Genomic DNA, 118,285 nt, shown 5'->3' on the forward strand with positions numbered 1-118,285 from the left:
ATGTTTGTCAGTATTGTTGTGAGAGTGAAGTTGAGGTGTGTTGTCGCGGCATTGTCGAGTTAAGATGTGAAGATGTGAGGATATCTATAAAGAATTGCATGGGCAGTTGGTCCATTACATTTAACCACTCTTATTGTTTTCATCTTAACTGCGCTAATGGAGGGCAGAGGCGATCTAATGTTTTTATATATGGACCCCTATTCATTTACCCTTGTAATGTGATGGGAAAGAGCGGGGGTGGGGGGGGGGGGGGGGGAGAGGTGGATCTCTACCACATTTAACAGTTCAGCATTTTGTTGCTTCAAGCTTGAAAACAAAGCACCCAGAACCACAGTACTAGAGCACATAGCTGCAATGGTTTTTGTCTTCATGTCCACGTGAGACTTTCCAGATAAATTTATTCCTAATTCCTGTTATTTTCAACTGTCAGTCACAATTATGTGATACTTTTATCCTAATTTTTCTTCTTAATTATTTGGAGGGAATTAATTGTCCGGAATAATACCGTTCATCAATGTTTCCCCTTTCAGTCGTCAAACAGGCACAGAAATGCATTTTAGTGCTCGACAACAAATAGTTTCAAGAGTCCTCTTATTTGATGTCATTGTATTTCGTGTTTGAACTCTTTTCTGTGGGAGAGTTTTGCTGAATGCTTACATGATCGTTTGAATAACTGTCCCCAAGTGTATAGTTGTTGTTTTTTTAATTATTATTTAGACATCATTCTTTATTGGTTTGGTTCAGTTTCACTGTGAATGGACACAAGCTGAGTGGATGCAGTCACATCAGATGCCCTGTCAAAATTGTGAGACGTGCCTGATGGTAAAACCATTCAAAATGTTCATGTGCATCTTCAACAAAGTAACTACCGTTTATAACCTTTACGTGTACATGTATTTTCCTGCAAAGTTTGTTAATCTACTGAAAAGTGGTCAGGTTTTACTGACAGTAGTCACTGGGAGAATTATGGATTTCGTTTTCAAGACACTGTGTGAGTGGTTTGCGTCAGTTGCTCTGTTTAGCTGGTTTTCAAGTTTTGTTTCTCGTGCTGCGATTCGTTCTAAGAGTCGACAGCCGCTCAGGGATATTCGCTGGTGAATACTTGGAGGTCTTGAAATGTTGCATACAGAAATGGTATCGTGGTTTTGTTTCACTGTCCTGTATTTTACTCATTTCTCAAATGCTGGGTCTTGATGCTATAATTTCAAGAAGCTTTGCAGCAGGAAGATACTTCAATCATGACAGGTATTTAGCCTGTATATTGGTAAATCTTTAAAGACTTTTTTTTAATGTGACTACCAAAAGATGTGTAAATAGATAGAGGCATAGCCAAGAGCATGACAATTGTATACACAGAATTATACATGTATGAAGGAATGAAACATTTGTAAAAATAAAGAAATAACAATATCAGATAAGCAAACCTTGCACTAGTAATGGAATTTGTGTTGATGTTTGTGATGATGAAATAGAAGACAAAATAAAATGGTGAAACTGGTGATGTAATGTAAGTGCATATTGAGAATGATCCCCTAACCGTAGAATACAGAGAAAGTAAAGATGGCAGACTAAATAACGGTCAGATACAATCATGTGTAGGCACATGAATATGGATTGGATGTTAGGGGATGTTTATGAGAAAGAAAATGATGATGATGATGATGATGATGGTGGTGGTGGTGATTATTGATGGATGATGGCTATGATGAGATGAGATGCCCACATCTTTGCCTAATTCCTGGTATGCAATGAAAACTGAAGTAAATGAGAATGCAGTCAACCTTGCCTAAGTCAAATCTATTTGGACTGAAGAAACAGTTTCGACTTAGAGAAAATTTGACTCATGAGGGATTGAAAATCAATGGAATAATAGAAAAGACCTTTAACTTAGACGGCTATTCCACTTATGCGAGGTTGACTCATGCAAGGTTGACTACATTGTAACCACGTTCCTCATACACAACATTTAAACAAGCTACAACAATTTACAGCTACGGAGGCATCAAACTAAAATGATGGTAATGGAGCTGATTAGTTGGTGGGTATCTGCTGCCATTATAGTTTGAATAGTTGGCATATACATTGTAAAAAAAAAAAAAAAAAAAAAAAAATCAAGGCTTGGAGTCCAAAGAAGCACAACATGTTTTGTAGATGAGCCGCTATCAAATTATACATCCATCCACACCTGAGGTACATATATAGAGAATTAAAGTAAGATCAAAACTTCACACACCGTACACACTCTCACACCCGCTTTCATGACACTTTGACTAAGAGTAGAAAGGACATACATTGGAACAATATCGAGGAAATATTCATCAACCCTCATCCAACGTCTTAGCAAACTTGCCGTTAAAGTGGAATATGGCGTAGATCGCAATTCGTCGAGTTATATTCTATAGAATATATGGCGGTCATTTTTCATGCTCTTTCATTTCCCGCCAAATTTCATCTGAAATTGACATCACAGATTGAAACCGGATTATAATCTTCAAGTCGTCTCTCGATGAGAGTACCGAATACTAACTATTCAAACATAGTAACAGCAAAATTAAAAAAAAAAAAAGAATGAAAAAGAAAAGACAATCAATCTGATGTATGTACTAAAAACGATGCATGTGGGGCAACGCATATTTTCGTTTTGTTCCAAAATTTCCATGGCACCTACGTGTTAATGAACACAGTACATGTCTGTTAAATTTAGAATAGAAAAAAAAAACAATTACAGTAGTTCTTTTAGAAATAAGTTCCTTGCGTGGTGTGATTAACGGGATATGACGTGTCGCTCTAGCTCTTTCGCGAATAGCGTTTGCATAAAGTCCACATAGAAACACGCAACTCTCACATAATGAATAACATATCGTAGCTCTTAATTCCATTGCGTGTCATCTTCCAATTCAAAGAACATTGACTTCGATGCGAACAAAATGTAATTTTACAGGTTATTCATGAATATTTTGGATTAAATTACGCGGAATGTTGCTCATTGCGTCAGTCCATGAATTCCTTCATGACCTGCGCGCAACGCATATGCTACTACGCGCGTACTTGACAACTTGTAAACGCAATGCATGGCACAAGAGAGCGCGAAAACTCGAAAGGTTTGTATTCATATAGAAATTGCCACGTGTGCGTTTAAACTGTACGTCTGCACATTTCGTATAAATCCCCTGGATTTCGCGTTTTTCGGCAGATTGCTCTATCATACGCAATGCTCGGACTTCCAGGTAAGAATATCATTGTTGATTTCAATAATTTGCATAAGTTGACCTTGACCTGGTATGAGGCATTGCGTCGAGAATACGGGGAACTGGCGTTCAGATTTGAGCTGCCCCCCCCCCTTTTTTTTTTCCTTCAGAAGTGCGGAGTTCTTGTCCTGTCAATAAAAGTAAAAGACAAAGGTCATAGGTGACTTGGAACCCGGAACTACTATAGATTTGAAATCAAGAATATCAGTGGAAGTGTCATCAACGAGTTTAATATTCGATGTTCAATATCGTCCAAGTTGTCCATTGGTAAAAGAGGCTCAAAGTACATTAGTTTTGGTTGATGCCGCGAAACGCTCCTTCCATTTCCAATACATTTCTGCTCGGAAAGAATTTAAACACGGTAACATAACCACAAATTTCTTTTAGAATTTCTAGTGAAATCGATTGTTTCTTTGTGACGTTCTTACATTGTACGGTCTTACATGATAACATGGACATGATCGCACATTTGAGTGTATCTTTTTTTTCTTTTTTTTTTTCTGCTGTACCAATATACGCTTCTACCTGTAGTAGGAGTAGCATAAGAAATGGAAGCGTTCATATATTTTATGAAATAAAATCGTAATTTCGTTCGTTATTCCGTTATTACGATATCAATGTTCTATCTCTGTTTTCAAAGTCGAAACAGATTTTGAAATTATGAACAAGTGTGTCGAGACTCATGGTTGTGCTGATGTTAATGTTAATGCTATTTCTGCAGTCACGTTTATTACAATCGGTATGTTAGAGCGACGTTTGTTTCTCCATTTTTTACTATACGTCGCCTCTAATAGGCATTAATACTATTGGAATCAAAAAGGTCGGTGTATGACCAAGATTCTACATGATTACAATTCGTTATTTCGAAGGTTCGTATTTCCGAATATGAAATATGGTTCGGTACTCCTAAGGTTTGTCAATCCGAATATAAAAACTAGGTTCGTTATTCCGAAGGTTCGTTAATCCGAAAGAGAAATAAAATCGTAATTTCGAAGGTTCGTTAGTCATACGCATTTTTTCTTCTTCTTCTTTTTCACCCACTTTCAGATTAACTCATCTCCGGAATAATGCAACAAATTAATGATCGCATTAACGAATCCTTTCTCATTTTCGGATTCGGAATTTGTGTCCTTCGGAATAACGAACTTTTTACATTTTCGGATTCGGAATTTGTGCCTTTCGGAATAACGAACCTTTTTTTTTTTCGATTAACGACGAACTTCCGGAATAACGAACATAACTCATTCTATATCACAGTTATGGAGATGCAAGTACTAAAAATATATGTTATTCTAAACTTCGATCAGCCATGTTTATCAGCTCGCGGTTTCTCCGCTCGATGCGATGGCATCACCCGAGCTACGCAGCCGCAACATCCAGGACATCTCTGGTCCGCTCGGTCTTCCCCGAACGCTTCCATTTCTTAACCACCCCCATCCATCGCTCTAGTCTGCCGACTTTCCTTGGGATAAGAGTACGACTCTGTCATCATGGCAACAGCGGAGACTGGAAGTCATCATCCGGAGACAGTAAGCGAACCCGAGGAGCGGTTCAAGGAGGGAAAGTGGTCTCACACGGTAAGGGGAGCAGCGACACCGCTCGCGGCGGTGCAGTCGACCGTCGCAACGCTAAAGGGCACAATGGCGGTAAGAAGAGTAATGGTGATGGTGAGGGATACCAGACCGTCAACCCGACAACCATTCAGGTATCATATTATCACGGGCTACGTTACTGAAGATATCATCTTCGTAATTATCATAGGCGCACTTTCATATCGCACGATCATTCGTAACATCGTCTCTGCGTTCTCAATGAAGTAATGAGACTCCTGAGAAAGAATGGTAGCTGAGCATCCACAAATGCGAAAAATATCATGATGTCGTTCCAATATAAGTTGTTGACATTATGCGAGAAAAAAAAAGTATCACAATCACCTTAATACCTGTGAGTTGAGAAAAATGTAACCACGAGATGCAAACTCAAATCATATACTGTACATCCTTCAATTGATGTCGAAACGAAATCAAAGTGATTACCCAGTGTCTTTCCCTCACGAAAAACAGGTCTACGCGGATCCAACGCTTTCACGAACTGTGCGCGAGTTGTCCGTGATCCTGCAGCGCATGCGGAGCAACGTAAAAGACCTGAAGGAGGATGTGGAGGACTGCACGTTCGAAATCCTGCGACAGAGCCAGTCACTGAGGGCGCTGGAGAAGAACGTGAAGGAGACCAAGAACCTTTCGGCGGACGCCACGGAGTCGCTCAAGATGCAGCGGGACGACTTGCGGACCTTGGAGAAGAACCTGGTCTTCTTTTCGAAGATGACGGCGAACCACGACAACCAACTGCGGGACTCGATCCTGCGCCTCAACGAGTGCGACAAGCGACTCCACGCGGCCGTGGCGAAGCTGGACTACGTGGGTTCGTCGCTGGAGCGAGTGAAGCGACTTGTCGACGAGGACGTGCGCGCGGAGCTCCGCGAGTTGAAGCTCGCGATGCGGATGGCGAAGAACGACACGAGGAACATCCGGGAGGTTTTGATTCGGGCGGGAATCGTGGTCCCTGATCCGTCGCCGCCAGATGAGGGCGGTCCACCAAAGCTAGAATGACATCGCTAAATATTTGTGCCTGGGATCGTGACTGATAATACTGTAGTTAATCTTGATGTAGGACCTACTCATCAAGAGGAAATGCCAGTGACAAATGCCTACGGCAAGAGAAAACATTGTCAACAGAGCTGTTACCTGACCATCAATTATAATCTATTATACCCTGTACTTATATATTTCTCTCCCCTTTTTTCTGCCAAATAATATTCACCCCCTCAAAATGGGAACCAGACTTGTTGTCAATGTCATTATAATTACAAAGATGTTGAAGGTTCATCAGTTGATACAAAGATATGCAGTTTGAAACGGGGCATTAGAATGATACGACATCGTCGATGAATTTTGACCCTCTTGAAATACACAGCGCAATTACATAATGGGGGGGGGGGGGGGACTGATTTAGCCTATCAGGTAAAAGACTATCGACATATTAAAAATTATGTACGATGATTAAATTCTGCAAGAAATGTATTATGTGTGTGTGTGTATGTGTGTGTGATAAAGAGTGCACGAATTGTGACTTTTTTTTTGAAGATATTCAAAGCTACTAAATCTCATCAATTTATCTATTTCAACATGCAGCATTATGAGAAATCTTTATCTATTTTGCTTTTACGGGTGTGAATATAGAGTTCTAACTTTTGATAGTGGAAATGAAATTCAAATAAAAAAGGTAGATGTAATCATGTACAGTAGTCATTGTGACCTGCCAAGATGTGGAGAGATCACTAAAGAATATTGCACTGTAGGTGAACGTTAGAGAAAAAAAAAATACATGAATTCTAGTACAAATGTACATGTATATCAAAGCTATATACAGTAAGTGTGACCCAAACATATCAGCCACATAATGCCTAGTGGCAAGGAGTGTTCGTCACACTGTAAGATAACACTCAGCCTCATATGAGTGAGAAAAATCAGTTGGGACTCCAAAAGAAGTTTTATTCTTTCTTCATTTTTTCTTCTCCTTCTTTTTCACAAGTTGGTTTTAGGTTTCAGTTTAAATCAAAAATCACTACAGCAAAGAAACCACCAGGTTTCTGAAGGCAATGGCTTATAGGTGTGTTTTATGTTTATGCTTTTCACATCTCCAGCTTGCTCTGGTATGAGCAGTTTAACCTATTGTGTATTCACAGTTTCCTCTGACATTGATTTTGGTGTTGGTGTACCTGTTGGAGGTCGCTGATAAGAGGAAAGTTGACAAAAGTAATGTTTGTGTTTAAAAAAAAAAAGCAAACACCTCTGTACAGTACACATGTATTAGATTGTGTGGACAACAGGAAAGGGTATTTTGTAAATCATGAAGCCAACATCACTTTTCTTTTTATCTTTTATAAAAGAAATGACTTGAGATCTATGACTGCAGCAGCTACTGCGAAGGTCATATCTTTCTAAAGCAGTGATGACAACAAAGTAGGGTTTGTTCAACCATTCTGGACCACACATTAAGACCTTTTCTGTGCATGCTTTTCTTTTGCACATTTCCCTTTTCTCTATGCACAAGTCAAAAGTCTGCTTCATTTGACTTGAAAAAAAAAGTCCAAATCTTCCTTTTCATTCAGAAAAAAAACAAAAACAAAACTAACACTAAATGTCATGTTTGTGTGAGTCTACATGTACTTTCCCCTCTTCCAATGGACTTGGCTGATATCAGGTTGAATGTAACAGTATGTTCAACAGAATGATGAGTTATGTTAATCTTCAAAGAGAGAAAGATAATATAAAATAATTGGACATCAACTTTGCATGATACCATAGTTTATTATCAAACTGTTTCAAAGTATTTACAAATTTGCAGATCTCCAACCCTCTCCATTCATACTGTTGATATATGGAACAATGACCCACTCACATACCGGCACAAAGAAAAAAGAGTGGGTTCATGTATCTTATCATCACAAAGCATCCTACATCAGGCAACTCTCTCTTTTTTTTTTTTTTTTTTTTCTTGTTGAAGGAAGTAGCCCTCATCTGCAAAGCATCATGGGAGATGTAGAGTAGAAATACCATCATGGAAACTTGTAACAATGAAACATCTAAGTTTACTTGTTGCTAGGGTCTGTCCATGTTATTAATGGACATAGGACACCATTTCCTTCAATTCTCAAAAAAATTGCTGAGCCTAAGACCACCTACAAATGCTTTTTGCACTCGAAGATTGACATATGAGAAACTTGGAGGATCATTTTTAATTTCACTGTTCATATCAGAGGGCAGTGTGAATTTTGCTTTGGCAAAATATAATTCTTTTTTTTTTTTCTTACATTCCAGCAGCAATTTAATACTGAAATACTGAGTTTGGCACACATACTTGCTAGCATGAAATATCACATGGCTCACGTTCTTATACACATTACCCAAAACTTATACAGGGATGTATTTTAGTACCTAACATCACATTACATCTCCGACTTAGGAAATGACAAAATGCTTTTTAACTATGTTGTTAGTTCTTTAATTTAACAAATCCTTTGCCACAGATATCTACAGTAACAGCAACAGCTGGCTTGTCAAGTGCATTTCAGAACACAAGGCCTGAGCTTGAAAGTTATTCCTGATTTTAAATATTCCTGAATGGCGAATAATAGTGTTCCTAAGGAGATGCCAGAGTGGTTAAATTGCGCACAAGCTATTCGATGATCAACTTTGCTAAAGCGCACATCATACAAAAATTTCACAGAAATCTAGCAGGTATGCGTACCTCTGAAAAGTATGCACTAGACTTGCAGTGGATGAACACATAGTAAATCCAGTTTCCATTTGAGTATGAAGAAATTCTCCGATCCAAACAGAGAGCAAAGCATTAAAAAGCGTACCATACCATGAGTGTTGTTCGTACAATCAGCCATTGTACATGCACACCTTGCACTACTTGTAACAAACAGTGTAGAAAAAATACATGGAAGTTTGAAAGACCAGGATGAAGCCATGGAACACATTTCCTGCTTCTCAAGCTAACATAGAGGCGCTTGAAATAATTCCCATCCATCAACAATAGACAAAATAAACATATTGAAGGTTGACTGGAATAATGGCAGGATTCAATGGCCCGAATTCGCCAAGGTGGTACAAATGAAACCATGGTTTAAACCATGGAGCACCAAGTGTCACACGGAGTATTTCGTTACCAAATTGGTCATTTCGTCGACAAAATGACCGTTTCGCTAACGAAATTATCATTTCGTGGACGAAATGTTCATTTAGTTACAAAATGTTGTCATTCCGTTACAAAATAATAATTTCATCGACGAAATGACTGATTTCGTAACGAAATATTCCATGCGACACTTGGCGCTCCATGGTTTTTGTCCGTGGTTTAAACCATGGTTTCATTTGTACCACCTTTGTGAATTCGGGCCATTAGGTGCAGTCACACTACAGGAAACTATGCATAGTTTGCTTCTTTGTCACAGAAATGTGGCAGTTGTTACTGGTAACAACTTTTATGAAACAGGACCCTATCATTTCTGGAAGTTTGAGCACTTTGCCACACTACATACAAAACTATGCATTCTTTCAGTGAGAGGAAACTACCCATACTTTCAGTCTCTTGCAGGAAAAAATGCAAATGCGCGACAGCGCATAAAAGAATGCACGATGTGCGTACAGACCTATTATGGTGTCACAACATTTTCAATATTTCAAGTAGGTGTGGTCATACTGTACAAAACTACGCATAGCTTTGCAAGAAGTGAGAAACTTCCCTTGTGTACGCAGGAAGTTTTGCTAGTAACTTCTCGAGAAGTTTGTGGTCACACTACCCAAAGAACACGAAGCAAAAAAAGGGTAGACAATACGCATAGTTTCGCATTTTGTGACCATGTCTATTAAGTAACACCTGTAATGATCCTTACACGATCCATGCCTCCTTGAACAAGGAAGAAAAAAAAAGGCTGTGTATGACAAAAAGGCAAATACACAGACAGCAGTTAAAAAACACACAAACAGGCAAACAAAAAACAGATCATAGTCATCATGTCACAATCGAATGGGAAATTTACAGTTTCAAAGGCAGCTGGAAGATGCCTTCAAGACTAAAATGGACATGACGGAGTGGAGTGTCCCTTTCAGACCCTCCTGGCACTGCCTCCCTGGAGCAAAAAACAATCATTTCTGCTCAGTTCCTGTCCTTGCCACGGTGGATGGAAGCTTGACCTGCACTGCACATGCATGTACAAGGTTGACATCTCATCCTTCTTGAGCAGCTTGTCCATGTTATGCACCAACGGATGAACACATGCCTGACTTGGTAGTATCAACGAACAGTTAACGATGTTAGCATCAAGTGCGTGAGTGACCACATCCCTCCACCATTTTGTTTGTCATCCTGTTTCAGAACTAGGAGGCACATGTTTCCCGGTGCTCACATCTTGGGGATGAAATACGATGCTCAGAATAAAAAGACCCTTTTCAGCCATGCCTCACCAGTTTCACATCAAGTATACCAACGACTTCCTACTCTTGGCAGCAAGAGTAATTCAGCGACACACCGACAGTCAGTTATATGTCAATGAGGATGCCACGGGCTGCCATCTCGTAGTCCTTCTCATGCTCCACGAGAAAGAGAATGTCCGATATCGTCTGCTCCACGGCCGAAAGGTAAGCAAGATCACTGATTGGTCGGAAGTCGCTGATCCCCTTGGGCGGGAACTTGAAGTCTGGTCCAAAGTTGATGCTTGCCTGGAACAAAGAAAAAAAAAATACAATAATCTTGAGCCTCCCAAAATCATCTGAAACACACTAGTCATGAGCTGCAAATACGAATTCAATTGTGGTGGCACCCTGTGGGATGGAATTTCACATTCATTTCAGATTCAAATAGATTATACTTCAGAAGACTCTATCCACGTGTAATGATTGAATCAAAATTGAAAGGGCAAAGAGCAAAGATTTAACAGTTACCTCAGTATTTCCATTGTGTCTGATTTCCACACTTCGACCTGTGAAAATGTCTGGCAACATGCACCAAAAACCATCATGGCAGGATTTAAAACAGACAGTCTGTAGAGTCTGTGCGCAGCTTGTCAAGCCCCATCAGGCCAGAACTTAATCTGAGTTCTTGTAGGTACAAATCCATTAAACACCACAACAACCCCATGGGGTGGGTGCCAGTACTTTACAGGTTAACCAAACCCCCTCTTACACAGTGTCAATGACGATTCAAGGTGTGGCTTTGAGAATGTCAACCCAAAGGGTGTCTTCTGGAGATACTCACGGAACACTGTTTGTAGAGTGAGATCGCTGGATGGTAGGTCCCCTCATACAGGTTCTCAAATGCCACTCCCTTATTCTCGCCATTCTTGAAGAAAATGATCTGTGTGGAGATTAAAACACCATAGGTAGTATTATAAATAATAAACATTGTGGCACAGCAACTGCTCAATTGTACCTACATGGATTATGAATGTATTTCACACAATCAGCACTGATACGGGCAAATATCAACAATTCAATTGCTGATGTGCATGTTGTAAATGAATTTAAAAATGAAATGAATCAATCACACCCACTTCAACTTTCCTACACAGGTACACAAGCCTTTTCTTTCCAACATACCTGGTCTTCAGTGAACTTTGGTAGTTCTATGTGTCACACCTTACAAAGCACACATAATGAAGAATGGGAGAGAATGTGTCGTCCTGTACTCAGAGCAAATGTAGGCAATTTCATTTGGGCCAGAGTGTTGTTGCAATGGCTCCATAGGAAGGCTTTATGGCATTGAAGATCCAACTACTTTCACAGAGCATCACAATTTTGAATACACCAACCTTGCTGTTTTGAGTTGATTTGAGGGCCTTCTCTGCTTCTGATGTCTGATCCTTCTCCTCAAAGTAGAGATGACTCTTGAACTTAATGAGAGCCTTTGGAAAACAAAAACAAAAGTATTTCATTGAAAAGAAAGAGAAAAGGGAAAGCAAGTAAGGCTTCAAAATTCAAACAAGGTAGGCTCCAATATCCATCTTCCACCTGACAGCAGTAACTGCCTGCCAGCCAGTTAAGCTGCAGATGAAACTCAAATGAACAATGAAACTGTTGGAGGAGTGATCTGAATGCAAGATGGTGAGATTCACATCTTGTGTTACTATCGAGTCTTCAAGCAAAAACTGTACTGAAATATAAATCCTAGCAAATCTAATTTCTTCATCTACTGACAGTGATGCGCAGAAACTAAGCGATCCTCTTATGTGTGGAACAAGAACCAAACAACATGATGATCATGTGGTCCAAGAGCAGAGGGTAATGCATTCTACATACAGTTTGAGACCCATGCCCTCTCAAGGGTGGAAGTTGTCATCTACAAACATCACTACAGGGTCTGAGCAAAATATGGGCTGCTTGTAGATCAAAGTGACCACTCAATGTGGCAAGCATTACTACCACATTGATTTTTTGGTCACGGTATTCAAAATTACAACTTCTGATTCCAAATTCTGACTCTCAATCACAAACCACTCCACTCGTCATTGCTAAATAACATGCAGCTGTACTAAGTTTGACTAAAATTTACCACATGATATTTTGCTAATATCCACGTGTCATCTCCTTTCATATCTTACGACTCGGGTATCATACAAATGCGTGAAAATGTGCGGAGGATCTCATTCACCCTGTCTTTGTAGGTGGGAGGAATGATCTGCTCGATGGCCGTCTTATCGGGAAGCTGTATGTAGAAGCCCAGTGTGTCCCCCGCCCCGTAGGCTTCACTGTAGTGCTTCCCCCGGCTCTCATGGAACCGCGTCCCTTTCCGGCTCCGCCACGAGTACGAAAACTTGTCGTATCCAAGGGGAGCTTGCAAGTTGCCTAAATATTATGCAAACACATAGGAGGTAACAAGCAAAAAATATATTCAAATGTCTTGAAAATCACCATGAGATCTTAAAAATGATAAAAGCTGCTTGTCGTATCCAAGGGGAGCTTGCAAGTTGCCTAAATATTATGCAAACACATAGGAGGTAACAAGCAAAAAATATATTCAAATGTCTTGAAAATCACCATGAGATCTTAAAAATGATAAAAGCTGCTCAGGACTCGGGATTTCACCAGTGTAATAGTTGATGCTTTCGCAAGTGCTGTATCGCAGGATGTCATTCTCAGTTGAAATCTTTTGGTTTACTGTGCTATTGATAGTCCCAAGACTGTAAATATATCAAGTGTCAGCATATATGTTCAATCTTTCCCATCAACACATTCAAACATCACAATATATCAAGTGTCAGCATATATATTCAATCTCTCCCATCAACATACTCAAGCACACGCTTGAAAACCCTAACCCCCTTCATTCACAATTGTTGATGCAGTACTGGCCTTCCATTTCAGTCATAACCATCAATTTCTATGATTTTGAGGTAATCAAAATGTGTACCACCTCTTGACTTACCAAGGGGCTGAGACCATCCCAGCCTCGTAGCACTCCCTTCCGGCATCTGGTCTATCGTGACCTCAAAGTACCACGACCCCCGGTTCACGCCGTGGGTGGAGCGAACCATACAGTAGCCTCGATCTCCAGTTACTGATAGACGGTCCTCTGATATCTTCAGCTGTGGGGCTGGCGGAGGAAAAATGGAGCAAAAATGACAACAGAAAATTAAACTAGTATTCCTGTCATCTTGGCAAGGCTGTCCATTTGCATAGAATTGCTGGCTGAATGAAGCCATCAGCAAAATTAAATACAATATATGCCATATATTTAGCGAGTCTAAATTTTCACGAATCAGACTTCCCGACGATTTTGCGAATGGTTAAATTCGCGACTGTGGAGTACTGTACTGAACGAAGAAATGTACTGTATAAGCTGTTATTTTCGCGAGGGTTTAATTTTCGCGAATTTCGCGAATCACAGTTGGATCTCGAATTTAACAACACGCAAAATTGTCTCCATAGCTAATGCTAATAGAGCATTAACGTAAGCGTCAGCGTCGATTCGCGAAAACAACATCTCGCGAAAATGTCTATGTCCTTGTCATTCTCGAAAATATCTGTACGCGAAAATAACAGCGTGTACAGTATATGTGTGCGTCACATTCATATCGGGATCAGAGTCATTATTTTTGCGTGTCTTTAATTTCACAAATAGCACCTGACTCTTGAAATTCGCGAAAAATAAAAACGTTGCGAAATATTCGGCATATACAGTACATAGTATACTCAGGTTTAATTCAAACAATTTGGAGAAGAAAATAAAGATTGAGAAGTTAGTACCTTTGCTTTAATGCAGATTGAAATGATATTGAGTGGCATAATTGATGCAGGACCAAATTTCACAGATAGTCGTACTTTAAGATCTACGAAAATGTTCAAGTTTATTGCCAAGAGAAAAACTGGATGAATGACATTTTTAGCAATCACAGAAATCAATAAAGATTTGGTGACATATTCCCATTTCATAGTTCCCAACTGCTAAAGTCCAGTTGGCACAGTTTATTACAATGTCAAGTGTCAATTACAAATTGACACTGAATCAAATCAAATGTTACTGAAAATGAGCACCACTAGCCAAAGGAGGTGTTGATCAAATCTGAAACACCCAAGATTCTGGACTGATGAATGGGCATACCTCTGTCGTGCAAGGCGAGAAGAACATCCTTGCTGAGAGCCATGCGGTAGAGGTGGGCAGGGATGGGCTTCCCGATCCACTGGTCTTCCTCAAAGGCACTGCTGGGGGCGTGGGGGTCCGGCTCCGTCAGGATGTACCTGTAGCCATCCTTGTTGAATGGGTGCTCCAAGGGGTAGCCGTGTGGAGGTAACTTCTGGGACGCAGGTACTTCACTGGCCATGAGGTAAAGTTCAACAATTCACACAACATATTGAGTCATCCAATTAAGTATGATAAAAAAAGAAGATGGTTCAAAAGCTATATAAGCTTACCAGTACTTGCTACATACATGTGTATTTATGTCACAAGGATTACTATTCAACTATTTAAAAAATTCTGGTAATTACTCCAGAAACTGCCGAGTTCCCTACAAAGCAATTTCAAGACCTCTGAAGGAGACCTGCACCTTGTATATTGCCAGGTGAAATACACACAAAATCCATCTTTGCATCATTGAAGCTAAATCGATATTGTGATAAAAGACAAGAATATATAGCATCAGAGAATATTGAGTACCCGTATGATTATAATTAATGAAAGAGCATGAAATTAATTCAGATATATATTTGTATTAAATTCATTTATTTTTTTAGCATTCCATAGAGTTTATTTTCCATACATGCCCCATATCATTTCTCCTCACACTTAGCCTCCCATACATCCCAATTCCTTTCCCCTTCCTTGTGCCTATTATACACTTTCCAGTACCTTCTTTACTCCTCACTCATCTCCACACCTCATGATTCTTTTGTTATGTTCCCATTCATGTTTAAAGGTAATAAAAAGTTTTGGTACCTCAAAAGTTTCCCTGAGTTTCCTTGTCTTAGTTTGAGTTTCAGGTTAAAGTACCTTTCATATAACTAACACTGTGAGACTTACTCGCCCCAAAGTGCTCTCATGTCTTAGTAATCATGCAATAATGGTTTCGTACCAGAGCAGAGCGGCTCTGAAAAATTCGAACGAGCCGTTAGTTTGACTCGACGCGGTACCGCGATAATCAATGTACACGTATTGTACGAAACCATTATTGCATGATTACTAAGACATGAGAGCACTTTGGGGCGAGTAAGTTTCACAGTGTTAGTTATATGAAATGTACTTTAACCTGAAATACAAACTAAGACAAGGAAACTCAGGGAAACTTTTGAGGTACCAAAACTTTATATTATCTTTAAGTTCAGCTCATGATCACCTCATCTTTACTTTCCATTGGTTCTTTCTTTGACCTCGGGTTACACTCTTTTCCTTATAGCATTTTGATTGGTTTGTGTACTCAATGATTTAAATATGCAAATGGAAAGAACCCTGTGGGTTCTTAATGAAGAATCAGTCTACCACTGGAACTCACTGAGAGAGGACCTCCTTCTTCTGCCTCTCCCTTTTTGCTCTGAATATTTGTTGGAGGTTGACTAAATGCTGTTCAGCTTGTGGAGTGCCGAGTCACTAGCTGATGATGATTTTGGACACCAGAATGAGTGTAACATTAAGTTTTCTGTTCTCTGTTCAATCTGCTAATAAATCATTGGTACTTGATAGGACTTTGCTTTTACCTCCTTGTTCTTTTACTGGAAGTCAGTCCCTGGCTGCTTTCTAGACCTTTCCTCTTGGCACTACGACTGATTCGGTTGGAAGCTGACAAATTGGAATTCCCTTTGAAGAAAACATAGAAGCACGATATAAATGAACAAGGACATTAATGTTGACCATTGACCATTAAATGAACAAGAACATTAATGTTGCCCATTGACCCTTACGTCTTCATTTACCAGGAGACGGGAATAACAAGTTATATATTTCCTTTGTCATTGTAGGTATCACATGGCAAATAACTGCATAGTGACACCAAGTGCAGCTTGGCAAACTGAATGAGTGGAGTCAAATAAGAACTGACAAATGCTTTGCTATCAAATATCATTGAGTAATCATTAATTTCTATACCCTTCTTGTAACTATGGCAACCAAGGAACAAAAAAAAAAAAAAAAAAGGACAAGCCTTTGGCATGTGATAGCATCTTAAAACAGTACTCCACTTGTTTTGGAAAGGAAATAACAATTTTACAGCATCAACTTTGTGTATAAATCCAAAGTGTACAACATGTGGCATGTCTTCATATATTCTCCACACAAAATTAAGACAAATTTCTATTTTGCATAAACTTATGTACAGAGTCCATCAAGAAAATCAGGTAGTCCTACATACTTCACTACCCTCATATGATTGAGTTGACAAATGTAAGTGGTAGGCAATAAAGAACGTTTTCATTTACTTAAGACTGGACATTTTTCATTATTTGTCTGTACCATACAACTACCTGATAATCATTTCTTCAATTTCAGCATGTTTTCTGTTTGTTTGTTTTTTGGTTGTTTTTGTTTTTGTTTTTGTATGGGAATGTTTTCATTACAGAATCCTTTATTAGTGGAAAGCACATTGTGTTGGCATGGTTGGTAACTCACCATTGACAGAGCTCAGAGACGAGCTGAGTTTTTGCGAGCTGTCCAGCTTAAGGCTACTTCCTAGCTTGACCTCTGAGATTGGGCTGATTTTGGACAAGTCCTGTAAGATTCATGAGATAGATTAAAGAAAAAAAAAATGATTACAGTAAAAGGAAACACTCATGACTCACAATTCAGACAAAAAGGATGGCTCAAATTTACCTGGTTCAGATTCAATCTCTAACTCAGTACATTCTTGGTGCTTACACTAAAATGTTCGAGTCTCTAATGCAATGCAATGAGCTAACAGGGAAAACTAATTACATTGATTGAACCATCACAAGATTTTGTAAAGGGGACCTACAAAAATATCAATGTAAACTGTAAACGCACAAATTTTCACGCATTCCACATTACTTTTGGCTAGCATGATTTCTAAAACCTGCAAAAATATCTTCACTTTTTTCTCTGCACATATTAACTGGGTTGACAATCATGCAGCGCGAATTCAACAACCCGCGAATATGTTTGTGAGCCGCTCAGCACGTAAAATTAGTCACATGAAAATACGGATGCTTACAGTAAGTGAATTTTGTTGAGCTGAGAGGAAATGCATGATCTTTAGCAACATATCTACACCCTAACTGTGTAATTCATTTCTGTCAAACTCCGGTCCGAGTGAATAATGCACTTCCAATGTAGGTTTCATTATGTATGATCACATAAAGCAGATTGATATGAACAATTCGATAGGACAGTACCGTATCACTATAGCCACAGTGAAACCAACAGCGAATATTGCACTGCACTTGCAGGATATTTTCTTCAGTTGAGATACTGACCTGGTCCACCAGGCCAAAGAGGGGATACTCTGTCTCGCTTTGTGATGGGTCATCTGGCTTCTCCTTACAGATGAAAACATCATCCTCTTTCATCTGTGAGAGACACATAGAAAGAGAAACAAGAACATATTTAACATCAACTTATCTCCTTTCATTTTCTTTTACTGTTCCAATACATCATGACCAGTTGACGCCAGTATTCGCTTCTTACTTTCTTTGAATGATGAACTTTCTATGATTCATAATTATAAATTGCCATTGCTAAGACAGGAATTCCATCTCAGAGGAAATGAGTTTTCACAATCAATAATGATGCTGACTACAATAAAGTAAAAGTGGACTATTCATTGGAAAGTTTGCACATTAATTACTGGGATATAAATCGTACCACATCATTGGTACTTAACCACTGCATCAGCCTCTACAGCCTCTTTCACTGTGGCAAGTCAAACTTTAGCAACTGCATAAACCCTTGCGCTTTATCCAGAACATCAGTTCACAAAGGCAAAGTGCTATACGTTTATGGAATTCTGGTCAAAATATGAATGAAACGTCCAGTGAGGATATAAAGTGCAAAACAATGCTGCTTGACCACTATCTCACCATGGCCTTGACGATGGTCCCGTGCCAAGTGACCGTGGTGCGACGGGGCATAGGAGTCAGCTGCTCCCAGTGGGTGTCGATAAAGGGGATCAGGTCGGCTTCCTTGGAGAAGAGCACCTTTGGGGGATCATCGTTTTTGTGCTTGGCCAGAAGGTTAGCTAGGGCACAGTGGCACAGCTCTCGGAAATCTGACAGAGAAGACAAGGACAGGTTGCACAATGTAGAGAGGAACAATGTCAATCTCAACATATAACAATGAATCAGACACTAGCAAAAAGAAAAAAAAAGAGGAATCAAGGCTAGATGGGCTATTGAGATCTATCCCTATCGAGTACAAAAATGGCAAAATGATGAAAATTCATGTATCAAATTGCACTATGAAATGTGTGCTGTGCTGCTAAAGTATTTTCTCAGGAAGGAAAGACTAAGCAGAGCTGCACATTGCAAAAGATAAAGCCCTCTTATGACAGATCACAGAGGCACTACTAAAAAGTCCAATATGGGAATTTTAACAGAAAGAGCAATTTGGGCAGTGTGGTACGATGAAACTATGCTTTGTAGAAAATGTTCTCAATTCTTCTTGATGGTGAAGTCAGGTCCAGAGAAAGGGGCAATGAAACCAGATTGTGGGGTGTGAGAAAATCACATTTGGTGTGCAATATGGGCCTCACAATGAGATAACTACAAACTGTAGACTTTTACAAACTGACAGCTGATGTTCACCTCAGGCATACATGGGAGATCACTGAAATCCTGCAGCCGTGATATTGAAAACATCGGTCATTATATTTTTGCTTAATAAATCGAGGATGATTCAGCAAGTGTGCCATGCTAGAGCTTCAAGTCAGCAAACTTACTTGCAACTTTTCTGCTGAATGTTTCAATTTTGTTGGCAGTACAGTTTTTGCAGGTGAAAGTGTAGGTTGTCATATATGGCAAGGAATTTCTGTTGGGTTCAAGAACAAAACAAAATGAGAGAGAGAAAAAAGGTTATACATGAATGTAGTTGGTTTTATCTTATCATCAAATCTAACTTGAAGTATATATTGAAATGCTTCCTTGATTTCACAGTATATGATCTACAATACAGCATGACATGTCATTCAGCCCAAGACCCTTGTTAAACATTTAAGTCAAAGTTTAACATACAAACACGAAGCGAATAGCAGCAAAATCTTATCTTATGCAAATCTGTGATTAATTTTGCCTGTAACTTCTAAGGCCCTGCATGGCTCTCCAGAATGAAAATTGATTGAATTCTAAAGGACTCCAGTTGACATAAAATTTATCCACACTTGAGAGTGCGTACTTGTCATACTGTGGAATACTGACACAATGTAGACGAAACATGAGGATTATACTTACACTACACTGACAGTTGTGATGCAAGCTTTGTGGAACCACTTAGCACACTGTGTACACTGAAGTTCAACGTCCTCAAAAGCCCTGCCCTTTCCGCTGAAATATTACAGAAACAAGTGACATGTTCATTCTCTGAATCTCTTCATTATTGTCATCTCAAATTCAGTTATACCAACAGGTCACATGGATTCCTATCAAATGACAAACTGATAGACAACATAAGACCCAACAACAGTTCAAACGAAAAATAATTACTTTCAAACAACTAGTTATTTCTATCACCAACAACTTGAGATAGATTCATATATATTTTTCTTGACAGTTGGATATTAGACAATTTTAGATTCATTATTCATTCAATCATACTACTCAGGACAAAGTTCCTAAGCAGTGATTTTTCTAAGAACTTGACTGATTCATTGCCTTTGAACCATGGGTTAAAGCCAAAACATAGTTCTGCGAAGGGCTCAAAATCCATCCTCCACCATTTGGCATTTTCTTGAATACATCAAAAAGGTCTATCATGAAACATGTAGGGCTGACATGATTTGCCAGGGTATTGAGTTATTTGGAGTAATTTTAGATCAAAGGCATGATGTAATTTTGATCATTGTACACAACTTTCATTCTTAAAGTGCCCTCCTAATTCAGTAGTAGGTAGATAGAATTTTGCATGATGATGGGTCATGCCCTAACAATTGTATTTCGAAATAGGCTGCATGTGATTCATATTCACACTGAAGATAGGTGGATACTGCTGTGGCCCAATTTGTTGATTCTACAAAAATATGATTGGGTACGCTCTGATATCAGAGAGTAAATTTAATCAGTTGTTACACAATGTATGAAACAAAGAGTGTTGCAACATTTTGGCTGCAACTGCTGGCCTTCATCAAGTAAACACTGTAGAGAGAGTGCTGTGCAGGCAGCTTTATAGTGCACACAAGAATTAGCAGCACACAGGAGAGGCTTGTGACTGGTTAGCAACGCGCTATCGTTCAGAGTGCTAGCTGTGCCGCTAATGGCTGATATGGAGGCCAACCATAACTGGGAGAGCCTAGTGATTAGATGAGACCAAGACTATAAAATCTTACCAGTAGCAATGATCTCCCCCTGTCATTTCTATACTCTCTTCCCCCTGACTAGTGTCACCACTCTCCATGGCCATCACAGCTTCAGAGATGTTTTCCTTGTTCTCCACCTCCATCAGGACTTCCTCCTCCACCGCTGGCTCTGCCGGTTTCTCTTCCTCCTCCACCACCTCCTCCTCCCTTACCTCCTCCTCTCGCTCTTTCTCCTCCTCCTCCTCCCCCTTACCGGTGGCTTGCTCCATGACACTCATCTCAACCGACTCCTGAACCTGTGCCATGTCAATGTACATACATGAATAGCTCTACAGTGACTTGCTATCTTTCTATTTATGTTATACAAATATAACTTGATGTGTGTATACATACAGTGCACTCCCGTTATAACAAACAGGGTTATAAAGAAATTCCGGTTACAACGAAATAAAAAACAAGGTTGCAAAATTATTGGCTCTATGTTTCTTTCAAATTCATGAAATTCCTATGTTTCCTATTGTTTATTTGTTTGGTTACAACGAAATTTCGATATAATGGAAGAAAAAAGCCGGTCTCAAGGACTTCATTTTAACAGGAGTCCACTCTACATGGAAATACAGTATACATGGATTTTTATAATCACAAACAAACCATGAATCAATCTCATTACACAGGACATCAATTGTCCAAGAGTCTTTGTGAATATTATTGTTAAAACTACACTTTTCAAATAGGGTTACAAAATTTGCTTAATTACATAGTAATTACACAGGAATAGTTGCAAGAACTTATCGTACACTGAAAGGTTTATTTACTGAAAGTCTACATTATCTGGGCCACTGAGCATTTGCTTTTCTTGCATGTCAAAGAACCAGACTTCACAGAGGATTCTGACCTGAATTTCCTCTGTTAGATTTTCTGTCACCTCCATTGGCTCTGGATCGTCAGATGGCTGTGAGGATAGAGTGGTTTCCACTCTGGCTTTGTTCTGCTGATCAGTGTCAACTTCATCTGTCTTCTCTGCTGCCTTCTCCACCTCCTTCTCCTCTTTCTGCTCTACCTGTGACTCTTCTTTCCTTTCCTCCGCTTTCTCACCATCAGATGAGGCTTTGGCACCTTCTGGCCGATCATCCTTCAAGCTGCCTGATTCACTGAAACAAATCACACAACCTAACAATTATGATTTGATTCAAGGAGGGGCATTTTATACCCATTATTGCAACCTTGAAAGCTCAATTCATTTTCCACATCAAACACAAATACATGAAATCTCAAATTCTGAAAATATTTGCCAAGAGCAGTTAAAACTAAATACCACCATGTTCAAGCATGACTGAAAGTTGAAATACAGTACTTATATCAGATTATATAAAAACTGGTATATCTGCAAAATCTGTATTGTGGGTTGACTAGTAGAATGGATCTTCAAATTTACAATTACACACTATATTATAGCCTCATTCATGATTCACATTGGTAATGGTAGTCTTATGTGACCTCAAAACTGTGTGACAGTGCAGTGGCATGCACGTTTGAATCAACTTATTTTACATATCCATCAAAACATCATGATTGATGATATAAATTACTATGTTATTTTATTATATTCATTATGCGCCCGCACCAGCACTGGGGCCACTGCAGCAGAATGCAACATCTAACATGTGAAATTGCCAAAGCTCAGTGAGTTTCTTATCCCATCACTTGCCTAAAGTTTAGTAGCTATTAGACAGAAAGATCCGTCTGTCTGGAGGAGTCTTTTATTTTTATTGACGTTATCACTCTCCTCCATAGACAGACGGAAGCTTTTAGTGTACCTCGCTGTAGGGGTGCTCTAAACCACTGTCTCTATGGAGAATTGGGTGAGGTACCTCACTCTTCTTGGTTGCATCTAATTCACAGCCCTAGATCAGTAAATTTAAACTTGTATAGCAAACTCAACATTTCAAGAATGCATTGCACTCACTAGATTAATGATATATCCAACATTTTGGTAGAATTTTGAAGAAAAAAGATGCAACTACCAGCCCCTATCAGTACGGTCCTAACAACTCTTCAACAAGGGAATCCGTTAGCCAATCACATGTGAGGTAGATTTCTATGTGTTTTTTTATCAAAACAAGTACCTCGCGTGTGATTGGCTAACAGATTCAATATGGTGACTTACAGCTAGCAAACGGTGATGTTGTGATATGGATACAAATTTCTGTGATCTAACCTAGTTACAGTGAGTATTTCGATTGCACAATGTGAGAAAGTTACCCCAAATATTGCTGCATAATGTGTCATGTCATGTCACAAACTTATTTAAGTGTAAAAAAGCTGCATGAAATTGGGTTTTATTGTAACGTTTGGTCTGTGCGCAACCACTGGTTGAGCACCCCTACAGGATCAGGAGCCAGCATCATAGCCTTCGGTCTGTATAGGAGGGGATCCGTGAAGCCAGGCGCAGTCTCTGCGGAACATATCCCCAACGACCAGATGAGATACAGACAGACCGATCTTTCGGTCAAAGTAGCTATCCACTATATAGGGCCTTGCAGCCTTGCTGCGATCGCCTTGCCCAGCTCCCATGCCTTTCCACCCCCTGGTCCTCGATCCCGTGTATACCAATCCCGGTGCCCACCACGCCTCCCTCCCTCAGCTCAACTGCCCTCTTCTATTAGTATTAAACTCGCAGTCATGAATGGTTTATTACTATAGCACTGAGAAAAGGCCGGGCTCGGCTGCGGCCAAGCCGCAGCCGAGACCACCTCCAGATAGAGCGTGGCCAAATGCGCGGCCAATTTTGGCCTCGCATTTGGCCTTTTGCGCGTTCACACTGAAATGAAGGGGGTCTTATATTAGGTCCATTGAGCCTTTCAAGATGGCGGATACGATAATTGGAAGCTTGCTGGTGTACGTGTATAGCAGCCCTAGCCCTCTGGCTCTAATCCTGCAGCCCATCCTCTGAGTCTTATCTTACATTAGCCTGACCAGACCCCGTGCGCTAAGCTAGCACGGGGTCTGACGGTGTGTGATACACATATCTACTAAACCCCTCGAACACGGCCACACAACAACAAAACTATTGAAAATTTCTACATTCTTCTCACAAATTTTACGAATCACTCACGTGAATTGAGATACTTGGACTATGAGCATGGTATTTCAGTCCATAGTGAGCCCTCACGCAACATACACTGAGCAAAAAGTCCAATCTTAACCCGGAATGCCGTGATTATCGCGGGGCCATTCAAAATAAACCTTTCCCAGCTTTGAACGATGCAAATTGTGCTGCTAGAGTTTGTACGCCCGCGAAGTCGACAGCGCCCTCTTTGCCTAGTGCTGCGCCGACATTTCGAAATCATTTCTGCAATTTCTACGATTTCTGCGGCGTACAGGATTAAAAAAGGTGCGATTTTTGGTAAGTTATAAAATGAGTATATCAATATCTAATAGCTGAAAACGGTAGCTAAATAGATAAAGTTTTCACCTTATGTAGTCTTAGTAACAAATATAGTGCAGTAAATTCAAAATCGCGTCGGCGCCCCGGAATACAGAGATTACGGAGTGTCCACACCGTACAGCCCTGTCGCGACTTACACTTGTGTACAGCGACGGGGCTGTGTATAGTTAATCTTAATTCTTACATGGAAATGCTTTACATGGCAAATGCAGTGCAAGTCCCTCTGTCGAGATATAAATAACTAGAATTTTTAGTCTAAATAAAATAGATCTGTACACACTGCGTGATTGATGATCATACAGATACATACACCAGGGAGGTGTGAGAGAGTCTCTCTCACACCTCCCTGCATACACACACACACACACACACGTCTACGTCCGGCGTCCACACACACACGGCACACACACATGGCCATGTTGTTGTACTAACGCAAGTTTCAAGGCGTCGGACCACAGTTTTAATCACCGTAGCTCAAGCATTTGACGCGAGTGACTATTATTGCATTATGAATACCTCCCAGTTCAACCATGTGAAATACAAACTTAACTAACTGTCAGTGAAACTAATATTAAGTTAGTAAGAAGCACGTAACAGTAATATTTCAATCCATATACTCATGAGAACGACAAATAACATAATGGTAGTTTCAAACCTGTCTTTGTTTTCCGCCATGGTGGCTTCCCCTCTGTGTGGCCGATTTTGTGGCTGTCCGTAGAGATTGTGGGTCGTAAATCAAACTAAAATTATTTTGTACTAATAGGAATGTATTTTGCCGGTGGAATTAATAATTTCACCAAAATCATATTATTTATATTCTAAGATTTGTTTAAAATTTTGATCGAATGATATTTATGATTCGTTTCCTTGACATGTTGTCTCTGTATTTACATCAGAAATTTCAGCAGGGCACAATCATTTATGAAATGCTATGGATATGGATCTGATGATGATGAAAGCGTGCACGCTGCTGTAAACTCTCTCGAGATCAAGGAGGTCAGACGAAACCCCCCGATGAATGATGCGACAATCAACACCTGCTGTTCGCGCACCATACACGAAGGAGTATACGAGAATCTGTAAAGCAAAAATGAAGGCAAGCGCATGATAGAAAATAAATAAATAACTCAACCAACACAACATTTGTGATTGAGTAGAAAAATATATTGAATATGAAACCTTCAAAGTAAGAGGACATGAAATGAAATCAAGTAAAATGAAATGGAATAGGTCTAAGAATAAGATCAAGTGAAAAAAAAAAGATAATAAAAGAACAATTCAACGATCGAATATATATGATACATAGGTAATTGCGGGGCCTATCATAATCTCCTCGGTTGGTCGAGAAGAGTTATCTTTGTGACTGACTAAGAAAAAAACAACAACAATCCAGGGGTGCTGAATAATTGAAGTTTAGATGTCATCAATTCAGCAGGTAAATCAAAGAGAAAAAGGTGATTAAAGATATCGTGAAGAAAATGAAATATTTTCATATTTACTTTTTCAATACAGGTATGGTATTGGAAGTGAAGATGTCGCTCCACATGTCTGACAGTAGAGGCCAGAGTATAGCTTATATAGATGGGCAGTTATAAAAATTAGATGCATTTAACTCAAGAAATGGAATGCCTCTACTGGGAGCAGTACTATAATGAATAATGGTAATGAATAACACTTATATAGCGCCTAATACTGATATTTCTAAGCGCATCAATCCAGAAAAACAAATATTGAGGTAAGATAAAGCATTATGTACTATGATATAACAGCAGCAACAACAACAACAAAAGTTAAAAAAAATTAGGATTGAGTAAACAAATAAGTTTTCAACAATGATTTGAACTTATCAACACTTTAATTATTACATATCTAGTAAACAATATAAGGAGGATACGTTGATGCAAGGAGGTGGTCTTCCGCCACCTCCCTGGTTGTGTATGGGGAGCCAGTGGAGGAATTAGAACACTAAGAATAGTGAAGGTCGGAGCTAAGGCCTAGCGGCGACAATGCAGACATGGCCAAGTCATAAATGTGAATGACTGATAATCATAATGATTGAGAGATAGGGTCCTAACTGTTATTCAATAATGCAATGTGTGTACTCTGCTTACAAGTTACCTGATTTCTTTCAGATTTTTTTTCCCTGAAAAGTAGTGGGGGCCCACACTCTACAAGCTTTGTCTTTTTAGTGGGTCCCTCCGTTTTTTTCACACAATGCATATATTGAAAACCATTTCACTTTCGTTATCTTAGCACCTATTGCAATGTATCGCTACTGTTAGTTTTGTTTTTCCTATTATTGTTGCCTTCTCTGTACAATTGTATGCATTGTTTTTGTCACTTAAGAAAGTGAGATTTATGTTTGTATATTGTGGAAAAAACGAATAAATATGAACTTGAACTTGAACTAGTGGAAAGAGTAGGAATATTTTCTTGTATACTCCAGTAATTGCTAAAAGGAGTAGGGGTCTACAATTCTTCTGAGGTTCATAATCGTTTATTGTTATTTTTTTCTATTATTACAATTATTTACTATTCTTATCATTATCATTCTTTAATGATACTAAAAAGATGCTGATGTACGTTGTCATGAAGTTTGCCTCATCCCGATGTAAGAGGATAGGCCTATACTTGATGTAGGCTTTCTTTTATTCATGGCAACAAAAAAAAAGAAATAAAAAAGAATATTCTCTTTTCAGATATGGAGACTATGCAGCTTCAAGATTACTTCTCTTTTCAGATATGGAGACTATGCAGCTTCAAGATTAGACTCATTTTACCCTGTCGGCTACATCAAAGAGCTAGTAGTTCTTTTGCTATGTTAAGAGTGTCTAAAACAGAAAAACAAAACAAAACTGCGCAATATCGATTTGTTGTTGTTGTTTTTTTTTATTTCAACCCCTGCATACGTCTTCATTTTGACATTTATCATGACGTGCAGCCATAGGCCTAAATAAACTGGATCGTGTTTGTCACTGGTAGCAACGGAAAAGCGCACTATAAATAATAGTAATAATAATAATAGCAACCGTGACAGAAAGTACGGTTAATTTCACTGATTTGGAAAATATATAAAATTTAGATACAACTGACTTCTCTTTGGGCTATGGGTTGCCTAACATTACAATTTATTACACATACTGAAAGATGATAATCGTGTCTAAAACATGGGCGGGTGCTCCATAAAGGTCCAATGATCCTAAAGATCTTACACGTCACACCTCCTGTCAGCCTCGTGTGTCAGGGTGAGTGTGTGTGGCTTTACCAAAGATGATAGAGCGCGGCGCTCTATCATCTTTGGCCTTTTACCCCTATGGTGGTACTATGTACCGAATTGCGCGCAAGGGCCATCGCGCTCTTCATCCCGGCCATGCTATCACAGTACACGCCTCGCCAACCCGTTTTTGGCTGGCTCTATTCTCGATCTCGCAAGTCTCATACAACCGTGGTATGCGTGCGATGAGCGCTGGAGATCGTGATCGCGTGCGTGGACCTTGATGATAGATGAGTGTACTTTACCATTTGCCTTGCACAGTGTTGTTTTGTGTGGCTTTGGCTGGCTAGCACACCATCTACTACTACGATACGGCGGCGCGGCACACACAAGCCTGCATTGCCATTGGGATATCTGCGTGCATGCACCATTGTGAACTCAGAAAAGGCCTCGAAGAGAAAGGACGTTCGACAATGAAATTAATTAATTACGTCACCTGCACAAACCAGAAATGCTCTTGAAGTGAAAATTGATTTCTTGCGTATTACATGGACTTATCAATGAGTGACAGAGGTATTAGAGATCAGGATTAGCCATGAAGAAACAGAAGAAGTTTTCGTCCTTAGTCGGACGATCGTACACTGTTGGGCGACTCCAAGTGACCGTCGATGAAGTTATTGCAGAAGGTAATGATCGAGAGTAAACGTCGTTCGTTCTTGCCCTCTCGCATGTCTAGGTCATTGTTTCATGTATTTTTCCCCCGCAATTTGTACTGTCCTTATTCACTGTTTATGCAGAGAAGCCGAGAATCCTTTGTTACTTCTGATTTTGCAATAGATGGTTTCTAATTTAGAATCTCTACAAGGTCCAACTTCAGTCTATGAATATGATAAATAGACAATAGCCTATGTATTAAATTCAATTGTAAATTTAATTGTCTCTAACAGTTATGAGTTTAGATGTCAGTAGTCTAACGTTAAGTTAGACCTGAACTTGGTAAGTGTAACATTGTTACTAATGTTAGATAGACGACGTGTTCTAAACATATACACGTAGGTCCTAACTCTGTATCTATAGACCTTATGCATTGACGTCATCACTCGCTTGACAACCTCTCGCGACGCCATCTTAGAGGGCAAGCGAAGTCCTTGACATCGCAGAGGCGTGCAGCTAGTTATGTGCTTTTCCTATGCGCGCTAGCGGCGATCGCCTCACTCGCCGCCAGTCCCCAGGCTAGTGGCAGGTTTTTTTTACCATCAAACAAGTTTGACATGACATGACACATTATGCAGCAATATTTGGGTAATTTTCTCACATTGTGCAATCGAAATACTCACAGTAACTACAGAATTCATAGGTTATATCGCAGAAATTTGTATCCATAGCGCAACATCGCCGTTCGCTGAATGTGTGTCGCCATTTTGAATTTCATTAGCCAATCACATGCGAGGTACGTGTTTTAGTAAAAAACACGTAGAAATCTACCTCGCATGTGATTGGCTAACGGATTCGTAGGTTGATGAGCTGTTACGACCGCTGGTAGTTGCATCTTTTTTCATGAAAATTGTGCCAAAATGTTGGATATATCATTAACCTGGTGAGTGCAATGCATACATCAAATGTCGATTTTGCTATACAAGCTTGAATTTCCCGATCTAGGGCTGTAGATTACATGCAATAGAAAAGACAGTAAAAGAAACACCGATGTTGTGTGTAAATGCCCATTGCCTCGCGTGTAAAAGCACGCTCTAGCAACGCATCGCTTGCCCTCTGAGGGAGGGCGCCCTTCAGTTAGTAAGACCGTGTGACGTCATATGCATAAGGTCTATTGCAGTCTAGGATCTATCAGAAATGTATTGCACAATGTTGCATAGAGACTATGCTGTGTTAAGTACGGCACTCGCACTCCCGGTTGCCCGGCTCTGTCCAACAACATGGAGTGTCGGTTGGTAGACTCTAACACTGTAATAGCTCTACTATCAGTTAATAACACGTTACTAGAAACTCTTAATTTACTCTGTCTGAATGGGTGCTACCCCATACAGCGACAGGGCTGTGTATCTATTCTAATAGTTATCTGACTCTGAGTGCAAGAAATGATGCAGCGGCGCCAAGTGTGGCAGTGCAGTGTATGCATTTTCACACTTCAGTCCACACTGAATCAAAGAAAAGAATAAACTGATATATCTGCCTCTTGTTCGGTTGCCTGGTGAAGGGTCTAGATCTAGGGGCAGGGCTGTTCATGCCAAGTTTACCCCATGCTGTTTGGTGTAAAGTAGGCCGAGTTTGGGCTCTACATGTAATTTATATGATCCCTAAAATCTTCTGACTTTAGCACTAATGACATGTATGATGACATGTATGATGACACTCAACCCGAGAGCTAAAAATCAATGTGCAATGATTGTCGTAGCCAGTTGAAAGAAGTTGGTTGAGAAATGCATTTGTGTGTGTGTGTTTGTGTTCTTGTGCAGTCTGTGAACTGCATCTCTTGTCAACGCTTCCCAATACCCGATTCGGTTCAAACTTATACAAGTGATTGAGACTAAAGCTATATACATTGTATTAAGGATATCCTGTAATTTTGGTGCAATTTTTGTTTCCGGAATTTTATTTGAGATACAATGTATCTTCATGGACACAAAAGTCAACAAAAGTACATCAATATATTATATTGTTGCCATGAAAATCCCACCCAAATCTTAGATATTTAAAACAGCTGGTGAGCGCACAGTATTTATCGGATGTTGATTTTATGATGATGTTGAGTTTAAATTTGCCTATCTATGACTGAATTAGACACAATTGAGGAGGGTGAGTATCTCACCCAGCATGTCCATAGGGACAGTGGTTAAAGAGGAAATTCACCCTATGCTTCAAAAGAAAGAGAAATGTTCTGTACAGAACGATACAAATATGACTAAATCGAATAAGAAATAGGAAAATATGACATTTTGAAATTTCAAATTTTTTCAGAAAACATTTCTTGACCAGTCCTTACGAATATTCATATGAGCACTTGTTGATGATGTCATGCTCTCACAATTTCTTCATTTCCATGTACAGAAATGACAAAATAACACATTTCAGCTGTATGAATACAAAACTTGCCTTAAAACTACCCAAAATAAGAAGAACAAATGTTAGCTCTGATATACAACGTACATTTGTATGTATGAGGACATGCTTTTACTTGTACACTAGCTACTGTACATACAGCTGTATAACAATTTTTCCGAACTTCATATAACATACATGAAAAATTGTAAGGGTATGACATCAACCCGCTCATTTGAATATTCATCAGGACTGGTCAAAAACTGATTTCTGAAAATATGCGAAATTTCACATTTTGTATAACTCCATGCATGGAAAGAGAATCTAATGTACGTGAGTTAAAGGTCCAGTTTACCTTTGGGAGCAGTGATTTCAAAAATGTTCAAGATATCACATTTGATGCATATGTGTAGGTCTGTTGTATCATAAAACATCCTACCATATGAAATATTTGCAATAAAACCTAAAATATAAGGAGATATCAGGGTTTTTCTCAGTAAACCGTAACTGTATACGGTTTAGTCTGGAAACATTTTTATTATAACTATTGTTAACATTTTGTGTATTTAACAACACTTAACATCGATTATACGGATTCAAATTTTGACAGTGGTTGTTTCTATCCCTAACTCACATTTTAAAACTATTTTAAAGCACTAATGCTTTCATCTGCAAATGGTAAATTATGCCTTTAATCTTTACATGTACATGTACTCTTGTACATGTACATGTACAACAATGGTTGTACAAGTTGTATGCGTTGTATGCATATGAGTTGGTTTGTTTTATACTAGTGGTGTAGCCAAAACATTGAGTGTTGCATATCCCTGGAAATATTTAGCACTTTTACGTCTTACAGGATTTTTTGATAAGAGTAAAATTAGCTGCAAAATGTGATAAGGAATACTCTGTTAATATGTTGATTAAAATCAAGAATGAATATTTGCATTTATGGCTTGATTGCATTTGCATATAATCCTCCGGCTTCGCCTGTGGCACACACTGTATACTGTACATGATACTCATAGAGAGATGGAAAGAGATTTTTCCACCTCCCTAGGGTACCTTGTACATGTACATTGTATTGCACTCCCCCATAAAATTGTCGTCACTCACGCTGACTTGTTCCATTTTTTTTTCTCCAGGATGAGGTTGTCGGGAACACTGCAATAATTACAGTGTATTAGTCAACACAGCAAGCATGTTCAATATCATGATGCTTGTCATGCATTTCACTGACTGCCCTTGCCTCATTCAATGAACTTTTTGTCATAACAACTGCAGATATTTAGTGATGATGGGATCACGAGATCTCACCAGCCTGACACTCACTGTCCCCTCCCTAACCCAATTCTTCTGATCAACAAAGCACAAAGTAATGCATGATCACCTTTCCTTGGCCAGCCTGCTCTTTAAGAACAATGCAGCAATATTTTGAGTGTGAATTGTTTGTTACTGGAATTTCAGGCATTGTTGTAATATCCTCACTCAGATAAGCACAGTATTACGCTGTAACGGGTCAAGGGACTTCTTAGGATAAACTTCTATGAACGTACGTGTAGGCCACCAAAGAGTTAAAACAGAGGGTATTGCTCCTTGACAGAGTACTGTATACGCCTAATATTTCGCGACGTTTTCATTTTCATGAGTTTTGCGAAATTAGAGACACATGAAAATATTGACTCTGATCCCAATGTGGATGTGACGCACACGTGTGGGTGTACATTTCTCCATTCAGTACAATTAGACTCCACGATTGCGAATTTAACCACTCGCGAAATCATTGGGAATTCCTGATTCGCAAAAATCTAGACTTTCGAAATATATGGCGCATACGGAATATTTCTTCATTCTCAACTGTTTACCGACTTCATTTTCTCTCCCTTCATTTTGTGATACATCATTTGAAATAGTATCACATGTCTTTGTCACTTCTTTCTCTTATTTCCTCGATTTTCCAAACTTCTTCTTCCTTTCTGGTTCACCTTTCTCCTCCATCAGTGATCAGGATGAGTGCTCTTGTAGCAGAAAAGACCCCTCTTTGCTAAAGTTTGCTCTCTCTTTCAAGGGTTTTGGCAACAATGAATGTATACCACTGGTAATAAAGGCAGTAGTACAAACTAAATCAAAATGCAGTGTAAAAATTTATACTTTAAACATAAAAACGTAGAAAACATGCTGGAACACGCTTTAGCGGAGTTATGTATTTGAAGTGTTTGATCAAATATGCCAGATTAAAACAATGGAAGGTTACAGTACATGTGCAAATGTCGGCATCATGGAAAAATTAAGTCTTTAATTTTCATTTCATTTCAATTTGAACATGTCTAGGAAAACAGAAATGGTGTGTAACTTTCAATTCTTTTCTTAACTGTTCTGAACAAATCCTTGTATTTCAGTTAAAATTCCATGTTGAAGTATGTATACATCGATGTACAGCTTCAATGAAATGGGAAACTTTTTTTCTTCGTCTCCAAATTTCCTCTTGGAGCTAGAGCACACTGAGCATGACGTCAGAGTATTGAGAGATGTTACACTGTACATTTCAACGCTTCAGAACCCCAGCAAACATTTGCATGGACTATAAAAAGTTGTATGAAAAGTTGTCACTCCATCTACATGTACCTGTGTAACACCTTCCTGCCATAATAAAGCTTTCATAATTAAGCTGTCATGCATCTGTATGTAACTAAACCATTTTGTCATTTCCAAGAAGGGAGGAGGGGCATTATTAATGGAAATGTAACTTGAACCAATTTTTGTGGTACAGATGACAGATACAGTCTGGAAGTCCAGAAAAGAAAGAAATGTCAAAGTTAAGGCAGGGCAACACACTAACCCATTTTTATGCCTCCGCCACGAAGTGGTGCCGGAGGCATTATGTTTTCGGGTTGTCCGTCCGCCCGTCCTTCCGTCCGTAATGAATTTTGTGGACAGCGTAACTAAAAAACCTTTTGAGGTATCCTAATGAAACTTGGCATGTATGTGTATTAGGGGGTGAAGTTGTGCCTATCAACTTTTGGGTGCACATGCTCAAGGTCAAAGGTCAAGGTCAAAAACGTAAAATTTTACTATTTCCACCATATCTATGCAATGCCTGAAGATATTTTCTTGAAACTTGGTGTATACATGTATTACCCAATTAAGATTCTTTGGTAAAAGTTTGGGGTCATGAGGTCGAAGGTCAAAGGTCAAAGGTCAAAAGGTCAAGTAAAAATATTAAAACTTAACTTTTTTTCTCTGTATCTTGGAAATTGTTCAAGGTATCTTCATGGAACATAGTATATATACATGTACTGACTGGCAGTGAATATCTAATGAATTTAGAGTTCATGGGTCAAAGGTCAGGGGTCAAAGGTCAAGGGTAACACTTCAAAATTTTACTATTTCCCTCATATTTATGCAATGCCAGCAGGATTATCTTCTTTCTTTTTTTACACTTGGTGTATGCATGTATAACCTAATAGAGATTTTCTGGAAGCTTTCATTTTTCTTCTTTTTTTTTGTTTGCCTCAAAGGTCAAAAGGTCAAAGATCAAGGGAAAGTGCTGAACTAACTTTTTCCTCCGTATCTCAGAAGTGGCTCAAGTTATCTTGAAACTTACTAGTATTTATGCATGTTCTGCCTGACAGTGATTATCCTATGAATTTTAGGGTCAAAGGCCAGATGAAAATGGTAACAATGAACTTTTCATTATAGAAATTGCACTTTTTCTCCATACAGTTGAACCTCTCTTATCCGGCCTCCCTTTATCCGGATCTCTCTATTATACGGACGCAATCTCGCCGTGATTTTTTTTTTAAATAATTACGGGAGGAAAGGGGGATTCCCAACTCCTTGACAACTCCTCCCCAAACACACATGAATTACATATTACTTCCAACATGATTAACATACATTACATCAAATTTCCTTCCAAATTCCGTACCTCCAGACATTTCAACATCCCCAAACATCCCCAAATGTAACAATGAAAAGGTTGCAGTATACACATTACTACATGTGGTACTACAATGGGCTACATCAGTACATGTGTATGTATAATTATGTACATGTATAAAGCATTGAGTCTCCCGTATCCGGCCAAATCCCTTATCCGGATGAGCCCCGGTCCCGACTTGTCCGGATACGAGAGGTTCAACTGTACCTTGAAAATTACTCAATGCATAAACTATGAATGGGTCAAAGTCAAGTTAAAGTCCTTAAGTCCCCAAGTACTTGCTCTCCTATTCATCCAATTAAACCTAGGTCAAGGAAGATGAACATTCAACACATTTGTGACAAACTTGTCATTTTAATATTTTGCCAATTTTGTGAAAATGTAATCACACATTGTCTACATCTACTATAGACCTACATGTATTAGGAGAATCGTGCATTATGGCGGAGGCATACCAGTCGCCTTAGCGACATTTCTAGTTTTATTTTATTATTATCATTTTTTTTTTACTGGTCCATTACTCCAACCTGTCTGTCGGACCAGTAGGTAACCAGTTTGTCCATTTTTTATGATGAGAAAAACACTTCTTAGTCTTCACAATACAGTGGTAGACTCTCTTGGGATGCAATACACATCATGGTATCAATTGTCAAGCCCCCCCCCCCCCATCCCTTTTCCATTAGACACATACTGTATATAGGAGAAGGAGAAATTGTCGATGGTCGTGCCAGAGGCATGAACTTCATAATTTATCTGCTGTAAGGGTACGATACAGAGAATCCTGGAATGGGTAGACAGTACCCATGATGTCTGCAAGGCTGTGTGCGTCTTCATCAATTCATCAGGTCTGCTGTATTTCTTAATCAAATAAAAGCTCTTCCCTGCAAGTTCCCTCTTTGCCCTCTGCAGGCTCCAAGATAGGAAAACAAAAAAATCAATCTCACTTGCAAAATGGCCTTGATGCCCTTCGCCTCACCACTGGGGAATAACTAGAACATGGGACAAGTCAGGCAGCGCCAATAAAATGAGAGTGATAACCAGAACAACTACTTGAAAGTTGATAAATTCTTGGAAAATAGGTAGGAGCTAGAGTGGTGTTTGATTTTTGTACTACGAAACCATCCCCCAAAGGATATATGCCATTTTATATATATAGTTTTATTTTGTTTGTAGGATTTGTTTGTTTCGTTTCTTCGGAGCAGACAGAGTTATGATTTACTGCTTGGTACTGTAGGCGTACATTGTACAATGTCTTGCTCCTTTGGCGATCACATTCTCTCTTTAGCCCTTTTTACACTTGTGTTTCGTAACCCCGTAATTTCTCTGACCCAGGACTATCGTTAGTCCCGTACTAATTTTTTCAGCTTTTTACACTCGCCAATAAATCCCGTACTAAGCTCTTGTCCTGGGCTAAGGAGAAAACTGACCTTTTTACACTTATATTTCTTAGCCCGGTACTTTCCAAACCACATGAATATTCATGATTACACTGTGCACTGTACAAGTACACGCACGCACCGGCAGCACTTGATTACCTCGTTTCTGATTGGTCAATGGGGGGTCAGACTTCGTCTCCGTCGCTTAGCCCCGGATTACTTTTTTGTTCAGTTTACACTCGCTTGCTTGGCACCGCAAATTGCGGGGTTAGCACCGCAATTGTGGTGCTAACCCTGCTATTTTGCAGGGCCAGATAGTACGGGATTATCGGTGGGGCTAGCCCACTTTCGCAAAAACAAGTGTAAACAGAAAGTGGGCTAAGGAAAGTCCGGTACCAACGGTGGGGCTGAGGCCCCCCTTAGCCCCACTGTTGGTACGGGACTAAGCAAAAATTTGCAAGTGTAAAAAGCCCTATACTAGGCCCGTTCACAAACAACGAAAATCGAAATTTCAATCGCGATCCAAATTTCGATTTTTTTTTTTTGACCGTTCATACACAGGGAAAAATCGCACTTCGCAGCAAGGAAAGAACGATCAGTGGCCAAATTGCGCATGCGCGAAACTTGCATGACCGAAGACTGACCCCGCAGTCCCAATAGAGTTTCGCACACGCTATGAAAAATACCGATTTCCGAATCTCGATCGCGCTCACACACACAACGCTTGGCAAAATAATCGTGATTATTCTGAAAAATTGCACTAATAGTGGGAGTTGGATCGCGATAAGGATCTCGGTAATTAGTGAGATTTTTCTGTCCACACTGGAAAAAATTTCGAAATTTTGATCGCGATAAGAAAATCAATTTTTAAATCGCACTTTTTCCCTTGTGTGTGAACGGGCCTATCGTGTACTCTAAACAAGTCTCCCCCACCCCATGTATGCAATTTCAATTTAGATGCATGTGTGCTTGTCTGTGTTCACCTGTACGTGTAGGATTTTCTCCAGAGCTGTATAAAATGTGGCTATTACATATAACACAACTTGTGAATGTGAAAAGATGATGTGCTTATTACAATGTACACGTATACCAATTTTGATTGCTATTCCATCTTTGCTGTGTTTGCTGTTTTAAAAGTACATGTACATGTACAACATACTATATCGATCAATATACTCTGTGAGTAGGCAGCTGGTACTGAACTCTCTACAAGTGTACATGTACATGTTGTATGTGTGACGTTTGCATACTGCACAAGAAGATACCACCCCATGTTGCATTCTACAGTATATACCAAAAGAAACTTTGCGTTAAATTTACGTGTAACGCAAGCGCCGATCGGTACTGCGTTACAAAATTAACGATCACCGTGCGTGAATGATCGTTACAGATCGTTACAGATCGTTACTGTGCGTTACAGATCGTTACTGTGCGTTAATTTTTAGATCTTGCGTTAGCGGACTTGTCATGTGGACTGGCAAGAAATCTCGGAAATTGCGAGACTCGGAGATGCCTCGGTAAGTAACTGTCGTTCGTAATATTTACTACGGACAATTTCCTGCCGGCAGAAGGCATTTAAATAGCGATATCAAATACCGAAAAGATTTTGTAGTTGAGCAGAACTCCCATGGCAATGTCGTATTGTCATGGTCGTCAAATTTGTACTCATGGGCGCAGTCAATGGAATCGGGCAAGCAAAAATTTCAAAGCCACATTTTTCCCCACGCCACAGCCAACATATTCCATCGAACATTGAACCCATGATCATGAAATCACGCATACGCAAGCCTAAAACTAACACCGACTGTCTAACGTTAGCGATGTCATGATTTCAACAACTGTCAGACACTTACTCAATTCAGGAAGGTGCAAAAGTCCATTTATATTCCAATACACAACGTGTGTCTCGCCGAATAACTGGTGGTAGTGTGTGGTGACAAAGCCGAGTATTTCGGCAGTAAAAGTAGCTGCAGCAGAAGAAAATGTCTACCACTTTCTGCTCGCATTATTACACTGCCAGCAGGTGAGTCAAGTGGTGACTTGATAGGAGGCACGCTTCACATGAAAGTTTACCCAGAAACATGAAAAATCCCACGATGCCAAGGTGCCAGAGTGGGGAATGGGGAGGGGTGGAGAGAGAGAGAGACCAATCAACAGAAGAAACCGCGCGTACTGGCGCATTCTCGGAGGTCATGAACAGTCTGGGGTCTTGGAGATGAACAGAGAAGGAATGTTTAATTAAAGATAGCTCAAGTCGAAGACCCAGGATTACAAACGTTGATTCTTTTTTTCTCCTTTCATTTAACATGCCTTCACGTTTAGAAATGGTTGCACTCCTTAAAAAAAAAAAAAAAACTCTCCTGCGATTGTTAAAACGTCAAACTTACCATGAAAGTGCTACTACGTGTAATACAATAGTTAATACTATACCTATTGCTTTAATCATACAATGTATCTGTATAACACAAATTTGACTACCAATGACAATAAAAGATACTTGTATTTGTTTTGTGCGGAGATCTTTTTTTTTTTGTCTTTATCCTGACTAGTTCCTATAAAATTTCTTATGTTTTTACGGCAGCATCAACAGCCTAAAATAAATTACTGAGAGATTTATAGATTATGAAATGTTTGGCAACCATCCATTTGAACGTCAGGCATGAAAAGCTCCTGATATTCAGCAAAAACAACTCAACAGATCAGAGACAAAGTTCCTTCAAATTTTTGAGAAGTAGCACGCAGATTTGCTGGGCGTGGTAGGGTGTTTGAAGCTCCTTGATAACTCACAGACTACTCAAGGGCTTTTTACACTTGTAAATTTTTGCTTAGCCCCGGACTATCGGTGGGGCTAAAATTGTTATTTTACTTCTGGAGTCTCCGAAAGAGACTACATTGAGAGACCCGCTTTGCGCACGCGCAGTCATATCGCTTTTCTACGCACGAGTATTCGAACGCAGTTCCCTTATCGCAGTCGAAAATTCTGATCTTTTTTCGCATTTCGCGGTACTAACGGTTCTAGAAACCAGCAGTTAGTGGAATTTAGATTCCGCTATCTTCCTATATCGTACAACGATTATTCGGTGCTTAGCAAGGCGGCAAGCACAGCCTTTTCTAGCGGCCTCATTCCACGAAAGTCACGCGGTGGCTACGGTGATGGAGGTACAACAGCCCCAAGAACAGCTGCATCATCCGGCTAAGCCCGGCGCAGTGGCAAACACCAACGTTGTTTGCGAAGAACGTTCCCCTCCGACAGGCAAACAAGTCAAGCCGAAAAAGAAACTAGTTAAGTCGGTCACGGTTTCCGGTACTAACATGGCGGGTAAAGTGCCGCAAGCGAAGCAGGGCCCAAAGACGGCCGAAAAATCCTCGGATGTCGAGGACAGACTATCGAGACTGGAAAGTCTTCTGAGTAAAGTGGTCGACGCGCTGCCCAGTGTAAACTCCACGCCGCCGAAACCGGCATCGCGCCATTTTGTGGCGTACGATGAGGCGCACAGCGCCGGACAGTGTGAAATTCCTATGGAAACTGATTTTCAACAGTGCGGGGAGCCGCACGTGCGTGACACGGGCGAAGCCAACAGAGAAGAAGGCGAATTTGCGTCAGACGCGGCAGACGTGCTAGAAATTCCCGTTCTCGCAGCAAAATTTGCCAAGCCGGGTGATACAGGGCTACCGGTAGACGAGGACTTAGCCAGCTCTACTACTTACCTCATAAGCCACCCTCTAGAAGAAAAAGTGTTGGAAGAGACGGCATCTAAGTATCCAGCCCCGAGCAACTGTGTTTACCTCGCTACACCGAAGGTGAACGGCCCGATCTGGGATAACCTACCGCAACACACACGCAGTAGAGATGCCAAGTTACAGCGTGTGCAGAAGTCGCTGACGAAGGGCCTGAGCGCGCTAATACAGTCCTTCCCATCACCTCGGCTGACCGACACACAGCAGGACGCATTGGCGTTGCTGTGCAATGCCAATTTTGAACTCAATTCGTTGAGGAAAGAACTTATCAAGCCGGACATGGCAGCCACTTACTCTCATCTTTGCAAACCTTCCACTCCCGTCACTAAATTCCTATTCGGGGATGAATTGGGAAAGAGAATGAAAGATCTCAAAGAGGAGCAGAAAGCTGCATCAGGGGTGATGAGAAACCCAATTTCGCGGCCACAGTCTAGTACGTACCACCCGTACAGGGGAGCAGCTTTCTCCAAGCGACAATACAGAAGTGCTGGCTGGACTGCAAGTTCAGCTGCCTCAACACACAGACCAACAGCCGGCGGTAGTAGCAGGCCTTTTTTAGGTCAGCGCCCACAGTGGGGTCACAGCAAGCAGCCACCACCCCGCACAGCGAGCCGCCCCCCACAACAGGCTCCACAGCACAGGCCTCCAATGCAGTGCAAGAAATAACTACCAGCATACCCAAAGAGGTAGGTAGTTTCGATTCACATCATGATCATACCTGCATTCCCCAATGTATTTGTACGTGTGTGCAATGTATTCCAAAGAAAGCTCCAGTGGCAGTCGGAGGTCGAGTGAGGCTTTTTTACAGGCGATGGTGCCAAATCACAGCTGATCCATTTATTTTGGCAGCAATCAGGGGTTACAAAATTGAATTTGAAGAAGCATGTATGCCCCCTAGGAGGGATAAGCCCTTCATTCAATACAAACCAAACCAGCACAATTCAGCTTGTATTGACAGAGAGATCGCAAGCTTACTGACTAAGAATGTTATCGAAGAATGTGGTCATGAAGAAGGAGAATTTCTCTCAAACATTTTCACACGACCCAAGAAAAATGGGGGTGTTCGACTAATACTTGATTTGACAGATTTGAACAAGTGTGTGAGCGTACAACACTTCAAAATGGATAACATTCATACAGCTGCCCTTTTAATCTCCCCAGGAGATTTCCTAGCCTCAGTCGACCTCCGAGATGCTTACTACTCCATTCCAATTGACACTGAACACAGAAAATTCTTGAAATTTCCATGGCAAGGGAAATTTTACAGGTTCAAAGTCCTACCAAATGGGCTCAGCACAGCGCCCAGACTTTTCACCAAGCTCATGAAACCTGTTTTCGCTACACTGAGAGAAATGGGGCACATAGTATTAGGCTACCTTGATGATACTCTCATTATCGGAGAGTCAATAGAACAAACAAAGGAGGCTGTACGTGCAACCACAAATCTCCTGTCTGAGCTAGGTTTCGTAGTCCATGAGGAGAAATCTATGCTAGAACCCCAACAAGAGCTCACATTCCTAGGGTTTAAGCTGCACACTGGTGATATGACTATCTCCTTGCCAGAAGAGAAAATGCAGGACATTATCACAGTCTGTTCAGACTTGCTTGACAATACTAGACCCACAATCAGGCAGGTGTCACATGTTATCGGGAAGATAATAGCTACTTTCCCTGGAGTCCAACATGGCCCTCTTTTCTACAGATGCTTAGAACGTGACAAAATTGCCGCCCTTAAAGCTAACAAAGGCCATTTTGACAGACCTATGAAGCTGTCATTAGAAGGGAAAGAAGAGCTCAAATGGTGGATTAATCATGTCTTTGAGGAGTGTGCACCAATTAAGCGTAACAGACCTACACTTGAGCTGCGTACAGACGCTAGTGGGCTTGGTTGGGGAGCCACAAATCTGTCCATTGAAACAGGAGGCAGATGGAACGATCTTGAAATGGAAAGAGCTAGAAAGAATGATATCAATTACCTGGAGACATTGGCAGCCGGGTTTGGACTGAAGTCCTTTTGCTCTTCTTTACATGATGTTCATGTCCTCCTTAGGTCAGACAACACAACAGCAGTTGCTTATTTGAATAACATGGGGGGTATTAAGTCCAAGGACTGTGACAGTGCAGCTAGAGACATCTGGAGGTGGTGCATGGAACGTAATATTTGGGTTACTGCAGCACACCTTCCAGGGAGTGAGAACACTGAGGCAGACAGCAGGTCTAGAAAGTTCAGTGACCGAAATGAATGGATGCTTAACAAGCAAGCCTTTAACAAACTAGTTTCAGTTTTTGGGCTTCCAGACATTGATCTCTTTGCGTCCAGACTAAACAACCAACTTGAGAGATATGTCACTTGGTTGCCAGATCCAAATGCAGAAACCGTAGATGCATTTACGTTGGATTGGGGAGAATTCAAATTCTATGCCTTTCCCCCATTCTGTCTCATCCCAAGATGTCTTCAAAAAATTAGAACAGATAGAGCTGAAGGCATAATGGTAGTGCCAAATTGGCCCACACAGGCATGGTTTCCTAAGCTGAAAAGGATGTTAAAGGGTGAAGCAGTGCTAATTACAAGGAGTAGGAACCTATTAACGCAACCTGTTACGCATGAACCACATCCCTTGTATGATCGAATTGATCTTCTCTGTTGCAGGTTATGCGGCAGCCCTTCGAAAGGACAGGACTAAAGAAGGAAATTGTGGACATTTTGGCCGCTTCTTGGAGAGCCTCTACCCAGAAGCAATATTGTGTGTACATAAAGAAGTGGAAAGACTTTTGCAAGAGTAAGAAGAAAAGCCATCTTCACTCTAGTGTTCAGTTTGTTTTAGAATTTCTTAGTGAGCTTTTTCATGTAGGAGGTCTTGGATACAATGCACTCAACACAGCAAGAAGTGCGCTCGCATCATTCCTAGTTCTTGAGGATGGTGCCTCTACAGTTGGGAACAACATTTTGATATCAAGATTTATGAAGGGAGTTTTCCATCTCCGAACCCCAAGACCTCGCTATGTAGATACTTGGGATGTAAATATTGTGTTTTGCTATCTCAGAAAGCTGTCACCGGCAAATGCACTGAGCCTACAAGATCTCACCAAAAAGCTATGCATGCTCATGGCTCTCATCTCAACACAGAGAGCACAGTCGTTGCAGCTCCTGAATTTGGACAACATGATACTCAAGGGATCATCAGTTACATTTCATTTCAGCGAGCTACTGAAACAAAACAGGCCTGGAAACGCTGGCTACACACTGAGCATGAGAGCCTACCCTCCAGATCGTCGATTGTGCGTTGTCAACTACATCAAAGCCTACATACGGAGGACTGAGGAAATTCGAGGCCAAGAGCGTCGGCTCTTTATTAGTTTTCGCAGACCCCATGCGAAAGTTACGTCACAAACCATCTCCAGGTGGATCAAAGATGTTATGACAGCGGCAGGAATCGACACTTCAAAATATAAGGCTCACTCAACAAGAGCAGCTGCGACGTCAGCTGCACACAGAGCAGACTTGCCAGTTTCGTTTATCCTTGAGAAGGCAGGCTGGACGAATGAAAAGACTTTCAGAAAGTACTACAGAAAACCTTTGCTGGATGGGAGCAAGTGTCTTTCAACTGCTCTACTAAAATGACCAGGCAAGGTAAACAATTTACCGTTTTGGTAAATGACAATTCATAGTCATTTCTGTTATATTTCTTACAAATATGGCTACTGGGCTTCAAAATCTCAATGTAGTCTCTTTCGGAGACTCCAGAAGTAAAATAGAAAGATTAAATGAGAACTTACCTGTTTGAAATTTGATCTTTATTTTACGAGGGAGTTGTAGGAAGAGAATACATTCCCTCCTCTCCCTCCCAAAGTTTCAAACGTGAAGCTAAGTTCTCCATAATCTTTCAAATATCCAGCAGCCACATTTGATGCTTCGAAAAATGACTGCGCGTGCGCAAAGCGGGTCTCTCAATGTATTCTCTTCCTACAACTCCCTCGTAAAATAAAGATCAAATTTCAAACAGGTAAGTTCTCATTTAATCTTTCTATTTTCTCCCGTGGGAAGGTTAGAAGAATTCCTGAATTCGTTTATGCTGGTGATCCACTCGAGGTTGTAGATGACTTTGTGTACCTTGGAGTTAAATTCAATTATAATGGTAGTTTTAAAAAGGCAATTTCTAAACAAGTCACACAAGCTAGAAAAGCACTCTATAGCATGTTGGTCAAGGCTAAAAAGTTACAGCTCTCTGTGGACACACAGTGCCACCTATTTGATCATCTTGTTTTACCTGTTTTACTCTATGGTTGTGAAGTCTGGGGTTATGAGTGCATAGACCAAATTGAAATTTTCCATAGGAAATTCTTAAGAAAAATTTTGCTTGTGAACAAATGTACTCCTGATTGTATGGTTTATGGTGAAACTGGACGTGGAGTAATTTTGAACCATATTAAATGTCGAATGATTGGATTCTGGTTGAGATTAGTCAAGGGAAAAGAAACCAAACACTCATGTACCATTTTCAAATTTCTTCTGCATTTACAAGGAGACATACACTCCCCGTCAAAATCACAATGGTTATTATCTATCGCAAATATTTTTTATTATGCAGGGCTAGGGAATGTGTGGTTAGCACAAGGGGGTGGATTTAGTGCTGCATGGATTTCACACACCTCAAAAGTTAGACTTTTTGATATGTTTATTCAAGAGTGGAGAGCAGCAACATGGTCAAATAGAATCTGTACAAATTATAGAATGTTTTTAAAAGGATAATTTGATGTTAGAGAAGTATTTACAAGTCTTGTGTAAGAAAGATTATATTACATTAAGTAAATTCAGATGTAGATCTAATGGATTACCCGTTAATAAGGGCAGGTTTGATGCAAGCCTGACAGATGAATTGCATTGTACTATTTGTTCATCCGATGATATAGGGGATGAATTTCATTATATTTTTGTTTGTCCCTTTTTCAACAAAGAGAGATTATTGTATTTACCAAGTAGCTTGACGGCCAGTAGACCAAGTGCATTACATATGGCCAAATTATTCAATTCAACTAATGCTTGCCATTTGAAAAAACTAGCCAAATTTGTCAGAATTATTATGTTTCAGTTCTCTTCAATACCAAAGAAGAAAGACAGTATTTTTGTAGAAAGTAAAGTAGATGTGAATGTTTGTACACGTAGTGGTAGAGTAGTTAAACGTCCTTTACGCCTTGTTTTGTAAACATATTTATTTATATCTGTTATTTTCACACGTACATGTACATTATCACTTATATTTTTGTATTCATATATTGTAAATATGTTTGTACTCTCATACCCCGAGAGGGGGTCGATAGAGTCAATAAAATCTTACAAATCTTACAAATCCTTAGCCCACTTTCTGTTTACACTCGTTTTTGCCAAAGTGGGCTAGCCCCACCGATAGTACGGTACTATCTGGCCCTGCAAAATAGCAGGGGTTAGCACCGCAATTGCGGTGCCAAGCAAGTGAGTGTAAACAGAACGAAAAAATAATCCTGGGCTAAGCGACGGAGACGAAGTGCGACCCTCACTGACCAATCAGAAACGAGGTAATCAAGTGCTGCCGGTGCGTGCGTGTACGTGTACAGTACACAGCGTAATTATGAATATTCATGTGGTTTGGAAAGTCCGGGGCTAAGAAAGACGAGTGTAAAAAGGTCAGTTTTCTCCTTAGCCCCGGACAAGAGATAGTACGGGACTAATTGGCGAGTGTAAAAAGCTGAAAAAATTGGTACGGGACTAACGATAGTCCTGGGTCAGAGAAAGTCCGGGGTTAAGAAACACAAGTGTAAAAAGCCCTTCAGTAATCACCCTTGTTTTCCCGCTCCCAGGCCCCCCAATTTTATTGAGCAATCCACACGCGCGCGCAAATTCCTTTGCCATGTGGTTTTGCCAGCCAGCTGTCGGAATGTGCTTTGAAGTTACATTTCAGCCTGGCCTGGCTGGCATGAATGGGTGTCGAGTTTCAATCAATACCTACTGTTGTTTTATTCTTGTATTTGAACATGTCGTTTCACCTGACAACACACGGAGATCGGGAAGGTGTAGGGCTAGGGAAGAGGTTTTTGTTGTGTGTTGCAACCTAATCCGGGCAATTAACCCCAGAGGGCAATTACCCCTCCCCCCGCTAAATACTGGTTAATGGTAAGGTTAGAGTAAAGATTAGGATTAGGTTTAGGGTGAGGAGTTTGGGTTATGGTTAGGATTAGGGCCAGGGGAAGGGTCCCGGGTAATTGCCCAGGAAGAAAAGAGGGACGCGCTTTTGTTCTTGGTCAAATTGATTTTCCTAGGTGATGCTGTGGAGCTAGAAAGGAACAAAAAAAGCAATTATGATGTCTGGCGTACTTCCGGGACGTCTTATTTTTCTTGCACTCTAAAATTTCCTATTGTTTGGCGTTATCAATGTCGTTAATTGTTGTGTAGTTAACTCTCTTTCGCATTATAAACCTAAAGTCCATAGAACATTCATACGCATTAAGATCACACTCGAAAAGCTATACTGGTGTAGGCCCTATAGTTTGAACACAGCAAAATGAAATAACGAATATCCCGCAGATTTTCCAAAATTATGCGTCATGTGGGTCCATTCATTTTCTTTTCTTTTCTTTTTTTTTTTTCATTTGTCTTCTTGTCGATGTGGGGGGTAGATTCAGGATATACTTTTCCTTTTCCCCTTTCGGCCCGGTGCGATTACTCCTGGTGCTGACATTCTTTCTGCTCGTCTTCCGATTATACTGTTGTTGTAAATAAATGCGCATGTAGTCCCAGCTGTATCGTAAAAAAAAAAGAAAAAAAAAATTGACCTTCAAATACAAGTAAAATCCAAATCAATTTAATGGTACGGGTTCGCGGTTTCAATCCTCTCGAAGCCCGATACTTGCCTTTCAGCAAGACACTTTATCCACAAAAGGCCAGGGCTCCACACTAACTTTTATTGATTGATTTTTATTTTGTGGTGGCCCGAAAAGAAAAACAAACAAGCAAAACTACCGGTCCTACTATACAGAAAAATAAATATCAAGTATTACTGAAGTGATACAGGTACCCACGTCTAAAATAAATGAATAGAAAATTTAGTCATCTTAAACCATTATTCTGAGTGCTACGATTTCGCAAATAGGCTTATAGATTATCATAAAAGTTGATACCTATAAAGTGGTCAAAATTTACGTTTGAAATGAGAAAGTGGGAACATTTGCAGACATTGTAAACATCCGACATTTGTTTTAGCATCGTAAAGAGCCAAAAATTACCGTCATTTATTTCTGATGGAAATTCAAGCAATCATCCAACATTTACAGTACAAGTATTTTAACACCTTCCGGAGCCGAATGTTACCGTTAATCATTTTCAAATGTAAAACCAAGCAACCGACATTCATTCTAGCATCTTACGGACCTGAATTTCATCCTTATTCATTTCCGAACGTGAAAGCAAACATCCGCTCTTTATTTTATCATCTATGAGCCGATTGATACCGTTAATCATTTCCAAACGTACAAGCAACAATCTGTTACTTATTTTAGCATCGTACGGAGCAGAATATTACCGTTATTCATCTCCAAATTCAAAAGCAAACACCCGACATTTATTTTATGATCGAAGGAGCCGAATGTCACTGCTGTCCACTTTCGAAAGTGAAATGAATCATCTGACATATTTCAGCATCGTAACGGAGCCGAATGTTATATTGTTTTTCACATTCAAAAGTCAAGGCAGACATTGGACATTTACTTTAACATCAAACGCAACTGAATGTTATTGTTATTCATTTCAAAATGTTAAAAAATAGCAAATGTCTGATATTTATTTTAGCATCTTAATTATGGAGCAGAATGTTACTGCTTTTCACTTCCGAACGTTCAAGCAATCATCTGACATTTATTTTGGCATCTTCCGAAGCCGAATGTTATTGAGCACTATTTACTTTCGAACGTAAAAGCGAACATTCGGCATTTCATTGTCGTACGGAGCTGAATATCATTGTTATTCATTTCCGAACGTCAAAGGGATCATTCGACATATATTTTAGTATCTTCCAGAGCTGAATGTTATTGCCATTTACTTTCGAACGTAAAAGCGAACATCCAGCAATTATTTCATCATCGTACTGAGTTGAATACTATTGTTATTCATTTCCGAACGCCGAAGCAAACATTCACATTTATTTTCGCATCTTCCGGAGCTGATTGTTATTGCTATTTACTTTTGAACATAAAAGTAAACATCGGACATTTATTTATCATCGGACGGAGTTGAATACTATTGTTATTCATTTCCGAACGTCAAAGCAAACATTAACTTCACCAGGAAACGCAGTTAAATGTTACTGTTATTCATTTCGAAATTTAAAAGCAAACATCCGACAGTTATTTAGCATCGTATGGAGCAAAATATTACTGTTATTCACTTCCGAACGTAAAAACAATCATCTGACATTTATTTCAGCATCTTCTGGAGCCGAATGTTGTTGCTATTCACTTTCGAAAGTAAAAGCAAATATCCAACATTTATCTCATCGTTGTACGAAGTTGATTATTATTGTTATTCATTTCCGAACGCCAAAGGGATAATTCGACATTTACTTTAGCATCTTCCGGAGCTGAATATTATTGTTATTTACTTTCGACGTAAAAGTAAATTTCCGGCATTTATTTCATCATCGTGCGGAGTTGAATATCATTATCATTTATATTCGACCGTCAAAGCAAACATTTGACATTTATTTCAGCATCTTCCGGAGCCGTATTTTATCCTTATTCATTTCCGAACGCAAAATCAAATATCTAACATTAATTTCAGCACCGTACGGAGCTGAATCTTACCATTATTCATTTCCAAAAGTATAAGCAAACATCCGACATTTATTTTTGTATAATACGGAGTCGAATATTACCGTTATTCATTTCCAAAATTAAGAGCAAACATCTGACATTTATTCTAGCAGCTTACGGAGCCGATAGTTACCGCTGTTCATTTTCAAAACTAAAGGCAAACATCCGGCTTTTTTGGTGGCCCGGCGTGCGTTTTTGATGACGCCGGTCGCAAATTAACAATTCGCGAAATCGTGATTCGATTCACGAAAAGACTCCGCTATAAAATCGCTACACTCGGCATGGGCTACGTCGTCCTTTCACCAGGTCTCGTTACAAAACCAAAATCTCGCGTGAGTTCTTGCGTTACCTATCGTTAATTCTAACGAAACATCGTTAATTTGCGTGAGGGATCATTACTCATCGTTACTCATCGTTACTCATCGTTACTACAAACGTTAATTTTCCCGATCGTTACTTTGCTTACTAACGATTCAGGTGAAAGCGCTTGCGTTAATGAAACGTTAATGTTGATTAACGCAAAGTTTCTTTTGGTATATACTGTAACCCTGCTATTTTGCAGGGCCAGATAGTACGGGATTATCGATGGGGCAAGCCCACTTTCGTAAAAACAAGTGTAAACAGAAAGTGGGCTACGGAAAGTGCGGTACCAACGATGGGGCTAAGGCCCCCCCCCCCCCCCCCTTAGCCCCACTGTTGGTACGGGACTAGGCAAAAATTTGCAAGTGTAAAAAGCCATATTGTACTGTGTACTCTAAGCAAGTCTCCCCACCCCGTGTACATGCAATTTCAATTTAGATGCATATGTGCTTGTCTGTGTTCACCTGTACATGCAGGATTTTTTCCAGAGCTGTATAAAATGTGGCTATTTCATATAACACAACTTGTGAATGTGGAAAGATGATGTGCTAATTACAATGTACAGTGTACATACCATTTTTGATTGCTATTCCATCTTTGCTGTAGTGTTTGCTGTTTTAAAAGTACATAAGTACGTATGTACGTACAACATACTATATCGATCAATATACTCTGTGAGTAGGCAGCTGGTACTGAACTCTCTACAAGTGTACATGTACATGTATGTGTGACGTTTGCATACTGCACAAGAAGATACCACCCCATGTTGCATTCTATGGTGCAATAAACCTCCTTTCTCCCAAATGTACATCACAGAAAAATATAAAAATGCACAGTAAGCAGATGAGTTTTAAAATGCTGTAATCATTTGCAAATCCTTTTTTTTTTCATGCTAAGTTGTGATCTATTGACTTTACAGTAGTGCTGTCATTTTTTGTTAGATTTTTTTATAGAAAAAAGTAAATAGCAATTTCTATGTAAAGAGGCTTACAGCAATTTCCTTTGTGTGATGAAACGTGAAAACATGCCCTTGTATTTTGATAATTATTATTAAATTCAAACAAATAATGTGAATGACTCAAGTGAGGTTATGCAGTCATTCATAATCTGTTGTGCAAAAATTTTCTCATTCATTTTCTTTTAGAAAAACTATGGGTGAATGTAGACCAAACTTGGCAGGAATGATCAATACATTGTGTAGGTTGAGGGGATCATACATGTAGTTTGCACAAATGATGAAGGTGTCCAATAGGGGGACCTTACAGTGGGACTCAAGTACCTGAATTAATAATTCTTATGTTCTTGAAATATGGTGGCTGGATTTTGACCAAACTTGGCAAGAATCATGGGGGGGGGGGGTGGGGGGGGGGGTTATACAACCGTAGTTTGTGTAAATGGTGGTCGGCAACCTTAGGGGGTCTGTAGGACAAGACCCAAATAACCCAAATTAGGAGGATGTTGCATATTGGGACCTACAGCAATCCCCATATCTCTAGATTTTTAAAATATTTTTATTTCAGGTGGGGTGCCATGATAATAAAATGTGCTGCTTACATGACCGTGAGCTCAGACGTGAGGGGTCTCTTGTTAGTTTTGTGTTGTTCTGTGCTCCATACACAAGTTTTCTTCCAAGTCCCAAATTTGTGGCCTTGTGATGTTATGGTCACCTTACCATTAGCATCCAGTGTCTTCTGGTTATGAATAATATCAATGTCGGTGGAATATTGTGTATCATATATCAGAAAGCTGATCCCGAGCCCTCTCTGAAGTCTGCATTTTGGTGAGGGCAACAGTCTGCATTGTCTATATAGTTTCCTTGCAGGAAAGCTGTGATGCATATAATCTACGTGTACATTCTGCAAGGTGCAGAACTTTGATAAAGGGTCTTGAGTATTTAGTACAGTCTACTATGTCGAAATATTGGGCCCCGTGAGATTTTCGTGCCAAAATTGATTTTTTTAGCTAACTTGGTCAATTTGGGGGTGCTGAATCCAAAAAACTTTGGTTCCATTTTTTCCGATCACGTCTTCAGTCGCCATTTTGAATTTCAAAATGGCCGCCATAGCAAACTGTATTTTGACCCAATTTGCATAATGTGAGCATCATAGAAGGTTCAGATTTGATGCAAAAAGCGTGTTTGTGATGTCAGACATTCTGATACACCATTTTCTAATATTGTAGATAGCTTTGATACATTTTTTAGGCAGCCATCTTGAAATTCAAAATGGCCGCCATAGCTAAATATATTTTTACCCATATCTCAGGTTGTAAGCACTATGTACAGTATAAATTTGGGGCAAAAAGCATGCTTATGATGTCAGTCACACTAATATGTACATTTATTTATTTAATGATGGATCATTTTCCTTAGCGGCCATCTTGAAATTCAAAATGGCTACCATAACAAATGTAATTGGACCGGTATCTCATATCTTATGCATTGTGTAAGGTTCTAATTTGGGGCAGAGAGCATACGTATGTTGTCAGACATTCTGAAAATCTTTTTCTGAGTGAACGATGGTTCATTTTGATATTAAAGTTGGCCATCTTGAAATTCAAAATGGCCGCCATACCAGAATGTATATTTTGACCCATATCTCATGTTGTACGCAATACAGACAGTTCACATTTCGGGCATAAACCGGACTCATAATGTTGAACATTCAGATGCACTTTTCCCATCCCTAAAATTGCAGATAGGCCTAACTTTCAAGGCTGCCTTCTTAGAATTCAAAATGGCTGCTTTTCAGCTAATATCTCTGGTTACAAGCAACTTTTAGACATATCAATGCTTATGGTGGCTTACAGTGTACATTCTTTAAACACACACACACATAGGGCCTATACATTCTGTAATAATGGATTATTTGTATTGGTTGCCACTCTTGAAATTCAAGATGTATTTCGACCATATTTGGTGCTCTAAGATCTTTAAACTGCAAACCCGAGCATGGTGAAACACTCATGTATAAGTCAATCACTTCAAGTGTTTCCTGTCCTGTAGGTACACTGTTGTGTTGAAATGCAAAAATGCTGCCATGTGAAACATTCCTTTAAAAGCATAGCATTTGGGTAAAATTTGTGAATGGGAAATCATGTGATTTTGATGTTAAAAACAAAGGACTTAGAAAAACCCCTCTCAATAACTGTGTCTGACTGACTAAATAATGCCCCATTTAGACGATTTGGTTGTAAGAACTTACATTATTAGAACTATATACTGTAACAATTCATGGGATAGTCACTTAGATAATTAAATGTTTTCTAGGCTCATTCCCTGTACATGTTTAGAAACAGCACTCTAAAGCTGTACACAGGGGAGAATTAGTTCTAAATTCTTCCAGAAATAATGACTTTTGCATTTCTTGCTTTTGAGCATGATAATGAATTCTGTGGCTACCGTTGATGTAGGAAGTTCGAAGCATTTTATAATAATTGAAAAATTTATGCATACCCTTTCGAAATATCTACAATCTAATATTTAGAGGCACAAATTAGGTTGTGAGAGTTTACGAGGTTCGTTCTCTGGTTATATCGTCAAGTCTCTTCGAGGGTAAAGCGGGAAATTGTCCTGGTTGAAGTCATCCACGCCGAACTTCTGGAAGGCACGGACTGTGTCATAGCACATTCTGCATGATTCAAGGTTTAGATACTTCTTGGTCCATCTGCTCTTGGAGACATCCTCAAATTTTGAACTTCAGCCAGCGCCATGAAAGGCATTAAAAAGCAGACCTTTAGCAGTTCCTGTTTTTTCGCAACAAACTGCAGAGCATAATCTCTCAAAATTGTCAATTGTACCTTTATCATTTCCTTTTCCAGTGATGGAGCAGACAACATGCAATGCAGTAAGTGAAGCAAACCTACAAGATCCATCAGGATAATTAAAATGTTAGAGTCTACGTAATAATCTTCAATATCTCTGATTTTCTCGTTGCTCTAATACATACAATGGAATGAGGCTATCTCTTGTGAGTGACGGGTGACAGTAACTCCCATGGCATTTTTTTTTCTTTCCATGGTCTCTGTGTCAGATGGAATTGACTGCTCAGTATTTCAACTTTCAGGCTTATTATTTGGCTCAGTTTTTTGAGTTTCTAAGGCATTCATGGGTAGGAAAAATGAACCTTTCATAGGGAGAATGAGGATAAGGCCATAAAACAATGAGATGGAGAGTGATTGTGGAATTGCTTAGAACTTATACCTTTCAATAATTGTATCGTTCAGCAATGACCGGATAATGACAGGTCTACATGTATCAGGCTGTAGAACCAGGAGAAATGTTATGAAGAATTTGCGATCCCTTAAGCTTAATGACTTTGGATCCAATCTTACATGGTGTTGTTGGTTTTTTTTTTGCACGAGCTGAATGTTTGGCCTTTCTCACAATATTCCAGACATTAATATATTCTAATTCTCGCAGATACAAATTCTTAGTACAAAACATTAAAACTGCCCTTTTCATCTCTTTCTAGAGTATCTCCCTTGAATGTTTCTGATACCTGACTGCCAAACACCACATTTATTAGCTTCAAGGCAGTGTCAATTTCTTACATTACCCTCATGTGATGATCTTCTAAGTTGTGGAGGAATTCTGATGGATGCAAGCGCCACAGAACTGAGCTATCATTACTCCTTTGTAGCTTTAGAATAATTGGCTGTACAGCAATAAGCATCTTGGAAGTCTTGATAATTGAAGATGACCCACTCAAGGGCAATCAGGAAAAGCCTACTTATTCCTTCTGTATTCTGTGTTATTCCAGAAATAATTATATCTATCAAACCTTAAGTGTTTCAGTTTATGGCCAACAAACAAGCTTGTGAATGGGATGCCTGGTAGGGTGACCATAGCATTTCTTGCCATTGCAAAACTTTTCCTCGTTTGTCTTCATTCTCTTGAGGCAGCATCAAGTTTTTTAAGATCACCTTCAATTGCATCAATGCTTGCTTTTATACAAATATTCATTGATTGGGATTAAATATAATCATCAACGAGGTTCCACAACGCAAAATAACGTGTTGCCTGAGAGGCAAAAACGAACCGTTTTAGCGCGCAGTTTGCAAACCGCATACCCGCCTGGCTATATGGGATGTAACGCTTACACGCTTGCCCACACTATCGGACAGTGGTATGCCCCCTCCCCCCTTACGCAGTTCTTGCCCCTCAGCATATCTTGATGACGTAATTAGAACCTCATCCTTACATTTTGAATTTATGGTGGCCATTTTGAATAGAGAGATGGTTGTCATTCTGTGTGAACTGGAAATAAATTCAGTGTAACTAGGACAATTTTGGCACATTCATCTAAGGCGCTTACCACAGTATTATAATTATACCCCCGCCAAACGAAGTTTGAAGGGGGTATATAGGAATCAGCGGACGGTCGGGCGGTCGGTCGGTCGGGCGGTCGGTCGGGCGGTCGGTCGGGCGGTCGGTCGGGCGGTCGGGCGGTCGGGCGGTCGGTCCGTTGCAAATCTTGCGTCGCGAACTACTTCCTCAGTTTTCAACCGATTCCCATAAAACTTGGCACAGATGTGTGCCTTGGGTTGTAGATGTGCAAGACGTATTTTTTGACAGTACCCAAAAGTACGTTGCCATGGTAACGGCATATTATGGGCAAAAATGGGTACAAATCTTGCGTCGCGAACTCCTCCCACAGTTTTTGATCAATTTTTATGAAATTAGGTACAGATGTTCATCTGAATATGTTAATGTGCAAGACACATATTTCCGCAGTGGCAAAAAGTGCGTTGCCATGGTAACGGCATGTTATTGGTAAAATGTAGGGCAAAATGCTTCATGGCAAAACTGCTTCATCAGTGTTCTTCCAATTCTCATGGAATTCATATTGAATGTTTGTCTTAGGATATAGGTCAGCATGACACATTTCTTGACAGTGACAAAAAGTATGTTGCCATGGTAACAGCTCACATATTATGAGCCAAAATGATGGAAAATTTTGTGTTGCAAACTACTTCCTCAGTTTTTGCCCAATTTCCATGAAACTTGGTACAGATGTGTGCCTTTGGTTGTAGATGTGCAAGACGCATTTTTCGACAGTACCCGAAAGTACGTTGCCATGGTAACGGCATATTAATGGCAGAAGATCAAGGAAAGATCTTGCGGATTTAACTACTTCCTCAGTTTTTTGACCAAAGCTTATGAAATGTTGTTTTGACCAAAGCTTATGAAATGTTGTTTTGCGGGGGTATAACCAGTCGCTGTAGCGACATTTCTAGTTATGTTTTCTATGGTGGCTATCTTGAATTTCAACATGGTGGTCTATCTTATGATCCACAATTAGGAAACAGCTTTGATGGACCATTGGACACCACAAGCATGTGCATTCTTAAAAATGTGATGCTTCTACAATAATTGCAAACTGAGATATGGGTAAAAACGCTATGGCGGCCATTTTGAATTTCAAGATGGCGGCCTACAAACTCTACAAAGCAATCCATAATATCAGAAAATGATATATCAGAGTGTTTGACTTTATAACGATGTATTTTGCACCAAGTTTGAGGTTTCTACAACGCTCACTTTATGAGATATGGGTAAAAATACAGCTTGCTATGGCAGCCATTTTGAAATTCAAAATGGCAGCCTACAAATTGTATCAAAACAATCCACAATATCAGACAGAGATTTATCAGAGTGTCTAACATCACACCCATGCATTTTGCACCAAATCTTAAGCTTCTACAATGCTCACTCTATGAAATATGGGTCAAAATACAGTCTGCAAGGGCGGCCATTTTGAAATTCAAAATGGCGGCTGAAGACGTGGTCAGAAAAAATGGAACCAAAGTTTTTTGGATTCAGCACCCCCAAATTGACAAAGTTAGTGAAAAAAATCAATTTTGGCACAAAAATCTCACGGGATTACATAGTAGCCTCTACTAATTTCACTTGTCTCATATAATATGAATGTTATTAGGAATGGTTGGAGTACCTGGTATGTACAACTGTATATCATACAGAGCATGTAGAGTCCTTGTGACTGCTGTGAGTCATCAGCCTGGGAATGCATGCATGGAGGGGAAAGGGTGGACGGACTTGCATCAAAAGTTTGTTGACACCATCATCTGTGTTGCAGACTTGAAACACAGTAACATTCCAAGTGCGTCTTCGGCCCTCGCACTAATTGATCCATAGATTTTCACTGTATGTACATTGTACATGTACATGCCACAGTACAGTGTGTCAAAATTGGTACAGTATAGTATGGAAAGGAATGTTGAAAGAAGCTGTCTGAAGTGATGTGTCTTTGCAATGACAATGTCTGAGTACACAATAACTTACATCATTTAAATAGGCATACACTGTAGATGTGATATGTACTGAGCACAAGTAAATGACTGATGTAACTTGCAGAATGTTGTACTCTAGCACTACATTAGTAGCACTGACTAGCAGGAGCCATTTACATGATAGGTGAATAGATAGATGACGGCATATACAGTATAGATTAGAATTTGTTGATGTTGATTGTAATGTTTGTACTAATAAGCATATTGATGTACTACATTTTTATGTGCTGAATATTTGGCGACATTTTTATTTACACAAATTTTGCAAGTCAGGTGCTATTCGCGAAATTAAAGACACCCGAAAATACAATGTAATGACTCTGATCCCGATATGAATGTGACATACACACGTAGACCTCTACATTTCTCCGTTCAGTACAGTGCTCCACAATCACGAATTTAACCACTCGCGAAATTGTTGGGAAGTTCTGATTTGGGTAAATTTAGACTCGCTAAATACATGACGTATACAGTACTTTGATGTACAATGTACATCTTTGAGGGGGAAAAAGCCACTGTAAAATTGAATGAGTGCATCTTGTAGTTGCGGGGAAAAATGAATTGACTGAAATTTAAACTCCATGGTAAACAAGTACAATGTGTTAAAACACTGCATCACTACCATATTATCGCTATTTTTATCATTGTATTATTATCAAGTTGATGATGATAATTGTGATCGTAATTATTATAATTATTATCAATATCATTGTGTAGACCTCCATGCACAGCCATTGTTGGGGATTGATCTAGAGAAGTACAGTAATTTGTGCAACAGCCATTTTGTAGTTGTACCATATATTTGAGGTACAGACACATGTCTATACAGTATAGGCCCTACTTCTTGTCATTTTGTCTGTGTTGCAAAGCCCTGAGGCCTGTTGCAGTAGCCTGACTCTTGGGAAGGATGCAGGCGTGAAGTGTGACAGATGTGTAGTATACCTCATACATGTAGCAATCCAGTTTTGCACACGAGTGTCGCAATAATGATACCTCAGACACTCCTGCGGGTGCCTGCATATTATATTTGTGTCTCATGTTTTGCTCCTATTTCCTCCTCTGTCCCTTGGGGGAAGGGGGAGGGACAAAGCAGAATGAAAACAAAGACATCAAAGTAGAGGGTTTGGGAGGAAGCCAAACAAGGGATTTTAGATTCTGTAATGCAGGACTTGCTGAATCTCCCCCTAGTGCTGCTGAAACAAAGGAACCAAGCTGCTAGTAACCTCGTGCCCACAATACCAAATAAGTGCTCTCCACAGAAGCCTTCCACAAAATTGTAATATCTCTGACCTCCATGCCTTGATGGCAAACACCAGAGGTACCATGTAGAACTGTAAACAGAGTCTGATCACTGGCTAGAGATAGACTGTACATGACTCATTTCAGGTGTGGACTTCATACTTTATCCTCCATTTGATAAGTCTCAGATAAGAAAATTATAGTTGATTAGAAGAACCCATGTAAATTTGAGGGCACCGCTCAGTAAAGACCACTAAAAAAAAAAAAAAAAATACAAATACAAATGCAGAGCAAAGCACATTGCATATGTTTTGAGTAGCCTTTGTTTTGGTAGACACTACACAGTACTTCCAGAAATAACTCTGTGCAATTTTGAAGTTCATCAAGTGCACTTTGGAAATTCAAGTACAGTACATGAAGCAAATGAAAACGTGTCATTTTCCCACGTGTACTGGAAGAAAGAAGAAAAAGGATTTTGCCACGAGGAAAGGATGGTAAAACCAGAGTGCACATGGTTATCAGTTTTTAGTGTGGTCAATTCAGTATAGTTAGATATGAGAAAAACAACTGTCTTGTGTACAAAAGTAGTGTCTGTTGATATTCGCATATGTTACTCTTGTCTGTCTTTTATACCGTATTCATTCTACAGGTGGCTTTGCCTTGGTCTTTCTGGTAAAAGGTCGCAATGGAATGCACTACGCCCTTAAGCGGATGTTTGTCAACAATGACCAGGATTTGGTTGTCTGCAAAAGAGAGATCAAAATCATGGTGGGTATAAATTTTCATAAGTTGCGAACATACTGGTACCATTTCACAAAAGCTTTATGTGTGTTCTGTCACAGTTGTGTGTGGCAAGTAGACAGCATGTTCAGTTTATGTGATTTTTGGTTTGTTTTTTCCTCGGCAATCATGATCACCTTTTAAATCACGAATGCATGGTTTGTGAATATTGTTTTTTTTTTTTTTTTTGGACATTGCCTTCCACATCATGTAGCTGACCTGGGTCAATTGCCATTATACTTACATTAATTTTGAAAACATACAAGAATACCATCAGGTAGTCATCTGAATGATTTACTGGCTTAATTGGCATGTCCATGACATGTCCACAATGGTTGCATTTGATTTTTTGTTTTTTGTTTGTCTTGCCATGTTTTGTTCATAGTTTTTTTTTTCTCTCTTCATGAAAAATGTACTTGCCCAGTAACTGGACTGAACTGGACGGGACTGGACTAATTTACCCTTTGTGCGCCGCTGTAGGCTTGTGCGCTCTAGTCTCAATGAAATTACAGTTGATTGTGAAATGTCTAATATTAAGTGTTCAGATGCTTTTTTGCTTTCTTCCATGTGGTAAATCTGTGTCCTTGTGATATGATAGACAGTACCATGTGCCATTTTACAATCTTCCTTAAAAAAAAAAAAAATAAAAAAAAAAAAAAGATCTGCTGGGAAATGGCAATTGCAGCCATCACATTTACCATGTGTGTGCATTATTGACAATTGTAGAGGCCAGTGTAAATTGCCTTGCACACCACAATATGTCATTTGGATGTCATTTGGCAGCTCTGCATCAAAGCGAGTTCATGGAAAGTTGATAGGCTATCACATTTTCTGCAACTTTATTTAAATGGAAATTGTTCAAAGTAAATTGCAGAACACCCACATTTGGCCCTTCTGACCAGAATCATGCCAACATTGACAGCTCTATTGTGGGGCTTCAGTCAGTGCGTGTTGCGGCATACCAGCCAGCCGGCAGCGTCGCGAAAATGTGTCTAAATCATTCTACAGCGCAGCGGTGTGACCTTGAAATGGTCTCTCGTGCCGTGTTCGAGGACTGGTTTTCAATCTGCGATATTTCACTTCATGTGCATGATATCAAACCAGGTTTTTTTGCAGATGATCAGCGAAATTCTGAATTTTTCAGAAATCATAATATCAAGTAGAAAAGACTGCGATAACATTTTATAATTTCACATCAAAAATCGTGTTGAAAAAAAAATAATTCAATTCAAAATCATCCGGTAAATTTCACTTTTCTAGACAATGAGTTAATAAAAAAGCATCACGAAATGGGGGGAAATGTATCAATCAATCGAATAATGTAACTCTTTATGGGTCATTTCGTGTAGATGGGTCAGGATCCAGCAAAATCTAGAGCAACTACACTGTCAACTAGCCCTAATGAAGACAATCCGATTTCCTTGTGCTGTGATTGGTCGATTACCGTCTGCAGAGGCTGCCATGAATGACGTCATAGTGAATCTCCACTTACGGCTTCTGCTTTTGCCGGGCCCGACGTAAAACTAACTGTTTATAGACTAACATCAAACCATTTTGAAGTTGATTTGAACACTTATTATCACATTTCAGTATGTATCTCGTCTTTTGATGAGTCCAATCGATCAAAATAAATGAAGGAATCGACAGAAGAATGTGAATATATACAGAGTGCAAACACGAACCCGTCAGTGTAGTCCCAAGTATTCGTTTTGCAGTGTTGCGATTGCAGCAAAAACGGTAACTGCACCGAACACTCGCTTTGGTGAACCACAGAAGCAGGTATTTCCGTAAGAAGTATCACGTGTATATCTATACGTGCCTATGATTGTTATGAACTAGTAGTAGTACACTGTAGTAAGTAGCTATAGTATAGTAGTAGTAGTAGCACTAATAGTAGTACTAGTACACTGTAGTAGCTATAGTAGTAGTGGACTACTAGTACATTAATTAGTAGTACTAGTACACTTGTAATACCATACCAGTAGTGCCAGCAGCAGCCAGTGGTAGTCCTAGTCCAGCATAGGTGTACTTGTATTTCTCTGGACACTTGTGTGAATGGGTGCATTGGTCATTGTAGTGTCCAGATGACAAGACGGTACATAGGCTGTGGTAACTAATCACTGATGGGACTCAGAGAATGACGATAGTCAAAGCAAGCTGGCTTCCTTGCGGATCTGTTATGTTCTTAGATATTTAAATACAATGTATATATCTTTCATGTTTTATTATTATTATTATTATTTTTTTACATTTCATCATTTGTCTCTGGTGGATGGAAGCAAGCTGCTAGCAAGACAAGAGAACAAAAGCTGAAAATCTACTATGGATTGTACAGATTGATGTACATGTATGTGTACTCGAGCCTTTTTATCAAAACAGAAAAAAGTAATCATCAGTGTAGCATTCATTAATTTACACTGATTTGAAATCCACATTCAAATTCCACAAGACACGACTTTCACACTCTTGCTTGTTTTCCCCTCCTTAAACTGGACATCTCTCTCTCTTTCTTTCTCTCTCCTCTACCCAGTTTCCACAACGCTCTTCAGTTATTCTGCATTATCTTTTCAACTACTTGGCAGTATAGGATGACAGGAAAAAACTTTTCATTATCATACGGATTACCCTAAAGTTCATAACAAACTAACAAAATATAGTAAACATTATTGCTCTTTGTTAAACAGGATGTGATGCAAAAAAACAAACAAAACAAAAACATTTCTGTTGGCAAGGTTGGTTGTTTACATCTTTTAAGGCACATGTACCACTAGTACTACATGTATTTGGCAAGAACAGCATATATATATGCTATATATATATATATATATATATATATATATATATATATATATATATATATATATATATTGTCGCTGGGGCGACAAGACCACGTACAGTATCTACAAAATGTCAAAGGTTCAGGAGAGCCAAAAAACATGGCGGCCAAAGCACTGTAGCGAATGGGATAGCCTTTCCTTTGACATGCCGTGGTGGCTTCATTTTTGGAGTAAGACAGTTGGGATTTGGACAGGACATCACTTAACCCATTATTTGACCATTAATCCAAAAAAGTCATTTTCACCAAAATTGCAGATACAAGGTCTTGTCACCCCAGCGACGGACTATTATACAGTATATGAAAGATGGCGAAGTGGAGTAGTAATGCATTTCAGTCCAACAGCGCTATTTATTCAGGCTGAATTTTCGAAGAATACATGAATGTCTTCCTCAGGGTTCACAATAACAATTATGAAAATAAACAAAATGAATATTTCCTTTAAAGTGGTAGTCATGGGGAATGCTTATGGCAATGCCCGAGTGTGGTATCTGAGTAGAGGCATTGTGCGTTTCTTATGAGCATGCTGACTTGCAGTCAAGATCAATTTGTATTATTATGATGTAATAATGATAGCAACCACATGAATTTGTACATGCTTAACCAATCAGATCATCAACGCATGTAAGTGTATCATACATAAGTGGTAGTCATAGGAATGATTGTGACAACACGCGTATTTCTCAGTGTAATAACTCAGCTGTATATAACTCACATTTTCATAGACTGAGGTATCTGATGTCCAACATTTCGTTATTCCAGTTCTCTCCCAATCTTATACGCGTCTTTAAAAATGTTGGCTGCATGCCTGGTATCTATTATACATACAATATAATACCATACCAAGGAGGCTTAGTACCTCCTTTGTCATACACAGCTACTTTCAGTGATACACCTGTATTTGTACTTTCCTTTTCACATACATAAAAGCTTTGTAAGAGAATGATTACTGTAAAAGTGGAAATTTTCGCGTTGTTGAAATTTTCGTGCATATCGCGCAACCAAAAAACTAGCGCGAAAATAAAAGTATGTGGATATTTTTGCTTGCCATATATTCCTGTGTGGGATGTCTTGATTCCGTGGAATTAAAATCACGCGAAACTCTTCTTACCCGGCCAAGCGCGAAAATATCCACTGTTACAGTATGTGGAACTTCAAATTTGATGAGGGTAGGTATTTGGTCACATTCTGCCCATCAAAACTTTAGTTTGCCACACAAACCTAGGGCAAATAACATAATTCATAAATGTATAAACTACAATACAGGCTTTAAACGAGAAAGCTAAAACAAAGAATCAGTATACTAGTAGTATGCAGAGGTAGGATTGCTCTTAGATGAATACATGTTCATTATTCACACACATTCTTCACACACTGCATTAGATAAAATAACTTATCAAAACTGACTGACACATCTTCACAGTGGCGGATCCAGGGAGGACCGCAACCGGCGCACACCCCCCCCCCCCCTTAATTTTTTGTTGAAACAAAAGAAATAAAAAGAAGTTTCTGTAAACAGGTATAAATGCACATATGCTTGGTTTGTGCAACTTTGATCACAATGCAAGCAAGGCTATACCATTTTCAGACAAATCTGCAGTGTCTAGATTTTACATTGTCACTATCACTACCTTCACTTTCCATAATTACATGGTTATCTAAATTTGTAAAATTCCTGCATGTACAACCAGGACCACAATTTTGCCCCTGTTTTTTACATTTGCACTGCTTATTCACACACTTATTTTTCTTACATCAACATTGTCTTGTTAAATATGCAACATTATTTCTTCTTTGTTCAATGTCTCTTGTAAATCCCAAAAAAGTCCAGAGTTTTTCCTGAATAACTGAAAAGCAGCCATATTGAGTGATGTCTGGATACATGAATAGTGGGACATGTCTGGGGCATTTGCCCAGACAGTTCTCACCCAGCATGATTACAACCTGTGAAACCTAAGAGCAGAATGAGGGGGCAGCAGTTGATCTTCTTGAGCATTCTACTGACTTGGGGATACACCTTGAGTGTTATACTGACCAAACAAAATGGGTTTAACTAGAATAATAATTTACAGATGCAATCCTGTACAGCATTCAATTTACCAGTTCCTGCGGGAGGGTCATACAAACAAGCTGTAATGGAGCATTTCCGGCATGTTCCATCTCTTGAGCACTCTTGGCGTTGAGCAAGAGCTGACTGGGTTGGTATCCCTGCAGTGACTGGGTTGGTATCCATGCAGTGGCTGGCTTGGTGGGGCATTGTTGGCTTGGGGCAGGGGAGATGGTGTTTGGTTGGTGTCTTCATACACCTTTGGCAAGAAGCTGCTTTTGTGGCACATATCTGGTAAGGGGTTGGTGCTGAAAGGCAAATCAGAGTTTAAAAAATATTCTTCAAGAAGAACTACAATTACATGACAGCCAGAGAAGGATTACAGTCATTCAAGCTACTGCCCATAATTCATTTTACTCTTAAAATGTGTACAATTAAATTTCATGACTTAACGTTCAGTGGCATCTTAAATAAGAACATTACACTTTTTCTATTGCTCAATAATCATTAACAAAAAATTACAATACAACTGTACCAACTAAAATTTCAATTTATTAATCCCTGTTTGAGGAACTTGAGTGCAAGTTGAAAAGAGCAAGAATTATAATTTACAGATGCAATCCTGTATCCAATTTACCAGTTCCTGTGGGAGGGTCACACGCTTGGATGTTCTGTCTCTTGAGCACTCTTGGCGTAGAGCAGGAGCTGACTGGGTTGGTGTCCCCGCAGTGGCTGGCTTGGTGGGGCATTGTTGGCTTGGGGCAGGAGATGGTGTTTGGTTGGTGTCTTCATACACCTTTGGCAAGAAGCTGCTTTTGTGGCACACATCTCGCAAGGGGTTGGTGCTGAAAGGTTAATTCAGAGTTCAAAAAATATATATACTTTGAGAAGGACTACAGTACAATTCAATTACACAACAATTATAATCATTCTAAATATTTGTCAGGAATGAAACTAATTGCAAAAATGTATACAACTGGAATTTATACAGTTCAATTCCAATGGCATTTATAAAGGAGAGCATTGTCTTTCTATTGTTCAAAGATCATTATAGAAATTTTACAAAGAGGCAAATGAAAAAAGTGAAATAGCAACAATTGAGATGAAAATAAAATGGCATTTGGCATGAACGTAGTATACGAAACATGCATTTGTCAAGTCTATTAAAACACAGTGGAACCAGAAGTAAATAATATTTCATTTGTCACAAAAACATTGGTACATCACCCCATTGTATTCAAATTGTCAAAATGCTAATGCTACAACTGTGATAGTATGACTAGTATGAGGTGGTACATTATTATGATTGTACATATTCCCATACCATCATAATGTATTTTGAATTCATCAAACTATAGAATGTAGAACTTAACTGTTGGTTCTATTAAAAATAATGATAATAATGATAATAACATAGTGCAGGGTCTATGCCAAATACAACAAGGGAAATTGACTGATGTCATGTACATTTTACTAGTAGATCGTACTCTGTCATGATCTATATCGATCTCTACAGACCTAGGCCTACTTTTAGTTCTAACCAGTAGTAGCGCTAGCTGTGATACGATACCGTGGACGACTATTTTACAGAACAGGACATCTAATTGTACATACGGGACTACGGCCAGTGCGTGCGCGATCAAAACTTGCCACTGCAGAGACAAAATCGAGTCCGGAATTCTCGTTAACGTGAAGGTCACGTGACCCTACATGCATACAGATGGCATCGCAAAACCAATATTTTCGGAAATTTGCTTCGACTTTGGGTGCAATTTTGATCACTTCGTTTATTTTTGAGCCAAAATGAGGCTGGTATCAAAATTTCCGCTAGAATCTCATCTATTCAAATAACTGACTAAAATAACCATAGGAGTTGTAGATGGGTCAGGATCCAGCAATGTATCAGTGCATGTCAAAATCAGATTCTATCGCAAGCAGCTTCTTATATCCATTGTATCTCCCTCAAAAAGTGTCAAATTCGGCTAAAAAAAGTATGGAATTAATCGTCTTTTATTGGACTGCAAGACTTACCCGGTCACGGCTCGGGAAACAGGTTCATGGCAACGTAACAACGAGCGATGTTGGGGATATACATTTTGCGTCGACGAAAAGCCTCGTCGCCAGACACATGCGCAGAATTCCTGCGCGTGGAATAAATTTGGTGGATTTGCTCATTAGCATACGACGCTGCGGACTGACTGATACTGAAGGTCAAAAAGTCTTGTTGCATGACCAAATAATCACAATTTGATCTTGGACGAGGAAGACCCTGTGCAGGAACTTACCTGTTATCAGGGGATTGTACTTGCTCAGGGCCACATCTTGAAGAACTGAATTACATTCAGTGGTTGCAGCGATCGATCCCTAGATGCATTTGTCCTAGGATTTGGTAGCCTGAGTGCCAGACTGTGGTCTTTTTTTTTTTTCCTCTTTCTAACTCGCTGCACCAAAGTACCTTATTCAATGTGAATACTGGTAACTTTATACGGAGAAATCTATGAAAAGACAAAGGCTCATGGCATGGCTACCCCTTTCAGCTTACGTGGGGGGGGGGGGGGAGGAAGGGGGAGGGGGTTTCAATTCTGAGCAAGATGCAACAGTAGGTCCAATGGAAACATTATTCACAAAATTGCAATCTGTAGACATCACTAACAAGAATTATAGAAAAGAAGGTAGAGAAGAAAATGATCCTGTAACGGGGTAGTGGTCGTTTTGTTTAAGTCCCCCCCCCCCCCACACACACACATTCACATTAATATTTGAGAAGCCTACTAGTGGCCCAGGAGCCAACAGCAGTACAGAAACATGATAAACGACCTTTTAGTAAAAAAAAAAAAAAAGACTAATAGCGATCAGTAAGCAAGAGGAAAAGAAGAGGAGAGGAGGTAATTAGAATAAGAGAAGAAGAAAGAATCATATCACTCTTGGTGAAAGTATGGCAGCACAAAATATGGCACTTCAATTTGATAATTGTGTGCAGCAGTGCCAGAAGGTCCATCAGTCTTGCTTTAACTGGTGGTAACTCCCATAGGTTTTTTTTTCGATCGATACCAAACAATTTCTGCCAAAGCTGAGGCACTTTCTCATCATAGATGTCTGCTGTTATGTCAATGCATTTATTTCCTTTCCTTCAATTTTTTCCCCCCTCCCTCTTGTGCATTTCAGTCGACGCTCTCTGGCCACAAGAACATTGTCCCGTACGTGGACTCCAGCATCACCCGTAGCAACAGCGGCGTGTACGAGGTCCTCATTCTCATGGAGTACTGCAGAGGTGAGCCTGTGACGGTAGCGCCGTTCATCCTGAGGCTAATGGGTGGACGATAATTGCGCTGCTGTTGTCATGAAAAATGAAATGATGCCTGATGGGGCTGAAGATTCCCAGTACACGGAAGGTCGGAAGGCAGTGGCACACTTTACCCACATTTTCTTTGTGCCGTTTTGACAGCCGTCATTAGATTATGATGCTGGCATTGCGCATCTTGTGAGAGTGCTAAGGAGTGTACTGGATTGTCACGCTTTACTCCCCGCATTAAATGGAAGTCTACTACTGCAGTGCTGCATGCATGTTATAAACTATCCTAAGGTCTGAAAACTCCTGATTTGGTCTACTTTAAAAAACAAAATAGCAAACAATTGAAAGAAAAAAAAAAAACATTCTGAAAGGTCATGTATTTTTGACAAGCCAGTCATTAAAGATGAGACAAACCTGACTTTAGTATTGATAAATTACTGTGTGATGCCACGAAACAATGAAAATGAAACTGATCTCTTTGAAAGTTTCTCTTTTTAATTCTCTTACTAAAGCAGTTTTGAATCTCCAACTGGTTGCCTTTATTATATCGCCTGGTCTGAAACAAAAATGTAATCTTGCTCCAAGGGGAAGTCTGTCATAGCAGAGCATGGCAAAATCAAGACTTGATCTCGATATCAAAATTCAGAGCTTGATACTAGTAAAAAATTCTAGGCTCCTTTAGAAATAAAAAAGGGCAAGATACATGTAGGGATGACTTGCATAGTGCTCGCCTGGGTTCTGTGAAATGTTAAGAGACTTCAGAGGCTTTAATTCAGTCATTGGGTGAAAAAGTGTGACTTAAATAATCAGAAGAAATACTCTGGGCCAAATGGGACAGATCGCAACCTCTAGATTTGTATCAGAGCAGCAGCAAGGGGTGCTTAGCATAATTCTTGCCTTGAGAAGTGTGTAAAGGGGACCTTGTCATCAGTAGAAGGGAAAGAGCTTGCTGATCCCTGAGCTGCTCATGAAGTCTGTGAACATATGTCAGTGTTCCTCTCATGTGTGACATTTTTCCCTCAATGTGAACAGATTTCACATGCAAATCAAAGCTTTTTTTTCCTGCTCTGATACAGAATGTTCAGCCTTGATATTATTTTTCTCATGGACATAACACATATTAATAACAACTCCCCTTGCCCTCATGACTGTCATTAAATTCAGTATTCTGTTTGCCTTGGATAATGGTGGGTCAGCAGATTCAGTGACACTCTAGTGGGTCACGCTGGTCTCTTTTGTCCAACATGGTGATTCATCCAACAAGACCAGCTCTTGATGGATATTTCATGGTTCATTTCTCACAAACCAATACACAAAGAGCTTTTGTATTACTTTAGTGTATTCCATTTGTCAGACCCTCACATCTTACATAGACTCCAATATAAAAGTCTATGCTTAAAAATGACAAACATCTTTCACAACTGTTTTGTTCTCTGGTCATCGTATAGATCTGCACTACCGTACAATTAACTTGTAGGCCCACAGTGTTATTGGTTTGTTTGTTTTTTTAGAATTGCATAATATGTGACAAAATATGGCAACTACCATTCGCCTAACCAAGGGTATGACTAATCAGATGTGTGATGTTCATTGCAACTTATTCATAGAACAAATCAAAGCAGTAACACTCAAGAGGTGATTTTGCCCAGACTCCCCTCTCTTTCTCAGCCCCTCTCCTCCTAACATCCACCCCATCCTTTGTGTTATGTTATCTGATGTGTGAGGACATTGAGGTACAAGAGAATTGGAAGACAGAATTCCTCCCAGAATTCTGCAATCTCCGTATCATTGCTTTAATGTCATCAGCAGTTTTTAATGATTTACTATAAAATTCTTTTTCAAATATATTCTCTGAAAGCAAAGTGAAGTCTTTTTAAAGTCTTTTACAGTGTATGTTCACAGCTGAAGCAACTTCATTGAGTGTCTCATGTTAGCACAGTCAAAGAAGTGAGTACATTTTTAATAACAATTTCAGAATATAGATAGTGTATGTTTTCACAAAGAAATGATGCAGTATACACAGTGATAGTGAAATCTTCATGATTGCAACCCAGATTTTATGCAGATGCTGTGAATTGGTTGTGAAAAGAAGCTAAAAAATCAAGAGAATTTAACTTGGTTTTAAAGATTGTGCTGTATGCAAGACAGAAGAAAGAGGACAAGTCAACTTGAAAGGAAGTGAATGAGATTGTTAATGCTGCAAAGAACAATTAGTTGTTTTTTGTGTGTTTTTTTTTTAAACTGATAAAATCTACCCAGCAAAACTACACAAGCAACATGCTTGCACTGCGGTGTGTAGTTTCAAATTTCATTTTTGTCAGACATCAGTTGGATAAATGTAACTTGACAATTGCTAGGAATATGGCACGGCCTTTCTTGCGTGTGTTTTAGGCATTCATCAGTCAGGTTCATCAACATTTATAATCATGTAGGCCTGCATAACATAACCTTAGGTTTCTTCTGACAACCAGAAAGTTTGCTTGAGTCTTGCTTAACAAAGCTGCAATTAACACTTGCTCACAGGATTTCAAGTATTGATATGTGTTGAGTAGGTATCAGTTGATGCATGAGCATATTTATAGGTCCTCAATGATCCCTGAATTTGAATACATTAGCAAATTGGCCTACTCCCAATGGCTAGATTCTATAGGTAATATAATGGATTATGCTCATGGATTTTCCATGATGGATTGCCATTGCTGTCATTTTTAATCCCCCCCCCCCCCTCCGAGTTTGAGTGGGTGGTATTCCCCCATAATTATAAAACAAGGCCAAGTTTGCATGCATATCAGAAGGTTTCCACAGCATTCAGGGATGAAAAAGGGACATCCTGCATGAGTGAAATGCAAACATGGGCACGTCCTTGTCATTACACCCATTCACACACAGCAAAAATCGAAATTACAATCGCGATCCAAATTTCGATTTTTTTTTTTATGACTGTTCATACACGGAAAAATCGCCCTTCGCAGCAAGTTTTGCACGCGCTACGAACGAAAGGATTAAAAATGCACGCGCTACGAACGATGGGATTAAAAATACCGATTTCCGAATCTCGATCGCGCTCACACACACGACGCTTGGCGAAATAATCGTGATTTTTCTGAAAAATCACACTTAATAGTGCGAGTTGGGTCGCGATTAGGATCACGAAAATTAGTGAGATTTTTCTGTCCTCACAGGAAAAAATTTTGAAATTTTGATCGAGATAAGAAAATCAATTTTTAAATCTCACTTTTTCCCTTGTGTGTGAACGGGCTTATTGCCCATATGATTGAGAGAGTGTGGAAAGAAGACAAATCATGTTTTGATCAGGCCTTGAAATTATTACTATTATTATTATTATTATTTGTATTTGTTTTGATTGCATCAATATTTTTTGGTGGGCCTATTATGTACTGCCATATTACAACAAAAGGGTTTCTTTGATTCTTTTTTTTTTTAATTTGTAACTTGAGACCAAATGATTCACTGATGATCCCTACTTCTTTTTATCCCATTCCCTTCCCTCCCCCCCCCCCATAAAAAAAGACCTTCTTGGCTGAAAGGAAATGGTTTTATGCAGATTTGTTTTTGTTGCCTCTTTCTATGATTTAGGTGGCATTCATTTAAAATGACTATGCTTTAAAAATGTAAACAAGCCCCCATGCTTCATGAATAAGAGAAGGGGAAGCTGTGTTCAAGTGGGAAGCCTGCGGATGTTCTTTTACCAGCACCATTTGAAAGTGGCTCCGTGTGTCCTTCTCCAGGTAAACATCCTAAATAAAGAAGTGCAAGGAGGAGGTGGTGAAGGGTCGTCTGGTAACCTTTCAAGGTGGCAGTGTGTTTTTCTGCGTGGAATTGTGCCTACGACGATGTACCCAGAAATTGTGTCTCACGGGCCACGAGTGTTTGAGTCGATCAACGGTCTGCTCGACTAGAAAAGAAATAGGAACTTGACACAAGGATATCCTGTATTTGATGCACATAACATATCACATGGTAGGCTGCGCAGCTTGACAGGACTGCTTTTGTATTGTGTATAGATTTAGCAGGATTCATTCCTCACCTCTTCAGATGCAGAGTGTTGCTACTGCAAATGAATATATGCGTCTTGCTTTCCCATTTTGAAGTGCCTCAAAAGATGTTGGGTCCATATGCTTACCAGTGTGTTCATAATAGCTTACTTTTAGGCAATGAGTCTCATATTGTTTTGTGGGCATTTTGCTCATTAAATGATGTACACAATGTTCTACTGATCGATATGATTAATGCTTCAAAACCTCATGCACTATTGCCCACCTCTTTACATACTGTCCCCTCGCTCTTTGAACCCACTCGCATCACCACCCTTCATTTCTCAAAGTGCCCATGCCCTACTCTTTGCTCATCCCTTGCCACAAAAGTAAAAATAACATGGAATAGCTTTCTTATTAAAAACAAACAAACAAGTAATCAGCAATAACGAAAGACATGTATCTCCCACCCCCACAGCCGTGATTAACTCATCTGCATGATACATGTAGGTTTCCCCCAGCCAATTTCATAAAAGTAGATCAGTTTGATAATTGAGTCTTTAAAGGTTATGAAAGAAATTGCTATAGGAAACAAAGGTCATCCTTTATTATTATTGCATTCATTTAATTTCATGATTAAGGTGTCAGATTCTGCATGTACGTGTATCATTGCGAACCTAAGCACCTATAGAGAGAATTATGATTTGTTATTGATCTTCGAAGTTTTGATTCCAGCATTCAATGTCGGTGTCTCGATTGAGAGTGAGCTCACTCAAATTTGCATGTGTTGGTATTTAATTAAAGTATAAATACAATATTGTGGCACATTTATGTAGGCCTACCCTTTTCATGGCTCTTTGTACACAGTGGAAGGACATTTAAGATTGTGTGTGCATCTGTCACAAATTGGGATGGCTAATTTTAATGCACTTTAGGGGCTCAAAGATAATTGTCTGAAATGCACAGATAACACAGACAGGATAACTTAATAGTTGATTGCTCAAAATTGCTTTGAGTGCTGTAATCACTTTGTGTACTCATTTGCTTGGATGGTATGACCATATCGCCATCCAGTATATTTCCCGCAAATTGGAATGAGAAAACAGTGATAATTTATATGCCTCATTAAAAGTTTGAATACCCGGTCCTGGAAAATGAGTGTGGACTCTCAGAGAGCTGTGTATTAACCCAAATCTTTGAAACCAAATGCACTGAAAATGGATTAAACTCTCCAAATCAGGAAACTGACCAGGATATCCTTTATTGTATTTTTACACATGGCAACATGACAACAAAGCACTAGATATGTTTGTATGGTTTGTCCTGTTTCGCATGTATTTTATTCGGCCTTTCTTAATATTAAAGGTCCAGTTGACCTCTGGGAGCAGTGATTTTAAAAATGTTCAAGATATCACTTTTGATGCATATAGGTCAGTTGTATCACAAAACATCCTACCATATACAATTTTTGCAATAAAGCCTAAAATATAAGGAGATATCACTATTTTTCTCATTCAACCATAACTGTAATTTTTATTACAACTTGTTCACATTTTGCGTATTTAATAATACTTAACATCGATTATACTCGTTGAAATTTTTTCATTGGTTGATTCTATCCCTAACTCACATTTTAGAACATGTTGGGGCACTAAGAAAGGGGTTTTTGTTTCATCTACAAATGGTAAATTATGTCTTTAAGAAATGTGAGCATGCAGCTGTATCTGTTTACAAGTGGAAATCAAAAGCATCCTACAGTACTGGGTCACAGAGCAAGAGAAAAATATTTTCTGCAGCTGCCAAGTATCATATTGAATTTTTTTTTTTTTAAATCACTATGCGAAAGGAAAACTGATACACTGGTATAAGTTTCTGTGTCATGCATTTTGCTAAATGTTTGTACTGCCTGACAAAAGGTTTTGTTTTTCATGTTTAATAGAAAGTTTACTGAAGGCATCTATTTTCAGAAATTCAATGCTGCTACATGTGCTGGTACACGTGCAGGTTTATGGAGCATATTCAATTCGCATTAAGAAATATTCAATGTGCCTGCCAGTGGTAATATATGAAAACTAATGTTTTTTTTTTCGCTCCAGTGTATCTGAAATGAATGCTCTGAAAAGTATAAATGTCACAGAACCATTGTCCAGATTTTCCATCTGAGAAACATTTTTAAAACCTCACATTTCATTTAGTTTTGCTGTCCATCATATCCTGCTCACATGGATATGCAATGCAAGAGGAGCATCAAAAGACAAAAGACCTTCATGTAGTGTACATGTATAGACTCCATTATAATTGATGCTTGGTGAGCAGACTCGATTTTTAATTGAAGCTTTGGATGTCAAGTGTACCGTGTGGCCGGTATAGCTGGAAGTAATCATTCCATGTACAATGCATAGCAGAAAGCAATCTCACGCCATGCACCTTTACAGCATGGCACCAGCACGTTGGTAATCCCTAATTCTTGGGCAACCTGTCTCCCGTTTCTCCCTTTAAAGATTAATCCCCTCGCTGCCCTGCCTCAAAAAGGTTATGCACCCTTCTTCATGGTGCCAGCCACCCAATCCAGCCTGGAGTGTTTGTGTACGCATCTTTGGTTTAATACCGCAATGAGGAGGAGAGGAGATTGCATTTGCCACAACACTTCTGGGAATCCCAGGCCTCCATGAGTCGATATGTCTGGTCTCAGCGGGAACACTCCTAGCAGGAGCACCCTGCTTCTATCCGTCTCTCACCTTACATGTCCCCAAAATGAGGGATTTCTACATCTGTGACCTGTGTCCTTTTCCCAGAATCTCGATTAGTACATTAGACGTTCTCTCTTTGATCCAGTGTGTGTGCTCTTTTTATAGCATACCCATGCTTGTACACTTCATCAGCTCAACTACATATATACCAACCATGAACTCACAGATTCATCAGCACAGTAGAGGCTTAAATCTTGTGTCTTGAATTCCCTCTCTATTTAAACTCTGTAAAGCACGAAGTTTTTCTCAGCGTCGACCACTGCTCACTGAAGGAAACGGTGAATTTCCCTCTTATAGTGGTGCTAAACTGCAGGGTAGGAAGTGTGAAACAGGGATGAAGCATGAAACGGGGATGAAGCGAACCTGACCACACAAAATTTACATACTGTAGGGGTGGCTGCAATGTATGACCTTCATATGCTAGTAAGCTATAACGGGGTAACCCATTATTAGTGGCCATGTATTAGAAATGGTTTTGGCTGTGTAGCAGGACGCAGGCGCATCATATGCCATGTAAATTTTGCATGTATTACAATTTTAAGTACCCATAAACATTGTAGGCCCTATATAGCATGTGTTGTTGAGGTGGGTCATTTGTTTGCCTTGTTTCCAGTTTTCAGTTTCGATAGGTGATATGAAATGAGACCAAGTATACAGTATTGTGTCTGTCGTGTTTGAAGTGGAGAAGGGGTTTGAAGGCATTTTTTGTCTTGAGGATTTTTTTTTTTTTTGAATCATTATTATTTTACAGGGGCTACTCTAAGGGCTACTCTTGAGGCTGCTATATATGCTTAGCATGCCTGGGGATTCATGGAAATTGAGGCAAAGGACCTTACACTTTACATTGTATACTGTATGTTCATTGTGCTGGACAAAGATATTTGTTACACTTGAAGTTAATAATTTAAAATGTTTAGTGATACTATAACAAGAAAACAATGAAGACCATAAACCATTGCATCAGTGTGTGTATTATCTCTCATGACCTTTATGGTCAGATGCACTAAATTTACTCACATTTTGCAATAAACAAGTCATTTTGCGCAATCTTTGATATGCAAGCAGTGGATGGTGCTTCATGTAGTTCCACTTCGTATTCATCATTGTGTTGTACATTGGACTTTGTATTGTGAGCTGCATTCATTATATTATCCATCCTCTCTTACTTTGTCGATAACTAAGGAGTGGCTGTCTACTGTACAGACCATGACAACCGAATCATCAAAACTTCTCTCCCTCGAACACTAGGGTGATGGAAAGACAATGACAAATACAAGTCTCACATAATGACAGCGAGCATCTATTATGTACTATTAGTATCGAAGTACTCTTAGAAGTCAATACTGTAAAAGTGGATATTTTCGCGCGACTAATTTTTTGCGCTAGGCCGGGTCAGAAGAGTTTCGCGTGTTTTTAATTCCGCGGAATCAAGACATCACGCACAGGAACGTATGGCAAGCAAAAATATTCGCGTGTTTTTATTTTCGCGCTAGTTTCTGGTTGCGCAAAATGCGCGAAAATTTCAACACCGCGAGTATAATATTGAGGTAAAATACAGCATTATGTACATATGATATAACGACAGCAGCAACAACAAAACCTTTATGGTAAGATACTGTACAAGCTGAAATTTTCGCGGTGGTTTTATTTTCGCGAATTTCGCGAATCGCCTTTGAATCGCGAAAATAACAACACGCGAAAATAACAATGCACGATAATAGCTAAGCTCATTTAGACCCTCGCAACCGCGAAATTAACAACACGCGAAAATGTCCTCCAAGTAGCAATTCGCGAAAATATCTGTACGCGAAAATTTCAGCTCGTACAGTACACTCAATTAACTCACATTTGCAATAAACAGTTGTTTTCTACAATCTCTGTATGCTGCCCTCATGCAGCAAAATTTGCGCCATTTGCGTGTTTGCTGCACCCGCTTTATACCAAATGCGATAGGGGTTACCATAGAAAATTCTTGCGAAAATTATCAGCAAAACTCTCCTTCCACTCGATTTCATGAATGAATGAATGAATTTATTATCCAATGCAATAACAATCATTGTACATGTTTATGGTCGTATCAGTTACCTAAAAAAGCGAGGACAAAACATTGTAGGAACCAGAAAATAGCATGAATGCTAGTCAAGTCTGGCCCCTTACAGATTTCATGCTGTGCTTTGGGAGTGTAGGGTAATTACGTGTGAGTCTATGGGAGCACTGCAGTATCGTAAGTTCAGTTACCAGTTCTAATTTTGTAGACTGAATATATATATATATTTTTTTTTTGTCTCCAGAGTAAAATAAACGTGATAGCATGAAAATACGATTATCAGAGAATACCTTTTATGCAGGAATATTCCTCGTTCGTGACTTATGAGAAGATGTATTTTTAACTTGAAAAGCAGTTTGCTTTGAGCATGCTGCTGCACAAATTTATTTTCCTGGCATTTTGGTATGCGTAATGGAATGTGGTTGTGATAGGGTTAAGTGGATCTCCTGCTTAAAGGAGACCTCCGGATGATTTTCAAATTTTTACATTTGAATATATATAAATTAGTTATACTGGGTACAGAGTTTCAGGATTTATAATGATTGGGATGAAAAATAAGAATGTTTTCAAAGTTTATAACAAATTGCAATGAACAAGGATGATGACATGGCAGCCTCACCATAAGAATGCATGAGATGTGGCTCAAGGAAGCAGCACAAAAGAAGAAGGCATGCATAGATTACACACAGGTGAGCTTGCAAGCATGCGGTATTGTAATGGAATGACACTGCTACATTTCTGAGATATGTGAGGCTCCTATGTCATCATCTTTGTTCAGTGTAATTTGTTTAAGGTTTTTGAAAGTACTGTTTCTCTGCTCAAGAACCACAATAAATTCTACAAATCTATACATGAAGCTGTTAATTTATGTACTACATGATGTGAAATTATGAAAATCGTCTGGAATGCCCCTTTAAGCAGTGGCCTATATCGGCCAGTGAATATCTCCTCACATGAAGCCAAGTATGTAAGCATAATATCAAACCATGTACAATTATTTCACCCATTGATATTCATGGCAACAAGTATACACACGCTACAACTCGCAGAAACAAAAGGATGATTAAAAAATGACACGGTATAACCTTGTAGTCTTTTGTATATTTTTGTATGTCACTACTAAGAAGTAATGTTCATTCATTTCCCAGTATAATCTTACGCAGAGTTCACAATACATTTGAAGTCATGATGTCTTTGACTCTGCCAGTGCTGAGAAAGAGGCAACACGGCTAACTTGAACATGTTTCTGTTTGTACACCATTCAAGTGATCAACACATACATTCAATACACATTATAATAGTGAGTTATGAACACATTTGCTTTTTCTACATTCTTTTTCCGATCATCCCTCCTTTCTCCATCTGACACACACACACAACATGTACCGGTACATACAATATTATGCACAGCTAGAGAGGGAGAGTGTGTGTGGCTCTCACATGGGGAAGGTGACTCTTCATACTCATACCAAGGAGCTTCAAGCTCCTTGCTCACACCAGGGAGGTGGAAAGAGTCTCTTCCCACCTCCCTGCCCTCACTGAAGTGGGGCAAGTGCATATACACGTGCATGCGTGAGTGGACGTGGACGCTCATGGCACTCATTGCGATTGCCAACACAAGGTCCTACTGCCCAACGACAAATATCTGGACTGCAAAGGGCAAAATTCGCATGGAAATTAACCTTCTCATAAGGAAATTAAAGTACATCCCTATGACTATTTCTAAGGATTTAGTTATGATTCTAGACATTGAAGATGGAGAGTTGAAGAGTTACATTTAAGTGTATATATCTTAGAAAAGCTGTTGTGGTTCTTAGTACGTCATAATGTACATATAAATTTTTGTTATAAACATCAAAGTTTGTTGTGCTTTAAAAACGATTTTCCTGTTAAAGCAGTTCCCAATTATAATGAATAACATTGATAATGAATAACATTTATATAGCGCTTAATACTGATGTTTCTAAGCGCATTGATTCGGAAAAAAAAAAGAAGAAGTATGACATTAAAATAAAATACAGCATTATGTAAATATACAAATTATGATATAACATGCAACAGCAAAACAACATAATTAAAGTTGAGTAAACAGATAAGTTTTCAACGATGACTTGAACTTATCAACGTTATCAGCATTACGAATATGGAGAGGAAGTTTATTCCAGAGAGACGGGGAAATAACAGAAAAAGCCCTATCACCATAGCGGGTGCAGGTGCGGGGACCATGTGATAGTTGGAGAGTGGAGGAAGAACGAAGAGAACGGGTTGAAGTGGAGGAGCGGAAAGAAATTAAGTCTTTGAGGTAAGATGGAGCAAGATTATTACATATCTTGTAAACGATAAGGAGGATTTTGAAGGTGATACGTTGATGTATGGGGAGCCAGTGGAGGGATTGGAGAACAGGAGTAATGTGGTCAGATCTTTTTGTAAGGGTTACAAGCCTAGCAGCTGTGTTTTGAATTCTTTGAAGTGGTGCAATACTAGAAGCAGGGAGACCAACAAGAAGGGAATTGCAGTAGTCAAGGTGGGAAGAAACAAATGCGTGGATGAGACGTTCAGTGGAAGACTGATCCAATAACTTACGGATTTTACCAATTTTACAGATACCCCAAGCAGCAGAACGACATGAGTTCTTAATGTGTTGTTGAAAATTCAGGTGCTTATCTACAATAACTCCGAGATCTCTGACGGACTGAGAGGTGGGTATAGTACTGTCTTCGAGGGAAAATTCTGTGAGAGAACCACCTCGCCTAAACTGAGAATGAACATATAAAAATTCTGATTTAACACAATTCAATTTCAAATAATTATCACATGACCATTGCTTAATATCCTCAACACATCTACTGAGTTTGCAGAGTGCTTCGACTTGAGTATTTGGTTGTATGATTATATAAATTTGAGTATCGTCGGCATACATAACATGTAGAATATCTTCATGAGAGTTGATTACAGAAGACAGAGGGGCTGTGTATAGAATAAATAGTAAAGGACCAACCACAGACCCCTGGGGGACACCATGTCTGTGAGGGAATGACTGAGAAAGTGCACCGTTAACGTTTACCATCTGGTGGCGGTCATGTAAGTAAGATGAAATCCATCTCAAGACTGTTCCCGTAAGACCAAAGTTGGACTCTAATCTGTTCAGAAGAATCACATGATTGATAGTGTCAAACGCAGCAGAATAATCTAAAAGCAGGAGAGCAGCTTCGTGGCCTTTGTCTACTGCTAAGAGGAGGTCATTGAGTACCTTCAATAAGGCGGTTTCTGTGGAATGAAAGTGCCTATAGGCAGACTGACTAGTAGGAAACAACTGGTGTTCATCGAGGTGATCTCTGAGTTGGCGAGCCACCACTTTCTCGAGAACTTTACCAACAAAAGACAAATTAGCAATGGGGCGGAAATTGTTCAAATCATTATGGTCTAAACTTGGTTTCTTCAAAAGGGGCAATATGTGAGACCTTTTGAAGTGCTCAGGAACTACGCCAGATGACAATGAGAGGTTCAGAATATGAGTTATTGCAGGAAGAAATTCATCTAGACACTCTTTTAGTAGCCATGTGGGAAGAGGATCTAGAGAACATGACTTGGACGGAAGAGAATTAATGAGACGTTTCACTTGTGACTCAGTGATTAAAGCAAACTCTGAAAATACACACTCGGTGTTTACATCTATGTGAGAGGAATTTGAGAAAGAGATTTCAGGAGACACTGGGAATGAAGAAGCAATGGTGCTAATCTTGTTGTCGAAAAACTCAGCGAACCGATTGGCCAGTACAAGATTTGAAGTATGGTCAGGAAGAACAGAATCCGGATGTGCAATTGTGAGTTTTTTGATGATGTTGAAAAGTTGTTTGGTGTCTGCGGCAGCAATCTCCTGTCTTAGGTGCCTTGACTTAGCGTCGGCAAGGCGGTTGTAGTAGGACTCACACTCTTGCCGATACAGCTCTCTGTCAATGCAAAGACCAGACTTGATCATACGGCGCTCTGCGCGGCGTCTGCGCCTCTTAGCCTCCTTCACTTCTGCCGTGTACCAAGGATTATTCGGCCGCACTGTTACTGATCTAGTCTTGAGTGGAGCGTACTTGTCAAGCAGTCTTGTTACATGAGAGTTGAGCTGCAGGACAGCCTCGGAGGGACACGCTGGCTCTCTGACCTGGGAAAGTGATGCTGCAATGTCGTATTTAAAGGAGCAGAGGTCCATAGACCGTAGATTTCTGGAGGTGATCTGCTTCCTAGGGTTCGCCGGGCCTTTGAGGTTGAGGGTGGTGATGACGGCGGAGTGGTCAGAGGGCAGAGATGTAACAAGATTCACATTCGATACAATATTGTCGACTTTTCTGCTAAGAACTAGGTCAAGCGTATGTCCGGCTTTATGAGTTGCCCCTGTAACATGCTGTTGAAATCCTAAAGAGTCGATGGTGCTTAAAAAAGACACAGCCAAATTATCCGAGCAATCATCAACATGTATGTTGAAATCCCCGAGCAGAATGGAACGATGGTCATCGATTGCCACTGATTCCAGAAGTGTAGGGAATTCTGACAAAAATAAGTTATTCGTTAAGTTGTTCTTAGCAGAAGGAGGTGGTCTGTAGATGCCATATACTCTGAGAGCAGATGAATGAGAAAGGTTGATTGTGACATCAAGGAGCTCAAATGATGAGAACATGAAAGTGTCATTTTTGGAAATACGTGCAGTTGAACGGACAAGCAAGCAGATGCCACCACCTCTGGAATTTGTTCGAGGGCAGTGTACAAAATCAAAGTTTGGAAGAGAGGCCTTCAGATCTGCAATTATCAGGTCGTCTTTTTGTGTGCCAGTTAACCAAGTCTCAGTTATAACGAGAATATCGAGCTTGGCATCTACCACTAGGTCACATATGTATGTAGACTTGTTGTTCAGGGAGCGAGCATTCCAAATACCAATACGAGTTACAGAGGATATGTCACTTACTGTAGGCCTAGATCTTGTCCGACGGTCTGTAACGACACGAGATAATAGATGTGGTTTGTGAGCTCTGCGACCACGATGTGTACAACGACGTCGTCTGATGCCGAGCTCACAGATCCTTTGCCAGACATCTTGATGAAGAAATTGGTCGGCACCTTTATTAAGGTCATGTAATGCGTGAACATCATAACTTACACGGTGGGGTGGATCGGAGTCATGATGCATACGTAGGCTTACATTGTCGCATTGGTGATGGTCCGACTGAGTCGGGCCAGGATTCAGCTGTATGTCCCCACATAACAAGATAGAAAGCTGGAAACATGCATGGTGGTTACTATAGTAAGCAATTGGATGACCATGGTATTTCCACGAGTCCGGTTTGGTGGTATTCACGCACTTAAAGAGGTCCAGGGGTTGAATGAACTGATCCTCTGCGGATGAAATGAATGGTGACAGGACTGCACAAAAGATGAGAAGCCACCTGCAAAACCCCTCCATTGATGATGATTGCTCAAGTACAAGAGTCAGTATACACTGAATACAAGAGTCTGTTTACACAGGAATTTGTGTCGGCTCACAAGAATGGATGAAAAGCTGCTTGGTAATCTCCTCCATTGATGGTTGCTCGATCAAGTACAAGAGTCAGTACACACTGAATACAAGAGTCTGTCTACACAGGAATTTGTGTCCGCTCACAAGAATGGATGACAAGCTGCTTGGTAATCTCCTCCATTGATGGTTGCTCAAGAACAAGAGTCAGTACACACTGAATACAAGAGTCTGTCTACACAGGGATCAGTCTCCACTGAAGCAAAGTATGCAGAATGGGTACCTGCACCCATGTACAAAATGGTGGCAAAGGGTAGTAGAACGGCATAGGAATAAAATACAAGAGAATATAACAAATCGTACACCAAGGATGCACCAAAATTGTCTAGGAAAGCCCCAAGAACAACAAAAATATTATGTTACAAATTAGATACAAAACACTCAACATAAAACACTTTACAGGAGGAAATATTACAGAGCCCGATATGAGTGGGGCTACCTAGACCAGGCGCACACCAAAAAAAAAAAAAAAAAAAAAAAAAAAAAAAAAAATTATCAGGTGAGCAATGTATTATTTATAAAAAAAGAAAAAAAAAAAGAATTGGAAATGATTTTGATGTGGATGTTCAACCCTGAAGAGAGCATGGTGCAATATTTTGGCAGCTAAATTCTGTCCAGGCAATGATATTTGACCTCGCTGCAGCTGATTGACTCATCAGAATGTGGCAATAATTGATGTTGAGAATCTAATATGGGTGTAGTGCCAAAACCCATTCTTCACTCATCCTCTGGGACATGGAATATGATATTGGGTTCTGGTATGATCTATTTTCAGATTTCTTCCGGGCAGAGGAAGTTGGTAAAACACACACACACGTTGTGTGTGTGGGAGTGTGAGATTTGCTTTTCAAAAAAAAGCAAACATCCATATTTAGTGGGTATTTCAGTCAGCCACTTTTAAGACAAAATTATATCTTCACAGCAATCAGCACTATTTTTTTCTCTAATGCATAGAGAACAATGTTGAGGATTCTATGGTCTGAATACTGGTATGATAAGTATATAATTTCTTAGAACTAGATCTGAAGTACAACTACATACAGTATGATATGCAATATGTGGGACATAAGACAAGGGGGGGGGGGGATTGTCAAGAACATTATCCAAAGGGTTCATGTAAAACAATCTGTCTTCTTTGAGCTTATATTCATTATTTGGAGAATTGTTGCTAAATGAATAAAACATTTAAAGACCTAATAAAATGGTTTAGGCATTTTTTTCTCAATGATGTAATAATATTAAATGTTAAATTCTAAGTAATTCTATGGTTGTGCGGGGTTTTTTACTGTTCTGAATTTTGTTCTATATTTGTTAACATAATGGATACAATTTCCTCGGTTTTGGAAAACTTGCTATACTTTCACCGCATGCGGCGCACTATCCCTTCTAAATTGTGATGACGTCTAAGAACGGAGTCGTTCACGACCAGTCTAGCCGTAGCCAGCGAGCTGGCAAGGCTATGCTAGCGCAGCGCAGCGACAGCCGGCGCGCGGCCGGCGGCTGCACTGGCTAGCGCTGGCGGGGGAGCGAGCTAGCGAGCGCATAGCAGGTGCTGCGCTGCACTGTTGTCATTGGCTAAGCCTTTAGACAAAAGAATATTTAATGAACTGTATCGGATTTAATACTGCCAATAATACAGATTACAACTGTGGTACCCTTGGATATCCATTATTTTCGGCGAACTCGTGAAATAGGCCCTACCACTGCGTGTCTGTACTAATAGTAATACTACGGCGACTCGCCTGTTTCAGCCCCACCGTGTGGCGTTCATCTCGGTAGGTAAGCACGGCGGTGGGGCTGCCTTCCACAGTGAATTGAATGCGGCGAAATGACTTCATAATATGGCCCTCGGCTCGACTAATTTAACGGCCAATTTAACCATAAATACAACCCTACCTAACCCTAAACCCTAGGAGGACCTACCTTTGCTTGCTAACGCACGGGTACGGTGCACGCGTGACTGCGGTGGGGCCTATTTCACGATAGCCCCACCACCACTGCGTGTCTGTACTAATACTACGGCGACTCGCCTGCTTTATAGGCCTAGACCTACTCGTGAATCCAGCCCCACCATGGCATTCATCGGTAGATAAGCACGGCGTTTGGGCTTCCTTCCACAGCATGATTTTTAGCATAAACAAAAACTACTCGACCAAAATTGACGATCATTCTTGGTATCGTTTTTCTGAGAAAATGACGCATCTAAATTACTGATCATATTGCAGAAACTGACTATGGGAAACTGGTTAGGCTTTTCTTCTTTTTTTTTAGCTAGCCACGACCCACCCTGTAACAACATCCCCTAACCGTTAGGCGTTAGAGTGTAGCCTCTGTACTACTACCAAAGATTCTGCTATTACTACTTACTAGTCTACTAGACCTAGTGCCGTAGTGGTAATAGTACACTACTAGTAGTAGTACTAGTAGACTACTACTACTAGTAGACTATCATAACTACTAGTAGACTGCTACTAGATCGACTACTACTGGTAGTTTAACTTGTAAGCGCCGGCCGACGGGCCAGGCCACGGCCGGGACGTTCCCGCTTGCTTGCTGCGGCCGGAGTAGCCGCTCACTTTGTGAGCGAGCTCGGCCTGTTCTTCTAATCTACTTACTAGACAGTTACAACTTACAATGTGAGTCATGTAGAATACAGTGTATCCTTTCTAACGTTAAACTATATGGGGGCATACCAGACATACCACTCTGTATTTCCCAGGCGATCGTTTCCGTGAGGTCTATTCTCGGGCTTGGTGCCATGTTCATACGCTCTTGCACTGGCAGCGGGGGAGATGCAGCTGGTTCATATCGGTAAGGTGCAGCCCCACGATAACGTTCTGGTTCATCGGCTGCCTCTCCCTCCCCATCTTCCCCTTCAACTTCATGTGCCTCCTCTTCCTCTCCGCTATCGTCAGAGCTGCAGTCTTCATCATCATCATCAATGTCGAAGTTTACCCATATAGGGGAAGACATTATGCTCGAGGTACCAGGTATCTGTGCAAGCTAACTTAGTGATAATGTACGTGGTAATGCGTACATGTACATGTCGACAGTCAGTGTGTCGACCGGGAGCGCACATCCCGCGGGCCCGGGCCTGGCCGGGCGCAAGGAGGTAGCTATCGTGTACGCGCGTGTACCAAGCTAGTAATCTGAGTGCTTGTGCTGAGCGGCGTCTGCTAACTGAGCACAACTCCGTGCTTATACGTCATCAATCGGTTCAGGGGTGTTGGTCACGTGACTATCTTTTTCGCAAAAGCTGCAACGGGGTCCTCCAAAAATGTGATATTTGGGGGAGTTTCTAGAAGCGATAAAAACCGGAACGACACTGACAACATATTTACATTGATAATCATGACATATATTTTACATTTCTTTTGCATATTAAAAAATTTTGCAAGCATTTTATTAGGTCTTTAATGCTTTCATGAAAATGCACTCCAATATAAAGACCAATTCAAGAATTTAAATTTGGCAAACCTAAGTCCAATTAAAGTGTTCATAATTCCTCATATGTCATAGGCATGGTAGTAGTTTTTACTGTAGTTTCTGATCTCTCTCAGCAGTAAATGAATTCTTTCCCTTTAGATGTGTTTGATTTGATGCCCAAAGTCCTACAGAGGATTAAAAAAAAAAAAAAAATGGGGGGGGGGGAGGGAATGGATGACTTGTCAGGAGGAAAAGAAAATGTGATTCTGGGTTTTGGGGGGCTTTTTAATGCAAGTGGTTTAATTACTTTTGTTCGGTGTGAAATGCCCTGATTTCTCAGAACACCTCTCTCTCACTACCTTTTCCTCTCTCTCACCCTCCCGTGCCGTTGCCATTTCCCTACAGTCCTGTACTTTTTTCTCCCTATAGATCTGTGTATAATGGGTCCGATGCTCCATGTAAGATAAGCCACGTGGAAGCGAAAGCGTGTCGTGGTCTCATACGAGGGGAGACATGCTAATACGTGCATGACGACAGATAGTGGTGGGCTGCTGTAGTGCACTCTCTGGGATGCCCAGGTACAGCATGAGGCGCTGGTGCAGTGGACTGGGGGGGAATCCGGCAGCACTGCTGCTAAGGATGGATTACCACAGTGAAAAGGCAGTGAAAAGGGTTATTGCACCGCCAGGCAGCAGGGATTTGGGGTTGTGGCAAAGATGAGCAGGGGAGGGGTGGCGGGAAAGTTGGATGGGATTGGGTGGGCGTGTCAGGTTTATGCCTACTGTGTATGAACAAGAGGTAAATAATAGACATTTTAGATATGGGCAACTGTGCTATGATTTCAAGCATTTTACCATTGTGAAGAGAATATTCATTGAAAATTAAATAATCTTCAAATGGGGGAAGGGGGTAAGAAACATAACTGCAAGAAGACTAGACAGGAACAAAATAATAGATATGATGTGTACTTTACATAGTTTTACACTTTTAAAATATTGGAATAGACCTGAAAATGCAGATCTATTAGCTAGATACATATTTCCAGGTATTTCATATTTGCCCTAATGTAGTTTTCATGAAAGTGAATCAAAATAATTTAATATTAGATGATGAAAAAAAAATCTTTTTTGTGAATATGAAATACTGTATCTGTACAGTGCAAGTGCTTGCAAAGGATCTTATTCAAAGCGAAAAGTGGACAAACTTCATCATGTAGCTTACAATGTACTGTCTGTTCAGCAACTCATCCATACAAATGTAAGAACAGCAGCACTGAATCAGGAAGAAAAAGCTGTAAAAATATGTGTGCATGTTTGATATGTTTGAAACCAGTTAGTGCCCCAAAGTGAATATATACATGTACAGGTAGATAGAGAGATATACGTACACACATAGATTTATGTTCACAGAAATTGAAGGAGGAATGATTGGAAGGGAATTAAGGCAGTTAATGATCATCTGGTAACACTACCTCACAAGTTTATTTTGTTGAAATCTGGTGGGTTTTCTGGTTGGTTTTACATTGCACTTGTTCACTGTAGTGATTGATTGATCTTTAACCATAATTGTTATTTTTGGGAAAAAAAATGTAAAAGGAAATGAATGGAACACAAAAGATATCAAAGCAGTTATGTCTTTTCTTATAACTGACTCTTTTTTCCCCTATTTGTTGATGAAGGAGACTGTCCTATCAGTGCAATCTAATATTCCCAGGATTAGCTATCTCACCAATAGATTGTAAAGATGTGTATTCATTCATCAAATGGAGAGTTTGTCCCAGTTTTGAGCTCTCACGTTTCTGCTATGTGATATTGATGCAGCTTTGGCTATTCTAGCTTTATGCCGGATATTGTGAATTCATACAACTTTAGTATGTACACTCTTAGAACTTGTGCAATGCCAAGTTAGCATTCATTTGTGGATAATATTTTTTCCTTCTTTATTACATATGGAAAAAGAAAGAAAGGAATGAATTAAACAAACCCCCTCCCCCCCCCCCATTATCCTTTCACTTGTTATTTATATTTTTATGCCTCCGCCACGAAGTGGTGCCGGAGGCATTATGTTTTCGGGTTGTCCGTCCGTCCGTCCGTCCGTCCGTCCGTCCGTCCGTCCGTCCGTCCTTCCGTCCGTCCATCCGTCCGTCCGTCCTTCCGTCCGTCCGTAATGAATTTTGTGGACAAGGTAACTATCGAAACCTGTTGAGGTATCCTAATGAAACTTGGCATGTATGTGTATTAGGGGGTGAAGTTGTGCCTATCAACTTTTGGGTGCACATGCTCAAGGTCAAAGGTCAAAAGGTCAAGGTCAAATACATAAAATTTCACTATTTCCACCATATCTATTGAATGCCTGAAGATATTTTCTTGAGACTTAGTGTATACATGTATTACCCAATTAAGATTCTCTGGTGAAAGTTTGGGTCATGAAGTCAAAGGTCAAAGGTCAAAAGGTCAGGGTCAAATACATAAAATTTCACTATTTCCACCATATCTATTGAATGCCTGAAGATATTTTCTTGAAACTTAGTGTATACATGTATTATCCAATTAAGATTCTCTGGTGAAAGTTTGGGTCATGAGGTCAAAGGTCAAAAGGTCAGGGTCAAATACATAAAATTTCACTATTTCCACCATATCTATTGAATGCCTGAAGATATTTTCTTGGAACTTAGTGTATACATGTATTACCCAATTAAGATTCTCTGGTGAAAGTTTGGGTCATGAGATCAAAGGTCAAAAGGTCAAGTAGAAATATTAAAACTTCTTTTTTTTTCTCTGTACCTTGGAAAATTGTTCAAGGTATCTTCATGGAACATAGTATATACATGTACTGACTGGAAGTGATTATCTAGAGAATGTAGGGTTCATGGGGTCAAAGGTCAGGGGTCAAAGGTCAAGTGCAAGACTTCAAAATTTTACTATTACCCTCATATTTATGCAATGCCAGCAGGGTTATTTTTTTTACACTTGGTGTATGCGTGTGTAACCTAATAGAAATTCTCTGGAAAGTTTTTTTTTTCTCTTTTTGCCTCAAAGGTCAAAAGGTCAAAGATCAATTGAAAGTGCTGAACTAACTTTTTCCTCCATATCTCGGAAGTGGCTCAAGTTACCTTGAAACTTAGTACATATTATGCATGTTCTACCTGAAAGTAATTATCTCATGAATTTTAGGGTCAAGGGCCAGATGAAAATGGTAACAATTTACTATTCAATTCAGAAATTGCACTTTTTCTCCACACCTCTACCTTGAAAATTACTCAATGCCTAAATGTATGAATGGTTCAAAGTCAAGTTAAAGTCCTTAAATCCCTAGATACATTCTCTCTTATTCATCCAATTAAACCTACGTCAAGGAAGGTGAACATTCAACACATTTGTGACAAACTTGTCATTCCAGTATTTTGCCAGTTTTGTGAAAATGTAATCACACATTGTCCACATGTACTATCTAGACCTATTGAGAAAATCATGCATTATGGCGGAGGCATACCAGTCGCCAAAGCGACATTTCTAGTTCTATTTATATTTTTCAGTCAGCATACAAATGACAAAACAAACAGGTAAACAAAACCAGACAAAAGAGTTGACATGTCTGTGGTAAACCTTGTAATCCTCTTTTTGTAGATCATTGCAAGTTGCACTAAAACAAATGAAAAAAAAAAGTCCTGAAGAGAGTAGAAAAAGAGGTACAAGGTATTAGACTCACGGAACATAGAGCATAGCTCCTCATAATTTTAATTTTGCAATATTGTACATAGTATCGCAACACTTACTACAGGGCATCTTCTATTCCCTTGAAAGACGGCCTTAATCAGGAAAGAGGTTTAATGTGATAAAATGCCATGGCTAGTGCACAATGTGAGCAGTCCTCGGCTGGCATGAACTTATTGTGTTTTTAAGAGTGTAAGGGTAGCAAGTGATGAACTTCTTGAATAACATTTGCCATTATAGATGGGATGGATTCATGATTCCATGAGCAGCATTCATAGCCAGCTTGGGAAGGTTGATTCTTTGCCTCGAGTTGACATGGTTGCATGAGCATTTTGAAGAAGCCTTGCTGACGGCTGTCCTCCAGTTTTACACCGTATGTGATGTGAAGAAATTTTCATCAGTTTTATCAGTGCTGAAAAGGAAAGCTCTTGTTTTCACATGTCAAAAAGAGTGTGTATAAAGTGATGTTTAGCATTTAACATTCTGAGTGTATCTTCATGTTTGCATATGTCCCCTTTGGGCTAGACACAGTGTATGGAAATTACTTGAGGATAGACTGTCATTGATTAGAATTTTTTTTTTTTGTTTAAAGCTCATGATGCTTATTAATGTCTTCTTTGTCAACCAGACCCTTTAAAGCATGCTGTTAAATCTTATGTGTTGGTTGTGCAACCAAGTTGCACATTTATACTTTTGGCATGTTACCAACTGTCTGTACCTTTGTACTTATGAGTACTATGACCTCTTCTTGCATCCTGCCGATGTTGTGTCAAATTCCACCAAACTGAATTATTCATTATATTTAATGAGCTCTAATGAGAATCTTTGATGTATCCTATTGATAATATTTTGATTATTATGAGTGGTTTGCAGTGCTTTGAGTGAAGTGTGCTTGCCAGTCAGCAGATTTTTTTTTTCAACTTTTTTTTCTTTGTCTGTTCTATTTTTTTCTCCTACCTCCCAAGTGTAAGGTGGATATTATTTCTGTGAAACACTGTGATACATGTTCACACATTGTAAGAGCGCTATATAAGTACCCATATTGTATTGTATTGTATTTCTTCTGTCTCAGTGCATGTGTATTATTCATTCATTATATGCAGATGGACATGTGGTGCAGCAGATGAACGAGAGGCTGTCCGTGGGGTTCACAGAGCAGGAAGTGCTGAAGATATTCTGCAACGTGTGCGAGGCTGTGTCAAGACTTCATCACTGTCAGACGCCCATCATCCACAGGGATCTTAAAGTGAGTACTCACCTCTGCCTTACTATTTTTACCTCCGCCAAGGAGTTTATGTTTTTGTTGGGGTTCGTTTGTTTGTTTGTCTGTTTGCAAAATGACTAGAAAAGTTATGAACAGATGGAATAGAGGAAACTTACAGGATAAATTGATAATGACACAAGGAACAGATGATTCAATTGTGATAGTGATCCATGAATTTTATGAATTTTTGAAGGATTTTTAGTCTTTCGGCAAATAGGGTCAATGAGCTTGGGAGTTCAAACTGCGTGTATCTGGGGTGTGCATATGCACAATAAAGCATGCACAATAAAGCATGTACTCTGCTCAAGGCGCCGCACAGCTGGAAGCTGATTAGGTACTACAAACACAACGCTTCTTTATTATCGGGAAATGGGGCGATTTTCAGCATGCGTACATATGAGTGGAAATGAGTTGCTCTGCAGAGGTCTGCACTCTGAGATTTGCAGTGTCTGACATTGTTTTGTTGCAACTTTCGCTTTTCTTTCACAACTTTTTATGGTATCAATAAACTGAGAGGTGTTTCGAGCTAGCATAGTGCAGTCTGACAAAGTGTACTGACGATTGCCATCAAGTAAAATAGGAGACATTGAAGAATATATTTCACGATCCGACAACAACAACAACAACAACAAAATCTTCCTCTTCACGATCCGACAACAACAACAACAACAACAAAATCTTCCTTTTATGGGCAGGTTCAAGAGTAGAAATAAACCAACATGAACTGACTGTCCGGCAAGAACACTTTTTGCTGGTCCCTTGGACCTATTTTTAACACACAAATTCCTGTACAAGCGTTGTGAAGCAGGACCTTCCTTCCTGTATGCCTGGGGAGACTTTCAGCTGTGGGGAGAGATGCTGCTGGTGATGTGGAACAACATTCCTGGGGTCCTGCCCCACCAAGAATTGCTGAGAGATGTTAAACCATCCTTTCTGAGATGTCCCCTTTTTGTCAATTTTGAGTTAGACCATGGTTATTTTTATTGAGGTTGCCTATTGATGGACTGGGCATGGAAAACATTGCTTGATATCCATAGATAAAGTGAATCATACATTTTTGGGAAGCTTAAGTCTTTAGGAATACGAATAATCAAGTTTCAGAACGTGAAAACTTCTCTAGGATGATGGAGAGGTGGTGTTTTGACACCCTTTTCTGAACGCCATATCAAAGCCGATTTGCATCAAATAAACTTTCAATTCCCCTTAGAATTGTATTCTCTTTAACATTTCATAGAGTGGTTTTTAGATATCTCGCAAAACATCAAAAGCTGAATCCTCACCTCAACCAATACTACACATCCTTTTGAGAGGAAAAAACCCAGAAAGTCACAATCTGTCATACTGGGAGTGATTGTAATACTAATCGTCTTTAACATTATGAACTTGTGTGTAGCAGAGTATTCATTCGCTGGGACTCAACATAACATTCTATGAAGCAGATGTTTGGATTACACAGTATTCACTGTGACAGGGAAAAAATGGCCAGTGTATGATGATACATTCTCAGAGGAGGGGGGGGGGGGGGGGAATGAAAAGGAATAGCAACGACCATTCAGCAGTGACCATGTTGGAGCCATTACAATTCAAAATCTTGTGATGCAAAACCCTGTCAATTGATTCTTCCTCATCTCAGTCTGTGCTGGCTGCAACATTATGGAAGGTATTGTGTCAGAAACAAAAGAGAAAGTTCTGTCATTTCCAAATCTGTATTACATTGTTGTGAGTACACGGCTGCATATTGAGACTTTGTCTCTCTTCCAGGAAGTTCAGAAGAACAAGCTACCTGCAGTGTAAATTATCTCTGTGCTACTACCAAAGTACATTTGTATTGTTTGATTGTTTTAGAGTGGCCTGTGTGTAATCTGGGAACAGGGAAGAGATAATGCATCCTAAATTGTACATCGTAGCTAGGGTGGGAAAGAAACCTTAGCTAGGCAGCACTGCTGTAATGTGCTGTGAGTGCATTTCAGGGCTTTGTTTGCTGATCACATTTGGCCATTTTCAAACAAAAGTGGACATGAGGGTGAAAATTAAAACTTGGAAGAAATCAGTAGGCTTCGATATTTTTTGAAACTAGATATCTTAGACCATATTCTTCCATAAAGATTACGTAAAATAATTTATTATATCTCGTAATACAGCAAATTTAGGACTTGGGTAATTTAATGTCATAAAATGTGTATTTTTGCATCAAAATTCACATACTGCAAATCATGATAAAATATTTGTATTTGAAGAGTATTTGTTGATAAGATAAAACCTTAGTATTGTATTTATCCCCTGAATAGCATTACATATTCTCAGAAATCATTTTCAGAACAAATGAGGGCTTCAAAGTTTTCAAAAATGGTTGTCGTGTCACTCACGTTTTAAACATAAAAAGTTTTCTAGAGCTGTGTATTTTGAAAATCAAATTACCCCAATACAAAACCAAATACAGTTTCACCATACCTTATTTCATGTGTAGTAACCTGGTCCAATTTGTAATATGTAAAGCCAGAATCTACAGTCAAAGTTCTGTCGTGTCACTCACAATGTCGTGTCACTCACTATATCATATTGTACACAAATCAGGACAGAGACTAATCATTAAAACATTATACTAAATGGAAACTATGAATATAATCAAATGTCATCCCTGGTAGGAGTAGACCTCCTGTAGCTTTTCCTATTTATTTTCCAATTTGCCCATTGCAACAGGAATAGTCTGGTTATGATGAGTTCATCTGCATGTTACAGTGTGTTTGTGTTTGAAATCGGCACCATATCTTTTTCATGTGGGCATTCCCCCCCCCCCCCCCAAAAAAAAAAAAAAAAAAATCCCAAGAATAAAAAACAAAGATAATGAACAAATATCCAGAAACAACTTTGTTTCACAGTGGATAGTATTTAGGAAGGGTCATAGCAAACCGATAATTTTTGGTCCAATTTGGAAAAAAACCCCAGCATTTTTCAGCTATTGAAATAGTGTGTCTTTTGCTGAAAATATTCATATTTGGCAAAATTTGCATGTACAAGGTAGATCTTCTAAAGTAGAAATTTTCACTATAAAATGACTTTCAGCTGATTAATCCTCCTTGGTATCTATATATATATATATATATAAATATTCAAATTTCAACCCCTTTCAAAGTGCCATGTCTATCCTATTTTGACATACAAGTTTTGGTAGAAAAACAGTGTTTTGGTCAAATTTTGTTCTAAATTCAAATGCAAAGCTAAAATGTGATATCACACAACACATCCACAAAGTTCTTTAAAAACCTGCATAATTCAATTAAAAGAAAGTGCTATGGACATTACATCGCCATGCTGCAGACATTACACATTCGTAGAAAAAGTATTTAAATGTAAAGTTATGATTGAGAGTAATAGTTTGGATTCTACACTGCAATATTGATATCTGTCATAATGAATGCCCGAGCCCTTGCATAATTTATTAAACATTGATGTGGGACTAAATTTCATCAGCAATAAGTGCACTGTTCAACAAGGTTTTGACCAATCTTCTGCATCCATTACGATCTTCTATACAAGCTTGTAGATACTACATATTTTTACCATGAAACTCTCAGGCAATTGCTGTAACCTTCAACTCTGTAACTATGTAACAGCAACAGCATATCATGCTGAGCGATTACACTGTGTTGGCAAGATTGTGAGTTGAAACATTGTTTGGGAAGAGAAACAGAAACATCCCTGTTATGGTCAGTTGCTGTCTGACTTGTCTGTGAAACACATTCCAACTCAGATTGTGAATATCTGACCATGTCATGACTGGTAGCCATCTCGACACATTTTGTCAGATAAGAGAGATGTGCTCAAACATGACACTCTATGCAAGTTGTGTTTGGGGCATACAAAAGACATTATCAATTTACTATTCAATCCAGTTATGTTTCATCATTCAAATAATGTGGATTGAAAAGGAATGTGACTGGAAATACCCCTTCCTCAGAATCTACAGTTTGTTCCTTCTAGTAACCGTATTTTGGTTTGTAGAAATATAATGTTGTATCATAGCAACATTTACGTCCTGAATTACTATTACTTTGCAGAAGAATCAAGTGTTTTGTACTTTTAGAAATCATTTTGTACTTGATTTTTTTTAGCAATCCAGAAAAGTGATTACTGTGGTCAGACTTTACTAAGTGATCTGTTAAGAGGCTAGTGCTAGGAGTATGAAATTTCTGAAAACACAAGAATCCATCAAAATTGCTTTGAGTGCAGCAAAGGAGAGCCATTCTTAGAACAGAATGAAGTCACAGCAGTAGTCCTTCTCCCACAATGAACCAACAACAAGAAAAAACAACAATTAAACACTTTTAGTAGCTTCAAGCCGATGTGGAAGCAAACAAACCATTTTTTCTAAACAGACTTTTCTCATCCTAGAAAGGATTGCGTAGAAGAAATAAAGTAAAACAAATCCTTCATAGTGCAAAATTACATACTGAACATTTGTTGAAGTCTTACAAGGTGTGCATTAGTTTTCATTAGAATAGAAATTGTTTATTAGTGCAGAGTTACCATGAACATAATGCCAAAAAAAGTTACATTGTTGAGATAATTGTGGAATTTTTGCACTTGTCGTGTCACTCACGGCACGTAAGGGTGAACCATTTACAACAGAGATGGAGGGATTGATTGTGACTATATATGTTAGATAGGTACACTATTGATGTACATGCACTAGTACTCATGGTTCTCTTGGAGCACTACTTTGGCACGAATCTAGCTGTAACCGTTAATGGTCAGAAACCCATGTCCGAAATTTGTCGTGTCACTCACGCATCGTTTTTTAATCATAATTTACTTGTTAATTGGAGAATTCAAATCCAACTGGTAATGGTACATGCCAGTCCTACACTGAACCTAAAATGGTAGTCATGATCCATTCATAACCTCCAGGTGGGAAGATATGTGCCCTTCTAACTCTCAGATTGTCGTGTCACTCACGTTTGAAAATGACCATTTGTGTTTACCCACTATCTGCATAATGGAATCACCACCTTGCATTCTGTGTGTGCAAGTAGAGATTGTGGGTGTGTTACTAAGGTTTGTCTGCCCTCATATGGTTGAATCTATTTATTATAGACTGATAACAATGCAAGTGGCATACTTTAGAAGATAGTATACTGACCACTGGAGGGATTTTACCACTCAGAGGAGTCACATGTTGTTTTTTACCCTCAAAACGTCCCTGTAGTGTTTCTACTGACTATACATGTGTCACCAGAAGTCTCTGAGTTGTAAAGTGCAATACTCCAGTCCCCGTGGAACCTTCGGTAGCAATGTGTGGATAATGAATCAGTGTTAGTTAAATTGCTATCTTCCTTTGCCCCTCAGGCTGATGCCAACAAGGAATTGGGCTGACCAACATTTATTTCACCTCAAGTATGAGACAGTGTGATAAAATCAAGTGAATTCTGCGGTCAGTTTCCTTCGATAGTTTTAGTGTCACTTTGAACTCTTCTTCAGATGTGCTAAGTGAATATTGTGGAATTCAAACATTCCAGTAGATTTTAGACAAATTTCCATTTATCATCTGTATGTTGCTCCTTTACCAGAGTTTTTACAGGAAATGCCACTCTTGCATACACTGTAGAGAGAAATAACACTGTATTTCATTGGACTGTAATAATCCACCCATTCGACTTTGGTCTACTTTTATAAAGAGCATATGAAGCATCTTCTAATTTTGACCCGTTTAGGACGGTTTGATTTTGCTACAACACGCATTTCCCATAGACACCTGCCCGAGTATACTTGGGACTTGTCCTCAACGGGTTAAGGCACATGTACATTGTATGTGTGGAAGATTGTAAGCTTTGCATGCACACTCACAATGCGGCTCTACATAAGTGTAATCCACGCACTCTGCTATCTTTACTTTTTTTGTTGTAATGAGCTACTACAAGTATGATGAGACCTGGATATTTCTTTTTAAAGGAGTTTGTTTTTTCTTGCTGGTAGAACTTAGAACTTGCATTAGAAATGTCCAAATGCAGCTGTCAGTCTAGGTCAGTTGTTTTTGTGCAACCAGATACAGCCAGGAGGAAAGAGAATTGTCGTATAAAATATTGTTGTGGGTATCTTTATGAGGCAGCATGGCATTACATGTGCATAGTGATAATACAGTGCAGCTGTTTGTGTGCGAGACCCTGGCATTACATTAAATCTGCATTGTGTGTGCAAGTACTCTGCCTGCAATTTTTAGCACAGTTTATTGCCATGGCATGTAAATAGAGTGTGGCTGCACTCACAGGAGAACAATTTGAATTCATAACAAAGCAGCAAAGCAGCAGCAAAACTTGCCCTGCATATCTGTACATGCTCACTTAACGTGCACTATTTGGGTGAAAAGGTACAAAACATAGAGCAATAATATGTAAGCTGAACATGTCTCTACTGTACAGTCCTACATCATTGCTGTAGTTCACTGTCCCTCCTCTATTACTGAGTCTCCATCAAACAAGGAGTGATGAATCAAGGTGATATTGATGTAGGCCAGAAGGAGCAGGGACAGTCCAAGAAGAGGCCTCTTTAAATTTTCTGCTTCTTACACCCCCCCCCCCCCCATGCCATTCCAAGGTTTTGACAGGCCTGAAGAGGCAAGTAATTTATTACCATTTGCAGGAGGACCTCTTTCTACCCGCTGGCTAGACATTTCAAGGAATCTTCATGCCTCTCTCCACTGCATTGAGGCAGTGCTGACATTATGATAGTATCAGACCCCCTGCAGCATTTTTTTCTTCTTTTTTGGGAGAATATTAGGTCTTTGTGTGTCACATTACACTGCTCATCTCATTCTGAGGCATATGATGTGATATTTAGTACCCTGGGGTACCAACGAGGAATGCACCATTTTGCTGCATTTTTAAATTTTATTATAGCGCTGTACCCTGGGTTACCATAAACTAGGTGAGGATAATTTTTTGGCACTTTATGCAAAAACATTTTGTGATCTTACAGTAATACAACAATAAATCAACGCTTCTGTAAAAGCTGCTATTCTCACAAATTTTGCGATCACGGTTTGATCACGCAAAATTCAGCACAAACAGCACAAATTCCAATTTAGTGATACCTCACTGGTTTGTATAGAAACTGGTACTCAGTTAGAATAGAGAGCATAGCAAGTGTATTGGTAATGTGATTTATAGAGCTTGGGATGTATCTCATAATAATTTGTGCAGATTAGCATTTGGAACTGCAATTATGAACACTCCTATCAATATTTTCTCTTTTTATTATAATGATTTTGATCTTTATCATCATTTTATTTATTATGATTATTGCAGGAATAGTTTCCTTGTATTGCATTGCAATCTGCTGTGCATTTTTCATACCACTGCTACATAAACTGTCTGGTGTAGCAGTTTTCTTCCATAGAAGAGTAACAGGATACCTTTTGAAATATTTTCATCACCTGAAATTTAATTGCTAATCAAATTCTAAGTTGAACAATATTCCCTGTATTGTATCATATTTAAAATTATCACTAAAACTTTCTTTCTGCATTGCATTCTGAGATACAATGTAAATGAGGTCATCCAAGGGTTTTCTTTACTAGTACAAACAGTCAAAGGCCATGGCTGGGACAATGTCAAGATGTCATGCCTTCCTCCTATGAAAGAGAGAATATGTCGAGTTTTAGCAAAGTTTTACACAGATTTAGGATTTCAGAAAAAAGATCTAATGAAATCCATGTGTATGCAATTGCTAGTATCCTTTGCCAATGGTGCTCTACATCTCAAAATATGTCTAAAATGTTGTAAATTGAGTATTTGACAGGAATCAAGATACCAGGATTTTCAGTAGAGTGATTGTTTGAAAGATTCTGTGAGGTACAACAGACAGACCATCATATGCCTGCATTTCACTGGTGAAATGAGAGACCATTTCATGCTCATCAAATTATGACTGGGACAAGGACACATCTCAATGTTTGTCTTTTTCTCACTTCATCATTCTTCATTGCACCCAGGTCGAAAATATTCTCATTCATCGCAGCGGCAACTACATGCTGTGTGACTTTGGCAGTGCCACTGGACGTGTCCTGGACCCAAAACATCACAGTGTCAACGACATCAAAGATGAAATAGAGAAGTAGGAAAGTTTGTTGGCATCTGTATGTCTCTCTCTCCACTTTCTCTTTCTTTATTTATTTTTTTCTCCCAGTCTCATTCTATTTCTGATACTGTTACATCTACAGTAAATGTACAATGTGGAAAGCAAACACTTGTATAATATACCTTGCAATGAAACAGGAGCTCTTTTCAGGAATTCGATAACATGAAGAATTACAGAGTTTGCTATATTCTGTTGTGAGCGCAGCCAGCCGTTTTTCAATGTGAGCATTTCTTTTCAGTTTCATTGGGGTAAGCTTTCTGCACTTTTGTGATTGAGATGGATCTTGAAATCATGGACATGCTGTTGGACCAGTATCCAAATGAGCGCTTGATCAGTTCTTAAAGGATTGCAAATTCAGATTAAGTGTGTTTTCATGAACATTGAAAGATTAGTGAGCCTGTCTCATGAGGGCTTTGTACAAATATTTAATTATGGACATAAAAATGTAGTTCTGTTCCTAGTGTCATGCGTCTTCTTGTTGATAATTCTCCATTTGCTTCATGTCCTTCTACTGATGTGCATCTTTTTTTCTCCATCTCTTTTTCATTCCTCCTCATCACCATCAATTTCCAGGTACACCACAGTGTCATATCGCTCGCCCGAAATGATTGATCTGTACTCGGAGAAGCCCATTACGACCAAGGCTGATATATGGGTGAGTGTGCCGCAGTGCAAATAGGGCCGAAAATGTGGTACTCCACATTCTCCTTTCAAAGAAACACCTCCGTCTTCAAAAGAAGAGCAACAGAGATTGATGCCCAACAAGTTCCAAAGCTTCCATTTGCTTATTAGGTCACTTGATGCTTGTACTTTAAATGAAGTGATTCTTGTATCCTTTTTCTACCGCTTTCTATAATACTTTATCATGAGGTTGTTGTTAACTGTATGTCAGGTACCTTTGCAAAAGTTTATTGACTAAAACACTGCTTTCTTCACCAAGAAGAAAAGGAAATATTTTTCAGAACCTACTTTGAGAGTACTGTCAGTCACCATCAGATAATGTGACATTTATAAAACAATGCCTTGAGGTATACCAGTGATGTGATATGTATATGTGTAGTTGAATGATAATAAGCTGTTTTTTATATAGTACAGTCATGAAATACTCATCAGTCCATTTAACATGATGAAACTGCCATAACTACCAGCTCAAAAGCAAAATGTGAGTTTCTCAAGATTCTTTTTGAAAGTAGATACTGAGGGTGATGAGTGGGGTTCCTTTGGTAATGTATTCAACAGTGTGGGGTCACAAAGTACAGCCTTCATTGTTATGTGTGGTACTTGAAGCACAGTGGTATAAGGGAGTGCAATTCATAATGTTATTAAAGGTGGGGAGAGTGTAAAATCAGGAGATAAATGTATAGGAGCATAAGCGCTGGAAAACCAAAAATGATATTTTATTTGTGATATAAAATGCAAGTGGCGTGACATGTTTGCATGGTAGATTGTAATCGAGACTACCAATGAGTTGTTTATAGTCAACTTCAAGAGAATGTTCCGCTTGTCTCCTCCCTGTATTATTATGCAGGCTCTGGGTTGTATGCTGTACAAGTTGTGCTTCTTTACGCTCCCGTTTGGTGAGAGCAGCCTGGCGATCCAGAGCGGCAATTTCACGATACCAGACAATTCTAAGTACTCCAAAGAGATGCACATCCTCATTCGTAAGTGTGTTCAATAAAGAATTGTCAACCTGGGTTATGTTTATATTTGCTGTCCGGGCAGTGCATATGGTCTCCAGAAGTTAAAAAATAATCAGAGTTGATTTGGTCTTTAGAAGTTCAAAAATAAACAGAGTTGATATGGTACTCTGCTGGCATTATACGCAGTGATAGTTTGTTTATGACGCACTCGTATTTCACGAGTGTCAGTTTCCACATTTATCCTGTTAATTATTAGCGATGAAGAGTGAGAGAGTGAGAATGGCTGAGACTCCTAGACAAGTTGCCTGTACCTCGAGCCTCTTGTATTATGGCACATAATGCAGCCATAACCCAAACCTGTGGGCAAATCTGAGAATGATATATATTTGATAGCAATTTTTTGCCAAGTCTTATGAAGGGAAATGATGTTGTTCTGTTTCACATTTTGTATCACAACAGTAATGTGATCAGTCCTGAATCTCAGAGTTATTTATGTGTGATATCTTCCATTTGTAGCCAAGCTTTATGATGACGAATCTTTTGTTCAGTGTGGCAACCCTACTCCCATTTCCATATGATTCTTGAAATCATATATGTTTGACATGTTGAATTTCTAGCCAATTCTATTGAATAGGATTATTTTTGTTCTGTATCACAGCCGCAACTTAATCCTGTTCATGATTTTCAGAATTTGTTTGATATCTTTACGTAGTGGCCTAGTCTCATTGAGTGTGAATCTGTTTTGCCCCATATCCAACCCATAAAGTGATTGTGATCATGAATCTTAGAATCATATTCATTTGTTGATATATTCAATAAATGGTCAGGCCTTATAGAAGTATAGTGCTTTGTTCCATGCTCTAAAATGTTGCAGTACCAGGCTATGTTAACTGTTCTTGTATGATATAATTATGATTCATATTTTTGACAGTGTTAGGATTTCACCAAGCAAAGAGGACCAAATTAAGCATATGTACGATTAACTTCTAGTAGTGTATCTACACATCATTACACAGGTCCAGATGCCATACATAATTTGTTTTTATTTGTGGGCTTTTTTGTGCATTGGTTTGTGAACGTATTTCCATTCGCTCATGGTATGACCTCTAATTGGTTTGTCTTCCATCTGTTGCTAGGTTACATGCTGGAGGTGGATCCAGAGCGGAGACCAGACATCTTCCAGGTTTCTTACCTGGCATTCAAGGCAGCTGGGCTGGAAACACCTATCCAGAATCTCCATGTAAGAAACTTACCAAACAATCTCTTTCTCTCTCCCTTCAGCACCTGATATTTGTTTATATTTCAGTTCTTGTATCCCTTTCTAAATTCTTTGTCCAAGTGCTACAGCTCCTTTATTCTTGGAACCACATATTGTGTGTACTTAAATGATTTGGCTTATTAGTCAGGTGTGTAGTTTTCTATCATATTCCCCTGTTTGAAATGAATACTTGTCTTTTGTGTCAGTCATTCAGTCCATTCTGCTTTGGTTCTCACCCTTGGCGGGGGTAGGGGGGGGGGAGGAATGAGGGGTCTGCAAATAGCATTGTAAGAAGAACTGGAGTGACAGCACTTTGTATGGGTGAATGTACTAAGATTAAATGCCTTTCTGGAACCCTTTCCGTTTCCATGTTTATGCAGAGGAAAGAAAGGTATCTTTGTTGGTCAAGATGAGACATCAAAGTGGTGGAATGCTGTGATATGTTCTCCATATGAGGCAATTTAAACTCAATTTAGTTGATTTTCTGTGTAAACCATCGTGATGTTCCATGATGAGGGACTTTGATGTTTGTAAGATATTTGATAAGAATGAATACTGTACTTTTGTTGACTTTGCTGAAATGGAAAAATAAATATTTCAGGTGGGAAAAAAAGATACATAGTGAAGATTGCCATGACAAGTGGATGATAACTTTGTATTTATATGTGACCCGCTACAACAAAATGATCCTAAAGTCGGGCGAGGTCGATTATTTGAAAATTGCACGATATAATCCCCTAATCTTTCTGCTTTAGATTGATATATAACACATTTTATAAAAATAATCGGCTGCGGAGATATCGATGTTTAAAAGAGAGGATGTCGAGACGTCTGGAAAATCACTGTTTCGAGAAAAGCGCCCTAAAAGTCTTCCTTTCGACGCAATCGCGATCAACGGACACGCCAGTCAGTTTTCACCTCTGGACAATAGAAGGTAAGCCCTAGCAACCCCCGAAGAGTTCATTCAAGCACATCAGCGTCGGCGGTCTCCTCACCAACCAATCAGTGACCAGGATGTGAGAAGCGGCTGAGCATAGCGCAGCCCGCCCGCACGCACCAGTCGACTGGGCAGTGTGCGAGCTTCACGCTTCGGTCAGCAGCAAGCAGCAAACTGACCAATGAGATCACTCTGGTCGTTGTTAGGGGCGGAACCTATCTGTGGCGCTCAATCCAAATTTTCGAACCAGTTTCTGCTTCGTTGAAACGCCAAAGAACATGGCTCAGAAAAACGCTATTTTTTGGTCTTTCCTTTTATCATTTTGCTTCAAAATTTCGACAGATGATAGAAGACATGTTAGACTCCAATAATATATCAAAAACAGACAATCGTAATTTTTGACCAATTTTAATGCTCTGACTTCAAACTCGATTTTCACGGCTTCGACCGTGCGCGACTTTAGGACCTTTTTGTTGTAGCGGGTCACATATGTTTGCTTCTTTCAGGTAATCACAATTTTCCTCTTGTATATCAGTTTTTAGTCGTGTTGATTTCAGTGAGTGTAGGAATACTCCCTACTCACAATACTAATGCCATGTAAGTTGCATGGTTGACATATTCTTTGAAAAGCAGTGGCTTCATGTTAAGCCGATCCCAATTTCGGTATACTGTTCGGAGTTTTTTTCTGCACAGTTTGCTAACTTCATGAAAATCATTTGTGTATTCACCTTCTCTTTAACTCAAAAGTTTGTGGAGAAAGAGAAAGTCGGCACTTTCCTGCCATTGTCTGCTTTGTGTCAGCTGTGGTCCCTGATAAGCAGATCGAGGGCTTGTCCTGATACACTTAAAGACCTGGTTCCTTATTTGCAGTAAGCAAATATACAATATAATGTGGTTGTAAGCGTGATGGTTTTGTAGAGTGTGCATAGGTTAAACAAGATGTTCCTGTTCTATGAATAAGTGTTAATCATGTTGTTTGAACCCAGTTATAAGTGCAACCCGTCGTTACGTTTCTCAATTTCTCAACTGAACCCCCCTAACAACCCCCCCCCCCAAAAAAAAAAAAAAAAACCACAGAAATCGCCCATTCCTGACATCAGCAAGCTTCCCCTACCTTTGACGGAGAGTGAACAGCGTCAGCAACATTCCAGAAACAAGGCCAACAATCAGAACAGGTAAGACGGGAATTCAGTGTGTCCTCCCACCAAATTGTATGTTACCTCAGAGAGGAGAGCTCACAGTTATGACAGGCAAATTTTGAGACAACCGAAGCCACTGAAATTTGACAAATTAATCATGATGTGCAAACAATAATGGATATCTGTGAGCATGACACTAAATCGAAAGATATTTCCCATAGAAGTCAATGTATATAGACTGTAGAAAAATGTTTGCATGTTGAGAAATTGGAAGACCACACTTTTTTTTTTGTGCCCGTCTTTTCCCTGTGTATATACTAATACACCAGATATTGTAACACTAGTAAACACTTCTGTAGCTGCGAGGATTTTGCTGTGAAGTTGTCACGTTCACAGACAGTGGACAGATATGGAGTGGTTGCTATGGTTTTAGTTTTAGTTTATGAATTGTATGTAGCCTGGCCCACGCTGGAGTTATTTGCTATGCGTGACCTTCTTCTCATGATGGCAGATTAATTGATCACTGAGGTTGGCTCTTTTTTCACCACCATTCTTCCAGCCTACCTTCACCATCATTTCAAATGACTTCCTCTCAAGGGGCTCACGTGACATGCGATGTCTTATTTATGTTTTGATTGATGTCCTTTCTTTTTACCCCTCGATGTCGGGTGACCTATTATTTATTTTTTTTTTTTTACCCCATAGCAGTGAACGTGATGAGTGTATATCAGAATGTTACAGATCAGCTGCAAGATGGATGCTTGCTATCACATAGAAGTGATGCTTTTGAAGGTCAACAACGCATCGGCTCCTTTTAGTGAATTCATCAAATGTTTCTGATGTAGCTACCAAAGATGAGCAAGTCACAGCTGAAGATAGTTCATGCATTTAGTTGTCTGGTTAAAACGCTATTTTAAAAGGCATAGACCAGTCATATTCAACATTTGCTGATAATGAAGGAAATTCCTTCTTTTTATAGGCAGGAACAAAAGTTGATGAAAATATTACTTATTTCTTCTAACTGATTGATTGCAACATGACTGCTCTTTAGCCCGTTGAAGACTTGTCCCGAGTATACTCGGGTAGGTGTCTGTGGGATATTTGTGTTGTAGCAAAATCAGCTCATCCTCAACAGGTTAAACACTCAACATTTTTCCTCCTTCACCCCTTCCTCAACTCTCCCCCCATATTAGAACCCAGGCTGCCCCAATGGAGGTGAGCACGTCGGTCACACCCAGGCAGCGACCCAAGGGATCCCAGCACGGAGGGGCTCCCCCCTCCGCCAGGGGGCTCTCCCTCCCAACCCCGACCTCGATATCTCGGCAGCGCTCGACAAAGCAGACACAGCAGGCTGTGGCAGCACAGAGTGAGTTGGCACAGGGAGGGGAAACCCCCCTGCTTCCCAACAGCAGATAATGGGGAGAGGGAAGAAAGGGGGGAAAAAGGGAAAAGATTCTTGGTAGAATGATACTAGAATGAAGCATACCTTGAACTTTCAGGCTCAGCTGTTTATCTAGAGAGAGATATTGAACATTTCCACTTGGTTCGTTCACTTGTAGGTTTCTGCATTCCTCTGTTTTGTTTTGTTCTGTAAAACTTCCAATATGTGATCTTCATAAGTGTTTATTTATAAATTGTATGTATGTATGTATGTATGTATGTATGTATAGGTAGATAGATGGAAAGAAATATAGAAAGATAGGTAGGTAGGTAGATAGATAGATAGATAGATAGATAATTGAGGCTACTAATTGTTTAACAAAAAATTGAATGAAACTGCATGTTTATAAATGAGTGACAGTGAATAAGTGGATGAGTTGGAACTCCTTGGGACTGTAGAAAGTGCTTTGACCAAACTACATTCAACTACTGTACGAGCTGAAATTTTCGCGGTGGTTTTATTTTCGCGAATTTCGCAAATCACCTTTTAATCGCGAAAATTACAACGCACGAATAACTAAATTCACTTAGACCCTCGCAACCGCGAAATTGACAACACGGGAAAATGTCCTCCAAGTAGCAGTTCACAAAAATATCTGTACGCGAAAATTTCAGCTCGTACTACAGTATCGTGATTATGTTTTTTATTTTTTTTTAACTGACATGATTTTCAATTGTTTTGAATTGTTCAAGCTGTAATTGAATGTATTTTTTAATGTGATGATCTTTCCTAGAATGGTCCATTTGAATTTTGTATTTGATGTGTTGCATTCATGTGCAGGATTGAGTCCACCTCAAGTTCAACCACAGCAAGCAATGCAGCAGCAACCACAGCAGCAGCAACAGCAACAGCAACAGCAGCAGCAGCAGCAACTGTTGCAAGAACAACAATTAGCACAGCAGAAAAACCAAAGACTTCTTGCCCTTGCCAAGCAACATCAACAACAGCAACAGCAACAGCAGCAGCAGCCACAGCCACAGCCACAACAGCAGCAACAAGTAGCATTCAACAATGCAAAGGCACAGCCAGGCTATGGGCAACAGCAACAAGTTGCTGCTTTCATGCCGGGACAGCCTCCTCAGCAAGTGGCGTTTGCCGCTCAGCCACCTTACCAGCAACAGTTTCAGCAGCCGCAGCCGCCGCAGCCAGGATTTGGACAACACGGAGCCTTCACAAGACCACAGCAACTGACCTTTGAGCAGCAAGCCAGCATACAGGCTCAATACGCTCAACAGCAAGCGGCTCTGCAACAGCAGCAACAGCAACAGGCAGCGCTACAACAGCAGCAACAAGCAGCATTACAACAGCAACAGCAGCAGGCAGCCTTTCAGCAGCAGCAGGCATTGTTGCAGCAACAGCAAGCACAAGCAGCATACCTCAGCCAGCAGGCTGCGCTGGAGCAACAGGCTGTGTTGCAGCAACAGGTAAATTGATTTTTGCACGATAGATTGTAAACTATTGAGCGACAAAGTTTACTGTCTATAGAAAAAAAAAAAAATAGGTAAAGGATGTCTGTGAAATATTTAGAAATATTTTTATATTAAAAGTTTATTAATATATTAGATGTAGTTATGCTAACTCAAGAGAGAAAATTATCAAAATGCCTGATATTGAAAGATATGGAAATAGAGATAGTACTTTGCAAATTTGTGCCCACTTGTCATATATTCCTCCTATCACTAATCCATGTAATCGAAGCAATGGGTGAGATTGGCATCAGCCTCTTTATTATTGCTTATTGCCAGCCTAATTCAAATACTTGAAAAGAAAATGTATGCATGTCAAAGCACAAATTTGTAATTAACCATCCATTACTGTTCCATAAACACCTTTCTAGATTTATCAATTTTTATTAAAACATGGTTGGTAAATGGTGAGGGTACCACTCTGTCCGTTCAGGATTTGTAACTGTATCCACTTTCCCCCATCACAGCAGCAACTAGCTTATCAGCAACAGCAACAGCAACAGGCAGCCGCACAGCTGGCCTCCCAACAACAGCAGTACCAAGCCTCGTCCCCACCGCCCTACGCCCAGCCGCCACAGTTCCTGCCCCCAGAGCAGCAGGCCCTGTACCAGCAGGCCCAGCAGGCCCAACAGGCCCAACAGGCGGTACTCCAGCAGCAGCAGCAGCAGCAGTATTTGCAGGCCCAAGCACAGGCCCAGGCCTTGGCCCAGGCTGGGGCGGCAGCCGTGGGTACTCTGGTGGAAGGTATGTAGTGTCATTTTTCTGTGTAACATATGTACTAGAAGGTTCTTAAAACTGGACATTGTTTCCCTTGGGCATATGTTCTTGGGACAGGTTATGCAATCATAACATGCTGTATATGCCATGCATATCCCAAGTGTGATATTTCAGGAACTGGGACTTGTAAGACAACTTTGCAAAGTTCTTTGAATTTAAAATCAAGAACAACATTAATTGAATGAAAAAGAAATTTAATCTTCTTTTAAGAGAAAAGTTGGCAATTTCCCACCTTGGAGAGGATACACAGGGTATTTGTGTTTTGTCAGGCAATATTTTCATGAGTTTTTAATTTCAGGATAAATTGGTTTACTCATTAGGTTCACAAAATAAATACACTATGTATGCAGTTGCTTTCTTTTTCATGTGTACTGCGGAGAAATTCAATCCACTATCAAGAGAAAAGTTGGCAATTTCCCACCTTTGAGAAGATACACAGAGTATTTGTGTTACTTGAGGCAATATTTTCATGAGTTGTTAATTTCATAATTAATTAGTTTACTCACAAAGTTCACAGAAATAAATACACCATGTATACAGTTGCTTTCTTCTTTATGTGTACTGTGGGGTGTAGTGAGTGTTGCTTGAGGGTATGTGAAGTTCAAAATGTAGTGTGATTAAGAACAGTGTTTGAAATTGAGGGGATTCCAAGCATTCTGGTAGAGTCACAAAGTAGACAGGGACTCTCCACTGTTTGGGGTTTAAGCATGAGTCATTTCAAAACCTTCTTCAAGGACAGTGGCTTTTGTAGATCGCTTTTTCTTCCCTGAAAAAAAAAAAAAGGCATTTATTGTTAAGCCATCACCAGTACTTCTCCGCAAATCTGTATCCTGTGTGGTATATTTGGACAGAGAGAGTCTGAAATCAGAGAATTGTACAATAGAATTTAGCTTTGTGAAGGGGTTGTACTCCAGTATCACTTTCCATTATCTGAATAGCTTTGATTACAGTCTTCATCAGTCACTTTACCATGTGAAGATTCCTGTCAACTTGCCTATACCCAAAGTTTGCTTTGGAGAGTTAGCTTGGTATGGTTAATCTTCCTCGCTACTTGTTTAACTCGCTTCCTCTTTCCGTGAGAGCTGCAATAGAAATGTGAGGATGATCCATATTTTTCTTTCCTTCTTTCTCCTATTTTCCATCCCCCCGCCACTGAAACAAAGTTGACACAGCCCATGTGTCACCAGTGCAGGAACTAGCGAGTCCAACGAATCCCTTTGGACAAAACCAAGTCGTGCTTTCAGTTTTAAACACTGCGGCGACCGAGGAGGATTTGGATAGTGAATTTGATCAGCTCAGGAAAGTTAGTCCAGGTATGCAAGAAAATCCTGACTTAATTTGTATGACTCCTCCAGACTGTGATGCTAGATGCAGTATATCATGTCCATTGGTTAGCCCTTAATCTTATTCCCCCTTTTTTTTTGGGGGGGGGGGATCAAGCTGAATATCTTGAAAGTAACTTTATTATAAATCTAATGAATGGCAAAGATCCAGATAAACTTACACTATCTCTGTTCAAAGAAAAGTGTTATGGAGCAAGTTGCCTGGAGAAAGAAAGATATGTCCAAGGTGACTGGTCAAAGTCAAGTTCTGAAATGATATATTTGCCAAAGTCAGAAATGGCACTGACCTGGTGATTTTACTGAAGAAAAAAAAAAAAGAAGAGTGTGGCTGGAAAGCAGCTTATTTTTTCCCTCTCTCTTATCATATGGACCAACAGTCTAAACAGGTCTACAAATGGGAGAAAGCATGTGAACTGAGATTGTAGAGATGATTAATGCTCATTGTCTTCTTAGAGTTTTTAAACTGTTCCCCTCCAGTAAACCTGCCTTTTCACTCCCAGCTTAATATGCACATGCTTCATTTGTGCTCACGTATGCTTCCGTACTCTGTTGACATTCTTTCCCCCAAGAAACCACGGTAAATGTGCCACAGCCGTCAGTGCAGGATGTCCCCGCTCAACCCCTGGCCACTGACGCCTTTGGTGCCGTCCCTTTCAACTTGAGAGGTGAGACACTTGTAGGAATTCTGTCGAGAAAGTGGGGTGATGCTGATGTCAGACATCTTGATATGTTGCTGCTCTTCCAAATAAGTATTGGTAGTTAGATATATTCATAGTGCCATGTTGCCTGCATTAAAAGAGAGACCCTCTGAAATAGAATTTAAGGATATTAGGAACCTTGTCATTCTTCTTTAAAAAGAAAAAAAGAATAAATAAAAGAATGATGTAGCTTGATTCATGATGGTAGCTGGCTTGATGTCACTTTTACAACTGTAGCCATTGATGGATTGACTAGGTGATTAAAAAAGGAAATTTCCTCCAAGCATATCCTAGTATGTGAATTCTACTAAAGTAGAACAAGTGTTATGTAGTACAGTTTGGTTAATTTCATGTGTTGTCCTCTCCTGATTGTAATTCTTCCACAGTTTATGAGATAAGAATTGTAAGAAAGTTTTTGGTGAGTTTTTGTTGTTTTTGTTGTCGAAAAGTACACAATTCGACATGGTTGCTGAGATTCGTGTATGGCAAATATTCTGCATACCTCTAGAGTCATGTCAAGAGCTCTTTTGATGTCCATGAAAAATTCTGTGCAATTTCCCTTCTGTTGATGCTATTTCTCTTTTGTTTAAGTAAATTGGTATTCTTGATTTTTGTTTTCACTTAACTGGTATATATTTTTAATCTTGGTCTTATTTACTTTACATTTTTGTAGTGCAGTAATCTTAAAAACAAAACAAAAAAAAACAATGTTTCACTGCTTGCAACTTTCTCACAGATCGACCTCAGTCCAGCAGTGCAGCTGAAATGGAATTGATAGCCAGCGTAGGCGCCTCTCAGCCTCCAGCAGCCATTGGTCAAGTCATGGAGACATCCCCACCCCTTGCAGGAGGAGAGGCAGTGGAATCTCAGCCCTCTGGGAAGACTGTGGATGTCTTTGGGGCAACCCCTTTTGGACTGCAAGATGGCAAGGTGCAGCAGCCCTCCCAGACCCAGTCGCATGTCCAGCAGCAGCGCAACATGAGCCCAAGGGAAGCAGACTTTGTGAGTGTCACTGCGGCAGAACCTCAACCGGAGTCGGCGTCCACGCCCCGCATCACGGTTGGCTTTGACGACGACTTTGTCAGGGATGGCAAGGCAGATGGCTTCAACTTGGACCGCTCCCAACGAGAGCTGGATGAATTTGGAGCCAAGCCATTTGGGACAGTCAGGCAGGACTGCGGCAGTGAGTCCAGCAGCGACCACGAAGGGGAGCGACTGTCCAGTAGCTTGCGAGACTTCAGCTACGACACCTTTGACAGTGACTCCATTGACATTCGCAAAGATGAGGAGCATGCCCACAGGGGGCTCCTTGATCAGGAGGAGTCCTCGGAAGATGAGTCCGATGATGACTCAGACCACCATGACTTTGATGAGGTAGGGGCCCAGCCCCTGATGAGTGATGATGGTCATGGTCTGTCGGACAAGGAGTTAGCCAGCCTTAATTTGCGTGAGGATCTGCCTTTGAAGAAGGTTCCCAAGAAGGAGCCACCAGTTGCCAAACTCATTGACATGACCGACGATGACCCCTTTGGCCAAGCCCCTTTCAAGGCCAAGACGGGGAGCCTGAAACGTGCCACAGAACCAGTTGGCATGTGTGCCCTCACCCCACCAATCTCACCTCCCATGCAGGAGGAGGACCCATTTGGCGAGGCTCCATTCAACCCCCGCAGTGGGCTCCAGAGGGAGACGAGCAAAACGTCTGTGGGCTCGACTGGTTCTGATGTCTTCTCCAAGGCACCCTTCCAGATGTCCTCCAAGAAGCGTCAGGGCACTGGGTCGGATGCCAGGAAGGCTAAAACTCAGCACGTCTCTGGCGAGCAGACCGCTCTCGGCAATCCAACTCCTCCCATTTCGCCAACAGAGCTTGGGGTGCAGGCTGTGTCTTCCAAGGTGGCCAAGCAACAGGCCGATATGTTTGGGGCAGTTCCTTTTGAGACCGTTGCTTCTCAAGTCTCAGACTCTGAGAAGGGCAAGGAGACAACCCAGCCAGGTATGTTCTTTGATTTGTGTGGTCAAGAGTTCTCCTTTCACTGGAGTACCTTGAAAAACCCTGTATGAGCTTGTGGTGCTGTATCTAGTATTGGAAAGTTCCCTGTCCATATTTTGTTTGACATTGACAAAACAAACCAAACAAGGTTCATCTTGATATGGATGCCTCTGCTATCTATGGGAAGAACTCCACATGAGTCAAGAAACCATGGTGGAGAGTTTAGGATTGTGAGTCACGTTTAAGTCTGGAGGATCCTAAGTGAGATTGTTGTAGTCTTTTTAAAGCAGCATACTATAAAATCTTTAAACAATTTCATTTCTTACAGCTTTCAGTCTCTGTGCAGTGCCACTATCCATTCAAAGCAGCAATAATAAAATGTGTTATTTTATCATTTGTAACTCTCAGCATCCACTTCTATCTGTGGAATATACAATGACCTGAAAGACTCTTCAGTAATCAAAGGGTCAAATATTGAGTACATTACAAGACATATTCACAGGATAAGTGTTTTGCCTTTATCTTTCTTTGGAATTTGAATTTCTATCCTTAATTTCATACCCCATAATCTCTCAAGGTCCTGCCAGCCATAAACGTCCCCATGTGGTCAGTACAGCGGTAGGTGTGCGTCGTTCGAGTCGCACATCTTCTGGGGGACGGAGGAGACGCAGCGGCAGCAACAGTTCAAGGTCCTCGCGGCGCAGCAGTTCCAGCTCAGCATCCAACTCGCTGAAGTCCAGTCCAGGCAGCCAGCCGAGGCTTCAGGGTTCACAGGACAGTCTCGATGCCTTCGGCTCACGTCCCTTCATCCAAGATGACGACGCCCAGTGCAAGCTGGTGGAGGGCAGACTCGGCTTCGAGGATGCGTTCGCCCGGAAGCTCACGCCGCCGCAGATGCACAAGCAGTTTGAACTGCCACTGACACAGCAACAGTGCCGTGTGGATGACTTTGGGGCCGCGCCCTTCACGAGCCCGGAGTCACCGCCTGCAGCCAGAGCCCCAGATGACGTAGATCCGTTCGGAGCAGCACCATTCCGCCCGCCTCCAGTTGCTGGCCAGCTGAAGCGACAAGGTGCCAGAAAGGCCAGAGGGTCCGCCGACGACCAGGGCGCGATGGAGAAGACAAAGTATGCTTCAAGGCAACGCCGAAGCTTTCAGACCGATCTCTAAGCATCTTTTCTCCCCGGGCTCAAATGTTCTTTGTCAGCTGGCATGCCACACTAGGTGACAGGCAAGTTCCACAGTCAAGTGTATTTGCCAAATTTTTTATCCCTCCCTTTACAGTGACATGCTATTGAAGGTGTTTAGCATGTGGATGTGTGTGAAGGCAGACTACCCCCTCCCCGAATAAAACACACACACACACACACACACACACACACACACACACATTACATGCTGAAATGCACAGAGTCATGTTGGTGATGTTGATTCTGAGTAAGTCATGGTCAGTACAAATTTACTTCCATTTTTTAAGTTTCATTATTTCCTTTTGGAAAATGCAGAAGAGAGAAGAGTTGAAATCTGACAAATCAAAGCACACTTGGCTCAAATTCACTGCAAGCCATGCTTTATATGAACTTGATTGATTCAGAACTGAAATGTTGTATTGCCTGAATGCTTTGTTGATTCTCACTTGCACTAAACATATATACTGAGCAACCTCTCTAAATGTTGAAAATGGATATCACCGCATCAGATTGTGGGTGACTTGGTACTTCAGACAAACTTTTTCTTTTATTTTGCTCTCTCTCTCTCCAAAAAAAGGTTGTTTCTCCTCTGTTACAGATGCAGTTCTCTGTTTAGCACAAATGTGTCATTAGGGGGTATGCATGCTATCTGTTGAGTGTATCAGTGATTGGTAAATGAACATACGTCTCTACATAGCAGTAAGGGAAGGCATGTGGCAAATTGATTGCATTGTTGGAACACAATGAAAGACCTGCAGGCCCACTGCGACATCGGCTAGTGTGTGATTTGAATGGATATATTAGTAGCCTTGCCCGTTTGATAGATGATTGTCAAAAAGGATCCATCATTAACAGTAATTGTTATATGTCAAGTTGTTCTTACGTTATCTAATGACTATTACACAAGTATTGAATATGGTTTAGTGTGTATCTATCCTGTTCTTCGTGAATAGACATGAATTTATATATATCTATATATATTTGTACATTACACACAAACGCTGTGGTTAAAATCTAGTTTTGTAAAGCGGTAATGTCGTGTTTTGGGGATTACAGGCATTTCAGATGTGGATTTACTTGTGAATGAAGGCGTTCCACAAATGTTCCTTGCATTACCAATAATAATGAGTGAAACGTGATGCCTTCTTTTGCAATGACTAACGAGTATTGGGCTTCGTGGTTGGTGATATGTGTTATCAAATTGTGTCTTTGATGGAGAAGAAAACAAGTTTGCTTTTCGGGTTTCCGTCGTGTCAGAAGTGTTAATCCTTTGTATGTCAGACTGGAAACCTTCAGCCTCAAATCTGTCAAATATCAAAGCAAGTGTTGTTTGTCTTGTACAGACTATTTAACTTGGCTCATTTGGAAGTCGAAGTGTAATTGTTGAACGTCCAATGTTGATCTCTCAGTGAGTGCAGACAGGGAGAGAGAGAAGGAAGAACTGGATGTTCTTTAAAGACTGAAAAGCAGGTCAAGATAGTAATGGATAAAATCATTCAAGATTGATACAGTTGGTTATTCCAAAGTCTCCTACATATCACAATATGCATGCAACCATAGACAGTTGTGAAACGGGAAGCAACGTATCGATGGACATGGAAATACGATGCATCCAAAGCTTGTTTGCCCGTGTCGTGTATCCAGTCGTGTGCAGCAAATCATACTGCTGCGTTGCTCATTAATTCTTTCATGATATCGGAGACACGATTACAAGCAACGATCATCACCAGCATTGATACTCCTGTAACTAAATCATTTTGTATAGCTATGTTCATCAAAAGAAACATCTTATCAACTATGGGTATATGTTTATGTGAGTGTTCGTTTGTTTGATCTTTTGTGAATTTCAAGTTTTTACAGTGGATGTTAGCCATTTTTTACATTTTAAAAAGTGATTTTTGTGCGAGTGGGATGAGAGTGGGATGTGTTTGCTGTTTGCACCCCCCCCCCCATAAAAAAAGATGATATTTTACTCTGAAATTGTACTAAAATGTAACGTTTCCGATATCTGGTGCTTTAGGTAAATGTGTTAAGCAGGAGCGTGCTTCAGTCCTGATTTCTTGCTCAGCTATATACTGTTTCGCTTGTATCCTTGAATTGTTTTGATAGCGGGGAATAATCATTGTCAAACTCGGTTACTTTTCTTTGCTTCATGCTAACTTGGAGAGGGAAAAATGTTGTTTTGGTTTGTAGGGGTCTGCAATGCACACTGCAAATGTGATTTGAGAATTTGAGTGAAAACTTTGCCGTCATTTCTCTTTGTTTTATATCAGTTTTAGAGAATGCATACTTGATGCAGGGGATCTGCAATACTCTTTCAGGCAAAGGAGGAAAGTGTGAAACATTTGGCAAGCTTTCCTCCAAGACAGTGAGTTTTGAGAAATCAGTAATAGGGCACTGACCTGAAAAATAGGGAACTATATATATTCTTGCCACGGTGAATAAGTAATTTTGAATGGAATGTTGAAAAAGAATGATCCGAAAGCTGCTGCAGTACAAGGTGTAAGCATTTCAAATTGATTGTTTGCAAGTCTTCATTCCACATGTTTACCATGTTATTGTCATTTGCAATCAATGTAATGTCAACATGCATTAAGTCTTCTTTTTTTTTAGTTTGCAATAGATGGTAAATTGTGAACTTTTGCTCAGCAATGTTTGTTTGTTTTTTTTTGTTTTTTGTCAGTATGTACGGTAACCAATATGATTGATCTTAAGCTGCCATTGAAATCTAGTTTTACTCTGTCCTACCATCAAGTGGTTGATTGATGTCCTGCTACCACTGAATTTAGAGATAACCTATTGTCGAACTGATATCTCAGTTTTAAACTTGACAGCCTTGTACAGTATGTTTTCATGTGTTCATATTTTTATTGTATGCTCAGTTCTGTGAAGTTGTCTAAAATGGCCACACAAAATGTGTTGATTTGTTTTTGTTTTTTGCTCTCTCTCTTTCATTGATTACCACCAGGTATGAGTGAGAGATAATGATGCATTATGTTCTGTGTTTCAGTTGAAAAATGAAAGGATTTTTTTGTTTGTTATTAGTAGATTTTATGATTACTTTACAGAATTAGGAGGGATGATTTTGACTTGAATAGGGCTTTGCAAGCACTGACATAGAACTTGGCCAAGCTTGGTATTATCCCCACAATGCATTTCTAGTTCCATTTTGAAAGAGTGACACATAAAATGCAGGGGCGCATTGAAATCAGAAGCTTGTACATTGCACTCATAACAAAACTGCAAGAGAAAAAATGCAAGCAACGTGCATGATGTCGAGTCGGGCTTGTGAGGATGCAAAAAAAAAAAAAACCAGAAAATGCCAGTAGGACGATTTCAGTTTGTAGCGGTTGTTACCATAGCCTGGCCCAAGTTTCTGTGGAGTTCTTTCAGCCGCTCTGTATGATAGTCAAAGTGTAAAAGGTGCATTGGTAACCCACCCCATTTCCTCCAGGAGAAGAAAAAAAAAAAAACAAAAAAAAAAAACCTTATTTCATGTGCAGGTAGTCATTCTTGTACCTTCAACAAAAGGCTAACAAGTATCCCAATTCTGTACAGTTCATGTAGAAACCTGCAGATGCTTATCCATCTTGTCATAATTTTTAAAGTATGAATATTTTTGTTTTGTTTATTAATGTTATGTTGAGACAGTGCACAGTGTATCATATATTCACATGCGGATTTGTGGATCCTTTGACAGGGGGATGTATGTGCTGTCGCTTTTGCAATAACTTTGTTTGTCTGCCAACAACTGTTTACTCAAACATGTTTTGTGTAGTCTTTGTAGAGATCATACACTTTAGGCCCATACAAAAGCGGTCAACTTTATTTCCCAAAGTGTTATCGTATTAGCTGTAGGTTTGCACACCTTTTATTTGTGAATATACATTGTACCGAGGCAAAGAAGGAATGAGGAGCGAATGATGACATCATAATGATGTAATGTATAATTTATTCATTGTCATCATATCATATCTTACAGCAATTATTTCATAAATATGAAGCATCATGGTACATCAAAGAGTGTATATGAAAAGTGGGGGGGGGGGGGTAAAAAGTTGCCAATGGAATACAAGATATATAAGACAAGTTAATAACTATACGCTCTTTTTATTTTAACCTTTTATCTCTTAAAGCCACCGTCGGGGTATAGCAGTAGTAATGACCCAAATGCGGATTTTTGTAACAACACTCTAGTACGCATATTTTACCTGCAAGGAAAAGAAAAAGAACGTTTTCCTACAGTGAAACACATTGGAGAATTCTCCAGACAATGAATATTTGGCCTCGCTATAGCAACCATAGTCAGAAGCAATTGGTACATGCAGAATGGTGCACCCACAAATTCTAAATGCTGCTTTTATCCAATCGTTTTTAGGTATCATCCATTTATATCTGTCCATTTTGTGTTGATATGAAACGGCAAAACATGGCAATAGCAATTCCCGCATTTACCGATCACGAATAACTGACAATGCCAGACTGATATCGTTTAAATATTTTAATGTCTACTCTTGAATTAAAACAAAAAAAGCATGAGAAAATAAAAACTCTTTAAAAAAAACCAAGAGTTCCGTTTTTTGTGTGTGTTTTTTGTGAGTTGCAATATGACCAAGTCACTACTTGTGAAACATCAAATGGAAAGACCTAAATTCATATATGGAATTTACAACTTATTTTTTTTCCCCTCATTATATACATGTAAGCCCGAATTCTCAAAGCTGGAATAACTATTCCGCAGAATAGTTATTACGGGGAATAAGTTATTCCACCTTTGAGAATAGATTCCGGATAATAAATCGCATCATTTTACGTCACGAGGGCCTGATTTGCATAAGAGCCATAATAAATCAGCGGAATAAGTGGTGTAATAAAGTTATTCCACCTATGAGAATTCGGGCCGTAATCTCCAACACAAAAGGTTTTGGCTTGTAAGTTGTATACTTGTTCACTGCATATTTGTTGTGTCTAGTAGGTCATTCATAGGTAAGTGACACATTATCAATTAATATTACCATTAGTAGTAGGACATGGTAGGTGAGACAGCCAGATCTTTACCTCACAATGTTCATTTTATGGTTTCAATCAAGAACTTACTAGTATATCATTCTTGACCTGTTTCTCAAGAGCATTTGCAACAGTCTCACAATTCATTATGTGACAAAATGACAGACGGATAACTCTGGTAATGACACACATGCAAAACTGATATCAAACTATACTGTATGTCATGACATATTACATGTGTTCACAAGAAAGCATGACAAAATGTATTCCCCCGACCTTGAGAGAATTCTACTATCACTGTGTGCTGCTGAACACCATTACCAACTGCTAACATGTCAAGAACCCTTATCACAGTGGCATCATTTGCCCCATGACATGCCATCTGATATTCATAGCATGCATTTGATGGTCGTATCCTCGGAACAAACATGCCCCATCCCCTTTTGGAGCCATTTTGGAGTGTCAAATGTGTGTGACCATATACCTCTAGCAGGGTAGTTAAAATCAAATCTACTGTTAAAATTTAGCCCATGAACTAAGACAAGGGTGAAATAGGCTTACCTTTCACATGTGTGCATCAGTATGCATTCATTATTGGCTCTCTCCAAGCATATATACAATGTCATTCACATTTATGCAGTCGAACTTTACATAATCTATAGACTAGATTTAAACTACCTTTGTGAATGTTGGCCGAAGAGTTCACGGTTAACAGAAGATGCTGGCAGAGTATCGCGACAGTGCCTGTAGCCACAGGCAACATAAAATAATGGGCACAAAATGGGCACAAAAGAGACCATTTGCCTAAAATGCCTGGATGGGGGTGGATTCCAATTCATGACATGTATAAGCATACATGTAATCTTCTCCAATCAAGTATTAAGCATGACCTTTAAGTGTTCTGGTGACACTCTCTTGCAAGTGAATGCTGCTTCTCCAAGGGGTAATGTGGCAAAATTTATTCTAGTTTACGCATACTTGGCAGCAAGTTATGATGGCAACATTTACTACTTCAAAAAAAAAAAAAAAAAAAAGAGAGAAAAAGAATACAATAGATAAAATTTGCACGCACTGTGAAGGTACTACACTATGAGTAGAGGACAATGATTTAACTGAGGAAAAGTATAAAATAAAACATAGCAATGATACCAGTATCATTCACAAATAGTCACTGTCATATCGTGCAACTAATTTTCACTTGGTACATGCATTCTCCTTGCACCCAGCTTTGATATACACACTATCAATATTATCAAATCCAGTCATGAGTGAATCTCAACAAAGACAAATCAAATATCTCATAATATACTATAATTTATACAACATAAGAAAATACCACCTACAGTACTCTAATCACTCTGCATTGCATACATTTCAACACAAGAAAGAACAAAAGAATATAGCAATGCCACTTAATTAATGAACCTGCCCAGCAGTGATTATACATATACAGTGTATCTGCTCCATCTTGCATTGCCATCAATTCATTTTTTTTTTTACACCCCTTCTAGTTCACAAGAAAGCGGCTGGCAAATAAAAGATAACTTAAATAGGTCTATTCTCTTCTGTACAAGGCCAGGTATGCTCGCTTCCAACAGTGCATCAACCTTCTCTTTTATCTCTTCTACTGTTTCTTTATTTCTTTAAAAGAAAACAGGAAAAGACAACTTTTGGATGTGGTCATTCCTTTCAAAATAGCAGCACCATGCATACTTCACCAATGAATCACTAATAAGTGTTTTTGAAACTAGCACATTCAACACAGCTGACAAAATATCCACACCTGTTCACAGCATTTTTGGCAAACCTATGATGTATCCATTTTGAGTTTGTTTTGTTTTTCAATCAGGTCAAAGTCAACAAACATGCTCCCCCACATTACTTTGGTCAAAGTTCATTCATCCCATTCTGGCCAGGTCCAATATGTTGATGTTTTAAAGCTTTCTCCATTGGAACCAGACAGAAAGAAAAACCTATAAAAACAAAATAAAATTTACCTTGACTTTACATCTCTGACCCTTTGGGAGAACAGACCTTCAAGCTATTTAGGGTTTATTATTTTACTTGTACAAGGTGTAATGCAAGCAGAAATAAACGCAAGATATTCTTGTAGAAAAGTTTAGATACGGGAGAGTGTGTGCAAATGGATCATATTCTGGTCCTGACATTTGACCTTCACCAGTTACAGCTCCAAATCAAACTATCATGGCTTCACAATGTACAAAAGATGACTGAGTGTCATCAATTACTATTTGAATTATTGAATTGAAACGCCAAA

At 39.6% G+C, this 118,285-nt stretch overlaps 4 protein-coding genes and 1 pseudogene across 4 annotated transcripts; 3 read left to right on the plus strand and 2 right to left on the minus strand.

Moving 5' to 3' along the window:
• Positions 1–3,113: 3,113 nt before the first annotated feature.
• On the plus strand, positions 3,114–6,218 carry LOC140228256 (uncharacterized). The gene is made up of 3 exons (XM_072308485.1): positions 3,114–3,227; positions 4,556–4,953; positions 5,312–6,218. The coding sequence occupies exons 1-3, from the start codon at positions 3,212–3,214 to the stop codon at positions 5,855–5,857; spliced, it is 960 nt and encodes a 319-aa protein (XP_072164586.1). The 5' UTR covers positions 3,114–3,211; the 3' UTR covers positions 5,858–6,218.
• A 1,380-nt stretch (positions 6,219–7,598) lies between these two features.
• On the minus strand, positions 7,599–24,893 carry LOC140228701 (set1/Ash2 histone methyltransferase complex subunit ASH2-like). Its single transcript, XM_072308970.1, has 16 exons — positions 24,864–24,893; positions 21,656–21,911; positions 20,958–21,056; positions 20,791–20,927; positions 19,700–19,792; positions 19,192–19,280; positions 18,335–18,522; positions 17,732–17,824; positions 16,911–17,010; positions 16,004–16,103; positions 14,415–14,626; positions 13,239–13,406; positions 12,465–12,658; positions 11,626–11,718; positions 11,073–11,171; positions 7,599–10,537 (listed from the first exon to the last, which is right to left on the minus strand). Exons 1-16 carry the CDS (start codon positions 24,881–24,883, stop codon positions 10,358–10,360), a joined length of 2,121 nt encoding a protein of 706 aa, XP_072165071.1. The 5' UTR covers positions 24,884–24,893; the 3' UTR covers positions 7,599–10,357.
• Positions 24,894–27,855: 2,962 nt separating this feature from the next.
• On the plus strand, positions 27,856–111,160 carry LOC140228260 (uncharacterized). Its single transcript, XM_072308487.1, has 16 exons — positions 27,856–28,108; positions 57,931–58,049; positions 66,110–66,215; positions 88,831–88,973; positions 96,979–97,100; positions 97,698–97,779; positions 98,653–98,785; positions 99,901–100,004; positions 102,037–102,134; positions 103,292–103,464; positions 104,320–104,963; positions 105,473–105,749; positions 106,946–107,095; positions 107,695–107,790; positions 108,560–109,813; positions 110,388–111,160. Exons 1-16 carry the CDS (start codon positions 28,018–28,020, stop codon positions 110,978–110,980), a joined length of 4,185 nt encoding a protein of 1,394 aa, XP_072164588.1. The 5' UTR covers positions 27,856–28,017; the 3' UTR covers positions 110,981–111,160.
• On the plus strand, positions 38,679–42,733 carry LOC140228257 (uncharacterized). The gene is made up of 2 exons (XM_072308486.1): positions 38,679–40,219; positions 42,184–42,733. Exon 1 carries the CDS (start codon positions 38,949–38,951, stop codon positions 40,197–40,199), a length of 1,251 nt encoding a protein of 416 aa, XP_072164587.1. The 5' UTR covers positions 38,679–38,948; the 3' UTR covers positions 40,200–40,219; positions 42,184–42,733.
• On the minus strand, positions 62,896–63,779 carry LOC140228259 (uncharacterized; annotated as a pseudogene).
• Positions 111,161–118,285: the final 7,125 nt, after the last annotated feature.

Source organism: Diadema setosum, chromosome 5, assembly GCF_964275005.1.
Source record: "Diadema setosum chromosome 5, eeDiaSeto1, whole genome shotgun sequence".
Taxonomy (NCBI): Eukaryota; Metazoa; Echinodermata; class Echinoidea; order Diadematoida; family Diadematidae; genus Diadema; species Diadema setosum.

What these genes read in the sequence shown, in the direction of transcription:
- LOC140228256 (XM_072308485.1), top strand. An exon ending in TCAACCCGACAACCATTCAG is followed by an intron (nt 4,954 to 5,311) that starts GTATCATATTAT and finishes CACGAAAAACAG; the next exon opens with GTCTACGCGGATCCAACGCT.
- LOC140228701 (XM_072308970.1), bottom strand. Translation starts at nt 24,883, where the DNA reads ATGGCGGAAAACAAAGACAG. An exon ending in ATTCAGCAGAAAAGTTGCAA is followed by an intron (nt 18,523 to 19,191) that starts GTAAGTTTGCTG and finishes CTTCTCTGTCAG; the next exon opens with ATTTCCGAGAGCTGTGCCAC. An exon ending in CTCCCACCTACAAAGACAGG is followed by an intron (nt 11,719 to 12,464) that starts GTGAATGAGATC and finishes TGTTTTCCAAAG; the next exon opens with GCTCTCATTAAGTTCAAGAG.
- LOC140228260 (XM_072308487.1), top strand. Translation starts at nt 28,018, where the DNA reads ATGAAGAAACAGAAGAAGTTTTCGTCCTTAGTCGGACGATCGTACACT. An exon ending in CACCTATCCAGAATCTCCAT is followed by an intron (nt 100,005 to 102,036) that starts GTAAGAAACTTA and finishes AAAAAACCACAG; the next exon opens with AAATCGCCCATTCCTGACAT. An exon ending in GCTCAGGAAAGTTAGTCCAG is followed by an intron (nt 107,096 to 107,694) that starts GTATGCAAGAAA and finishes CTTTCCCCCAAG; the next exon opens with AAACCACGGTAAATGTGCCA.
- LOC140228257 (XM_072308486.1), top strand. Translation starts at nt 38,949, where the DNA reads ATGGAGGTACAACAGCCCCAAGAACAGCTGCATCATCCGGCTAAGCCC.